Consider the following 142590-nt stretch of genomic DNA (forward strand, 5'->3'; position numbering starts at 1 on the left):
ATACACACAAGGATTGCAAATGGGGGGAAGGGCAGAGAGAGAGGGAGACACAGAATCGGAAGCAGGCTCTGGGCTCTGAGCTGTCAGCACAGAGCCCGACGCGGGGCTCGAACTCACAAACCGGGAGATCTTGACCTGAGCAGAAGTCGGATGCTTAACCACTGAGCCACCCAGGTGCCCCTCACCTGCATTTTTTTTTTTTTAATGAGGAGACTGCTTTACTTGTGTAATGAGAAATTTATAAAAGGAAACAAAAGTACCTCAGCCCTGGAGAGAGGAAACTTGTATTTCTGCCCCGGTTCTGTTCCTAACTTGTGCAGGAAGTGGCGGCTTAACCATCCTGTTCCTCCATTTCTTTACCTTAATGCGCATGAGACAAGGGCTCTGAGGCCCCGCCAGCCCCTCCACCGTGTGACTGAATGGCTCCATCAGTGTCTCCACCTGTCCAGAGATGCGTGGATTGCTGGATGGAGTTATTTGGGAGTGTTAACAGGTAAAGAGTCTGCAGGAACCTGGTACAAGAATCAGAACAAACCCGGGGGAGAAGGGGGAGGAAGGGTCAGAGGGGAAGGAGGGAGAGGGGGAGGTAAAGGAGGGAGGTAGGGAGACCTTCTGCAGTGAGTAGAGAACTGACTCTCCATCCAGCTTCCCCCAAGGGCTGCCTCAGTGTACCTGTTTAAATCAGTACAGAGTTCCTGAGAAATTCTGGTTACAGTCATGCAGACAGACGCTTTTTAATAATAGCTAGTATTTACTGGGCACTCACTATGCTCTTGGCATCCTTTAATGTAGATTGACTCATTTAATCCTCAAAAGTCTGTGGGGGTCAATACGATTTATCAACCCGAATTTTTCATTTTACAGATGAAAAAACCCGAAGTTCCAACGAACGAAACAACACCGGACTATTTGATGGGGGAGACTGGGCTTCAACCCAGAGGCCAGCCTCCAGAGCCCTTGGTCTTAACCACCGTGCTTCACACCTGCTTATAGTCAACTGGAACATAAAACAGAAGAAATAAAGGCTTTCACTTGGTCGAAGGAGCTCACGCATGTGGTCTGGGTACATCGCCAATTAATTCTTTTTTTTTTTTTTAATTTTTTTTTAACGTTTATTTATTTTTGAGACAGAGAGAGACAGAGCATGAACGGGGGAGGGGCAGAGAGAGAGGGAGACACAGAATCGGAAACAGGCTCCAGGCTCCGAGCCGTCAGCCCAGAGCCCGACGCGGGGCTCGAACTCACGGACCGCGAGATCGTGACCTGAGCCGAAGTCGGACGCTTAACCGACTGAGCCACCCAGGCGCCCCAATTCTGATTGAGGGTGTCGCTTCTTGCTTCTGCTGTCACCAACCACTCTCCAGAAGCAGAGGAATCCTAAGCCAGCTGGTGTCCCTCAAAAAACCCATGGCTCCCACCTCATTCGAGTAAAAGCCTTACTATGATCCATAAGGCCTTCTGTGATCACCCTCCCTGATCAGATTACCTCTGATCTCTTTCCTCCAGCTCCCCCCAGCTCCACTCCAGCCACACTGACCTCCTCCCTGCTGCCCCGACTCACCACCTTGGTCCCTCCCCTGGGCTCTAGTGTGAGCTGTAACCTCTATCACAGAAGCTTCCTGGTGGAGGTGAAGTCTGAGTTGAGGCCGGCAGGTGTGTAGGTGTAGGTGTATGTGAGCCTAGGAGGGTGAGAAGGCTTTCAGAGAAAAGGCGTGTATGTGGGCAGGAGAGGTGGAGGGCGGGGAAGTGGGGTGGGGGGGCGGTGGAGAAGGAAGGGCACACTGGGATTTGCCTTTCCCTCCCTCACTCAGTCTTTCGGACTGGCACTTTGCTCCTCCTGGCTTGCCATCTGGTTTGGCTACAGGTGGCCTTCAGTTTCACTTCCATCAATAACTCATTCAATAGTTTTTTGTTTAATTATGTCTTTTTCAGGGCCCCTGGGTGGCTCATGTCATGATCTCGCAGTTTGTGAGTTCAAGCCCCGCATCAGGCTTTTTGCTGACAGCTCAGAGCCTGGAGCCTTCTTCAGATTCTGTGTCTCCCTCTCTCTCTCCGCCCCTCCCCTGCTCATGCTCTCTCTCTCTCTCTCTCTCTCTTTTTCTCTCAAAAATGAATAAACGTTAAAAATATACATGTCTTTTTCTGTCTTGGGGTAAGTGTGTGTGTGTGTGTGTGTGTGCACTCTTAAGATCTTGTTGTTTTTTTAATTTTATTTTTAAGTGATCTCTACACCCAACGTGAGGCTCAAACTCACAACCCTGAGATCAAGAGTTGCATGTTGCAGCCACTGAGGCAGCCAGGTGCCCTAAGATCGCGTTCTCTAAGAGCAGTTTCACGTTTACAACAAAATTGAAAGGGAGGTACAGAGACTTCCCATATAGCCCCTGCCCCGTCTCATGCACAGCCTCTGCTATTAGGATGAATCTATACTGACCCATCATGGTCATTCACAGTCCCCGGTTTACCTTACAGGTAAACATTCACTCTTGGTGTTATACATTCTATGGGTTTGGACAAATGTGAAATGGCGTATATCCATCGTTAACATACAGAGTATTCTCACTGCCCTAAAAATTCTCTGTGCTCTCTTCATCTCCCCCTCTCCTCACCCCTGGCAATCACTCATCTTTATATTGTCTCCATACTCTTGCCTTTCCTGGAATGTCATATAATTGGAATCATACAGTATACAGCCTTTTCCGATTGGCTTTTTCACTTAGTAATTTGCACCGAAGGTTTCCACTCTGGAGCCGTATGACTAATGCATGACTAATGCTGCTATGAACATTTGTGTACAAGTTTTTGTGTGGACACATTTTTGGGTTTTTTTGTTTTGTTTTTTTTTAAGTGGGCAACCACACCCAGTGAGGACCCCAATGTGGGGCTTGAACTCATGACCCTGAAATCAAGACCTGAGCCAGTATCAAGTGTCAGATGCTTAACCCGCTGAGCCACCTAGGCATTCCTGGATGTGTGTTTTCCATTCTTTTGTATGTATACCTCCGGGTGAAATTGCTGGGTCATATGGTAACTATGTTTCACCATCTTGAGTAACTGCCACAATGTTTTCCAAAGCGGCAGCACCATTTTTCATTCCCACCAGCTGCATGTAAGTGTTCCGATTTGCGGATGCCTTTTCATACCTGCTGGTTTTTTGAGACACACCACTGTATGAGCATCTAGGTAGAAGGAGGTGAGGAAAGGTGAACAGATGGGCTGGGAGGGAAAGGCTGGTACTTGATCATGCAAGGCTGGGAGGCCTCACAGTCAGGTGTTGGATTTTATTGTGATGTCAGGGGACAGCTCTGGGAGCCTTTTAAGTGGAGAAGAAACAAACTGATTTAGGGGTGTGTGTTTGTGTGTGTGTGTGTGTGTGTGTGTGTAATGTGTATTTTCATTGTTTTTACGTTTAATCCCTAAGTGGATGATAATTCATATGTCCCCCTCCCCCTGCAACAGGTAACTAGTGTTTTAATTTCTTATGTGTTCATTTGGAGTTACTTTTTTTTTAATGTTTATTTTTGAAAGAGAGACAGAGAGAGAGAGAGAGAGACAGAGAGAGAGAGAGAGACAGAGCATGTCTAGGGGAGGGGCAGAGAGAGAGGCAAACACAGAATCCGAAGCAGGCTCCAGGCTCTGAGCTGTCAGCACAGAGCCTGACACGGGGCTCGAACCCATGAACCATGAGATCGTGACCTGAGCTGAAAGCGGACCCTTAACTGTTTGAGCCACCCAAGCGCCCCTGGAGTTTCTTTTTGCATGCATAAACAAATACAAACACACACGTGTTTGTTTTCCTACTGTTTTTATGCAAGGTACATACTGTCACAGTAGCTTTTCCACACAGCAGTGTTACTTTAACACTTTTCCGTATCAATGTGTAGAGAACATCATTATTCTTTTTCCTATTATTGCATAATATTCTATGATTTGGTGGATCACAATTTATGCTACCAGTCTCCTCATAACAGACAATGGTTTTCCTTTTTTTTTTTTTTTTCTGTTATAACCCACACTTTCCATAAGTAATTCCATACAAATGTCATCTCACACATACATGGGATTATTTGCCAAACTCCCGGAAATAGAATTGTTGGATCAAAGAGGTCTACGCATTTTTAATTTTGATAAACTTTGCTGAACTGCCCTTCAGAAAGGTTGGGCCAGTTTATGCCCACCGGGAATCATGGAGGTGCTCTATGGCCTCGAAGTCTTATCAAGCTTCTGGAACTTTCCCAGTGTGACAGATGGAACATAGTGGCAATGGAGCCGTTTTTCATGTTTAATGGCCACTTGAGTTTCCTTCTTTATAAACTGTCTGTTTACACCCTTTGTTCATTTTTCTATCGGGCTGTTGTCCATTTTTCTTATCTGCCTCTAAGAGCTCTTCAGACATGAGGGAAAGTAACTCTTTGTGATATGAGCTGCAAGAATTTTTCCGCGGTTTGTCGTGTGTGTTTTGACTTTGTATAGGATGGGTTGTTTCTTTTCTCTCTTTATTACTTTGTTTTTGCCATAAGGTTTTTTCTTTTAATGTAGTCAAGTGTATTAATCTTTTCCTTTACGGCTTCTGGACTTTAAATCATGGTTAGAAAGCCCTCTTTCATATTTTCTCATAGTATCTATGGTTTCGTTGTTTATATGTTTTACAGTTCAGTCCAATGTTATCCAACCATGTGTCTCATTCTGTAGCTTGCTGCTTTCTCACATTGATACACAGAGAAGCTCTAGTTTATTCGTTTTAACTGCTGCATAGCACGCCATCATGTCACTAGTAAAAGCATTATATTTTTAAAATTTATTTATTAATTTTGAGAGAGAGAGAGCACGCGAGTGGTGGGAGGGGCAGAGAGAGGCGGCGGGGCGGGGGGGGGGGGGGGGGGGGGGGGGGAGAGAGAATTCCAAGCAGGCTCCAAGCTGCCAGCATAGAGCCCGACGCGGGCTCGAACTCATAAAACGTGAGATCGTCACCTGAGCCGAGTTGATGAAATCGGATGCTTAACCGACTGAGCCTCCCAGGCGCCCCTGTGAAACCGTATTTTATTAGCCTGTTCCCCTAATAATGAAATTCAGTTTGTCTGCAAATTTTGTACTCAATGCTGCAACGAACACCCCGTATATATATCTCCTTGTGCTCACTTGCCAGAATTTCTTTGGAGCACATACCTAGAAGTAGAATTTCTGTCAATCTCTGGACGTAAAGCAGTGTCTGACTCTGGTTTTAATTTGCATTTCCCTGATTAATCTTGAGATGGAGCCTCTTTTCATATGTTTATGGCCCTTTGGGCTTTCTATTCTCGCAGAAATGCCTTTTCAAATCCTTTAGTGCTTTTTTTCATTGGGATGACTATCTTTTCTTTCTTATTAATCTACAAGAGTTCCTTATAGACTCTGGATTTAATTCCTTTGTTACATTGGTTGTATCTTCTCCTGGCTCGTCACTTGTTTTTCCCCTTTGTGAGGTCTTTTGCCATAGAGGAAATTTTGATGTACTCCAGTATATTAATCTTTTCCTTTATAGTTTGTGCATTTTGTGCCATTTTAGGGACTCTCTTTCTCTCCGAAGTCATAAAGATATTCTTCTATGTGTTCCTTTAATCATTTTGGAGTTTTCGAAGAAAAAAAACATTTTTTTATAATCTAAAATGATGTCAAAGGACATTGAGATGCTTTTATGTTCATTGAAATGGGGTATGGGTTAAGAAAACTGAGAAACAAAGCTATAACCTCTGCCATCCCATGGCCTCTAGCTCAGGGCAATGTTACATTTGCTGTCACGTGGGTTGATTGATTATGGCTGGGCTCTGGGATGTTAAGACCCTAGACTCAGATTTTCCCTCACTGTCTTTGATCAACACTCTTCATTTCTGCCTGTGACTCTGGGGCTTACCTGTGGCCACAGATCCTTGCTCTGGCCCCCATTACCCTGCTCCAAGTAATGCTGCCAGCTCAAAGCCCTCTCCTGGGACTCGGGATGATGGAGGAGGGACAGAAACAGCTGCTTTTCCTTCCTGAGACCATGGCAATATCTGATTCTTCCAGACACCTGCCACAACATAATGTCCTTGGCTAATTGGCTTTCCCTGTTGCTGACATGGGCGGCCTTTCCCCTAATCAGCGGTGATATTTGGGGCCCGGTCCATCTCTTGGGAGAGTCCCAGCCTTGGAATGTCAGTGTCCTGTTCAGGAACGAGGCCGGACAGGGGCAGCAGGTGGCTTGGAGAGTCCTCTGACCTTCCCACATGAACTTTCCAGCCCCTTCCAAGCCTAGGGCCATTTTAGGATCTTCCTGGGCTTCTGTCTTGAGTTTTTTAGGCCCACCCATGTCCTATTAAGCATAAGAAAATGTACCCCCATGGCCCACTAGATACGTGAGATGTAATCATGTGAGTTCAGAGGCAGTTGATTAGTTGATTTACTGTTTTGTAGACATTTTAATTAAACATCAGTTAATTTCAACTTTTGGAGCTTCCTTTTTATATTCTGGAGTCAATATTGTTTTTTAGGTCTAACACATTTTTATGTGCACTTGAAACAATTGCAGACTCTGGCCTGTGGCCTCTGGCCTCTCGTGTCCTTTGGTAAAACTGCCCAGCCCCCAGCTTTCCTTCGTAACCAGATGTGCCCAGCCCACTAGAGCCCACAAAATCCCCGAGATTTTGCCAAGCACCCTCCTGTGTATTAAATCATGACCTGCTTCCAAATCATCTTATAGGTAACACCAAGGGATATTCGCAGAGATTCTTGGTCCTCTTGGTAGAGGACCAAATACTCCTCAAGGAGTATTTGCTGGACCCCCTTCACCTGTGTAAGATCTGGGAATGTGTTGAGCTCTCTCCTATGTATAGAATCGTAAGAGTTATTTGCAGAATACCATTTTGTTTACTGTCATGGCCTATATTCCCTGCCCCTCCTCTGTGTGAAAACAAGAACTCTTTACACAGGGGCGCCTGGGTGGCTCAGTCGGTGAAGTGTCCGACTCCTGATTTTGGCTCAGGTCACGATCTCACAGTTTGTGGGTCCGAGCCCCGCGTGGGGATCTGTGCTGAAAGCATCAAGACCGCTTGAGATTCTCTCCCTCCTTCTCTCTCTGGCCCTCCCCTTCTTGTTCTCTCTCTCTCTCTCTCTCTCTCTCAAAATAAATAAATTCAAAAAAAATTAAAAGAAGAAATACTCACAGAATGCTGTCCTATCTGTACCATCACTAACCGCAGGCAGAGTTTCCTATTGTTTAGGACCATGGAATCTTTATCGACCATAGGAATCTACCTAGAAAGCCTGTTCAGGGAATAAACACTCTCCTCCATGTAGAATTATTGTTTGCAGAGCCCTCTCAAGGATCGCTAACTATCTGCAAAGCACATTGGAAAATCAAGGAAGATCTACAGAGCCTTATTCTCTCTGTGGAATTAAGTAATATTTGTAGTCTCCTCCTGGGTAGAAAATCATAAAATGCTTACAGAACACTCCCTGTATATGGAATTTGAGGGTGTTTGAACATCTTTTCCTTCCTGTTTATAAAATTATGAACGGTCTTTGAGGAACACCCTCAGGTCCACAGAATCATGGAATGCTTGCAAAGCCACTTGTTGTGGCTTGAATCTTATATTACTTATAGGATGCCTGTCTCTACAAAATCATCAAGTGTTTGCAGAGCCTCTTTGCTAATCATTATGGAATGTCTATAGAGCTTCCTTATCTGTATAGACTTAAGGAATGTTAGCTGAACCCCCTTCTTCTGTGTAGAATCCTGGAATGTTGACTGAGTGCCCTATGGTCTACAGTCATAGAATGTTACTAACCACACTCCCCACTATAAAACTTGAGATGTTCACACCCCCACTTACCTGTTGGAGAGAAGGAAGAGTCGCAAAGGGTCACGACCAGATCGTGGAGGGGTCTTAAAAATCAAAGGAAGAGAGGCCATTTTCTATAAGCTATAGGGAGCCACTAAAGTTTTTTGATTAATACAGTGACATGATGAAAAGTATGTTCTAGGAAGCTTAATATAGTGAAGGAAGTAAATGGGATAAACTGGAAGGCAGTGGCTTAAACATAATTTTTTAAAGCAAAGCAAAAATCAAGGTACTGATTGATTTTACTAACTGCAGTAATCGACAGCGAATACTTCGATAAAATAAAGACTCATTCTCTAGAGCAGGAGTTAGCAAGCTACAACCCAAGGGCCAAATCTGGCCCACTGCCTGTCTCTGAAAGTAAAATTCAATTGGAACATAGCCACATTAGCTGTTGTACAATAGCAGAATTAAGTGGTTGTGACAGAGAATGTAAGGCCTGCAAAAACAAAAACATTTACTATCTGGCTCTTTACTAAAGAAGTTTGCTTATCTGTGCTCTAGTGGGAGAAGAAACACCCTGGAGTCTTTTTTAAATATTTGGATTTTTTGGGTGTTTTAAAGTTTTCTCACAGCAGACTCAGTTGAATTCATAAAGTTTCTTTCTTTCATTCATTCATCATTCATTCATTCAACCAATATTTACCCAAGATCTACATTATGCCAGGCCCTGATTTAGGTATTGGGGGTGCAAAGATGGAAAAGAGACAGCTCTTGCCCTCAAGGAAATGTGTAACTTGGCCATAACTGTCACATAATTTATAAGAAACTGGCTGTGTGAGGGGCACATGGGTGGATCGGTAGGTTGAGTGTCCTACTCTTGACTTTGTCTCAGGCCATGATCCCAGGGTTGTGGGATTGAACCCTGCGTCAGACTCCATGATCAGTGTGGAGCCTGCTTGAGATTCTCTCTCTCTCTCTTTCTCTCTCTCTCTCTCTCTCTCTCTCCCTCTCTCCCTCTCTCTCTCTCTCCCTGCTTCTGCCCCTCTTTCTGCTCATGCTCTTGAGCTCTGTCTCTAAAACAAAACAAAATAAAACAAAACAAAAAACCCACCTCTTTATTGATTAAAACAAATTTTTTTTTAATGTTTGTATATTTTTGAAAGAGAGAGAGACAGAATGTGAGCGGGGGAAGGGCAGAGAGAAAGGGAGACACAGAATCCGAAGCAGGCTCCGGGCTCTGAGCTGTCAGCACAGAACCCGACACGGGGCTCACACCCTCAAACCGTGAGATCATGACCTGAGCTGAAGTCAGATGCTTAACCCACTGAGCCACCCAGGCACCCCAAAAACCCACCTCTTTAAAAAAAAAAAAGGAAAGAAAGAAACCAGCTCTGTGACTTTGGTCACGTGCCTTAATCTTTCTAGATTTCAGTTTCTCTGCTAATGAGGATGATTGTACCTCCCTCAAGATGTTTTTGTAAGGTAACTGTGTATAAAGTGCTTAGAACAGTGCCGGACACCCAGTAAGTACTATTTAAGTGCTTCTTTAAATATGTACATACACGTGAACTTACATCCTTGTGCACATATCCACATATGAAGCACTGTGACTAGTGCTCTGCTAGAGGTGTCTACAGTCACCCTATGTAGGAGAGCTGTATGTCTGTGATATGCGTATGTTTCTGTATTCATGTTATACTTCAGTTGAAACAAAACAGGAAAACCTCAGCTGGTACAAAGTGGGGGTAAAATGATGGCCACCAGGGCTAAGTGGATTCAGGGCTCAAATTATGTCATCAGGACTCAATTTCTCCTTGTTGCTTACATCAGTCTCTTTGCATACACCAGCTTCATTCCCAGGTTTCGCATGCTGACAAAATGGCTGCCGTTGCTCCAGGCTTACAACGCTTCATATTAAAGTCTAGTGTGAAAGACATGGTTGGCTTCTCCAAAGGCACAAATTTAAATTTCTGGGAGTTGAGTCTCATTGGTTCTGACCAGTCCGCCCAACTCCAAACCAGTCACTATTACCAGAGGAATACAATGTTATGACTGACCAGGCTGGTTCACATAACAAGTCTGAAGGTAGAAATGGAGTCAGCAACCCCAAAGCACCAGGCAGAATGAAAGCAAGAGGTGAAGGCAATCGGAGCTGTTGCAGAAGGTGAATGAATGTTAAGTGACCATAAAAGGTCAATAAATGCCTGGTACCAGGACGACATCATCATCATCATCATCATCATCATCATCATCTTTTCCAGTTAGCATTTATAAAAGTGCCTGGCACATAGTTTGGTACTTGATAAATATTTGTTGAATGAGAAAATTACTTCTATCAGCTAATACTCCCCGGCCGCAACCCTGTTATGCCTTTGGCCTACCTGTCCAGGATAGAAAGACAGTGGCAGAATTTTTAAAAGGGATGTTCCTCATATCTTTGTCTCTATAGAGGCGTTTCATGGCCGAGGGACAGAACCTTGGAAAAGTCCGATCATAGCAATTGTGGGTGAGGCAGGAAGTCACGGGAACCCTCATTCACTGCAGCCGGGAGTTTAAATGGGTACACCCATTTTGAAAAGCAATTCAGAAATAGTTAAGCAGATGTGCAAATCCACTCTTGCATGTACGTGCTCTGGAGAAACTCTTGCCCATATGCATAGGATTGCACAGGAGGGTGGTGTTAGAGTTACTGCTGCTGTGTAGCAAACCAGACTTGTGTGTAAACGGTAACTATTTTATTATGCTCATGGATTTGGGAAGGGCACAGTGGGGACAGCCTGTCGGGGGGCTTCAGCTGAGAAGACCGGAAGGTCACAGATGGGGGCTGGAATATCTAAAGGTTTGTTCTCGGGGCGCCGGGTGGCTCAGTCGGTTAAGCGTCCGACTTCGGCTCAGGTCATGATCTCACGGTCTGTGGGTTCGAGCCCTGCATCGGGCTCTGTGCTGACAGCTCGGAGCCTGGAGCCTGTTTCAGATTCTGTGTCTCCCTCTTTCTCTGCCCCTCCCCTGTTCATGCTCTTTTTCTCTCTGTCTCAAAAATAAATAAATGTTAAAAAAAAAATTAAAGGTTTGTTCTCTCTCACGTCTGGTGATTGATGCCCGCCGTGGGCTGGGATCCCCACTGGGGCCGTTGACCAGAGCACCCATAGGTGGCCCCTCCGTGTGGCTTCCTCACGCATGGTGGCCAGAGGTTCCAGAGATGTGTGTCCCCACCAACAAGTCAGAAGCTGCGTAGTGTCACTTTCCACGCGTTTTTATTGGCTACAAATGACTCACAACCCCACCCAGCTGCAAAGAAGGGGGAAATGAAGAAAGTTCTAGAAGAGCAGGAGGATGGAAAATATTTTTGAGACCATCTTTGGAAAATGCATTCTGCCGCAGTTGTTCCTTGCACCACTGTGTGAATTGGGTCCACAGCCCCTTCCCAAATCCCTTGGGGCCAGATGTGTTTGGAAATTTTGAAAATCACAGAATTTTGAAAGATAATATGAAAATAAAAACGATAATATGAGACATACACTGAATATTTACAGAACACCTCTTGAGAGGGATGGGGGCTACTCTGTAAAGGAAGATCTACGTGTTTCCTCAGGGGAACATGCCGATATTCACAGTGAGATAAAGATTATAGACAGCTTTCTGTCTACTGAGGTCAAGTTTTGCCACTAAAGATGTTCAGGTCAGGCCAGGTCTTGCTGCAAAATAAACTACGAAAAAGCTTTTAGGTTTTAGGTTTCTTGGATTTTGAACTTTAGCTAAGAATCTATGCACCAGTAGTAGCAAAAAAGAGGAAACGACCTAAATAGACATCATCAGGAAAAAGGACTTAAAAACAGGCCTCAATATACGGTGAAATGCTACACAGCCGTGAAAATGAATAAACTCAAGCTACATGCTTCCCTGTGGACATGTCTTATAAAAATAATGTTGAGAGAAAGCATGTTGCAGAGAAGTGTATGCGAGCAGGGGAGGGGCAGAGAGAGAGGGAGACACAGAATCCAAAGCAGGCTCCAGGCTCCGAGCTGTCAGCACAGAGCCCGACGCGGGGCTCAAACTCAGGAAACGCAAGATCGTGACCTGAACTGAAGTCGGATGCTTAACTGACTGAACCCCCAGGCGCCCCTTATTTCTTGATCATGATGGGGTGAGGGGAGTTTCCTCCTCACTCTGGAAGTCAGCTGGTGGGGCCTCAGCTCTGCAGAACATTGTTCATTATTACGGCAGAGGGAAAAGAGTGGCAAAGGACACTGGCTCCGTGAGCTGCTGGCAGGAAGTGATAGTCACTTCTGCTCTGAGCCTCAGTTTCTCTGAAAGGGGCTGATTAACTACTGCCTGGCTAAAGCTTACCAGGGTGAGCCACCCAGTCAATGCTCGGCCAATAGGCATCCCTGGCGTCGGAAGGACTCAATGCCAGGGCTCCTTGGACGTAGAGAGCAGTTATGCACAAGTCAATGATATTTATCTGCTCACGCCTCTGGGAGTTTGACCTGAGATAGTTTGAAGTGTATGATGTTATCACACGACTGGTGATTATTGTCCACGGATTATGCAATGTCTTCCTCAGGGCGGGTTCCTGGAATCTTTTCCAGTAAAGTATGAGGGGGTAGGAGGGGCATGGTATCTTTTACTTTAGGCTGTGGAGCCTCTTCTTTATGTGTTTGCTTTGGGCAAGCCTGTTAATTAGGTGTTGACGAGCAGACATGAGGGCCAACTTGTGCTCTCTGGGATTTCTCCAGGGGCCTTCCTTTCTTTAGGTCACTCCCCTCCTCCAAAACCTTCAAGGGCTCCCTATGGCCCACAGGAAAAAGTGTGAGAATACCAACAGTGATTGAGTATTGCTACATCCAGACACTTTATAGGTACTATCTCAAATCCTCCCAGAAACCCTGGAAGAAGGAACCAGATGTGGAAATGGAGGTTCAGAGAGGTGAAAAGACTTGCCCAGATCACAGGGAGAGAACAAGGAAGAGGCAGGCCTGGCTGGCCTCCAGGTCTTTTCGATTCAATTCAGGGGCCCCTACTGAGCCATGGGGTCAAGCCACCTCCAGCCTCACCCCTCGTCTTTTCCTTGTCCTTGGACTGAGAGGCTGTTCCAATCAGGCAGGCAGCAAGCCTGTCTCAACTCCCTTTCAAACACCATCTAGAGGGGCGCCTAGATGGCTCAGTTGGCTGAGTGACCGACTTCGGCTCGGGTCTTGATCTCATGGTCCGTGAGTTCGAGCCCCACATTGGGCTCTGTGATGACAGCTCGGAACCTGGAGCCTGCTTGGGATTCTGTGTCTCCCTCTCTCTCTGCCCCTCCCCCGCTCATGCTCTGTCTCTCAAAAATAAATAAAATGTTAAAAAAAAAAAAAGACCATCTAGAATCTCACAGAACAGCTCCCCTGACTGCTAGCCCAAGGGTCCTATCCTTACACCTCATACCAGTTACCCACTTTCCTGTCAGTGCTGCCCCTGGGCTGCAAAAGCCCCTGGATACCTGCCCATCACGCTTAGTGCACACCTGCTATTCCTTCACCTTTCCTCCAACAATTATTGAGCACCTGCTGGATGCGGGGCACCGTGCTAGATGCAAGGATGTAGCAGAGAATGAAACAGAATCTCTGAGATCACGGAGCTTATGTTCTGACAGGGGAGACAGAAAATGATCGAACAAACACACACGTGTATAATACAATGTCGGGAATGAAAAGTACTATGAAGAGAAATAAAGCTGGGTAAGGGGAGAGAGAGTCCTGGGGTGGGGAAGAAGATATTTTAGAGGGAAGGTCTCTTAGAAGAGGTGACATTTGAGCAGAGACCAGAATGCAGTGAGCTTGTTTGAGCGGCTGAATAGGAAATTAATAATGAATGAATGCGTATTTGAGTGAGTTGGAAGCCTAACTCAGAAATGAGAAGGTTGAAACACACACACACATACACACACAAATACCCCGGGGACGCCTGGGTGGCTCAGTCTGTTAAGCTTTAGAATCCTGATTTCTTGATTTTGGTTCAGGCCATGATCTCACGGTTTGTGAGATCGAGCCCCGCGTCTGGCTCAGCGCTGATGGCGCGAAGCCTGCTTGGGATTCTCTGTCTCCCTCTCTCTCTGCCCCTCCCCTGTGCTCTCCCTTTCTCTCTCTCAAAATAAAGAAATAAACTTTAAAAAGTGTCAAGCTCCAAAAAAAATCAAAGAAAGAAGTTGAAAAAAAAAAACCCAATCTTTTTCAAGATCTTGTTATTTCAGATGGAGTAGTAGGGGTAGAGATTGGTCATCAGAACCTAGGCCAGGGGTAGGGAGGCTTTCCTGTCTCTTTCACAGCGGAACAGCTGAACTCCTTGCCCACCCAGGCGAGGGTGGGGGTGGATGGTAAGGGAATCCAACTGTAGAGACATTTGGTTCAAGCGGGCTGGGTCTCCAGCAGCCTTTTCCTAATTGAAGCCCATTTTGTGTCATCCAAGGGGGCTGGACCCTCTTTCTCCCTGCCGCAGCGTGGTCAGAAGTGCACAAGTCGGCCTACTCACAGGGGCAGAGGCACCGAGCGCTCAGCCTCCCGGCTTTGCTCCTCCTTCTCTGTCAGCTTGACAGCCTCACTTTCCTACTGCTCTGCCCTTTGAAGCGCCCTCAAGCCTTGGCTGTAAGCTGTCCCTCCCTTGCTCAGAACCAGCGGCCCACACACGCTCCGGAGGTGTGGATTTCCTCTGCTTTTTTCAGAGCTTTAAGCACCTTTTCATATGCTTATTAGCCATTTAGATACCTTCCTTTATCAAATGCCTGTTCAAGTCTTCCCCCGCCCACCCCTTATTTGGTTGTCAGTCTTGTTTCTATACGTCTGTGGGTTTTTTAAAAATTCTGGGGGCGCCTGGGTGGCTCAGTCGGTTAACTGTCCGACTTCAGCTCAGGTCATGATCTCGTGGTTTGTGAGTTCAAGCCCCGCGTCTGGCTCTGTGCTGACAGCTCAGAGCCTGGAGCCCGCTTCAGATTCTGTGTCTCCATCTCTCCCCCACTCACCCCTGCGTGTGTGTGTGTGTGTCTCTGAAAAAATAAATAAACATTAAAAAGTTTTTTTTAATTCTGTATATGAGTTCTTTATAAGCTACGTATTTCTGTTTCTCTTTCTGGTGTCTTTTGATGAAGAGAATTTTTTATTTTAATGCAGCCTCATTTATCACAATTTTCCCTCCTGGTTGGTGTTTGTGTCCTCTGACACATTTCTGCCCACGTCAAGGACATGAAAATAGTCTTTGTTTTCATCTAAAAGCTTTTTTGTGATCGTTCACATTTAGATTTACAATCCATCTTGAATTGATTTTGTGGATAGTGTGAGGTAGGAGTGAAGAGTCTTTTTTCCCCCATGGAAATCCAACGGGTCCAGCACTGGTTCGGTTAAACAAAACGTTGCATGGTAATATCTGGGTGTTTCCTGTACCATTTGCTCAACTTCCCTATAGGTTTAAAAATGTTTTAAATAAAATATTGGGAGAAATGGTGAAAAAAGGTACAGAGACGGTTGTAGGTAAGTAAGTACATACTATGGAAATAATTCCAAATGCGATCTGTAAGTCTTGATTTGATGCTGTTGAAAAAAAATAACAGCTATAAAAGACATTCCTTAAACAATTGGGGAAATTTGGGAAATTTGGGAATGTACTGGCTATTACAGCATATTACAGTATGATTGTTCACTTTCTTTTAAAAAATTTTAAAGTTTATTTATTTATTTTGAGAGAGAGAGAGAGAAAGAGAGAGAGAGCACAAGCAGGGTAGGGGCAGAGAGTGAGACAGAGAGAGAGAATCCCAAGGAGGCTCTGTGCTGACAGAGCAGAGCCTGATGCAGGCTCCAACCCTTGAACCGTGAGGTCACCACCTGAGCCAAAGGCAGATGCCCAACCGACTGAGCCACCCAGGTGCCCCGATTGTTCATTTTTTTTAATGTTTATTATTTTTGAGAGAGAGACAGAGTGAGAGTGGGGAAGGGACAGAGAGAGAGAGAGAGAGGGAGGGAGACACAGAATCCGAAGTAGGTTCCAAGCTCTGAGCTGTCAGCCCAGAGCCCTATGTGGGGCTCGAACTCACAAACTGCGAGATCATGGTGGGGCAGGGGCTGTGGTGTGGGCCAAACAAAAAGGAGTTACAGGTCAGATTATTCCAGCCAGTTTGAGATTTCTGGTCTAGGGCCTCAACTCAGCTCTCACTTACTCTGAATCACGTCCCTGTAGAGGTGGGCAACACTGGGTCCATTTTGTAGGCAATGAATAGAATCTGAGGGGTAAACGACTTGTTTATGGTCACACAGCTAGCTGAGACCAAGCCAAGATTTGAACCCAAATCCGAGTCAAAATTCCCTGCCGAGAAAAGCAGAGAAATTTTGTTGTTTAAGCTTCTTCTGCCCCATCCCATTTTCCAGGGGTGTTGGTTAGATGAGAGCTATGTGCATTTACCACGTGCCTGGTTTGCCATGGATTACTCAAATCCTCGCAACAACTGGATGCAATTGTTACTAATAATATCTGCCATTTTACTGAGAGGCACAGAGAGGTTAAGCAACTTGCCTGAAGTCACTCAGCTAAGAATGGAAGAGATAGGAGCCATGGAACCTAGACAGTCTGGCTCTAGAGCCCTCACTTACAGGCTCAGACACTGCAAAAAGTATAAATTACCTTAGGAATAGAAAGTGGGATTATTGTTGACTCTCAAAGAATCCCTCCTGATTGCTTCTGGGATTCCAAGACAGCCTCACAGTTCCTGGGAGATGTATCTACACCAGGACCGCTTTCCTCTCCAATTCAGCTGGAAGGTTCTTGAAGCCGGGCTGGTTCTTCTGACCTGGGGCTGATCTTAAAGCATTCTTTTGGTTATGGTCACACACACTATCCTATGGAGTAGGATACCAACTTGCAGGGTGCGAATTAGTAGCCAGATGTAATGTTGAGGTAAGTTACCACCTAGTGGTCACAGGTCTGCCTTGGGAGACAGGTCAGTTTTGATTTGAGGCCCTACTGCAAGGCTTGGGGGAATTGCTTCCCCTAGGAGCCTCAGTTTCCTCATTTGTGTAATAGCAATTATAACAGCACAGACTGCAGGGCTGCTGGGGCAGTTTAACGACATAAGTAAAGCCCAGCGTCTCTCAACCCAAGTCCTCACGTTGATAATTGTTATCATTACATTCCTTATGATTCTGTGGGATGTGGACCCTGCCTAGAGATCTAACCTTTATCCTGGGTTTGGATAACCTGGGGACAGAGGAGGCTTTTTGACCTCAGGGACTTTGTGCCTGCTGTTCACCCTTTTACGTCTCACCCATGTCACCTGGTCAATGAGGCCTTCCTTAACCACACTAGCCTGCCTCCAATACATTCTCGTGTTTTATTCTGTTCATATCATTTATCAGTACCTGATACTATGAACTGATTTGTCTCCTTTCCTCCTCGCTTTCGAGCGTGAGTTCATGAAGACAGATTTTGTCTGTTTTGTTCTCTGTAGCATGCCCAACACCAACAACAGTGTCTGGCCTATGGCCGATGTCTGGCTTTTAATAAATGGTGAGGTGAATTAATGAATGAATGAGTGAAGGTGTATGCCGAGCCCTTATGCCTATAATCCCCGCTCCACTGTCGCAGTAGGCGACCAGCAGCGTCAGACATTGCAGACGGCCCCTTGGCTCCCGGGCTAGGGGCGCCCTTGCGCGGAGCCCACCGGCACTTGAGCGACGCTCCCCGAAAGCCTGGGCGGTGGCCGCGCCAGGAGAGGGGCTGTCGCCATTTAGCGACGTTCCCTGCGGGCCGCCGCTCCGCCGCGGGAGCCGAACCGGGGGGTCGGGCGGCGAGGGAGCGCGCGCCGGTCTTTTGCGACGGTGCCCGGCGGCGCTGGCCCCGCCCCCGGCCCGCCTCCCGCGGCCCGCCCCGCCCCGTCTCCGCCGCTGCGCTCGCTCCGGGCCGCTCAGGCCCCCGCCCGCTCTATGTGGCCCGGCCCGCGGTGGCCGGCGGCTGGGAGCGGCGAGGCGGCGGCGGCGAGCGGCGGCCCGCGAGGCCCGGGAGGTGGTGGCCGAGGCCCAGGCGGCGGCGGCAGCCCAGGAGGCGGCGGACGGGGAGCGGCGGGAGCAGGCTCGGCTGCAGAATGCGCGTCCGCCGGGGGCTGCTGCGGCTGCCGCGCCGCTCGCTGCTCGCCGCACTCTTCTTCTTCTCGCTGTCGTCCTCCCTGCTCTACTTCGTCTATGTGGCGCCCGGCATAGGTAGGAAGGAAGCCTGGGGTCCTGGGGGGGAGGCGCCGCTCCGGCCTCGGGGAGCGGGGGAGAATCTCGGGAACCCCTCGCCCCACCCTGGCGGCGCGCCGACCCTCGGAAGACCCCGGCCGGAGGCCGCCCGGAGCCTGGCCGCGGAAGATTGCGGGGACCCCGACCCGACCCTCGGGAGACCCCACGCCCGGCCTTCGGGGGACGCCAGGACGTTCCCGCCCTCTGCACCCCGACGGGCCCCGGAACCCACTGCCCCCGCCTGCCTCCCGCGCACCCCCGGCCCTCCTTACTCCATCCCCTGGCGAGCCCGACGATACCTTCGCCCCCAGCCCCGGGCCGGGACGCCCCCTTTCCCGCCCTTGCCTCCCTCGAGCCCCCCTTCCCGCCGCTCGGCTCGAGAACTCCCGCTCCTCCTCCCCCGGGGTCTCCCGAGGCCCCGGTTCCCGGCATTCCGCGGACCCCGAACCCTTTCGGCCCTCCCGCCCCTCGTCGCCGAGCCTCGGTGGTGGGGTCTCGAGGCGCCCCACCTTCCCGGTTCCCATCCATCCTTCCCCTCTCTCCTCCCGGGTGAGTCCACCGTTTCCTGCTCCCCCTCCCTACCCTTTCTTCCCTCCACTTTCCTGTTATATCCACCTCCAGGTTCTCCACCCCAGCGCACACATTCTCCTCCTCCAAGTGGCCCCTTTCCTCTCCGGGTGGCACCCCCCCCCCCACCTTATGGCGGTCCACCCCCCCTCCCATTCAATCTGTTAAACCCTGAGCGTCCCACGCCTCCTCCCCATCTCCATCTCCCCACCCCCCACCCCCAAGGGCACACCCTTGTTACTCCGCCCCGTACCTCTTTTCCTTCCCCAAATTCTCCCCCCCCCCCCCCCTCCGGTCCTCGGCCGCAGTTTCTTCCTGAATGAAGACTTAGGAGAGGGGCTGTCTGGACCCTTCCACCCTTTTACTTCTCTCTCGTAGCCTTGAGGGTAGAAGGTGGCCCTTCAGTATCCTGTGGTGCCTGCTCAGGGACCGAGAGGACGCGTAAATTGGCCCTAGAGGAGGAGATGTGATAAGAGCCTTGGGGGAAATGGTGCCAGGTGGGAAGGAGGAGCATGGAGAAAAAATGGAATGGGTACTCATTCTTCTGGAAGGCATGTCCTTTAAAGGCAAGACAGCCCCGGGAGAAACTGAACACTGCCCAAGCATAGACTTTGTAAGACCACAGAGCAGACAGACATAAAGGACATGAAGAAAGAGATTGGAAGGAAATACAGCATGAGGGTTAAGGTCAGAGGACACCGAGGTCAGACTCGAATTCACATCCTTGCCCTTTATGACCTTGGGCAAGTTCCTGAGCCTCAGCTTTTCTCCTCTGTAAAATGGGAGTACTAAGCCTAGCCTCATAGGGTTTTAAGGATGGAAGTAGATAAATTCTTTTTTAAAGCACTTACGATGCACAGGGAGTTTTTGTACGTGTTTTTTTAAAAAACAGTTACATGCAACTTTGGAGAAAGAAGGGAGTAGATGGAAGGTTTAAAGAATGTATTTGACTGACAGGGTGTCACCACACGCTCCAGAGAAAACTTTAGTTCAGGGTGAAAAATGACCAGAAGATGCTGTTGGGGCTGGGGCAAGGAGAGTAGATTCTGCTATAAAAAGTCTGGGTCATTTGGATGTTAGGAAAGGGTTGATGGGTTCACTATAGGGGCATGCCCTTTAGGACTGTAGTAATGCCTAGTGCCATTCTCTGTTGACCTGTCAACACTGAACTAGCTGAATAGAGAAATTTCCAGATAGAGCAGGAGATTCTCTCCTGATTTTTTTTTTTTTTTTTTAAGAGCGTATTTCACTTGCTGGTTAATATTGTTGCTGTATACTATAAATGAAACCTGGAAAGATAGAACAGGCAGCATCTGATTGTCCTAACAGTTTATGAAGTATCTTAGGGAAAAAACATCCCTCTGGGAGAGTATAGTATGTGGTCTGATGGATCAGATTAGGAGATAGGAATTTTGGCAGAATGAGAACAGGTGAGTAATTAGTGGAATTAATTGAGAAAAGAGGTCATTAGCATATTAGATATTAGACTTACTAACAATGGGTGTGAGATGATATAGATTTAGACCTAGATGTATTCTTGCAGCCATAACCGCTTTCCGTGACAGGTTATTTCTGTTGTTTGTACATAAATCAACCATATCCAGATAGCAGAATAATCCCACTGGGATGGTGATCACCCTTGAGATTAGAAAGGTTAGAAGGCACATTCTCCAGCAGAACTCACCAACTCAGTTAGAATTCCTCAACAATAAATTTTTAGGTCAGTGGAACCCCAGTGTAAAATGATGAACATTTACCATGCTTAGATTCCTGTATCATTGAAAACTGAAAAAGATGCGGTGCACTTACATTTTCACTGGTTTTTCCTTAAATGGAAGTCTTCCAAAGGGCAGATCTTCTCAGGATTCAACTTCTGTTAGTGGAGAATGTGAACTGCACAAAAGATGTGGAATGGCTTTAGGGTTCTTGTAGGCACAGTTATAGTCAGCTGTTTGGTGGGATTTTTGGTCTTGTTTTTGTTTTTGTTTTTGTTTTGTTTTGTTTTCTAAATCTTGGCTTTCCTGTTAATACACTTAATTTCTCCAATGGCCAGCTTTGGACAGTGGGGGTGGCAAATCTTTCCAAAGGTTAAGGCAATCTAGAGAAATAGAAGGTTTTATGGGCCTTGGGTTGTCAACACCTTAATTTGAGACAGTTATTAAAATGAGCTTAGAAAATAACATTAGGTTGAACCATATGAAATTTCTGTTTTTGCAGGTCAAAAACAGTTGTATATTGGCAGTGTGATAATAGCTTAACCTGATTCATTTCCAAATAATGACATTTCTCACTTCTGGCTTAATGGAAAGTGTTAGTGACTTACATTTCCTTCCGGGTTTAATTTTTTCCAGTCCTGCTTTTGATTTGCCTTTTATACCCAGTGATCACGTTTTGCTCAAAGGCCTAAAGAGAAATCATCAGTCCAAAAAGTGTGTTACAACTATATTCAGAAATAAGTAGACTTGAATTGAAATTGAGGTAAGAGAAAATTAATGGTAGTTATAAGTATTTTAAAGTTGTTCATATATGATAGAATCCAGCCACAATTTTAGCCTGCCCACTAACTTAGTATCTTTGAGTTCTCATGCCAGCTTTTAATATTGGTGACCTTTCGTCCGAGAGCAAAGGGCAACATCCCGGACTTGAGGGTCATCTGAAATAGGGGTAATGGCACCATTCGACTTAGAAAATTGGATGTGAGGACTGTTCCTTGCTAGATATGAGTACACTGTGCTTGTAATAAGTACAAAGAGTTCCCAGCTGCTTCAATATCCCTATCCCAGTCCAGTTAGTGATTTCAAAATATGGCTTCACTGCGTATTACATTTCTGTTATTAATTCAAGGGTAGTGTTTTATATCAGCAGGTTGAAAGTAGAAATGAAAAGGATGGGGCAGAAAATGTGATGAAGGTGGTGGATTTGAAATGTCTGAAGCAGCAGCTGATCTGGTGATCAAAATGTGTACGAGCCTCTCTAGCCCTGCCCCAGCCACAGCCTGACCGATTCCCGTGTGTTTAATCGCTGTTTCACCCGTCCTGGTGAAATATCCCTATTCCTTTCAGAGTTCTGAAGAAAACTTTGAACTTATTTATGATCCTTTAACTTCAAGAAAAAAAAAAAATCTAACAGCTCAGAGTACATCTATATATTGCAGTCTGACCAGATCTTATAGAAGATAAGAGAAGTGAACTATTTATAGGTGTACATAGGAAAGGCTGATTTAAAAGCTTCTTAGTAAGTTTATGGGGCTGTTAGATGGGAAGGTTGTATAGAGGTTACTGACCTTTCAAATTGGTAAAATAGTTACTAATTTTGAGAGAGGTGCCATGCATGGTTGGAGGTAATAATCTATGTATTGACGAAACTTTATTAATTGAGGTTCTGCCATTGAAACTAATTTTTCGTTTGTCCTTGGATTACCGAGGAGAGGAAATGGGGAACGATTTTTCCCTTTTGGCTTGCTTAGTTCCAAGAAAAGTTTGATTTTTGGTTGGCTTTTGGAAGGCAGGAACCAGTAATGCTAATCCCACCTGATTTGACCAAATGACCTTGAGCAAGTCACTTGATTCTCTCTGATCTTATACTTGACAAAACCCCAAAGTTGTCTGAAAAACCAGAACTTCATCTTAACCAACTTTTTTTTTTTTTAATTTTTTTTTTTAACGTTTATTTATTTTTGAGACAGAGAGAGACAGAGCATGAACAGGGGAGGGGCAGAGAGAGAGGGAGACACAGAATCTGAAACAGGCCCCAAGCTCTGAGCTGTCAGCACAGAGCCCGTCGTGGGGCTCGAACTCACGGACCGTGAGATCATGACCTGAGCCGAACTCAGACGCTTAACCGACCGAGCCACCCAGGTGCCCCCATCTTAACCAACTTTTAATGAGATGTTTTCACATACAGAAAGTTGATAATTCATTCATATTCTGTACAAATATTGGGCCTAAGATTTTAGATAAGATACATGTTTTATGTAGTCAAGTGCAACTTTTCCTAATAACCATAGGAAAATTTCAGAACCCCCAGTTTGGTATGAAAACAGCCTCGTTTTTTTGTTTTTTTGTGGGGTTTTTTTGTACCCTATGTGAAAATGCCCCCTAAATGCCACAGTGCATGTAGTTCTTGAGCTTTTGTGGAGTGATATACATATGGTGGAATGTGGGTTATTTTTTTTTTTAAAAAGTAAAAAAACCTCATCCTGTTAAAGATCGCCACCCCCTCATGCTCATTTTCACACTCAACTCACTCAAATATTTTCTTTGAGTCCGGTCAGTTGTCTTAGAAGGAAACCATCTTTAGGGAACAGGTTGAAGTTATAAAACGGAACAGCACATTTTTTTTTTTTAATTTTTTTTTTAACGTTTATTTATTTTTGAGACAGAGAGAGACAGAGCATGAACGGGGGAGGGTCAGAGAGAGGGAGACACAGAATCCGAAACAGGCTCCAGGCTCTGAGCTGTCAGCACAGAGCCCGACGCGGGGCTCGAACTCACGGACCGTGAGATCATGACCTGAGCCGAAGTCGGCCGCTTAACCAACTGAGCCACCCAGGCGCCCCGGAACAGCACATTTTTGACCAGGACTTTGGCGACGTTTCATGTCTCCCCTGCAGCATTTTGCTGTGTTGGAAACAAGGTCTGGGTTTGGAGATGAAATGTCTTTAACAGTGAAAATATGCTCATCTTGGACAATCTTTAGAAGCAGCCGTTCACACGGTATCAGATATGGTTCCAGGCCTTTGATACTGTAGCCAGTAGATGGTCCCGCCCCAATCCTGACATCACCCCCCCCCCACCCCAAGCTTGAGAGGCCAGTGGGAGCAGCATATAATACATTACCAGGAAGGAGGGTCTCTGTGTTGCTAAGACTCTTTGGTACTCTTCAGGAGAGTAGAAATTCCAAACCATAGAAGCCAAAATGCAACTGACTGCTCTAATTTTGGAGCTTTTTTGATCATAGGAGATCTGTTGGACACATCCAACCGTCTAAAGCAAACAAAACTTTAGCAGGCAAGAAGTAAAAGAATGTGATGCTGCTGAGGCCTGTCAAAGAAGTAGAGAAAACTGGAGCTTAACACTGGTCAAGATAAAGGATAATCAGAAGCAGACAGGTTGGGTGTGGCTTGAAAGAGGCGAACGGAGCCCTCTTGAGAAGAGGCGGGCCTGCGTATGCTGCTAGTGTAAGGGTAGTTGTTCCTTAGTTTCTTTCTTTCTTCTTTTTTTTTTTAGTGTTTATTTTTGAGAGAGAGCATGAATGGGGGAGGGGCAGAGAGAGAGGGAGACAGAATCCCAAGGGGGCTCCGCGCTGTCAGCACAGAGCCCGACGCGGGGCTCGCACTCACGGACCGTGAGATCATGACCTGAGCCGAAGTCGCCGCTTAACTGACTGAGCCCCCCAGGCGCCCCAGTTATTCCTTAGTTTCTAATGCCAGCTAAGTAAGCGTGCTTGCCTTCGCACAGTAGGTGTATTTTTGTAGAAATATGTGAGAAAATGAAAGGAATTTAAGATCCATGGGTCAATAATGAGTATTTCAGTATCTACCTGTTATGTTACCAGCTGTGGGAGATATTTGAATTCTAAGCTTCTTTTTAAACATTTTTAAATACAAAAGATGTTTTATTTTATTTTTTTAATTATTTATTTATTTATTTAATTTTTTTTAATGTTTATTTATTTTTGAGACAGAGAGAGACAGAGCATGAACGGCGGAGGGTCAGAGAGAGAGGGAGACACAGAACCGGAAGCAGGCTCCAGGCTCTGAGCCATCGGCCCAGAGCCCGACGCGGGGCTCGAACTCACGGAACGTGAGATCGTGACCTGAGCTGAAGTCAGACGCTTAACTGACTGAGCCACCCAGGCACCCCAAGATGTTTTATTTTAGAGAGAGTGTGCGCACGCTTGAGAGGGATAGAGGGACAGAGGGAGGGAGAGAGAGAATCCCCAGCAGGCTCCACGCTGAGTGTGGATCCACACAAGGCTTGATCCCACGACCCTGGGATCATGACCTGAGCTGAAATCAAGAGTCAGATGCTCATCCAGCTGAGCCACCCAGCCACCCCTGAATTCCAGACTGACTGCTTCTTTCACTTTCTAGATGATTGTATAAGCCCAAGTTGAGTCATTAACTTGCCCAAAGTGAGAATTGTAAGATATCCCTGAGGCACATGCAGTATGGTTGAAAAGATAAGATTAATCACAAGAAACAACTAGGGAAAAGTAGAATAAAGGCATTCATTCCTTTATTCAACTGGTGGTTCCTTTGAGAGCCTCCTTTGGTCTGATGCTCTTTTGGGTATTGGGTCGTCTAGAAATGAATAAGGCAGAACATTTTGCCATTTTGGCGCTTTTATTTCAGTGAGAGGTTTTTGCCTTTGTGGTGCTTTTATCCTAATAAGGAGACAACCAATGTACAAGAAGATTTCAGATAGCTGTAGGAGTGATGGAGTATCTGTTGTATTTTATTTGTTTATTTTTTTAAGTTTAGCTATTTTGAAAGAGAGTGAGAACACCCACGCGTGGGGGGAGGGGCAGAGAGAAGGGAGAGAGCGAATCCCAAGCAGTCCCCACACTGTCAGTGCAGAGCCCAACAGAGCCCAACGTGGGACTCCATCCTACCAACCTGAGATCATGACCTGAGCCAAGATCAAGAGGCACTTAACTGACTGAGCCACCCAGGTGCCTCCTGAGTGTCTATTTTAGATTGAGTGGTTAGGGAAAGCCTTGTTGAAGAGGTGATACTTGTCTTGGAGGGGTAGAATGAATCGTTGACAGGTTTGGGGGTGGTGGTCGGGGTAGGGATGGGGACACCCAGCATGTATAAAAGCCTTGAGGCAGGGATGAGTTTGAGTGAAGGTTGACTGGATTTAAAAAACAAAATTATTTTTGACAGAGAGAGACAGAGCATGAGCAGGGGAGGGGCAGAGAGAGAGGGAGACACAGAATCCGAAGCAGGATCCAGGCTCCGAGCTGTCCACACAGAGCCCGACGTGGGGCTCGAACTCACGGACTGCGAGGTCGTGACCTGAGCCCAAGTCGGATGCCCAACCGACTGAGCCACCCGGGGGCCCTGACTGGATTTTTTTTTTAAGAGATGGGAGAGTGGTAGGAGATGAATTCAGAAATGTAGGAGGGGTCAGGCTGTGTAGGACCCTGTAGCCATGGTAAGGACTGGAGAATAGGACTGAACATTAGCATAGAAGTCAGCCAGACCTAGGTTTTGAATCAACACACTGAATGTGCACATTGTTTCTTCCCTCCTTCCCTCTCCTCTCCTCCTCTCCCCTCCCCTCCCCTCCCCTCCCCTCCCTCCCTCCCTCCCTCCCTTCCCTTCCCTCCCCTCCTTTTCCTCCTTGCTCAGAGCGGGGCTCTAACTCACAGTCCTGAGATCAAGAGTCACAAGCTCTATGCAATGAGCCAGCCAGGTCCCCCGGGCAAATTATTTTCAATTTTCTTATCTACCAAGTGGAAGATACTATCTTTCTCATGGTTGTGGTGGGAATTAAGTAGAGCATGTATGTAAAAGGGCTTAGCACAGAGCTTGACACCAAGCTCCCTAGGTTTGTAACGATTATTTGTAAGTGGGAGACGTCCTCCACCGCGGCTCTAGTCCGGCATCACCGGTGACTAGACAGGAAGCGGTATTCAGTCTTCACGTCTGTAAACTGAGGGCACGGATGGTGGTACAGATTCTAGGCATGCTGTCAGATCTGAGGTTACAGGATTCTGGGCGAGTGTGGATGGCACCTTGATGTGGAAGAAGGAATAATGGCTTGTGTTGCGGAAAGGCACCCATCTTTTAAAATTTGGGTTTCCCGCTTGCTTCACCCTCGGTGAGGTGCTGAGCCGTGGCTTCTGTGGCACTGCTGGGGTGGCGAAGTGTTTGCGCAGGTTCCCCCTTTGGGGTGATGGAGAAGTTCACTGTGCAGTGCTGTTGTCTTGGGACAGTTTTTGCCCTAAAAAGAAGAATTTTTGCACTCAAGTCTGTATCTTTGAAATTACTGTGACAAGGAAAAGAAAAAAAAAAATGTGTGTGTTGTCTTGGGCAAGGGAAAAAAACTAAAAAAGAATTTTATGGGGAATATCTTGGGGATGTTAAAACCTCCCCCCCCCCCCTTTTTTTTTTTTTTTGTCCTTGGGGAAATCCTTTTAAGTTTTAATCTGCTAAATCAGTCCTTTCCCTAGTATCACACTTTTGCTTTCAAGCGTGAGATAGCCCCGGACTCATTAGCTCCTGCTCCGTCCTCCGTCCTCTAGGTAATTGGATGCTAAATGAAAATGAATATCACATTTTGACCCAGTAAATTCTTTTTTATGTTGTGGCTTTATCCTGAAGAACATTCATACCTCCTGCCGATCCCCTGAATTCAGTGTTTTCCCAGGCACGGGAGTCACCCTGAATCATTTAAAATGCTGTCTCTTCTCCAGTGTCCCTCCCTCCCCTCCCTTTGCTGGTTTGAGTAAGCAATTATTAGACGGTAGGCATTGTTCCTGCTCCTTCCCAGGTTACAGATACCCAGGTACTTTGCAGCGACTAGAAGGCAACCTGGTCATTGTTTCTGAGTTACCTTAGTTACCGTCATCAATTATGAACAGTTCTCTGAGGCGATTAGTGGCCTAATTATGGTGATGAAAATGCCGTGGAGCGTCAGGTACCAGCAGGCGTGGGTCGTAGGACAGCTCAGTGTTGTGCTTTAAAACTTAAATTAATCTAGGCTATGCTAGTGAGCACGACTGTGTATTATTTTTTATTAAAGAGCTGTAAACCATTTAAATATCATAAAGGGGGAACTGTTTTCTTCACCCTCCAGGTGGTCCCAAAACTATGATTCATAGTCATTTAAACCTTTTGCTTAGTTCTCATTGCTGAACAACCATGCGCTGGGAAAGATGGGAAAACAAGAGGTTTTTTTTCTGTTTGTTTGTTTGTTTGTTTTTTTCCCTCGTAGAACTGCTAATTATCCCATCTTGAGGAGTTCTGCTTTTAGGCACCACGCCTAAATTATACTCAGGATTGTGATGTATATATTTTCCGAGTGGTAGCCCATTGGCTTGTGAAGGTCAGAAAATAGTATTTTCTTAAATGCTGCGCTGTGATCATGTTTGGGTTGTTGAAAGAAAGGAAAGAAAGAAAGAAAGAAAGGTCCTTTATTCCAGTTTAGAAAGTGACAAATTGGGGGGCGCCTGGGTGGCTCAGTCGGTTAAGCGTCCGACTTCGGCCCAGGTCATGATCTCACTGTTCGTGAGTTCAAGCCCCGCATCAGACTCTGTGCTGACAGCTCAGAGCCTGGAGCCTGTTTCAGATTCTGTGCCTCCCTCTCTCTCTGCCCCTCCCCCACTAGCACTCTGTCTCCCCCGTCTCAAAAATAAATAAACATTAAAAAAAAAAAAAAAAAAAGAAAGTGACAAATTGGTAACTTCAATTAAACCACGTGGGCCAAAATGGTAACAGACTGGTTTTAGGAGTTTTGATGTACTTATTATGAAACTGTGTATTTTAAATAAAAGCATTTAATCTTTTAACTTGTTAAGAAAAACTCACTTTATCCATATCGTCATAATCTGTAGAGTCCTGATGGGGAAGTTTTCTGGATTGTGATTTTTTTGGGGGGTCTAGGATAGTGCCTGGCATGTTGTATGCACTTCAGCATTTGATGGCGTGAATGAAGAAACTGTCGTCCGGGTAAATCAATCAGCCTTTCGTTGTGGGATTGCATTCACTCTGGGGGAAGGACTGCTTCTTCTGTTAATCCTGGTTTTGAAGTGGCTTTGCATTCATTTTGCCCCAAACTACTTTGTACTTGTTTTCTTTGTGGTAGAAAAATACATATCATAAAGTTTGCCTTGTATTTTAGTAATTTAAATGTGTAATTCTGTGGCTTTCGTTACATTCACAAGTTTTGCACCCATCACCGTTTCCAAAAATGTCATCACCTCAAGCAGAAGCTCTGTTCCCAGTAAACAGTAATTCCTCATTCTCCTCTTTCCTCAGCCCCAGGTACCCTCTAATCTACTCTCTGTCTCTATGAATTTGCCTTTTCTAGATGCTTCACATAAGTGGAATCCTAGAATACTGTCTTTTTGTACCTGGTTTGTTTCACCTCCTGTAGTGTTTTCGAGGCTCATCCATGTGATGGCATGATCAGAAGTTTGTTCCTTTTATGACTGAAGAATATTCCATTGTATGTATTCACCACATTTGGTTTTTTCATCTTTGACGAGCACTTGAATTATTTCCACCTTTTGGGTATGTGAATAATGCCACTGTGAACTTTAGTGTACAAATATCTGCTTGAGTCTCTGTTTTTAATTCTTTGGGGTATATGTTTAGGATTGGAATTGCTGAGCGATGTGGTCATTCTAGTTAATTTTTTGAGGAACGGCCAGACTTTTCCACGGTGGGTGCACCATTTTACGTTCCTACCAGCGGTGAGGGTTCCAGTTTGCCACATCCTGGCGGCCCTTCTTATTCTCCATTTTTGGGTGTTTTTTTTTTTTTTTTTTTTTTTTTTTTTTTATTTGAGTATAAACATCTTAGGTGTGAAATGATGGCTCATTGTGGTTTTGCTTTGTATTTCCTTAATGACGAATAATGAGCATCTTTTCATGGGTTTATTGGCCGTTTGTGTATCTTGTTTGGAGAAATGTCTGTTCTGGTCCTTTGCCCATTTTTTAATTGGATTGTCTGTTGAGTTGTGAGAAGCTCTCTCTGTTTTCTGAATATTAAGCTGTTATCAGATCTGTGGTTTGCAAATATCTTCTCCCATTCTGTGGGCTGCTTTTCACCCTTGATAGCAACCTTTGGTGTGCAAAAGTTTTTAATTTTAATGAGGTTCAATTTGTCTCTTTTTTTTTCTTTTGTTTGCACTTTAAAAAAATGTGCTGCTAACTTTTGCTCTCTTCAGCGTGCCCATTCCTTTTTCTGCCTGTGAAGGTCTGATAGGCGTTTGTAATGCTTAAGTTACCAGAAGGCATTTCGTGCATTTCCTGCACAAGCTACTACTGGTCTGGTTACTGAGAAAGGAGGAGTCACAGGTTTTTGGTTTATTTTGCTCTTAACCTCTTTAAATGTGATGCTGCTTGCTTGACTTCTGACTCTGTCTTTAAAATAGTTACTCTTTCTGCTAAACTTGACACGCTGTGCGGATTGTGTTAAGTATTTCAAGTGTTAGAAGAGTCCTGTGACTTTTTCTGATGGAAGGGGGACTATCCACGTCTTATTTGATGTTTTTTGTTTATTGGTTATTTTGTCCAGCGGGACTGAAATATAACTTAAACGTTTTCTGCTTCGAGTCGCGGTTCTCTGAAAGTCCGTGTAAAGGCAAGGCCAGATGTTGAGATACCACATTTTTGGTGGTGGGGACAATACAGTTTACTGATTGAACATCTGCTACAGAAGAGAAATTTGGAAAATATTATAGATTGGTGAACATAGTTAATGAAACACTGGGCTCATTATTTTCCATACAGAAATGAAAGGGGCTGATGACTTCTACGATAGGGAAAAGTAAATTTTACTTGGCATTTGGTTGACCCCAAATCTCCATTAACCAGCACCTTATACATTTTGTTATTATTTTTTTAATGCTTATTTATTTTTGAGAGAGATTGAGAGAGCAGAGTGCGAGAGAGAGGGAGACACAGAATCCAAAGCAGGATCAAGGCTCTGAGCTGTCAGCACGGAGCCTGATGCGGGGCTCAAACCCACCGACGGGGAAATCATGACCTGAGCCAAAGTCAACCGACTGAGCCACCACCCAGAGGCCCCTACATTTGGTTATTTAATAATAGGTGCTGGTGGTTAGAATGAAGACAATGGAGGCGTGGTTTTGAGTTTGGTATGAAATGTGGGGTCATTTTGTTTGTTTTTGTTTTGTCTTCTGATTCGTTGAAAATTGGTAATTCCTTATTCACCAGAGCGTTCTGTTTCCCCATGCCTCCCGGTCAACGGCACAGGCCAGGCTGGCAGGTGGAGGTGAGGCACACGCTGCCAGGATGGTCACTGCATGATGAGGAGGGGTGTGGTGTGAACACAGGATTTTTTATTTTTCATCCTGTTTACTTCGTAACATTATCAGAATATGAACAGAGTCTAAAGAATGAGCAAAAGGGAAAACCTAATATGTAAGACCTGCTGAACTCCTGTACCTCTGACAAGGTAAAATTTGGCAATTTTATTGTTTTGTGCCCGGTGCCAGCTGCAGATGTATTTATGTAAACATGAGTGATAATGGTAGTGATTAAAGACAGGTGGGTCCTTAGAAAATTTTTTTTCTGTGATGAAAAAAAAAAGTACATAAACTTGGCTTTTCATTTGCCTACTTTGGCTACTAGAGCTATAACTTCATTAATTTAATCTCTGTGTTACACCCTTGCAGTGTGCTGGGCTTTGGGGTTCGGTAATGAATAAGGCAGGCACCATAGCTCTGTTACTTTTTAAGTATTCGGCTAGGGACTACAGCTCCCCTGTAGTAAAAATTTTCAATTTTGAGTGATTTGATACTCCTGGATGGATGTGTCTAATTGAAGATCAGTTTCAACTGCTGTTCAGTTGGTGTTAACATTCCTTAATTGCCAGAAATAATAGTGCATATAATTTAAGACATTTAAGACCGTGGTATTTGAGACAGCAGAAAAGTTAAATTCTTGAAAACACATTTGATTTCCTACCCCACTGGGCTCATTGGTTGTGCCTGGTTTTGGTTGGTGGTCACATTTACAGGGAATGTGGCTGCTGTGTGTCTCCTGAATGGAGTCATGGTGATGGTGGTAAGCAATGACCTGATGTTTCTTAATAAGAACAGTGCTCTCTGGACCAGTGGAGGAGGGACACATTTACATGCCGAGGCCTCTTCTCTTCCACCTGGAAGAGTGTCGGTTTTAGAATACAAGTCTGGCACCGAGTAGGTGCTCAGGAGGCATTTGTCCGACATAATGAATTTGTCTCCTACCCTTCGGTGACTTTGATTACTCTTGGAATAAAGTTCAGACTCCCTATCGTAACTTGTAAGGCCTTCTATCTTACCTGATTCTACCTCCCTCTCCAGCCTCATTTATGCCACTCTTCTCCTGTCCCTCCAACATAGACTAGACTCTTTCCTTTTCCTTTTCACTGGCTGACTTCTGTGCTCCTGCCCATCTTCAGACCTCTCTCTCATTCAGTGTTAAATGGATGGGGCTTACCTTTCTTGTTCATTGTTGTATTCCTGCCTAGAACACTGTCTTGTCACACAGAAGGTGTGCAGTCAGTATGTATTTGTGTTTTTTTAATGTTTATTTTTTTGAGAGAGACAGAGAGACAGAGGGAGAATGAGCAGGGGAGGAGCAGAGAGAGAGGGAAACACAGAATCCGAAGTAGGCTCTGTGCTGACAGCTTAGAGCCTGACATGGATCTCGAACTCACAAACTGCGAGATCATGACCTGAGCTGAAGTCAGAGGCTTCACCCAGCCACCCAGGCGCCCCACTATTTATTTGTTAAGTTAGGGAAGTAAAGGAGAGGTGGACAGATCTGAGGTGCTGAAAAGTACAACTAGCTAGTTCCCTGCTCATATGGGAATGTTAAAGGTTGCCGTGCTAACCAAGAAAACTTCAGGGTGAGGAACTAAAAGAATCAAATAAAAACATGATGGATTTGTAAAAATGTTCATTATAATTGAACTATGACACAGAGCACGGTTTTATATTAATTATGCCCAGCACAGTTAGATGTTTGGTTTTATGTGGGCCTAGTGTGTGGGCAGCTGACAAGTGGTAGTTTTAGGTTTTGCCCGTTTGGTATTCAATAAGGATTTTAACCCTTGTAAGCATTTTGTGTCTTACCTAGTCTGTGTGTGATAATGCTTTGAAATTGGAAGTCGCAGATGAATTTATTAATGGTTTGTCTTGTGCGTAAACTTGACATGTCGATGAAAAACAGTCCTGATTGATTTAGGATGGGGCAGCTACGATGATTCTCATATATTGCTAGGAACATTGTTTCTAATTTTTTTTTAAGTTTATTCATTTTGAGAGAGTGCAAGAACAAGAGTGGGGGAGGGGCAGAGAGAGGGAGGAAGAGAGAGAGGGAGGGAGAGAGAGAGAGACAGATGAAGAGAGAGAGAGAGAGGGAGAGAGAGAATTCCATTTAGGCTCTGTGCTGTCAGCGCAGAGCCTGACGTAAGGCTTGATGTCATGAACCGTGAGATCGTGACTTGAGCCGAAATCAAGAGTTGGATGCTCAACTGACAGAACCACCCAGGCGCCCCATTTCTAATTTTTTAATTAGAAAAGTATCTAGGTTAATGACTTTGGTGTTTTTAAACTTATAAAAGTTATGCCTTTATGTCTTGGCTCTGCTGGCCAGTCTTTCATTTTGAGAGGTAGTTTTCGCGTAGGAAATGAGAAACTTTTGTATTTTACTTGATCCAAGGAGAGATGAGGACGAAGTGTCTTCTGAGACTGGACCGTACGGACGGCATGAAGCACAAGTCTGTGATTGAGAAGTAGCTAGTCTCTTGTGCTCTGTGCATGGAAAGCGGGAATAACCTTGCCTCTGTTGCTAAGATTATGTTTTCGATAAAAACTTGAGCTGATTGTGCTAGGCTGGCACCCATCATTTGCTTTGCCTGGAAGGGGCAACTGGAATCCTTCATTCTTTTTTTCGTTTTTAAAAAAATTTTTCTTTAATGTTTATTTATTTTTGAAGGAAAGAGACAGAGCGTGAGCAGGGGAGGAGCAGAGAGAGAGGGAGACACAGAATCTGAAACAGGCTCCAGGCTCGGAGCTGTCAGCACAGAGCCTGATGCGGGGCTCGAACTCATGGACTGTGAGATCATGACCTGAGCCGAAGTCGGATGCCCAAGTGACTGAGCCACCCAGGCGCCCCTGGAATCCTTCATTCTTCTGCGTGTGTGTGTGTGTGTGTGTGTGTGTGTGTGTGTGTGTGTGTCAGAGAGAGAGAGAGAGAGAGAGAGAGAGAGAGAGAGAGAGAATGTATGTGGCATAGGGCAAGTGAGATGTTTTGTTTTGGTGTTGGCCTGATTTTCTCTTTTATTGTTGACTTGGCTTATCTTCATTCTGGTTTTAAGTATTGAGAAATCTTAAGATTTGGGTGGGTTAGAAGATTGGCATTTATTCAAACTTCATTTGGCAGTTAATTGTAGGTAAGAAGCTACTTTTTTGGTCTGCTTTATGTTTGAGATAATTTTTTTTCCCTTAATTATTTGATTACAGAAAATTTCAAACCTGTACAAAAGCAGTGTGAATAGTATACTGGACCGCCATGAACAAAGGTAATATTTTGATGTGACCTTTGTATTTCTGAAAACTGTAAAGGTAAAAGGGCCGAAACACTCCCCCTTCCAAAAAACAAAAACAAACAAAGAACCAAAACTAAAACAAAACATAAGGGCAGGCTGATTTTTAAAGCTTTTGGATAATTCGATTTCATTTTTGTTTAGATGTCTTGTTGATCCAGGTGCCCAAATGAGTGTTTCTTAATATGTAAAAACGGGAGATGAGCGGTACATAAATGCAGGATTATTGTGATGATAAAGGAGGGATATCATCACATGTTTGCAAGTCTTGGTACCAGTTAGGTGTTCAACAAATCACCGTTCCCACCTCTTCCCCAGCCCCTTGATCGCAGTGCTCTATTGGAGTAGAGAGGGGAAGGGAAAGTGGGGAACTCCCTGCTAGGGTTACCAATTCCCGTGAAGGGGTACGTAGTAGACCAGGGCTGAAGCAGTTGATTGCAGCAAAGTTTCCAGAGGGTCTCATTTTTTCTGTTACCCAGTTCTTACTTGAACCCTCAGAATTTAAAGCTAGAAGGACAAGGGTCAGTAGGTTTGCAAAGGATAAATCTTTTCATCCTGTGATGTTGTCTGGAAGGTTCTGCTGAGCTTGAGAAGCAGGTGCTATGGCTGAGGATGATGAAGGCCCCTAGGGTCCCCTGGGAGCACGCCACTAACTGCTAGCCTGTCTTCCACCTGTGTTCTCTTGGTTCCGTGGCCTTATTTTCTGAGACTGTATTGCTGATTTCTGTAGCTCTTTATGTCAGCTTTGACCAAAGCGAAGTACCAAGCTCACAAGGGAAAGTGGGAAAAATACCTCTCTTAGGACTAGTTTTGGCTTAGGTTTTGTGGTTTGCGTTCAGTAACATTCCCCAGTATCCACAAATTAAACATCACTGCCACCAATTTAATTTTAATATTATTTTATTAATTTAATTGTTCTATAAATAAAATAGTAAAACAGTGTGCATAGACGGAAGCTACAGTTTGGGGTTGTTTTGTGTGTGTGAAAAACAGACTCGTTTCATTGTGACATCTGAATAAACGTACCAGTAGATTATTTATGTGAGTTTGTGTCACCGGAAACATTCCAGAATGAATCATATTTAATTAGGGTCTCACAAATGTTACCACCCTTGTGCTGTTGAACAACACTTTTAAACTATTAAACCCACTTGAACAATGCAGGAAGGAAATTACAATAATTTATTCATAATCTTTTCCTCACAAATGTTTTCATCTCTTGGTTTTCCTTCTCATCTTTATACACACTCAGATATTTGAAAATTTTGCACCTTAGGAGTTGTTAGTCTGAGAGAATTGATTGGAGAGAAGGGTAGCAATTCAGTAAATGCTGTTTTGTGCTGGATTACCCTTTTGCAGTTTCTTTGCTGTAACATCTTTTCCTGGTTAGTTCTGTCTCTCCCTCACTCTAAACATAACGTCTCGCTATAAGGTTATCTCTGGGGGTGCCTGGGTGGCTCAGTTGGTTAAGCATCAGTTAAGCGCCCGACTTTGTTCGGCTCAGGTCATGATCTCACAGTCATGAGTTCAAGCCCCACATCAGGCTCTGTGCTGACAGCTCCGAGCCTGGAGCCTGCTTGGGATTCTGTTTCTGCCCCTCCCCCACTTGTGCTCTCTCTTTCTCTCTCAAAAATAAATAAACATTAAAAAAAAAAAAGATCTTTTTCTGGCAAGGGGTTCTTAAAAGGAGAGCTATAAAGAAAACATACTTGCTGTGTTTACTGATATATGGAAAACCAGATAGGAAATTGTAGCCCCTTTGGTGTCAGGTTGATTTAATCTCATTCCTAAATATTACGAATAAAAATTAAGCAGAAGAATTTTATATTTCATTAACTCATATACCAGTGTGGCTAATTTAATGTGAAAGTGTAGTATTCAATCTGGCTCCTACTTTGATGGGATTCTACAAAGCAGAAAGAAAGGCTTTCTCAGAAAGCTGTTGTACTTAGTGATTATTTTTCTCCAGCCTGGTATTGTTTTCTCCAGCTTGTCAGGAGTAACTAAACTTGAAATGATTGAGAAGGCACTCAAAGGTAGGTCAGAGCAGCTTAAAACGTAGGGGGTCAGGTGGGTTGCTGCGACCACATTAAACATTCACATACTTTACTGCCGTTATCTCCTTTGTTTTTTCAAATGCAGTTGTGTGACACAGCGTGCCCTCTAAATCTGTAGTTAAAGGAATTAGATATGTAGTTAAAGTTAATTTGTGTGGCCTTCTCTAGGCTGACCAGGCTTCCCTCGCCTGTTGGAAGATCCCATGTGGAACCATTAGACAGAATGAAAACTCAGGATATTCCTTTGCTTCCGAGTTGTTGGAAATTTAGGTTGCAACTAAATGGGATGTTTTCTTTTTCCATCCTCTTTGTTTCTTTTTAACGTCTGTAGGTGCAGAATAGGGATACCATTGATGTCATGCAATTTATTCTTCTTTGTTAAGGTGGTTATATTAAATACAGTTAGTTCTGCTATAACATGACTTAAGCGTTCCTAAAAAACACGATGCTACACAAAATTGTTGAATAAAAGCCGTAGAACTTATGGGGAAAAAATGAAGTTAGGTACACAACAATCAAAAACTGTTGGGGGCGCCTGCGTGGCTCATTCAGTTAAGCGTCTGACTTCGGCTTGGGTCATGATCTCACGGTTTGTGGGTTCGAGCCCCGCATCGTGCTCTGTGTTGACAGCTCAGAGCCTGGGAGCCTGCTTGGGATTCTGTCTCCTCCTCTCTCTGCCCCTTCCCCGCTTGCAGTGTGTCTGTCTCTCTCTCAAAAATAAATAAGCATTAAAAAAAAAATTGACATTGATACTTCATGGCCATGTAATCCTTGAGTCCCCATTAGAGTGTTGCCAGTTGCCCCAATAATGTCTTTTATATCAAAATAATTAACAGTTCAGTTCATGGGGTGCCTGGGTGGCTCAGTCGATTACGTGTTCGACTTCGGCTCGGGCCATGATCTCTCGGTTTGTGAGTTCGAGCCCCGCGTCGGGCTCTGTGCTGGCAGCTCGGAGCCTGGAGCCTGCTTCGGATTCTGTGTCTCCCTCTCTCTCTGCTCCTCCCCCGCTCGCACTCTGTCCTCTCTCTCTCTCTCTCTCTCTCTCTCTCAAAAATAAATAACATAAAAAATTAAAAAAAATAGTTCAGCTCAGAATCACTTCTTTTACTTTCTGGCATGACAACATGTTCTAGGCACATTTGTGCTTTCCTTATCCCAGATCTGGAATCAGCTCTTTCACCAAAGAATCCTGATTCTTTTTGGTGGAGGATCGATACGTAGAAGCAAAGATCCAGGTCCTTTGTGCCCTCACTGCTATTGGAGTGTCCAGGCTTCTTGCCTCAGTGTATAAATCTATGGAATGTGTGTATGTGGACACATACCCACATTGGCATCTATATTTCTACATGCATGTAAATGGAAAGTTGTGGCTTCACATCACTACCTGCCATTTGCAGCTAACACCTCAGGGTTCATTCTAGTTTTCTCCCTCTCCATATTTGTAATTCCTTCCTTTGGCGGTGAGAATCCCAGCTCCCGTTTTTCTTAATATATTTACTTAATTGATCAATTCTTTGTATGCACCTTGCTGCTTTATCCCCAGTCCCTGTTTGGACATCCTTCTTACCCCAAACAGTTCAGTTCTCTTTGCTGGGCTTTCCTCCTCCGTCCTTATCCCACTTAAGCTCTCATGCTCTGCACCAGCCTCTCCGCCAGCGTGGGTGCCCTCTTTGCCCCACGTGGGTTCTGACACCGTGGACTGGACTGCTTGCTCCTCCCTGGGCAGACACTCCTCTCAGCCCTGCTCGGGCTGTGGCACCCCAACTCTGGCATCCCCCTCTTTCTGCTGAGTGCCCTCTTCACCCTTCCTGGTTCTGACACTGCAATCAGGACAGCCCTCGTCCCGCAGTGCTCAGGCCTCCATCCGTGGCCCGCGTTGTGTTCCCCCCACCCCCAGACACCTCAGCACAGACCCCTTCCGAGCTCAGTCCCACCTAACGGCTTTAGGACTGAAGTGTTTTGGAAGAAAAGGATTGACTTGTTTCGGAAGGGGTCTACATAAAACTTTTTGCTAAGTAAATTCACATTTTGGGGGGAAAATTGTTCACCCGGGGCCATGTCACCTAGATCATTTTCTGTGTCTCTCGGTGCACAGGATCATTCTTGATTTCTTCCTACGGGCTGCCCGTTTTTAACTAACCAGAGGGTGAAGTCTGTAGCCCACGTAATTCTGATGAGTCTTTTTTTTTTTTTCCTCCCCTCTTCAGACTTCCCTGTGATATAGATGGGGACTGTGGTGTTTGAGAAAGCCTGCTTTCCAGAAGTGACGGTCTTGGTCCGTAGTTTGCATTTCTGTGTCTCCCCTTCTAGCTCAGTGGCCCATCCTCCCCTCTCCCACCATGACAGTGGCAGCAGGTGCTGTCCCCTTTGGCTGAGCCCTCTCTGTAGGTGTTTTGCATGTGTTACCCTATTAAAACGCCCTACCTCTGTGAGATGTACGGGTTTTACAGGTGAGGAAACCAAGGGTGGGAGGGGTTAAATAATTTGTTCAAGGTCACATAACTTGTAAGAGGTTAGCGGTATAATTTGAATCCAAGCCTGCTTTTTTCCTAGAGCCTGTCCTCGTGACCGTGTGATGCTGCCTCTGTAGGATTAGGATAAATTTGAGGAGGCTGAATTTTTCAATCCCTGTTTTTGATTCCTTTTGATTTAGGAAGAGGAAGCATAAGCTCTTGAAAGTTATAGTTGGAAGAAGAAAAATAGACACCATTAGCTGCCTGGAAACAGTGCCACTTAAATGCTGGCATTCCTGGAATGGGCCCAAAGGAGTGGTAGGTGTGAACCCCGGATAAGCCTGCTTCTTCTCTGATCTGGCCACAACTCCGTGCTCTTCGTACAGAGGGGCACTTCGAAGAATGAGGATCACAGCTTTTCTAACTTCTCTTTGGAAACGAATGTGAATATTAAGGTCCTTTACAAAGACCTGATGCTTTTAAGGAAGAGCAGCTTAGAGGTTACTCAGTTTATCAGCCCATCTCAGTCTTGTTATTATTCTGTGAGTGGAGTGATGTGGCTCATCGTTAATAACAGTTGAAAGTGGGTGTCCATCATGTGGTTTTGAATTATTTTCTAGGTGCAGGGATGAATTGTTTTGTGCCTTTGTCCCCCATCGTGACAGCTCTCCCTTGTGACTGGTGTCAGGCCTTTGTGAGGTCGCTGTTTGGGGACCGGGAGCTTCCCCCAGGCTACTCCTTATGCAAAGAGTTGTTCTTTATGAAAAGCTGCAGGCCTGCCCTGGAGTCGAATTGGCACCGTAACCTCATTTGCACTGCTCTCTAACCGTGGAGCTGAGCTAATCGTATCTGAGAATAAACATACTGTCAGCCAGGCTTTTTGAAAGTGGTGAGGAAAGTAAGCTTGTTTTTTAATGACGTGTAACCATGAGAATAGTAAGGATATTTATACTCACTTCCTAGACTCCTTGAAACAGAGATGTAGAAAGCTAGCTAGCTAGCTTTCTCTCTCTCTCTACTCTCCCTATGTATCTGTGTGTCGGTCTCCCAATCATCTGGCTTGCAGACCTTCAGAGACACCCAAGTTACCCACGTACTGTGTCTGCTTTGTTCAGGACGGAGGGAATTTGCCTGCACGTAGGAGATAAAAACTGCGTGGAGCTCCAGAGCCACACCTTCTGAGCTCATGTCCCAACTCTGCAATTTGCTGGAGTCGTGACTTGGGGCAAATTCCCGAACTATTCTGTTCGCGTGTGCGTCAGCATTCTCACGGGATGGTCGTAGTTCCTACCTCGTAGTGGAGTCCTTAGCAAGGTTCCTGCCAGTGGTGTACCCAGTGAATGTTGGCTACAGCTGTGATTGGTAGTCTGCATTTTGGGAGATTCTGATCTTAGATGCGTTTTTCGGACCAGGCTACATATACGGAACATAACAGGATGGAAGAATTACAACATAAAAGAGTGGGAGAGGATATTCAAGATGACTGGAATGACCTCTGTATATTACAGGTGGGGAAATGGGATTTTAGAGATGGTGAAGGATTTATGCAGTCTCCCAGGCAATACCAAGACTAGAACTCATTTCTTGTCCAGTTATTAAACCAAGGATTTTCATAAAGGTGGCATTGGATGATGATGATATGACAATAGCAGGATTTTTTTTTTTTTTTTTTTTGGTGGGGGCGAGGCTGAGAGAGGCTTGTGTATAAATAGAAAAAGCACACTCAACACACCTATTGTTTTTATAGTGCAGACTACAGTGAATAAGTTAAAAAAAAAAACAAAACTTGGCAGATGGGAATACACCGAAGATAGTGAGAAAGCATGATTGTAGGGGCATAGGTTTAAAACAGTTCAAGTACCATGTGCTGTCCTTACGGACATGGGGTATGTGGGATGTCAGGGTGTTTTGCTGTTACGAAAACCAGTTATGTGCATCTTTGGGGGAGCAGCAGAGGTAAAACACGTACAAAGGGCATTGTAGCTCCATAATCAGAATAGGATGGGGATCATTACAGGTTAGTTACTGCCAGGGTTTTGGGGGTTTTCCCCAGTAGTTATTATTTACTTTGGATTATAAAAGTAATGCACTGAAAGTATAAAATTTGGAAAATACAGCCAAGCATAAAGAAAAGAAAGACAGCACAAAATCTCATAACCCAAAGTTAATTTACTATTCACATTTTGGGAATTGTCTTGTCTTTTTTTTTTTTTTTTTTTTTTTTTGGTGTGTGTGTAATTGTTCAGAAACATAATTGAGCTCATATTGTATGTATGATTTTATATATTAACTTAAAATTTTAAAGTATAATCTAGAGGCAGAGTGTCAGGTTTTCAGTCCCGTATGAAAATGAAAATGTGGACTTTGTCATATGCCATAGAAGGACATTTTTGGTATGTTTTTATATAGTAGTAATGTCTGAAGCTACACCTTGGTTTTATCAGAATGGCTCATATTTCCTCATCTGTAAATAGTCTCTGAAGTTGAAATAATAAATTAATCCTCAAAGAAGTTTTGCCTGACTCAGCAAGCCCTGTTTTGATCAGTTATAGCTCTTACCTGCTGTTAAATAATATTCTAGGACCAGAGCACAAGCAGTCTGCTAATGTATGTTAAATTAACCGGTTGCTGGATAAGGCCAGGTAACTATAGTTCACAGCAGAGAGAACAATCCATTCTTGCCAAGCAAGATTTGTTTTGGTCATATGCAGAAAGGAAATCCAAGTATTCAAGGAATGTAAATTATGGATAAAATTGAAATCCGTGGCTGAGGATTCTTCCCTAGACTATTTTGTGCTTCCATGAATTAATAAAAATAGAATTTCAGCAAACAAGAATAGTTGTTAAATAAAGGCTACATATGTTGGCATACCAATCAGTGTGCCTTCTTGGGAGCTAAATATTATTACATTGAAAGATACTGGCAGCAACTTGGCTGTTAGATTAATATCACTTAGCATGGAATTTAAAGGTATTTAAATGTAAAGGAATTACAGGAATTTAGAGAGGTTACTTTTTCCTAACTTTACATATATAAGCATATAAATTTACTTCAGGAATGTGCTTTCATCTAATATTTTATAATTAAAATGGCGTTTTTAAACATTGCTTTTCTAAGATTGGTTCCTCACCCCATAGACTTGAAGATTGTTCAAAATACATTTCTGAAAAAGGATGGGTTAGAAATAACACTTGTTCCTGAAGGGGGAAATGAACATTGGGATTGACCAGAAAGGAACTAGGAAACTTTGAGAGGTGATGGTATGTTTCCTATCTTGATAGGGATTTGGATTACACAGGTGTGCATTCATAAAAACTCAGCAAATTGACACTCATTTCATGAAACTTTATATCCAAAGGGGAAAAATTATGCAAATATTGAACTCTTACTAATGACACACTCAAGTATTTAGAGAGCAGTTCGCTGATCTCTGCGATTTACTGGGAAATCCATGAAAAAAATAAGATGAATTGATGGATGGCTAGATGGATATATTTGGTAAGAAAGGTAATAGAATCGAGATGGTGAGAAATGGGTTTACATATAAAATTCTTTCAATTTTGCTGTATGTTTGAAATTTTTCATAATAAAATGTTGGTTTTAAAGGTGTTGTAAGATTCTGGTCACCATGGGGCAGAAATGGAGCCATTTGAATCTGACCACTGCCTTGATGTTTTTCACTTTGAGATTGATAGCGAAGTAAGAATCGTTGAATTCTTCATCTTTACTATGTTAGGGGTCTCTCAGTGTCTTTCTTCATTGAGTACAAAGATTACTCTTCTGGTTATTTTACTGTTCTAGAAATGACCCAAGTAATATAAGCCCTGTATAATCATCACAGTTAGCATCTGTGTTCATTTCTACATACCACATCCAACGGATACGTGTGTTTTGCCAAGATACTTTCTAAGGCTAACGCTCAGTACAAATCTGTATGTTTCTCTTCTCTCCTATTCTTCAGACTTCAGTTTGGATACTTTTTATGCCCTGACTTCTAGTTCGCTAATTTTCCTGTTTCGCTGCATCGAATCCGATGTTAAACCCATCTATTAACTTCTTAATTTCAGTTGCTGTATTTCTTAGTTCTAGAATGTTTACTTGATACTTAAGAGTCCAATTTTATGATGAAATTCTCCATTTTCTTCACATCTTTATTCTCTATTTTTTCTGTTTTCTTGAATGTAGTTTTTTTTTTTTTTTTTTTAAGTTTATTTATTTTGAGAGAGAGCATGCACACATACGCGTCTGTGCAGGAGGGACAGAGAAAAGGGGGGAGAGAATCCCAAGCAGGATCCATGCTGTCATCAGCACCGAGCGGGACATGCGGCTTGATCACACGAACCTGTGAGATCGTGACCTGAGCCGAAACCCAAGAGTCAGACACTTAACTGACGGAGCCACGAGGCACCCCAGATGCAGTTATTGTTAAAGCCCAAGAGTCATTAACTCCAATATTTGTATCGCCTGTGGATCTTTTCCTGTTGTCTGGTTCTTCTTCTGTTATTCAGTCGTTTGATCCTGTCTTTTGGCATGCTTGGTAATTTTGATTGAAAACTGGATGTTGTATATAAAAAATTACAGTGGTCCTGTGTGGTTTCATCATCCTCTAGAGTGGGCTCACTTCGTTTGCCAGGCAAATAGTGTGGGGTCTGATCCCATTTCTCCTCTGAGGGAGTGAGCCATCAAGAGGTAGGGTGTGGCTTTGGGAGGGCTCGATTTGCCTCTGGTTTGCCTCTGGTTTCCCTATACTCTCAGGGAGTAGCCCTGCAGGCACTTTTGCTGCTTTGGGCTGGATAATCAATCCTTTGCTGTTGGGGGTTTTCCTGCCCCCTGCAGATGGTCTAGCAGCGTCCCTGGCTTTTTACCCACTGGTCCCTGAGCTGTGACCACCAAAAATGTCTCCAAGTACTGCAACATGTCCCCTGGGGATCAGAATCACCCCTGGTTGAAAAGCACTGACCTAAGAGGAGGGAGTCGTTTTCCTAATCGTGTATAGTGCCAGAGAAGTGAACTCTGAGTTACTCAGGTCGCTGTCTTTCATCATTGGATGGCTTTCCAGCCTCCCTCTTGCCTGATCATTTGATGGTAGATCCTGGGCTCTTCAAATGGCACTAAGAGTATGTGGGTTGGTTTACCACTCACTTACCTGCTGTGAATGGAGAGTTTAGGTCACTGGTGCACCTGTCCTAGAGTTGAGAGGACAGATTCTCGATTTCTAGGTGGTGGGGACCATCCCAGCCTATGTGTGGCATCTCCTCGGGCTTCTGCAGAGCAGAAGGTGGCAATCTCTTCTCACGGTGATCTGACGTAGCCGACAGGAGCAAATTAACACCGAGAAATCTGCCCAGAGAATATAAATAACCGCTTGGAGTTCAAGGTAGGAAGGACATAAAGGGATCCAAATTAGGGCTCAAACTAAGGGTTACAAGAGAAAAAGCCTGCTTAAGAAGAGAACTGACTTGGAGTGGACATTTCTGAATGGTATGACACTCTTTCTGTTATGCTGCGGACATTTTCCTGTTTTCCAAATCACTCTGCTTTAATGCCGAGGCTCGTATTAATAATGCATGGCTTTTTGTGGTACTCCCTTCCCATGGTGCTTTTTAGGTGCTGAGTCAGAGAGGGTTCACCCCAGCGTCGGTGAAGAGGAGAAAAAGCCCTCTGCAGTGCTCAAACGCTGCCATTTTTCTTGCACCTACATCTTGTAGCAAGCATTTCACACGAATTGCTTTAACGCTTCAATTCAGAGGATGCTTTCTTCTTACTCTTAAAGAACAGGCTTTAAAAACTATCCAGAGAGGTCTATGACAGGAAGCTTTTGAGAGCTCTTCAAAGTGAGTCTAAAAAAAGAAGAAAAAAAGTTGGTCTGAATGTTAGCGCGAATTGTGTTCGATTTCTGGGACAATAGCTGTTATTTTCCCACTTTTCTAGCTACTGTCTTGATATGTCTCTCCTGAGTCTGTAATTTCTATTTTGTAAAATACAAAATGATATTTTCACATTACCTTTATGATAGGCATCTGCTAGGAGTCAAACAGATATGAAGGAAAGGACCTGGAAATTAATTGTTCAGTGAACGCTTGGATCCAGGCTCAGATCCAGCATTTTTCTCCCCTACCTTTGCCAGCCCACAGCACTCTGGATGGTCTGACCTTTGGGAGCCCAGTCACTGCTGTCCCTGCCGCTTTCAAATACAGGCCTGTCTGGGCCATAGAGTTTTTCCTTTTCTGGTCGGTTAGGAAATACTGTGTTGTGATGGGCCCCGCGGGGCATATGAGGAGCTTTTGAAGCCACTGGGTTTGTGGCGTTAGTTGAGGTACCCACCCCTCCATACCTGCGAAGCTCCTCTGGGAGACGGTAGCCTGGGTAAGGTGTTGCTAGATCTGTGATGAGCATCGTAGCCTCTTACTCACATCTGCCTTGAAACACATCTCATGACACATCTAAACATACTTGTTAAATCAGTCCGCTGATGTGGTCTGGTGTATTTATTTAAAGTGCTTAAATCAGAATTTTCCCAGAGTGTCAGTCTTCATTGCCGTCATGGGTTTTCAAAGTAGCACAGAGATGATTTCTGTCTCTATGATCAGAATAACAATGTGGATAGAAGTAATCATTGGGAACGCGTTGTAATGTAATCCTCTATTTCTGTAAATCTAAAGTTACTCTAAAGTAGAAGGCATATGAAAAGAATAATAACTGTGACTTCCTGAAGGTCTACTCTATTCTAATCACTAACTTAGGGGTCTGACATCTGTTATCTCTAACCTTCACGAGACTGTAAGAAGTTCAGGACCACGGGGTCCTGACTCAGACCTTCCTCTGAGCTGAGGGAAAGACTAATCACACCCCATTTAGCTTCCTGTCTGTCTCCTGGGGTGTAATTGTTTGAACAGGTGGCTCTTCAGCGTGGCGCTCAGGCCTGTACATATGCCTCGATTTCTGTCGTAGCACCAATAACAGTGCGTGGCACATACTGATGGTTACACTTCTGTTCTTCCTACGTGGCCTCCGGCAGTTCAGGGACCAGCTTGTTCTTTCTTTTCTTTCCTTCTTGATTTTTTTTATTATTTAAAAAAAAATTTTTTTTTTCAACGTTTTTTATTTATTTTTGGGACAGAGAGAGACAGAGCATGAACGGGGGAGGGGCAGAGAGAGAGGGAGACACAGAATCGGAAACAGGCTCCAGGCTCCGAGCCATCAGCCCAGAGTCCGACGCGGGGCTCGAACTCACGGACCGCGAGATCGTGACCTGGGCTGAAGTCGGACGCTTAACCGACTGCGCCACCCAGGCGCCCCTCCTTGATTTTTAAAAAGGTTTTACCTTCAAATTCCAGTTAGGTAACACGCAGCATAATACTAGTTTCAGGTGTGCAATTTAGCGATTTCTTTCCTTTCAGTCCGTCTTGAACTGACACGAGTGTTAATCATATCCACGGCCCCGTCGTGGCGCTTCGTATGTGTTCCTAGCGCAGTGGGATAGGAGTTATTATTCGCTTTGTTTTTTAGGTGAGGAAATTGAGGTACAGAGACCCTAAGTAACTTGACCACCAGGTTTACACAGTTAACATGTGACGCAGCTTGCACTCGAGTCCACATAGTTTATTTGGGAGTCTAGTTCTCACCCGCTGAGCTGCGCTCCCGTTTTACGGCCGTTGGATCCGCCATTGCTCCATTGTAGACACTTCCATGTTGAAGGCTGGTTAGTGTGGTGTCCGATGCGGGGTGACCCGGTCGGGGGGCGGGGGAAGTCAGTGGTGATGGCAGTGAAAGGATTCAGCTGAGGCCGAACAAAGGAGAGAGAAGTTTATTGAACACACTGCAGGGAAGCCACGGGCAGTACAGCTCAGCAGAGACTAAGGAGGCAGTGGCCGGGGGCTGTATTTCCAGCGGGGAGCTGTGCCTGGATGTGGCCATTGGTCAGTTAGGGCCTGTGGGTATTTTGGGGTGGGTCACCCGATGGACCAGTCTGTATTCAGTCAGGAGTCAACCGTGGGCCCTTTTGCCTTGATCAAGTTTCCATTGCTCAAGCCTGTTGCCTAAAAGCGGCCTCTATTACTATGAAAGTAACTCCTTGGGGCGCCTGGGGGGCTCAGTCGGTTGAGCGTCCGACTTCGGCTCAGGTCATGATCTCGCAGTTTGTGGGTTCAAGCCCTGTGTCAGGTGCTTGCTCAGAGCCTGGAGCCTGCTTCGGATTCTGTGTCTCCTTCTCTCTCTGCCCCCCTCCCCATGCTTTGTCTCACTCTGTTTCTCAAAAGTAAATAAATGTAAAAAAAAAAAATTAAAAAAAAATAAAAGTAACTCCTTGGAGGGTAGAAGCCGTGAAATTCTGATTTTATAAAGTATTTTCCTTTTTCAGTCTAGATCAGAGGGCATAAATGGGGGATTAGGGCCAACTAAAAAGATTGTATTCTGTTAAAAGGAGACAGCCACTGGGCTACTCAGCACCTGATGATTGATTGCATCAGGGAGGCAAGGTGGGAATTACATGCTTGTTTTTGCCAGATCAATATTTCAAGAGACTCTAGAAATCTGGCTTTCTAGATGAATAATAATAACAGCGAACATTGAAATAAATGTAGTCCTTATTATGTTCTAGGCTTTCTTCTTAGTGTTTTACAAATATTACCTCATTTAATCCTAAATGAGGTACAAATATTGTTACCCCTATTTTTATGGGTAAAGAAACTGAGGCACGGAATGGTTAAGTAATTTGCCCAAGGTCATTTGGCCAACTAGGATTTAACCACAGGTGGTTTACATATAAAGTTGATACTGTTATGTATGTTATGTTATATTAGAGGGAGCGAGTAGGGGAGAGGGGCAGAGGAAGAGAGAGAGAGAGAGAGAGAGAGAATCCCAAACAGGATTCTTGTGGAGCTTGATCCCACCACGACCCTGGGACCATGCCCTGAGCTGAAATCAAAAGTTGGGACGCTCAACCCACTGAGCCATCCAGGCGCCCCCAAAGTTAATACTTTGAACCACCGAACTATTTATCTGGCAGCTAAGTCACAGTTTAAAGATGAAAGGAAACCGGAAGACCCCTAATAGGCCGAACAGAACACCTTTGTATGCGGCTACTGTGTAGCTTCTCATCTGAACATTAACTATTTGTGAGATCAAAACAGTTTATTTGTAACATAACTGCTTCATTAATCATTGCTAGTTGGGAGTTTTTATCTGCTGTATACAAGCTTCTTTCAGTCTTCTGTATTATTTCTATCTTTATTTTTCTCTTACAAAAGCATATGAAGGTATAGAAAATTAAAACATTACAGAAATGCATAATCTTGGAAAATCAAAAGCCCTTCACAATCCCACCTCCTCCTCCAAGTAAGTGCCGTTAAGCAGCCTGGTGCATATTCTTCTAAGCTTTTCTCTGAACATAAGCTAACGTATTATTAGTTTTTGAGTTCATTTCAGGTGTATTATTCTTGCTGTAAATATCAACATGGTATTTATTAAGCTATCTGTCCGTAAGGCCAATTTCTTAACAGATTTCCTTGATGTCGTTGATTGTGGGGCAAAGAATTTACTACCATTCTCCATCTTTCACCTTTTTTGCATGATCCGTTTTTCTTCTTTTAAATATTGCTCATAAAAACTAGAGTTGTCAGTTTTCTCAGCGTCGGGTTGGTTTGTGTAATTTGCTAACACCCCTCGTCTTTAACCTCCTTCATCCAAACAGGATCTCCCCCCGCCCCCTAGTTCTGGTCATTTCGGCTCAGAAGGTGAAAGGCAAAGCAGTATTAACAGGACATCGGAATAGAAGGATAGGATATGTATCAATGAAGATGTGGACTTTGAAAATTAAAAATACAGCTCAGTAGGAAATGAGTAAATTGGAGAGCTAGAGCTTGAAACAGGTTTCAAATTATGAGCACATATGGTATTTATTACTTAATTGCAACTCTAGACTGGTGTTTGATTTTTTTTTTTTTTTTTGAGAAGTTTATCTTTAACTTTAGAGGTATTTGTCTATATTTGGAATGTAGCATAAGCCAAAATCGTGTCTTCAGATTCTTTTTAAGTACGAATCCTAATTTTTCCCCTCTTCTGTTAATCATTTGACCCCTCCCCCCCATTAGATAGAAATTGTGAATTTTTGCCTTAGGCTTGCTAACTATACCACACGCTCTTTCAACTCTAAGTATTTATTTATTTTTTGGGTTGCTACTGTATGTTAGGCCCTGGGATAAGCGAATAGAAATCACAAAAACCCCTGGCCTCGTGGAGCTAATATTCTAGCGTGTAGGGGTCAAGTCAGACAAAAAAGAAAATTATATATATTTAGTGATTAGCGCTGTGGAGAAGGATAGGCAGAAAAGGGAAAGTGCAGATGGGTGTTTTTTGTGGGGCAAGGGTTGCAATTTTTTTTTTAAGTTTATTTGTTTTGAGAGACGGACAGAGCGAGCACTTGCGCATGAGCAGGGGAGGGGCAGAGAGAGAGGGGGACAGAGAGAGTCCCAAGCGGTTCTGCACTGTCAGCGAGCAGCCCAACACGGGGCTCGATCTCTCGAACCTGAGCCGAAATCAAGTCAGAGGCTCAAAACTGAGGCGCCACCCAGGTGCCCTGAGGGTTGCAATTTTAAACATTGTGTGGCCTGGGAGGGTCTCCCTGAGGTGACGACTGAATACTTTCAGAAGTGAAAAGTTGCGCCTGGAGGGTGGGTGGTTGTGGGGGGGGGGGAGCCCCTTGGGCAGTGGCCTTGAGGTGGGCGCTTGCACAGGGTGTCTGGGAGCAGCAACATGGCCAGTGTGGCTAGAGCAAAGTGAGTGAGTTGGAGAGGAAACGGAGCTGCCCTCAGAGGGGAGGCAGAGGCACACACTTGTGGAGCCGGGCTGGGCAGACTCGACTGTTCCGGGCCGTGCAGTCCGTGCTGGCAGCTACTTTACCTTGCAGCTTGGTGGCGGACGCAGCCCTGGACAGCGCAAAACGCGCGGGCGTGGCGGTGTTCCGATAATAGCATGTTACAAAAACAGGTGGGGGGCAGGATTTGGGCCCCCAAGTTTGCCGACTCTTGATTGAGGAGAGCAGCTGTGGCCCAGAGTTGGACTTTACTCCCAGAGAAAATGAGGATTCATTGGAGGTCTTTGAATAGAGAGGGGTGAGATCAGTTGACTTGTGTCTTGAAGGACGCCGCGGGGCGCCTGGTTGAGAATGGCTGTTGAGGGGGGAGGTGACGGTACGGTCACCCTTAAACCAGGACAGGAAGGCTGCAGTAGGCAGAGCAGGTGGTAGGTGAGGACGGGGATTTGGTTTTGGACAAGCTTGGGAAGACCGTTAGGCATCCAGGTGGGGCTGTCAAGGGTGCAGTTGGCCTACAAGACCGGTCGGTGCCCAGGAGAGGTCACGGCTGATCTCAGTCTGGGAGCCTTCAGTGTGTGAATGGCATTCAGGGTCATGAGACTGGATGGAGAAAGTAGGAGCCGCTGTAGCTCTGTCTGGACTGCGTCACTACACTTGGAGTGGTGGTTCTTTTCATCCTGAAATGGGCTTTAAGGATGGAACCTTCGTGCCCCTTGGGGTCGACATACTATCTACCACCTCTAACCTCACTAACTCTAGTTCTTACATACAGCTTTTTTAGAAATTGTCATGAAATACGCACAGCATACAATTCACCGTTGTACACATGGTAAGCATAGAGTCAAGTGCATTCAATTCACTGAGAACGTTGTGCAGCCGTGACCATTGTCCCTTCCCGGAACTTTTTTCTCATCCCGATCAAAAACTCTGCACCTGTTCAACAGTTCCCTGCTCCTCCTTTCTTCTGGCCCTTGGTAATCCCATTTCTTCTTTCTGTCTCAATGAATTTGCCTGTTCTAGGTCCCTCATATGAGTGGAATCCTACAATATTTGCATTTCTATCTGGCTTATTTCACTTAGGTTAAAAGGTCCTCAAGGTTCATCTATGTTGTAGCCTATCAGGGCCTTCATTCTTTTTTTTTTTTTTTTAACTCTTTTGAATAATTAACATAAACTTTTTGTTTGAGTCCTATTTCGAAAAGGGGTTCGAGAGGTCTCAATGACTCAGCCTTGTGTTCCAGAGCACTCCGGGTCTGTGGGTCTGGAAAGCTGTGAGAACTTGAAGTGCCCCATCGGCCCATGCAACCCTCACTCTTACTGGTGCAGCGAGTAAAATAGTGACAGTGATATCAAGTAGCTGGATGAGTTATCCTCTAACCTGACTTGATGAATTTTTGATATTATGTGGCATTTTTATTTTTACTTCATTTTTATTTTTACTTCATTTTTATTTTAAAAAGTTGTTTTATGTTTATTTATTTTTGAGACAGAGAGAGACAGAGCATGAGCAGGGGAGGGGCAGAGAGAGAGGGAAACACAGAATCCAAAGCAGGCTCCAGGCTCTGAGTTGTCAGCACAGAGCCCGACGCGGGGCTTGAACTCACAAATTGCGAGACCATGACCTGAGCTGAAGTCAGATGCTTAACCGACTGAGCCTCTCAGGTGCCCCTTATATGTGGCATTTTTAATCAAAGGATAAGCTTGTCTCATTTGAAATAGAAAACCTCAAAAAGTGACAGCTTAAAGGTGGCAATCATGGCAGAGTAGATCATTCTGGAACTGGGATGAGAAGTATTTTGGAGAGCATAACTTTACAACTTGCTCATTTAACAAATTGCTAAGATTGGGGGCAAGTCCTGTAATGTTCGCCTGTTGCTTCCAGGCGTTTGTGGTGTTATTTGCCATATCCTAAATAACCTCTTGGCTCTGTGCTAGATAACAGCGGTATTCATGGCAGGGAGTGCATTGAGGGAGAACCTGGCCCTCCTTTGGGGTTCAGGAGTTAAGTCCACTGAAAGCTCAGTTGACGTGTTGAACAAGGCGTTGTTTGTTTAACCAACATTCAGTCTCCTAGACAAGGCTCAGTAATGTTCTTCCCTGTGGTGGCAAAGAATGATGGGGGGGGGGGGAGTGAAAATTAATTTCTAGCTTCACTTGCAGCCTGGCAATTGCAAAAAAAAAAAAAAAATCTTTGTGTAAAAAAAAAAAAAAATGAGAAGAAAATTAGAGGCAAGCGGTTGTTTTGAGGACACAGTCCTGGTTTAGTTGTTTCCGGTACAGCTTTCAGGTCATTTCCCAAAGCTCATCGAGTCACGCCAGCAGTGCTGAAAACAGTGCACCGCAAGGAGTTGAAAAGGAAGATCAAAGTAGCCATTGTTCTCTCCTTTTGAATTGTGGTTAGTCTTCGGGCTGGCCCTAGGTTTTACAATTTTTCTTTTCTTTTTTTTTATGGAATCATCTAGCGGGCAAGGAATGAAATTAATATATCTGGGAGATTGGAGGGGACTTTGCTTTGGGCGCCATGAACCGTGAGAACTTTTCATTTTTGCCCGTTAGCTGTACTAGCAGTGACAATCTGTGTTGAAGTACTTCCAAAGGCCCAGGATCGCCATGGTCTTAGAGCAAGCTTAGTGGGAGCTTTTAGGCCACATCAAAGCAATCATTGACTCTCAGCTGTTTTCCTATAAAATTAGGAAATCATAATACTTCATTGAAATGAAATGAAACCCCTTAACTCTTAATTTGCTTCTTGATTAAGGCTTGAGCAAGGAGAAGTTTGAAAAGAACGTGTCCTTGTTACCTGTCTGCCTCACTTTGTCCTCCCAGAGCCCTGGTGTGCCCCTGGATGGCTTCCAGGGCTCAGTGATCATGTATCTTATCAAGCATGCATTGCTAGACTTTTTCAAAACCTCATGACCAGCCGATAATAAGTCTTGCCTTTCAGAGCCAGTGTCCACACCATTGAGTGTGTCTGCTTAAGGACTCACGGCTGGTGCCCAGCTTGTGGCTACAAGAGGAAGGCACCTGCATTCTTTGAACAGTAGGTGAGTCAACTCAGGAAAAGGCCTAAACTCTTGTCCAGCCAAATTATTATCTACTTATTCTGGACTATAAATAATGCTTTGACATGCATTTAATTCTGTTTGAGTTCAGGGTTGCTTCTGGTTTTCTCTCTTGGTTCCCTTGGGCTGTTTCTGGGAAATTAGTAACCAAGTTGACCTTCATCTTTTAATTTAGCTCAGGAGCCCTAGGCTGTATCTGATTGGCGTTTCAGGAGGGGTGAGATCTAGGCTCACTTCCAATGTCATCTGATTCTCTACCTTGCCATTCTCCTTTGCTCTAAAGAAATAAAATTTGTTGACTCTGCCATAAGGTGGAAAAATAGCTTTAAAAACATTTATTTGTTTATTTATTTATTTATTTATTTATTTATTTTAATGTTTATTTATTTTTGAGAGCAAGAGACAGAGCGTGAGCAGGGGAGGAACAGACAGAGAGGGAGGCACAGAATCCGAAGCAGGCTCCAGGCTCCGAGCTGTCAGCCCAGAGCCCGACGCAGGGCTCGAACTCACAAACTGCGAGATCATGACCTGAGCCGAAGTCAGATGCTTAACTGACTGAGCTGCCCAGGCGCCCCAGATGTTTATTCATTTATTTTTAAGTAATGTCTACTACATCCACTGTGGGACTTGAACTCACGACCCTGAGATTAAGAGTTGCATGCTCCTTCAGCTGAGCCAGCCAGGCTCCCTGTGATAGAAAATATCTTTTAGAGCACATGCCAACATATGACTTAGAAGATATTTCACTTATCACATTAACCAAATCTGTATGTAATTTTGGAGGGCGTAAGTCTTGCTTTGTATTGCGTTCTGCTTATATTTAAGCTTTGTTTCATCCGTTCAGCTGCATAATAAAACAGCACTCTCCCCTCTTTCCCTACGCAGACCGTCCACTTTAGAAGTGAGAAAAAGATAGAATCGAAGAAGCCTCACTTTAACAGAATGCCACTAAGTGTATGGAGCTATAGCATTTGGGATCAGTGATCAGTGTTCACAGTGTAACTGGTGTGAAAGGGGATTAGAAAGTAGAAATGATAGTACACGTCAGCCACGGTTGAAGTTGCAGTGTCTTAAAGGGCGATGCTGTCCCGGAAGTGCTGCTTTGGAAAACAGGAGTGAGGTGCAGTGCCGGCGGGGGCGACGGGTGGAAGGAGGTGGCGCGCACTTTACCAGACTGTGCGTCTGTCGTCTTATCTTGGGGCCAGACTCTGGGGAGGGAGGTCACTTTAAGACTTCTCGTACTCAGGCAGAGCTAGCAGTTGACTTGAGTGTGGGTCGTCTTCCCATGACAGCTGGTGTGGTTCTGATCATCTTTGAAGCCCTGTGGCTTTCTAGCCCATGCTCCCCACGTAACATCAGAAGGTTGCAGTGCCCTCTGGCCGGCACTCTAAGTCGCTTCTGAAAAGGCTGCAGAAAGACCCCAGGGAGCAAAGAAGTCAGCACAACGATGGCACCTCTTAAAAGAAAGGCACACGCACTTCTTGGGAGGGGGTGTATTCAAATGCCCCAGCCCCATAATTTGGGGATGGCAATGCCTTTCTGTAGGTGGAGGAACACAGAAGTAATTCTCTGCTCCTCAGAATGACTCCCCTTCATTATCCACCACATTCCTCACCAGAAGGCCGCAGGTCTAGTCATCGTGAACATGGAGTATGAATGCCATTCAACCTTGTTCTTCTGAAGAGTGAGACACTTGCTGGGCAGGGTTTTCCTTTTCCTCCCGCAAAACGGGCCAGGACAGCTGTTCACTGTCTTCTGTCCAGTTGTGCCTCTCCTCCCTTCAGCCAGCTTCTTAGCGGTTTTGCTAAATGCCTGCTGTAGCCCTCCTACCGCAGGACCTCCGCAGTCAAGGCACATCTGTCTGCCAGGTGCAAACCGTGTTGTCTGTAAGAGCAACGGGACTTCAGAGGGAGTTGATCATTTGGCAGCTACATCATGCTGGGTCTTCAGGTGCTCCTTTCATCCTCCTCTCTCCCTCTCTGTCTGTCTCTGTCTCTGCCTCTGTCCCTGTCTCTCTCTCTCTCTCTGACAAGGTTAGTATCTTCAGTCAATAGCTTAACTTGATCTCTGCTTATTACTGCTCCCAGAATAAGTTATTTGCACAGACACAGATATAATCTCATAAAATTACTTGGTACTAGTGGCCTGCTGTGAGCATCATTTTCTTGAGTTTGTTGTGCTCTAACCACGAATTAGCAAAAGACACTTCAAGAGAACCTTTTTGTGGATCCATTGAGAGGAGTCATTTGGGTAGAAGGTTGTAGTTGGGGTTATTTGATCATTTTTGTATCCTTCTAGGTGAATTTTCGGTCTATTCTTTAGTTCACAGCTTTCTTAGAACTTCTTGTTCTTGTTTTTGCTCTTTACTTTTGCTTTTTACCTGGTATTATTTTTAACCCCTCAAAAATTTTGCAGTTACCCCATCAGTGGACTGGTCTTTTTATGAGCAGGGATCCAGAAAGTATGAAGCTTTGTTTGGGGAGCTGAATTTGGGGCTGGGGGAGCCTTCTCTAACCAGAAGACTCAGGACCTGCAGTTGTTGAAGAACTGGGTTTTTTCAGGGTGGCCTCATAGTACAGTGACCCCACTCTAAAGATGGAATCATTCACTTACCCCCTTAATGGTTTGCCAGATTGTTGAAGTAAAGTCTGGACTAAAAATTTTGTTCTTTTTTAACAGTGATCTACTTGTGAAAAGCACAGATGGCTACTGACAATTTATGAATGTTAGGCATTTGATGATTTTCAAAATAACTGTGGGAAAGAAAAATCCAAGGTGAGAAGAGAGACTAAAAATCAACGAGCCACATTATTGGGTTTTGGGGTCTTCAGACCGCAAAAGAAGCAAAACAGAGTACAGGCACACGAAATCGGCTCACAAGGTTGTGATAGTTCAGGTTTGGGCTTCCTGTTCGCTGAGCCCCTAGAGCATTGATTGCAGTAGGTTATTGGTCAGAGGCCCCTGCAGAAAAACCCACGGGGCCCTAAAGCCGCTTTGAACGCCTAGGTGTTGGGCGTGGTGGGAAATGTTAATTGGCCTCTGAGTGAACTAGGAGCTTCGAGGATTCTTATCCCTTGATAAACTTACTCCCTCCGGCAGTCTTGTTAATATTTAAAAATAAAGTGCTGAATCTATTACAAAGCCCTGTAATTTAATTTTTCTGGCATTTCAGTGCTCTGTGGTTGTTAGCAGAGGGTCGTTTTTATAAAGTCTTTGGGCATACTGAGTTTTAATTCTTAACCGATAAAGTTTTTTTTTAAAGTTTATTTATTTTGAAAGAGGGAGACACAGCGGGGGAAGAGCAGAGAGAGAGGGAGAGATAGAATCCTGCTGCCAGCTTAGAGCCCGATGTGAGGCTCAGACTCACGAACCGTGAGATCATGACATGACATAAGCTGAAATCAAGAGTCAGATGCTTAATCAACTGAGCCACCCAGGCTTAAAATTTTTTTTTTCTTTTTTGATTGTAGGGTGTGTAGTCCTACGAATTTTTGCCTGAGAGTTAGGCCAACCTCAGGAATTAGTCACTTTTCTTTCTGTAAACCTGCAAATGTAATTTTGAAAAGGAGCTACAAATAAGCCAGCTCGGGAATACTGCTTGCAAAGAGTGAGGGAAGCACATCTGGGTTTGGTGTTCACTGGAATCTTCATTCCCCTTCCCTTTTCCTGAGCACTTGCTTTTGTTTGGATGGTTGATTTGTCCTGGGAATTTTTGCTTTGTCTTCATCTTGGGTTTTGTGTCTCTAAGTTCTGGGCAAAAGGAGGGAGCGGCATTGTCTGAGATCTTGGTTGGTTCCAGAGAGTTGCTGATGTCCATCAAGGGTGGGATTGGGGAGTGGCAAGGTCTGAAATTGCACAGACAGAGGCCAAGTTTCATGGATTCTCCTAAGTCATGCAATGCATGAGGAATTTGAACTTGACCTTGGAGGCAGTGGAAAGCCATTCAAATATAAATAGAGGAAGCAACAGGAAAATTTATTTGTAATTTCTCCTCAGCTCTCCTATGAAGTTATAGGTAAAGAGTAAATGCAATTGTTGGTTTCAAAGACAAAATAAAGAATATATTTTTTGTATAGAATAGATGCTGAATGTTTTCACTTCTTACATGAGCGTTACTTAGGTGTTTACTCCCTGTATTACAATTTTTTATCCATTTACAGGATTCTTCGTATAGTATTAATATACTTTAATTTAGATCTTGTTGGCAATTTAGATATGTCCAGAATCAAACACCCCCCCCAGCTTTTTATTCTGAAAAAATTAATACCTACAGAAAAATTAAAAGAATAATACAGTGAGGGGTGACTGGGTGGCTCGGTTGGTTAAGTGTCCAGCTTCGGCTCAGGTCCTGATCTCACGGTTCGTGAGTTTGAGTCCTGTGTCGGGCTCTGTGCTGACCGCTCAGAGCCTGGAGCCTGCTTTGGATTCTGATTCTCCCTCTCTCTCTGCCCCTCCTCTGCTCACACCGTCTCTTTCTGTCTCTTTCAAAAATAAATAAACATTAAAAAAAAAGTTTTTTTTTTAAAGAATAATACAATGTATACATTACCCTTCATCTAGGGTCAACAGTTATTACCTTTTGTTTTATTTATTTTAACTCTGGCTTTTTTCTTTTTCCCTGAGCCCTGTGAAATTAAACTGTAGCTACATCAAGACATCTAACCTCTAAGTGCATCAGCATGGATCTCTTAAAAATGATAAGGATAGGGGTGCCTAGCTGGCTCAGTGGGTGGAGCATGTGACTCGATCTTGGGGCTGTAGGTTCAAGCCCCACGTTGGGTGTAGAGATTGTTTAAAAATCAAATCTTTAAAAAAATGATATTTTCAGGGTACCTGGGTGGCTCAGTCGGTTGAGCTTCCAAATTCAGCTCAGGTCATGATTTCACAGTTTGCAAGTTGGAGCCTTGCATCACAGCTCGGAGCCTGGAGCCTGTTTCAGATTTTGTCTCCCTCTGTCTCTGCCTTTCCCCCACTCGTGCTCTGTCTCTGTCTCTGTCTCTGTCTCTCTCTCAAAAATAAAAGTATTTTTTTAAATGATATGTTCCTGTATACTATTATTTTCCTGTATACTTTTATTGCAATTAAGAAAATTAACAGTACTTTGATAATATCTTTTGATATCCAGACCATATCCAGATTTCCCCAGTGGTGCTCAATTTATAGCCACCCTTCCTCAAATTGCATACTATATTTGATTATGTCTCTTTGGTCTCAGTCTGTAGTCGTCCCACCCCTCCCCATATCCTTTATTATAGTAACTTCGAAGAGTCCAGGCCACTGGTTTATAGAATGTTCTACATTCTGGAGTTGCTTGGTGTCCGTTTGATGTGTTTTTTAACCCCCTGATTTTTGTAAGCTGGAAGATGGTTCTGAAAGCTTGATTAGTTTTAGGTTATGAGTCTCTGCCAAGAATATTCTCAAGGTAATGTTGGCTTGTTCCAATGTTAGTAATGCCCGTTTCGATCCCTTGGTCAGGTGGTCCCTGTCTGAACTCTCCATTGTAGATGTACCTTTTGCCGTTTGTAATCAAGTAATCTGTGGGAAGAATTTTTTAATGTTCCGGAGTAGTCTTCCAAGTTTTGACCATGCATTCCTCTTTCCAGAGCATTCTTGGTTGGCCCTTCCATTTCTTTGGACTTGGTAGGTCTTGCATTGCTTAAGCACGTGAGCATCACTTACAGAAAGAAGTGCTAATGTCTGATCATTCTGGATCAAGTGAAAGATAAAACAGTATAATAGATGAGAGACCTGAGCCCAGCATTCTGCATGGCTCAGAGGACCCCTCTCTAGGACTACAATTTGATGTCTGCTAAAGACAGCCATCTGGTCTGGAGGAAGGTATCATACCCACAGGGTGTTAAGGGAAGATCTTTCTTTGCTAAGTGTTTATGCCTAGAGTCCAGACATTTTCAAGGGCTTTCTATGGTAATTTTTGCCTTTCTATGGAAATCATGGCTCTGATTTCATGTGTCTGACAGTGTGAGTGTTAATGTCAGCTAGAATGATGCCTTTTGGAAACACTTAAATTCCTAAAGAGTGGGTAACCCTATTAGTCTGTTATAATCTTCCAGGCTAACAGTAATATGATTATAATATATTATCCCCATAGGACATGGAGAATAATCTCCTTTCCAAAAGAGGATCAGGAGAGAGACCAAAGAAGAGTATGTGAAGAATACTTTGGGATTGTAGACTGGGCAGAAGAAGCTTGCTTGGTGAAGTTATAACTAGAAGGATCAGAATTTTACGATAATTAGGAATCACATGGGTGTAGGTGAAGGTGGAATGATGGTTTGGGGTTGGAGAAATCCTTTGGGTCTGGAGCAGTAAAGAGGGGGGAGCAAAAGCTCAGCTGTGTTTTTGTGTCCCCTTTTCCCCATATTAAAATGCATGATTGTTTTAAAAAAACAATCACCTAGGTGCTTGTGGCTCAGTTGGTTAAGCGTTTGACTCTTGGTTTCAGCTCAGGTCTGATCTCAACGGTTCGTGGGTTCAAGCCCCTCATCGGGCTCTTTGCTGACAGCACAGAGCCTGCTTGGGGTTCATATTCTCTCTCTCTCTCTCTCTCTCTCTCTCTCTCTCTCTCTCTCAAAATCAATAGATTAGAAAGAAAGAAAGAAAGAAAGAAAGAAAGAAAGAAAGAAAGAAAGAGAAAGAAAAAGAAAGAAACCACATTCAAAGGCAGCATTCCTAGAGTGTGTTCATAGATATTCAATAGGTGCTATGTGAAAAAGACATTCTTACTAATGAGAAGAAAAGCTAGTAAATACAAGATAAAAGGGGCCAGCCAGATGTCCACGGTGGATACTCCCTTGCATGCTTTTGGCTTCTGTAATCTTGCTTGCCTCCTGCCTGTACCACCCACTGCATAAGTGCCCCCTCCCCTTATTCTTTTGTCTCTCAGCCCCCTACCATCCCAGCCTTAGGAGAAGGCCAAGGCCGAGTTTCGGGCTCAGCCTTTGGAGGTGACACCACTCGGCTGGCACAGGTGTGAAATAAACCGTCTTTGCTGATTCCCCGCTTGTCTCTTCCTGGGTGCTGAGTATTTGCTGTAGCAGCAACTCTGGAAAACTTGAAATTTGCGGTCAAACAGATTTGGTTGCTGCAAGAACTTTCACTGTTGGAGCAGAGAACTTCTTTATTATATGAGGGTTTTTCTGACAGCCATGGGAATGCTGCATGGTGACAGAGAAAGGAAAGTGTTGATGACCCATAATTCCACTGAGCAGAGATGACACTGTGAACATTTGATGCGCAAATTGTAACACTGTTTTATGCATGTATTTTCCTGTGTTTCTTTTTCTTTAATACAAATGTGATATATACTACATACACTGTCCCACAATATGATTGTTTAGATGAAATAATGATTGCTCAGTTTTCCATGGCGTTGACTTGGCCATAATTTTTGTCCCCAGTCCCTTTTGTTGCACATTTAGGTAGGTTTGTGGTTTTGTTTTTATAGATAATACTGAGATAAACATCCTTGAACACACCTATTTGTCCGGTTTCTTATTTGCAAAAGGATAGAGGAAACTTAGGTGTAGGCAGATAGCATTTCGGAGGTGAGGAAATTCAACTCTTTGCTCTAGAATTGCGTTCTTATAAATCACAAGTAAAATATAATTTTTCAGCGTGGTAACAGAGGGAGAAGAGAGAGAGGGAGAGAGAGAGAGAGAGAGAATTAGAAGCCCTTTTATGACCCTTGTTCATTGTAGATAGCTCCAGTATAATTTCCTGACCCGTGTGTATGGGGAAGGAGGTGGCCCTGGGAATGTGCTTTCCCATCCAGTCGAGCACCCTTTCCAGCTTTACCATGAAGGGGGCTGAAGCACAATGTTCTGGAAATGAAGGCCAACAGTGTAGGACAGTCAAACCCTAACCAGTTCTGGGAAGGAAGAGGAGAGAAGGCAGAAAATGTAAATCTGAGGTGTATGTGGGCCAGTTTTTCCAAAGTGAAGAAAGAAAACAACACACTTAACCATCGTGAGATTTGAAGGGTAAGGAGACTTAGCAGTTCGATGATTCTCAAGGTCCCAAGGGAAGGGAGAAGAATCAGAATTTTTCAGTATTATATAATTCTGTATTTTGAATGCATTTAGTATAATTGTATCTGCATTTCTCCTGTGTATCAGTGATGGGGGTCGTGGCCTGGTTGGAAAGAGATTGAGAAAACCTCATACAGTTCAGTACGAACATGATACAGATGGGACAGCCAAGGTCCAGAAAGCACAGAGCCACCAGGGACAGGACTTAGACCAGGACCCCCCAGTTCAGGAACTTCCCCTCCAGCTTTTCCGTTAGAAGGAAGATATTTATGAGGGGTTTCTAACCTTTCCCGTCATATCTGTTATTTGCGTGGTACACATAAGCTCTACTCCCCAAAGACAGAAAGGTAGAACTCCTTGTCAGTATGTAAATTCTTGGTTTCTGCAGACATTTCTGGTTCTAAGAAGTTCTTCTGGGCTTCAAGGTAGGGAGCACTTGAGCAGCCGTGATTGACAACCTTCCTAGAACAGAATGTTGATATGGGGGTAATTCAATTATGACAGCTACATACTTTATATGCTTGCTTCTCCACCCGCCCCCCCACCGCTCCCGCCAGCCTGACAACTAAAGAATGAAATTGTGTATATTTTGTTTATTAATGTCTCTTGTCAGGTAAATTCACTCTGGCTGGAGGAATCCTTTATTTTTTCCCCCCATATTACACACACACACACACATGTTGTAGAGAAAAGTTGTAAAAATAGAAGGAAAAAATCAAATCACATACTGTTTACACCTAAGCCTGTTAGTAAACTTGCTTTTAATCTTCTTTTGCCTCATGCATGTGCTCGTTCCTCAGCAGTAACTACCTAATATAACAGAACTTTGTTTCAGGTTAAGGGTGATAGTCTGTGTTAGGTGTTCTACATTTGTTCTGCGTATAAGGTTTCATAGTTTGTACTTGTAAAGTTATAGGTTCTGCCAAGAGTACGTATCACAATTAACGTATCTGTTATTTTATTGTTGCTTTTGAGTTGTTCTCTAAGTTTTTCTTGGAGAAATAATTCAATAAAAGACTCTGCGTGTAGAATGCCCTCAGGTTTGGAATAGTTTGCTTGAAATTGCTAGAGCAGAGGATGGGAGCATTTTTATGGCTCTTCGTTGAATCTGCAAATAGTTTTTCCAAAGGGTTATACCAATTTACACTTAGAGCAGCAAAGTTGGTCAAGGATAAGTCTCACTGTGCCCTTTTCTGGCCGAATCTTTCTAGTGTGGCTGCAAAAAAACCAGCGTACAGCTAGCTTTAGAAAACAGGTCACCTCCACCAAATGGCCATAACAACATGCTCTGTGCCAAGCTGTAATTCATCAATTTAATAAATAGTGAAGTGTCTACTGTTTGTCAGACATCGTAGATGGGAGGGGGTGGGAAGAGTAACACATACCCACAGCCTGCTGGAAGAGCCATGCTCACAGGTATGGGGTCATGGATAAGAGTTTATGTATCCCTTGGGAAAGAGCCAAGACCATTCTAATCCTGGGGGTGGAATGATATCAGGAAACACTGTGAAAAGGGCCATTAAAGCTTAGTGTCACCGGAGCACATTCAGACAGGAGAGGTGGCAGCCGCAGCAGGAGGTGGGGTTCTGCCTGGTCATCCGGGAGGGTGGGCCCAAGAGGTGGGCGGAGCCTTTGTCTGGCTGGAGTCAGCTGCTGAGAGCGGTGTTGCTCTGTCGGTCCCCCCCTCCCCCCTCCAGTGACATCTCCACCTTCTCTGCAACTTAACCCCCAAGGCAGAGCCAGGGTAGATGCAGGCATTGGATGGGAACAGTGCCAGATGGGTCATTCATAGTTTTCTCTGACCCAGGGTTCTGTGCAGGTTACACAGTGCAGGACTGGGGCTTCCGTGTTTGCTGAGCCCCTCTTGCGGGTCTGTACCTCTGAAGGTTGGTAATCGTGCTATTAGGAATTGGGGGGGAACAAAGCTGAAGCTTAAGTGATTGCCTTAGGCAGCTTGGCTAGTTAATATCTGTTTAGGCAGCATTTTCATTTCTAATCTCATGTACAGTTTAATAATTTAACAGCTAATACACTAGCAGGGCAGTGGAAACGTTAACAGAGTATTTCATAGTTGTTAATTTTTACCACTTGGGTTTTTTTTGCTCTTTTTTTTTTTTAATTGGTGGGAATAATAACCAGGGAGGGTGAAAAACGGAACTTACGATTGACTTGGTGGTTTTTCTGCCTCACATGGGAAGAACTAGGAAAGCAAAAGATTTGTGGACTGAAATTTTTCCTCCATAATTTTGGGGATTCCTAACTCTCTTAATGCTCCCCTCCCATAACACCCAGTTTTCTTTAAATACTTTTTGTGTGAAAATTGCCACACAGTTGCTCTGGAGCAGTAAAACAGATGTGCCAAAGACTAAATTTATTTTCAAGAAATTCCTTGCATCTTAAAAAAAAAGTTTATATTTTCTTTCTTAGATATGTGCCACAGTGTACTTAACCACCTTGGGTCTTTCTATCTCTCAATGTCTACTGTAAGCCTCCAGTATTTAAGTAGATCTGAAACGCAAAGATTCAGGATCCACATTAGAGCCTCAAACTTAGTACGTTCTTATAAAACTTAATAGAATTTTAGGGACGTACCACACTATATCATGAGCACGGACACCCACTACTGAAGTGTGATATTGGGAGCCAATCAGGTGTAAGATATTGACCCTACGGATCCAGATGAAAGGAATCTGTAAGCAAAGCGTGGGAACAGTAAGTGTGCATTCAAGAGATTTCTAGGCATTTGAGAACCGGAGAAACTGGAACATAGTATTTGTTAAAAAGTTGGACTCTGGTGACAGAGAACTCTTGGCTACACACAGTTGAGTTACTTTTCCCAGCCTGAGTCCCCTCAGTCTATAAAATGAGGGTAGTAACCGACCTTGGTTTAGTGTGAGGTGGAAATGAGGTGACAGACACAGGTATCCAGGAAAGTGCTGGCACACGGGCTCAACAAATGCTTGAGTTTTCCTAGGAATCCATCTCTTTGTAAGGGCTTGTGTGTGTGTGTGTGTGTGTGTGTGTGTGTGTGTGTGTATTATATGGATATTATAACCAGAATAAGCGGGGGCGCCTGGGGGGCTCAGTTGGTTAAGCGTCCGACTTCGGCTCAGGTCATGATCTCACAGTTCGTGAGTTCAAGCCCCACGTGGGGCTCTGTGCCGACAGCTCGGAGCCTGGAGCCTGCCTTGGATTCTGTCTCCCTCTCTCTCTGCCCTCCCCCACTCTCACTCTGTCTCTCTCAAAAAAAAGTAAACATTAAAAACATTTTTAAAAAAGGAGAATAAGTGAATGCATTCTTTTACAGAACTCCTCTGTGCGGAGCAGTGAACCCTGGTAATCTCTGTTTTTGGTGGTAGAGATCAGTTATTTTTCAGGTTCTGGTTTTTCTCAGAAAATACTGGTCAAAAAAGGTGGCGCAGGTTTTGCAGATACTCTGGCAAAACTCAAAGTCCAAACTTCCTATGACACCTCTCTGTTCTTTGTTTCCCCTTAATTTTCATTGTTATCTTGTGTGTGTTCCTTACATACGGGGGAAGGGAAAGGAAGTGAGCAACCTTCCTGTTTTCCTGTCTTTAATTCCTTTTCTGCTTCTGTTCCCTTTCCCCGGCCTTCATTTTATATTGAGAGCGTGGGCATCTGAATGGGGTATAACCCTATTGGGGTTAACGGGGTATAATCTGTTCATAGATTTGTCACCGTGTTTTCCTGGAATGTCCTTGACACTGTTATAAGTCACACATTTGTGTGGTCTGTAGGGTGGTCAGAGCAGAGATGCCCGGTGTGAGTAAATCCAGGGAAAGAACACGTGGTCCGACAGCCTGGTCCAGTGGGAAGTGGCACCTTTGCCTGTCAGGTGCCTGCCCCCCGCGCCAGCTCTCCCCGGGTGTGGTTAGTGTTAGCAGTCCCCAGCTTTCCATCCTGACATCTTCCCTCCATCTGCTGGCTTCCCAGATTTTGGCAGACAGGACATTCCCCCCGCTGCTTCACGTAGAGCAAAAATATGGCCTTTGGTAAGATTTAGACACCCAACTTTTTTTTTTTTTTTCAATGTTTATTTTTGAGAGAGAGGGCGTGCGCGCAAAGGAGGGTCAGAGAGAGAGGGAGACACAGAATCCAAAACAGGCTCCAGGCTCCAGGCTCCGAGCTATCAGCACAGAGCCCGACATGGGGCTCCAACCCACGAACCGTGAGATCATGACCGGAGCCAAAGTCGGACGCTTAACTGACTGAGTCACCCAGGTGCTCCTGGACACCCAGCTTTTAATAACCAAGTGGGATTCTGCACACAGAACCCTAGTCAGTTCATCCAAAGAATTTCCTTCCTTTGATTAAGGAACTTAGGTTGTAGATACTAAAAATACGAGTCCTTTTTCTGGAGCCATGAGTGAGTAAGGGCTAATTTATATGTTTGGATTTATACCTGCCAGTCGGCCCACCCGAAATCTGACCCTGGACCATTTCTTCAATGTCAAGCCCCTAAATATAGCACATAAAGCCCTTTGTGATCTCACCCCCTTTGTTTTTCTGGCCTCCTCGCACGTTTTGCCATACACACCCTTCATTCCAGCCATACTGAGCTGCTCTTTGATCCTCAAACATATGTCTCCCCTGGTGCCCGTTCGTCCTCATGGGCCCTCTTCCTGGCCTAGACCTATGCCGTGCTCTTCCCGACTCTCCTCTTCTTGAGACTGTTTTCCTGACCCTGCCCTCACAGAGGGATTTAGTGGCTGCTCTCCTGTCCCTTGGAAACGGGACTAGTTACAGGTTTCCTTGCCTGGGTCCTGCACTGCAGACAGTGACAAGGACTGTACCTTATTTATGGTGATCTGTTTATCCGCAGAGTGGAGGGCAGTTCTTGGCACATGATAGGTATATAATGGCTTCCCTTTCACGTGTTTCTTTCTATAAAAATGTAAGTGTATAAGTTTCACCTTATTACTTAAACAATCAGAAACAATCACACATGTGCACATGTGTATGCTGTTACTTCTCTTTGCTTTTTTTTTTTTTTTTTTTAATTTATTTAACAGGATATCCTGAAATTCAGTTCACGGATTGTCTTCATTCTTTTTTTTTTGGGGGGGGGGTACATTTAATGAAATCCACAAATAAGTGAAGCAATATAAGTGAACAGCTTGATAAAGTTTCACAAAATGAACACAGTATGTAAACAGTACCCAGGCCAAGAAATTAAAAAGTTACCAGAAGCCCCCTTCCAACCACACTGCCCACTCCAAGGATACCTGTTCTCCTGACTTCTTACTCAGTAGACTAGTTGTGCCTGTTTTTGACTTTATACTTCATGTGCATGGAATGATATGTACGCTCTTTGGTTTTTCTGCTCCACATGACGTATGAGAGACCCGTCTGTGTGGGTCTGTAGTTGTAGTTCATTCTGGTTGCTGTATAGATTCTGATTCAGATGAGCTACAGATTTTTAATCTGTTCTACTGCAGATAGACCTGTGGGTTCTTTCCAGTTTGGGGCTATTTTTAATGGTTCCTCACTCTTCTTTATGGCCTCCTAGTACTCCATCCACGTAGGTGTATGGTCATGTATTCAACCAATCTTTTTTGGATGCACATTTAGGTTCTTCCCAATGTTTTTCTATTACAAATAATGTATAAGGTTTTGATTAACTCGTGCGTTATATTAGGAGCATGAAAAAAAAAAACACCCAACTTCATGAGGAAGGAGAGTCCCAGAGAACATTTTTGGGGGGAAGAACTAATCAATTTGGCAGCTCTGCTCAGTTGGTAAAAAGGAATTGCAGAACTTTTCTTAGGAACAGGTTAGTTTGGGGAACATTTTGGGTTTCTCTCATAAAGGAGTAAGGGCTAATATAAGAGAAGGGCTGAGAATCCCGTATCTGTACCTCCTTGGGCACAGCCTCATTCAGAAGATTCTTCTGTTTGTTGTCCTCATTTATTCACTTATTTACATTATTTGTTGTGCACCTTCCTTGTTCGAGACACGTTGTTCTAGCTACCAGGGGCATAGCTCCCTGCCCTCAGGGAGCTCACGTTCTAGTGAGGGAAGTAGCCTAGACAAGACAAAGAAGAAAATGTGTAGTGTGTCAACTAGGAAAATAAAGCTGGGAAGGCAGATTGGGCTGTGGGTGTGCGTGTGTGTGTGTGTGTGTGTGTGTGTGTGTGTGTGTGTTGGGGTGTTTGGGTATTGGGGGTAAGACACAGGTCTCCAAGAGCGGTCAGGAAAAGAATGGCTTTCTCTTTCTACTTCTAGCTTACCAAGCCAGATGTAACCAACATTAAGGACACACATGTTTAGCCTAAAAAAATTATGAACTCTCTAAATATGTAGAATTCTGTTATTTTGTCTTTTCCTTAAATTATTTTGCTCCTAATCTGGAATTTCAGATCTTGTAAGGAATTTTTATGAGTCACAGTCACTTATTAATGTGTGTGTTCAAGTGAAAATCATTTACCTGATTCATAAGGATGTGGAAGCTGATCGGAATTCTAATGGAGAGGAGAGAGTATGTCTTCCGGTTTAGGAGACCCAGTGCTTTGCTTCCGGAAACGCTCTAGTTAAAGCCATGGCCCAAGGCTGCTTACACTGGCATGGGGATGGAAATTTCCAATTGTGTGCACCCGAATGGGGCTCATTTTTCTCAACTGCTTTATGGTCATAAGAGATCCCTTAACCTAGATACTGGGGCTGGATAGTAATTAGGGTTTCTTGTGAAAGTGTAAAAAAGTTAACAGTATGCCTGAATTTGTAGTATATGTTATTTTGACATTTATCACACTGCATTATAATTGTTTAATTGTGTCTGTACCTTACTCTGTGTTGTCTTACTCATGCTTGGCCCCCAGTGACCTAGTACCGCCTGTCAGAAGCACCCAGGAAAGCAGGCGCTCAGTAGATTCTTGTTAACACAATGGAGGACTCAACAACAGAGTGCCAGTTTAAATCAGGTTAAAAAAACAATACTAATAAATAAATTCATTTGTTTTTTGTTTGTTTGTTTTGTTTTGTTTTTAGTTGTGATTGAGCCACTGTTGATCAAGACCATATTATTGGGAAGGACTGTTTTCCCAAAAGCTGATTATCAAAATGTTACAGAATACCTAACCTCACCTGTCTCTGTTTTTTACTTCACTGATTGTATGACCTTGGGTAAATGACTTCTGGAGGACTTGACTTCCTTATCTAAAATAAAAAATCAGGATGATATCTACTTCACGAAGATGTGAATTTTACCAGTGGGTAAAAGTGATTCGGAAACATTTTGGACCCAACTCAAAGCAGGATTTTCTTTGAAGATGGCTCTGTTTTACATACTGATTCAGTCTTCTTGGAAGGCACAGCTTTTGGGTTGGTGTGGAAGTATTAAGTGGTCTTGAAGAGTGTTTTTCTTTTCTTTTTTTTTATAATTTTATTTTTTTAATTTACCTCCAAATTAGTTAGCATATAGTGCAACAATGATTTCAGGAGTAGATACCCTAATGCCCCCTACCCAATTAGCCCATCCTTCCTCCCACAACCCCTCCAGTAACCCTCTCTTTGCTCTCCATATTTAAGAGTCTCCTATGTTTTGTCCCCCTCCCTGTTTTTATATTATTTTTGCTTCCCTTCCCTTGTGTTCATCTGTTTTGTCTCTTAAAGTCCTCAAATGAGTGAAGTCCTATGATATTTGTCTTTCTCTGACTAATTTTGCTTAGCATAATACCCTCTAGTTCCATCCATGTAGTTGCAAATGGCAAGATTTCATTCTTTTTGATTGCCAAGTAATACTCCATTGTATATATATACCACATCTTCTTTATCCATTCATCCATCGATGGACATTTGGGCTCTTTTCATACTTTGGCTATTGTTGATCGTGCTGCTGTAAACATGGAGGTGCATGTGTCCCTTTGAAACAGCACACCTGTATCCCTCAGATAAATACCTAGTAGTGCAATTGCTGAGTTGTAGGTAGTTCCATTTTCAATTTTTTGAGGAACCTCCACAGTGTTTTCCAGAGTGGCTGCACCAGCTTGCATTGCCACCAACAGTGCAAAAGAGATCCTCTTTCTCCGCATCCTCGCCAACATCTGTTGTTGCCTGAGTTGTTCATGTGAGCCATTCTGACAGGTGTGAGGTGGTCTCTCATTGTGGTTTTGATTTGTATTTCCCTGATGATGAGTGATGTGGAGCATTTTTTCATGTGTCGGTTGGCCATCTGGATGTCTTTGGAGAAGCTTCTATTCATGTCTTTTGCCCATTTCTTCACTAGATGATTTGTTTTTTGGGTGTTGAGTTTGATAAGTTCTTTATAGATTTTGGATACTAACCCATTATCTGATATGTCATTTGCAAATATCTTCTCCCATTCTGTCAATTGTTTTTTAGTTTTGCTGATGGTTTCCTTCACTGTGCAGAAATAGTTCATTTTGGCTTTTGTTTCCCTTGCCTCCAGAGATGTGTTGAGTTAAGAAGTTGCTGTGGGCAAGATCAAAGAGGTTTTTGCCTGCTTTCTCCTCAAGGATTTTGATGGCTTCCTGTCTTATGTTTAGGTCTTTCATCCATTTTGAGTTTGTTTTTGTGTCTGGGGTAAGAATGTGGTCCAGGTTCATTCTTCTGCATGTCGCTGTCCAGTTTTCCCAGCACCACTTGCTGAAGAGACTGTCTTTATTCCATTGGATACTCTTTCCTGCTTTGTCAAAGATTAGTTGGCCATACGTTTGTGGGTCCATTTCTGGGTTCTCTGTTCGGTTCCATTGATCTGAGGGTCTGTTCTTGTGCCAGTACCATACTGTCTTGATGATTACAGCTTTGTAGTATAGCTTGAAGTCTGGGATTGTGATGCCTCCTGCTTTGGTTTTCTTTTTCAAGATTGCTTTGGCTATTTGGGGTCTTTTCTGGTTCCATACAAATTTTAGGATTATTTGTTCTAGCTCTGTGAAGAATGCTGGTGTTGCATTGAATATGTAGATTGCTTGGGTAGCATGGACATTTTAACAATATTTGTTCTTCCTCTCCAGGAGAATGGAATCTTTTTCCATTTTTTGTGTCTTCTTCAATTTCTTTCATAAGCTTTCTATAGTTCTCAGTGTATAGATTTTTCACCTCTTTGGTTAGATTTATTCCTAGGTATTTTATGGTTTTTGGTGCAATTATAAATGGGATCGATTCCTTGATTTCTCTTTCTGTTGTTTCATTGTTGGTGAATAGGAATGCAATCGATTTCTGTGCATTGATTTTATATACTGCCACTTTGCTGAATTCATAAATCAGTTCTAGCAATTTTTTGGTGGAATTTTGGGTTTTCCATATAGAGTATCATGTCATCTGTGAAGAGTGAAAGTATGACCTCCTCCTGGCCGATTTGGATGCCTTTTATTTCTTTGTGTTGTCTGATTGCTGAGGCTAAGACTTCCAATACTATGTTGAATAACAGTGGCGAGAGGGGACATCCCTGTCTTGTTCCTGGCCTTAGGGGGAAAGCTCTCAGTTTTTCCCCATTGAAGATGATATTAGTGTTGGGTCTTTCGTATATGGCTTTTATGACCTCAAGGTATGCTCCTTCTATCCTTACTTTCTTGAGGGTTTTTATCAAGCAAGGATGCTGTATTTTGTCAAATGCTTTCTTTGCATCTATTGAGAGGATCGTATGGTTCTTGTCCTTTCTTTTATTGATGTGATGAATCACGTTAATTGTTTTGTGGATATTGAACCAGCTTTGCATCCCAGTTATAAATCCCACTTGGTCGTGGTGAATAATTTTTTTAATGTATTGTTGGATCCGGTTGGCTATTATCTTGTTGAGGATTACTGCATCCATGTTCATTAGGGAAATTGGTCTATAGTTCTCCTTTTTAGTGGGGTCTCTTGTCTGGTTTTGGAATCAAGGTAATGCTGGCTTCATAGAAAGAGTTTGGAAGTTTTCCTTCCATTTCTATTTTTTAGAACAGCTTCAAGAGAATAGGTGTTAACTCTTCCTTAAATGTTTGGTAGAATTCCCTTGGAAAACCTCTGGCCCTGGACTCTTGTTTTTTGGGAGATTTTTGATTACTAATTCAATTTCTTTACTGGTTATGGGTCTGTCCAAATTTTCTATTTCTTCCTGTTTCAGTTTTGGTAGTGTATATGTTTCTAGGAATTTGCCCATTTCTTCCAGATTGCCCATTTTATTGGCATATAATTGCTCATAATATTCTCTTATTGTTTTTATTTCTGCTGTGTTGGTTGTGATCTCTCCTCTTTCATTCTTGATTTTATTTATTTGGGTCCTTTCCTTTTTCTTTTTGATCACACTGGCTAGGGGTTTATCAGTTTTGTTAATTCTTTCAAAGAACCAGCTTCTGGTTTCATTGATTGAGGAGTGTTTTTCAAAATCTCATCCAATCTTGAGTCTGTGAATTCATGTTTATTTTCTTTTGTTTGGCAAAATGTATCTCCTCAGTCTTGTTTCCCCCCCCCCCCAGCATTGTGCTAATTCCTGTAGATAATTAGAAAAAGCCTTAATAGGTGGTTTGAGTAAATTTGTTATTTGAATGGGAAGACCAACACATGAGACAGTTGTTAGGAAACTAAGACAAAATATAAACAAAGGGCAGATTTTTGATAATCTGTAACAGTACCACAGAAATTCGAGGAGGACTAAAGAAGTGTGTAACTGGGAATTGAAGGATTAATGAGATTTGCATGGTAGACAGGAGCGCAGAAGCCCCCGGATGGAAGGCTTTTGAGCAGGAGCAGTGTGGATAAATCTGTAATTAAGGAAGATCCATCTGGCAGCTTTGTGTAGGAGATAAAGACTGGAAAGCTAGCTCCTTAACAGGAATCGTGTAAGCCACGTGGGTACCTGAAATCTTTGAGGGAGAGGTGTTGGCTAGAGCAAAGTCCTAAAGCTCAGTCCTCTGAGCATGGGTGCACCTGTGCGGGTCCGTGGCTCAGCTGACCTTGGTGAAGCTGCATAGAGAACCTGAAGTCTAGAAACTGACCGTAAGTTGAATAGTTCTTACTTGCCTCTTAGGATAATTATGAGGATTAAATGAGATAAAGAATTATGTAATGAAGTGCTCAGTGAATGCAACTTAACTATTTATTATGTAGCTGCACTTCCCTAGAGCCCTGGTTCTGGAAATGTCCTCAGACCCCCACACTGGTATCGCCTGTGAGGTTGCTGCGAGTGCAAATTCATGGGCCCCACTCAGGCTCCAAGTAGCTCTGCAAGGTGGTGGGCAGGGAAAAGTTTGAGAACTGCCCCAGAGGAATCCTGCCCTTGGGATTCCAGAACAAAGAAAGGGAGAGAATTTAAAAGAGGGGCCAAGAACAGTGTCCTTTGCAGTGTAGGAGGTAACAGGCACCGAGAAGGTTGTGAAATTTAGGGAGAGGAAAGCAGTGATTTTTTGCAGTGCCCACGAACTAACAGCTGTACACACAAAGTTTAATTAATATTTGTTTCTATGTTATTGAAGACAGCTGGTTTAGTAGTATGTTGGGGATGGAAGGAAGATTTAGGACAGTTATATATAATATGTATAATGTATATATCATAATAATAAAAGATACCATGAAACTACATTGGAAATTTATTACTGGGTGGACTTTACATCTTCTGTTTAGGGATATTTCTGGACTGCCTACCTCCTGTGACTGGGCATTGTGCTGTCTACCTGCTGTAAAAAGAAAGTGGGATGTGACTCTTGCTTTCAGAGGCTTCACGGAATTACACTTTTTAAAGGATTTGAAGGGATCTTTTGCCGTAACTCCTCTGGCTATAGAGAATAAACACTCTGATCTCCTCTCTGCTGACGCCAGAAGTTAACGTGTGGTTGTCTTCCTGTCGGTGCAAGGCCTACATCGAAACTACCTAATTTCTCCCGAAAGCATTCTGAACATCGACTTTATTTTTAATTTGTTTATTATTTTCTGGCTCCGGATATACCTTCGGGATCATTGAAATCTTTTGCAGTGTTTTATGTCCCTGTTTAACACGGGCCACCTGGGGTTTTTCATGGAGAGCTGTGCCCGATGGTCCGTCCCCATCCCCACCCCCGTCACCAGTGCAAGCAGCGAACACAGCAGCCTGAAATACAATAAATTGACTTCTCCGCTTCATCCACTTAGCCCTTATTTACTGCCCATTGTGCGCAGGACACCGAGACGATAATGGTGAAGCAGTGTCAACAAAACACGACTCGTGCCCGAGGCCACGTGCATCGAGGCCGAGTGGCCCAGACGTAGCGGACCTGTCTGGGGCTTGGTGGGAGGGCAGCCACGTGTTCAGAGGGTCTCCAGCGCGGGCCGGAGTTCAGATTTGCAAATGTGTGTCTTGAGACCTTACCATGTCTTGGAAACGGACGACTTGGTAGTTGAGATTGCACAGGGAATGCAGGCGCTGTGCTCGCGCGTAAGCAAGTGGAGCTCACTCCCCAGAGATGACGATGATTGGACAGTCAATGCGAATGATCGTGTGTCACGATTATGTTTTTTGCTTTGGTTTGGTCTTACTGAGGGCCGTTGACATACGAGTCTCGGGCGTGCCGCACCGTAGCTCAGTACTCGTGTGTGGTACGAAGGGAGTGCGTTTCCGTTGCACGCGGACCAAGCAGCCTGCTCGTTTCCCATTTGCTTTGGACTTCGGGGCTGGGGTGGGTGGGTAGTCAGACTGCTGGCAGTCTTTCACTGTCTTCTGTTTCTCTCCAAACCCCCCAGAGAAAAGTAGCTGGACCTTAGTACACCACTTTCAGAAGGTTGCCAAGACCAGACCTGGACCTAAGTGTTTGCAGTAGGCAGAGCGGTCAGTGGTTTCCTTTCATAGCCAGTGAGCGTTGAGAAGGTGAACTTAAAGCGAGATGAGATCTTCTTTAAATTAAAGGTTTTGTGATCATCACAGCTCTAGAATACCGATTGGCTATTTGAAGCCCTGGTGGAATATAATTTTTGTAATTTATGTGTTTGGGTTTTTTTCCTCAAGCTGCTGAATATTGACAGAAATGCCCCCTTAGTCCTACTCAGCTACCCAAGGAATGTTGGTGTCTTAGGAACATAGAGCCCAGGATGAAAAATAGAGTTAAGGCATTTGGGGGTTTCAGGGCTGAAAAAAGTGGGTTGTTTTTTTTTTTAATGTTTATTTGTTTATTTGGGTTTTTTTTGTTTTTTTTGAGAGAGAGATAGAGAGCGAGCAGGGGAGGGACAGAGAGAGAGGGAGACAGAATCCCAAGCAGGCTCCGTGCTGTCAGCACAGAGCCTGATGTGGGGCCCAAACCCATGAACCATGAGATCATGACCTGAGCTGAAAGCAAGAGTTGGATGCTTAACCAACTGAGCCACCCAGGCGCCCCTGAAAAAGCTTTTTTAAAGAAGGAAAGCAAGTGAGCCAAAGTATGTGTGTTTATTTTGTTTTGTTTTCATGATGGCTTTTGAATTCACCTCTTTTCCCCTTCTCTTCTGTTTTCTGCAGTGAACACCTACCTCTTCATGATGCAGGCTCAAGGCATTCTGATCCGGGACAACATGAGAACCATCGGAGCTCAGGTTTATGAGCAGGTGGTTCGGAGTGCTTATGCCAAGAGGAACAGCAGCGTGAATGACTCAGGTATATTTTTAGTCAAGAGATGGTCTGATTAGAATGTCTCCTCCCCAGAGAGGTAAATTTGGTTCGAATAATTATTTGTGATGAGAAAAAGTGCATTGTAAAAGAGAGAAGGTTTGGCTGAGCCTTCCCTTCTTCCTAAAAAAGAGGTTCTTGCAAAATGAATCCTTCTTCGTGTTGCCAACACTATACTCAAGGTGACTGGATGACTCCAGTTTTGCTCCTGATACTTTTCAGGGTTGGGGGGGTAAAGAATATCTTTTAAGACCCCTTTTTTCAGCCTCTAAGAGGGGACTAAAATTAAGCTTATGTTTAGGACACCAGCAAAACAGTTGTTTCTGGAAAGAATTTGATTTCAAAAAATGTTCCATACAGCCAACGAGGAAAAACAGAACTTGGTTGGACTTCCTCACACTTGCTTATTTTATGGCTCAACGTTGTGGGGTTGGTTGGATCGTTGGTTGGTTGGTTGGTGGGTTGGTTTTGTCTCGTTAGTTGCACGTAGTGGTGGTCCACGGTATTTTCAAAGTAAATCTGGCCGTGGTTGCCAAACAGGAAGAGTTGCTCCAACTCTGTTCTTCCTGTTGGACTGTGCTTGAATTTCGCCAGCCCCATAGGACTTGCTTACCTCGTTGGTTATGAGTGCTTTAATTGAGACTTCACAGATTTCCATTTCATAATAATCACGTCATCTGGGACAGCCTCCGCAAATTAACAGCCACTTCTGGAAGAAATGTTCAATAGTTTGCCTGGTTTATCTTCCCTAGTCAGGTGTGGTTTTCACCCTGTGGTTTAATTCCAGCTACGTGGCTGAGTTTGGTAGTCAGAATCCTTCAGCTTTGCAGAAAGCTTTTGAGACTATTCAGCCAAAGATAGCAGTGATGGACGCAAGAGTGAACATTTCTGCCTTCTCAGTCTTTTGGAACTTTTACCTGTGGCTTTTATTATCTTACAAGCACTAATTATATAAAGAGGAAAAAAGAACACAGAGGTTAGATGGCTTGCCTAACATTATATGAAAAGAGCTTGTTCCTGAATCATGGTTTTGACTCTAACTATTTTTATAAAGGCTATACACAGCAAGTTCTTCACCTTTGAAAGTTGTCTTTTTGGTCTCTCTTTTTAACTCCTCCAAAAATTGAACATAGAAAGTATTTCCAGATGGTTAAATGGGACGGTCGTGAGGCGTCTCTTGTCTGGCCAGGGATGTATTTTATTTAAAAAATAGACACCCCCGAGATTTTATTTTGCTAAGCATTTATGATTTGCCTTTGTATTTCTTTAACTGAGACCCAATGTGCTTTCCTGTGGCTTTATTACCAATTTCACTCAAGCCTAGTGCAATATCATAAAATGAGTATAGTTGAAGAAATATTCTTGCCTCCAAATCAGCCTTCTCTAAGTTCTGAGATTGTCCAGAGCTCACTGTAGAATGTGAAGTTGCTTTGCAAACACTGCAAGTGAAAATTCTGTGGTGCTTGGGATCTCGGGAGAAAGCATTGCCTCTCAAAGGGAAGTGAAATCCTTAAAAGAATTGACCACATCCTTGTTTATCATCAGTCTGGCCTGCTGGCCAACTTAGCAACAAAGGACTACAGTTAGCAAACCAAAGCTTTAATACTTCCTTTCTTCTTGTTTGCAAAGAGCAAGTGATTGGCTTTTCAGAGCCTTTCGGCCAAATTGTGGTTTCATTAAACAATTGGCCTGAGCCCTGAACCAGATCTGGAAGAGGAATCCATACAGTTTCTAAAGGCATGAGAGAAGGCTGAGCACACTTTCCTAATTCATCGTGTATGACATTAGATTTTGCAAATAATCTGCTCAAACATCATCACCCTTGACTCAAGCATGGTCCTGTCAGGTGGACAGGATTTTATGTTACTTCCATTTTGCACAGGTAGCACAAATAATCTTAGAAGCGTTGGAGTGACTTGTTCAGGTGACTTTGCCCGAACCCTGCCCCAAACCTGCTTTTCGTTGTGTGATGAAACTAGGGAGTCCTTTGACTACTACTCCTCAGCCTTCCCCCTGATGAATCAGTCAGGAAAAAAGGAACATTTGTGCTGTCGTGACATTTATCCGGTCCAAGTCTCCATGCCTCTCCAAAGTTAGATGATACTGGGACGTCCATCTGGGCATTTGGTGAGTTAGTCTGTTCTCTCTCAGAAGTTAGAGGGCCACAGGCAGCTGCCCTCCCTACAAGCACAGGATCTCACTGATCACCCTGAAACTTGAAAACCAAGTGGTGCCCTCGGAAGACGTATCCAGGGACCCATTGTGATTTGACTTTGCGCATGTTTATTTTCAGATTGTCATAGACCAAAATAATTCTTCCCAGCATCCCTCTGGTGGGAATAGTCACCCATTTTGTGTCCATGGTGTCTGTTTCCCTTATAAATTGGAAGTCTTTAGCTCTCAGGGGCTGTGTTACTATGCGCTCGACACTTTGCTTGCACTGCCTCATGGACTCGTCATAGGAACTCAGTAAGGCGACTGCCGCGTTCCCACTTTAGGGATGAGAAGGTAAAATACAGGGCTCGGTGGGGCTGTGGGGTAGGGCTTGCCGACCTCCGGATGCCGGCAGCCTTCGCGGCCTCTCTGGTCTGGAAGCCCCAGCACGTTGCGCACCGCCTAGCACCCAGAAGGCGCTCAGGAAGTGGTTTTTGAGTGTGTGAGTGAATAGATTTAACAAAACATTTTAAGTGTTGTAACCTAATTCTGAGATTACCATCTTAATTGGCTTCCATGTTCCTGGCACATCCTTGGGGAGTGAGTTTTAAAGAGGAAATATCATTTCATTGGAAAGGTATCCAGTGAAAACCCACCATTTTTATTCATTTCAAAGCAGTGCCAGGCAGAGAGGGCACTCTCGACCTGATCCTGCTGAGATAGTGGGTGACCGTCATTTCTGACCCGACCACTCCCACCATGGGCTTGACAAGGGTAGCAGGACGGAGGTGGCCCACGAGCTCCACTTCCCCACCCTGGACACAGTGCTGGGGCCCATGCCCATCTTCAAAGGCTTTCATTAGGCCAAGTGTAGCTAAAAAGCTTAGTGTGGCATTTAAATAATGCCGGCTTTATCCTTGAAAGCCAAAGTGGTGATTGTCCAATAAGAATGCACTTGTCAGGGGTGCCTGGGTGGCTCAGTCGGTTGAGCGTCCGACTTTGGCTCAGGTCATGATCTCACAGCTTGTGAGTTCGAGCCCTGCTCAGGCTCTGTGCTGACAGCTCAGGGCCTGGAGCCTGTTTCAGATTCTGTGTCCCCCTCTCTCTCCGCCCCCACCCACTCGCATTCTGTCTCTGTCTCTCTCAAAAATGAATAAACATTAAAAAAAAAAAAATTAAAAAAAAAAAGAATGCACTTGTCAGGATCAGGACTGTGAGCCAGGAGATACACCTGAAGTAATAATAACCTGGAGAGGAGGCTTCTCGGTGCCGTGTGTGTGTGTGTGTGTGTGTGTGTGTGTGTGACCTCAGGAATCCTGCAGAATTTACTGTGAGCAGTAGGGGAGATGCTCAAAGAACATTGACATCAGAATGGGTCATCTGGGTTCATCTCTTCTAGCCACTTAGGATTGTTTTTAAGTTTATTTATTACTTTTTTAGTGATCCTTATGCTCGATATGGGGGCTTAAACCCATGACTCTGAGATCAAGAGTCACACACTCCTCTGACTGAGTCAGCCAGGGCGTCCCCACCCACTTAGTTTTATAAATGAGGCGAGTGGTTGGGGGACCGGGCCTTTCTCATCCTTAAATATGAGTTTGCAGGTGCCATTCTACTTGGTAACTTTTACCCAGAGGGAGATTTCTTGCCTCTGTACACACGTGTGTCCGCACATGCACACAGACCTTCCCACACTTACAGCCCCAACCCCTTTATAGTCACGTGCTCAGAAAAATGTTCTCTTGTCCACATCCTTGGAAACAGATCTGTTGCCATAGGCAAATAAAGTGAATAAAGTCATTGCCAGGGCACTGTGCAATGGATTCAGTGAGCTAGATATTCTTAACCTCTTTGTCTCTGGTTGTTGTTTTTCTTTATTTTTTAGGAAAAGAAAATTTTTTTAAGTTTGTTTGTTTTGAGAGAGAGAGTGCACGCGCTCATGCGAGCAGGGGAGGGGCAGAGAGAGAACGAGAGAGAATCGCAAGCAGGCTCCACACTGTCAGCATGGAGCCTGATGCAGGGCTCGAACTCATGAACCACGAGATAATGACCTGAGCTGAAATCAAGAGTCAGACGCTTAACCGACTAAGCCACCCAGGCGCCCCTCTTTCTGTCTGGTTTTTGGGTGCTCAGTCCATGGTCTTCCTTGTGTCTACTCCCCCAGCAGGTGCAAGGTCATCCTTAGGCCTGTTAACTCGTGAAAAATGCTAATTCTTTGTATTTTACAGATATTTGTTCTGATGACAGCTTGCTAGTATATACACATTTCCACATTTTTCAAGCAGAGAGGGGAGTGTTTGGTCTTTTCTCAAATGGAAGGGGAAAGTGGTGGTTCTTCCTGGAATCTGTTGGTCAGCGTTTCCCAGTCCCAGCTCAACTGGATTTGGCAAGATAAGGGAGAGGGCAGACGTTTGCCCCTCCTAAACACTGGGGTAGCTGTGCCAACCTGAGTGCACACTGGAAACTCCCAGGGGTGGGGGCTTTAAAAAATACCAGTGCCTGCACCCCTCGCCCAGAGGTTCTTACTTCATCAGTCTGGGAAACAGCCTGTGTGTTATTAGGGTTTTTACAAGCTTCATAGACGATTCTAATGTGCAGATGTGACTGCCGAAGCCCTGCTGGAAAGCAAAGTTGAGTAAGCAGGCCATCTGAATTTGTAGGTACGAAGGCTATCTGCTGTTTTCCCGTTTTATAAATGCAAAAACAGTACCTTCTTTGCCTTTCTGTCTCCTTTGCTGGAGGAATATGTCCTGATTTAAAACAGATTCGACTGAAAACACAAAGCCTCGGCCAGAGAAAGTCAGCCAGCTTGTTTTCCCGCCCAGCTGCTCCCTCCCTCATTCAGCAGAGAGGAAGAGGAAGGGGCTCCTGGCTGGCCCAGTCAGCACCGTGCAACCCTTCATCTCGGGGTTGTGAGTTCCAGCCCCACGTTGGGTGTAGAGGTCACTTAAAAATAAAGTCTTCAAAAAAAGAGAGGAAGAGGAAGAAGCTGTCATTTGGAAGCTCCCGTTTCTGGGCAGCTGGAGAGGAGGACTGGGCACCCACGGTAATAACTACATAGTTTTACCAGGTCACGAGCAGCTAATTTCCTCTGCCTCTTCCACTTCTTTCAAAGGTTTCTACCGGTGAGAAAGCAAATTTTACTTAAATGTTTATGTAAAAAATTTAAAGTTAGAAATGAGGAAATGAAGGTTTTTGTGGGCCTTTTTTCCCCTCACGGTGTAGGGCAAGGTTACTTCTACTTAGGAGTTGTTTATTTGTGGGGGTTAAAAAAATAGTTTATGAATGTAGTAATCAGAAGGGAAAAAATGAGTGATGTTGATTTGGTCTTGTTTGTTTCATGCTCGTTGCTACTAGGTTTATTAGTGTTTGAAGAGAGTAGAAGGGGCTTTATAGGATCATTAGGTTTAGAAAGTGTCTTGTCTCTTCTCCTACATCATGGTAAGTTTTATTTTTTCTTCTTCTTTCCTGTTTAGGCTGTAGTTCTAAAGCTTGGTTCTGTCATTGCCCAGAATTATTATTCTCTTCTGTGTGTGTGTTTTATTACTATTATTTGCTTATGAAAATGCTATTACATTGCCCCTGGGAATTTCTTCTCCTTCAGAGAGGCAAATGTAGTTACTGTGATGCTGTTTTGAAGAAGCTTCTCCCTCTGCACATGTACATATCACAAAATACACATTTTCTAGTACACATGAAAACTTTTCTTAAAGAGAATCGTTTATAGATTTAAACACACACACACACATATGTATATCTACATATATCTACATATATATACATGTAGGTAGGTATATGTAGATATATATACATGATTAAGAAGTAAAATCAGGATTATCCAGAGTAATGATTAGTATTGGAGGTGCTTGACAGAGCTTTTTGAAATGTTAATACTTTCAAAAAGGATCAGTTTAGGACAGGTGTACATGTATGAGCTGAGGACTTTTGAACTCATTTCTGTTGTAAATGTGATTTTGCCTTTAGGGTTCGTGCTGGCTTTGTTTTTGGCGATATGATGCAGGCTTGGTGTTTTTCAGGAAAGCTGCTAGTGAAAAGGACAGAAAGCATTTTGTTCTTTTCCTCCCCTATTAAGAAATTTAATTCTCTTCAAGTCAACGCTCACTGAGTTGTGTCCTTTGAGCGCTTATAGAGTACATAGCCCTGTGCCTGTAGAAAAGGATTCCCTGTACTTAGTCACTGTTTGATTCTTGGAAACCATCTCACAGTGTTTTTAAAAAAAAATATGAGTTGAAGATTGTATAATTCTCAGGTACAAAAGTGAGTTTGAGTAGAAAGTTTTAATTTCGTAGAAGCTGCATGAATCCCCAAGGATCGGTAAGAGAGATTTTAATACTCTGAAAAAATAGTGCAGTGTAATGGAAAGATCACTAACCCAGAGTTACCCATGCACTGGCCAGGTCTCCTTGTACCAGTTGTGTAGACACGGTTTCTTTTTCTGTAAAAAAAAAAATAAGAAGTTGGAGGGCCCCCTTCATACAGATCCCAGGAAAGAGGCATCAACTCCACACTCCTAAAGCCTCCTCACTAAAATGACAGTAAAGAGTGCGTGCGTGCGTGTGTGTGTGTGTGTGTTGAATGGCATAAACCCCGAAGAATGAGGAGAACAAGAAGGGAGACCACAGCAAAAAATTTTGGAAGTTGGAAAGCAGACAGACCAGTGATAAAGGGCTCAAAAGACCCAAGAAAACTGACTGATAATGCGGCTGCAGGGAAAGCCGAAAACGACCCCAGAATCCCCCAGAAGCTCAGGAATTAGCAATATTAAGTACTTTTGCAGATAAGACTAGAAGTGGCAGCCTAGGTAAAGATAGATTGAAAGCTATTTAAAAAGCAGTCAGAAACCCAGATTCTCCCCTATCCTGGCAAAGAACTAGAGACTTGATAACCCTCAGAGGTGGTAAGACAGAGGCCCCTCCACTTGAGGGCACCTGGCTTGGCTTAGGTGCCCTATTCTCCTCGGTCCCAGTGTGCCTGTGGCAGGGACTGCACCATTCTGCCAGGAGGTTAGCAGAGTCCTCTAGGGACACCTGGCTGGCTCGGTTGGTAAGTGCGTGCAACGCTTGAGCTCAGGGTTGTGAGTTTGAGCCCCATGTTGGATATAGAGGTTCCTTTAAAAAAAATCTTTATAAAAGAATAGAGTTCTCTGGGGAATCTGATTGGACCAAGAAGAAAGCCCCTAAGGAACTGACGCTGGAGGCTTCCAAACCAGACTTCTTGCCACAACATTCTGCGACGCAGAAGCTCAGTCCAAGCCCTGCCAGGTAGCTGGTTAGTCCCCCCTGAAATACTAGCGGATAACCAAGGAAGACTGTGCTAGGAATCAAAACGGACAAGCAGCAGCAAATCAGGAGAAAACAGGCCATGCTGGGAGAAGAAAACTCAGAACACCTATCACATACGTTCTCCAGGGTGTGGGGAAAGGGATTGCAAACATGAAAAGAAGTATATTGTAAGAAATGGACATTCAGAAGTAAAAAGGACTTGTTAAAATAAAAAATAGCAGGAATGATAATTAAAAAGAAGGGTTGGGTAAAACGAGGAAACCTTTTAGAAGGCAGAGCAGAAAAGTGGCAAGATGGTGAGTTAGAAGAGTTGAGAGGGACACCCGGGGGGCTCAGTCGGTTAAGTGTCCAACTCCTGGTTTCAGCTCAGGTCTTGATGTCACAGGTCATGGGTTCAAGCCCTGCATCAGGCTCTGATCTGACAGGGCAGAGCCTGCTTGGAATTCTCTCTCTCCTTCTCTCTGTCCCTCCCCCACTCACACATGCTCTCTAAGTAAATAAATAAACATTAAAAGGCGGGGGGGGGGGGGTGCGGGGAGTGTCTGGGTGGCTCAGTCTGTTAAGCATCTGACTTCAGCTCAGGTCACGACCTTGCGGTCCATGAGTTCGAGCCCCGTGTCGGGCTCTGGGTTGATGGCTCGGAGCCGATTCTGTGTCTCCCTGTCTCTGTGCCCCTCCCCCGTTCATGCTCTGTCTCTGTCTCAAAAATAAATAAACGTTAAAAAAAAATTAAAAAAAAAATACTATTCTTCCTGCCCCCAAATTCTAGAACAGGAGGACATGAATTTCTACACGGTAAAGGTCCACCAAATGGTCAACACAGCGGGTGACCATAGACCCCAAAATAGAAATGTAACATTTCCTGACCCCAGAGGAAGTTCATCACACTCTGGGAAAGCAATTCCCGGTCACCTTTACAGGGACCCGGAATTGGAATGGCTCCAGGTTCCGCAGGAGGCGTGGAGTCGAGCACTTGCCTGGTTCTCCGGGAGGATTGTGTCCAGCCCGGAATTCTGTAAGCCCGGCCCGCCTATGGATCAAGGGAGAGAGACTAGAAACAGATGTACTTCCATTCCCCTGCTTAGGAAGCCAGAGGGAGATGTGTTCTAGCGAGAAAGAGGGAGAACTTGAGCCAAGGAAAAGTGAGGTTCCACACCTGCTGAGAGGGGAGGGGAGACCCCAGGACAGCATCTGCACAGCGGGCACAGCGGGGAGCCAGTCCAGACTGGTCGGAAGGTGCAGGACCTCTCTGGGATGACAGAGTTGAGGGAAGACGTGAGGCTTGTGAATGTCTTAAGTGGGAATGTGGTGGCAAAGGGCACGGTGTCGGCTTAGTCGTGACACCACATGAAACTAAGCAAACGGGTACCTGGTGGCTCGGTTGGTTGGGTGTCCGACTCTGGCTCAGGTCATGATCTCACGGTTCATGAGTTCGAGCCCCACACTGGCCTCCGTGCTGACAGTGCCTTTGTGAGTTCGAGCCCCAAGTCCAGCTCTGTGCTGACAGTGCGGAGCCTGCTTGGGATTCTCTCTCTCTCTCTCTCTCTCTCTCTCTCTGCCCCTCCCCCACTCACTTGCTCTCTCTGTCCCTCTCTTGAAATAAATAAACTTAAAAAAAAAAATAACAACTAAGCAAACAGAAACAGTCGCTCCAGGAAAAAATTATGCAGGAAAAGAAAAGGAATCCTAACCTTCCACATTTCTTAGCTACAAATAGTATCTGAGGAATAAATCCTTCCGTGTACATACTAAGGATTTTGTGAACCACAGTGATCATATATGTTGGGGGATGGGAGGGTGAAAGAGTGTGTGTGTCGTGGGGGCAGGGAGGGAAGAGAGCAAAACCCACAGACCTAAAACAGAAGCTCCTGGAACAGCTGTCCGTGGAAGTGAATACCACAGTAGTTGTCTGAAAGAAGTGAAAATAATTCCTGTAGAGAGTAAGACATGGGAGGGGGACACTGTTTCATTTCTTTCTTTTTTTTTTTTTTTAAATTATGTTCTAGAATTCTTTGCACACTGAGGTGCATATAAAACTGTAGTAACAATAAGAATAGAAACACCGGTTAGCATAAGATCGTCTGTTAACCTGTTTATTGATGTGTTCGCATTTTTAGCTGCGGTAAACAGCTAGCCCAGAGTCCCAATTCTGCAAAACAAAAAAATGCTGTCTAAGAAAAATACTTCTCTGGTAGCCCTCTGAGAATTGCAGAATTGAGGACATGTGCCTTTTTTTCTTACCTCTCTAGACTATCCTCTTGACTTGAACCACAGCGAAACCTTCCTACAAACCACAACGTTTCTTCCCGAAGACTTCACCTACTTTGCAAACCATACCTGCCCTGAGAGGCTCCCTTCCATGAGTGAGTAGAGCCACCCTGGCTTTGCAGACTGACGGGTCTTTTTATCTGATTAAAATAAGAGTGAGAGGCTTTTTTTTTCCCTAATGTTTTATTTTTGAGAGAGTGCAAGTGGGGGAGGGGCAGAGAGAGGGGGCTGCAGAGGATTGGACGATGTGGGGCTTGAACTCACGAACCGAGAGATCATGACCTGAGCAGAAGATGAATGTCTTGAGTTTGGGCATGATCACTCGGGATCACCGATCGGTGGTGGGGCCGTGCGTGGGTGCTCGCCTCGGGAGCCCTCAGAGAGGCTTCACGCACAGCCACTTTCCTCCTTCCTCTTTGAGACGTTCAGCTGCCATTCACTCAGTCTCAATTTCTTTCCACTCCATTGGCAGAGCCAAAGCTCTAAAGTCTTAACTTCTTGACTTACTGCTTTGCCCAGTAATAGTGATGAAGTGAAATACAGGGGGTTGCAAAGCAGAGGAAGGGCCTCCCAGCACTGTGAAAGATGGCAGTCAGCTGAAAAAGCATTGAACCTCCCTAGAGAGTGAAACCCTGGACATGGGGGGGAGGCTTCTGTCATTTTGTGGCCTCTTAATTCTTTTTCTCCCCCCCCCCCCCCTTTCTGTGTTCAGAGGGCCCAATAGACATAAACATGAGTGAAATCGCAATGGACGACATCCATGAAATCTTCTCCAAAGACCCAGCCATCAAGCTCGGAGGTCACTGGAAGCCTTCGGATTGCATGCCTCGATGGAAGGTAGGCTGTGAAGTCAGACCAGATGCCAGGAGGCCCACCTGGACTTGGCCATCATCCCAGGTCGCCGTGGGATTCACGGACCGTGATAATCTGTGCTTTGCACCCTACTGCCCGATGCAAAGTATCTGCAGTTCATGGAAACACTTTGGAGGCGTGGGTTTCCCTAAGGACAGGCTGCAGCCCCGGAAGTGTGTGTCGTCCGCATGGCTGAGCGGGACCCTTTGGTCTTCTTTATAGGCGTCTTGGCTAAGCAAGGAGGAGGGTTGGTAGGTCTCTTGGGCCATGTTAGCAAAAGCCATCTTCACAAATCCGGGGCTGCATGTGCCTCATTCGGCGTTGTTACTCTGAGCTTAGTGCGACCAAGAGCGGAGTTCTCCAGCCTGACACTGAGAATTTCTGGTTGTTTTTCTGCATGACTGTAGTTAGGAGGCATCAGCGTGTGGATCTGGCTCGTGACACCGGCCTAAGTCCAGTGTTTCAACAAGGGTTTATTCAAGTGCTGTTTCTGTGCCGGTTCTGCAAGGAACAAGGCAGATCTGGAATAGACGGGCATTTCCAGCCCATCACTGGGCGTGTGACCAGCACTAAGAGATGAGATAGATATGTGTATATCTATCTCAGAGTGCACTGCACGCTCTAAGGGGAAGTACTGTTTTGTGGAGCGTGTTTTAGTTGTACGCCTCTGTGTCCATGGACGTGTTTGTGGGACAGGTCTTGGTGGAGGATGAACGTCTTCCTCTGGGTTGTGGCCTAGAAAGAACTCACTCAGCAGGTGCACTGTGTACACAGCGTGGTGTGTGTGAGGACAAAGTCCCCTTACTTCCGAGGGTCCACCTGCCAACACAGCTGCTCCCTCAGCAGAGGCTGCGGACAAGGCAGCCTTCCAGAATAGCCCAAGAGCCGGTCCCCCGATTCCGCAGCAGCCTCGTGCCACAAAGCAGAAGTCGGGGGGACTCACGGGGCGGCTTCTCTCGCTGTGACCCTCTCCAGGTGGCGATCCTCATCCCCTTCCGGAACCGCCACGAGCACCTCCCAGTCCTGCTCAGACACCTGATTCCCATGCTCCAGCGCCAGCGTCTGCGGTTTGCGTTTTATGTGGTTGAACAGGCGAGTGGCCCTTCCTTCCCTCTTCTCTCTGTTCCGAGGCGGCAGTTTAGAGTCCACCTTTGGAGTGCAGAGCCAGCGAAACGGAAATCTGACGATCGAGCCACCCAGAGGTGAAAGGGAGAGCAGAGAGAGCAGTTTGGGTTTGAGGTGTCACTCGAGACGGGCAGACCCGAGTCCAGGGTGGAACTTTGTGTGCCCTTCAACAGAGGCTCCTTGTGTGGGGGTGGAGTCAGAGCTGCCTTGGGTGGTGTCTTCAGTCTCCAGACCCAGGAAATTCCCCTTAAGATAAGGATAAGGAGCCGTGAGTAGAAGTGGCTGTATTGTTCCTTCCTCCCTTAATGGGACTTCCAAATGCTGTTATGGGTCAAATGTCTGCCTTTAGGACAGTCTTGGGAGAGAGTCATCACCCCTCTCATTTCTAAGGAAATCGGGGCGAGATGTCAAGTGGCTTGTGAGGCAGTGATGAGCGTGCTGGCCCAGCCCCCAGGGGTCCCTCCCCGTCGGGTTCAGTAAGCGCTCCTTTAGGCAGGGCTGGGACAGCAAAGAGTTTGCTCCGGGAGCAAAAGAAAAATAAAGTTCTGCTTCTTTTAGGTCGGCACCCAGCCTTTTAATCGAGCCATGCTTTTCAACGTCGGTTTTCAAGAAGCAATGAAGGATCTGGACTGGGACTGTCTTATTTTTCATGATGTGGATCATATACCAGAAAGCGATCGGAACTACTATGGATGCGGGCAGATGCCGAGACACTTCGCAACCAAGTTGGACAAGTATATGTACCTGTGAGTATCACGTCCCCTGGAAGAGGTCAAATCTGAAAGGATGCTGAGAGATGCAAAGGTGGCCAAACCCAGTTAGCTCCACCCAGCACGCATCGGCTGGCGAAGGGATAAACAAAATGGAGCACAGCCACGGCATGGCACGCTATTCGGCAGCAAACAGGAAGGGAGTCCTGACACGCTGGCAGGTGGATGAACCCTGAAAGCATTGGTGCGAGGCAGGAGCTACTTACCAGAGGCCATGTGTTGGCCTGATTGTATTTCCATGACTTGCCCAGAATTCGGCAAAGCTGCAGACACAGAAAGGACAGTGATGGTTAGGGTTGAGGGGAGGAGGGGGAACGGAGAGTGGCCACTGATGGGTACAAGGCTTCTTTTTTGGGGTGATGAAAGGTGTTAGAATGGAGTGGGGTCGTGGTGGCACGACTCCGTGAATGTCCCAAAACGACGAAGTTGTGTACTTTAAATGCGTGAATTATATGGAACGCCAGTTATGTGTCAATAAAGCTGTTATGAAAAAACAATTAGAGAAGGATGCAGTTAGCTACGGAGGGCGACGTGCCTCAGCACAAGGAAACGGTTGCAGATGGGTCAGGACAGCAGTGCGGAGAGCGGTGTTTCACGTTGTGTGGTTCTCCGGTGAGATGGTGGCCTGTCCTGGGGACAAACCACCCTTGGACGCACAGATGACTGAAGCTGTACGTCTCCTTCCAGGCTTCCTTACACCGAGTTCTTTGGTGGAGTCAGCGGCTTAACGGTGGAACAGTTCCGGAAGATCAATGGCTTCCCAAACGCTTTCTGGGGTTGGGGTGGAGAAGATGATGACTTATGGAACAGGTACCCCCTTTTCCAGTTTCCGGTGCCTTCTAGAAACACTGCCTTAGGCTCCCCCAGACAAGCGCCACGCAGGAGGGATAGGGTGCAAGCCACGGAGGTAATGTGAAGTGTTCTAGCAGCCACGTTTAAAAAGGTTAAAAAAGAAAAAGACGGGAAATTAATTTCACTATTTTATTAATAAAATATGTTAACAGTGTATTTATCGTAATATATCAGAAATAATATCCTTCCAACATATAATCAGTATAAGATGTTGACAAGACCCTTCACATTCATCTTTTTTCCCCCGTCTAGCTTTGAAATCTGGTATTTATTTTACACTCCTGGCACATTTCACTGAAACCGCCCCAAACCAGAGGTCACATATTAGTGATGTGTACACATATTTATCCGTACCATCAGGTCAGGCTTGCGTTGTACAAGTTTGGGTGAACGGTGCTGTATTTGAGTACGTCAACTAGTCTTTTTACACAGTAAGTGAATAGTAACCTAGTAAGGAACAAAGAAGCAAAAGAATTTCTACCTTGTATCTGTTTACTTTCTAAATTGGCTTTAAAAAAGAAAGCTACGTGTTGCTTTTTAATTACAGAGCAATACTTGCCCGTAAAAATTCACATAATACAAAGGTGCATAAACCAGAGCGTAATTCTTAATCCCCCACCGCTATCCTATTTCATTCCTAGGAAGTAGCGATTTCGAACAGGCTGTTTCTTTCCCCACTTTTTTCTGTTCCTACGTAAATAACCCAGGCCCATCCCTTCTCCAACCACGTTAATACAGAGAGAGCCACTTCCTTAATTTTAGCAACGGCATGGTATGCCTTTACGTGGATACACGAGAATTTATTTTAATCCTCTCCCGTCGATGAACATTGTTGTTCGCAGTTTTGAATATCCTTGTTCACGTGTGCAGATATTTCTGTAGCTTAAATTCCTTCTTGTGGGACGGCAGAGTCAAGTAAGTTGCTCTTTTGAATGTGGATGGTAATCGCCAGGATTTTCTTCCAGAAGAGATTGCAGAAAGAGTCCAAGCCATGGTGCATCACCGTTCCATCACGGCCAACATTGGCTATAAACAACCTTTTACATTTCGCCACATTTCGGCCCTTCAGCAGCCGCGTGTGGCCCGGGGCTGCTGTACCGGACAGAGGAGCTCCAGAGAATTCTTTCTCAGTCTGAGAGATAAAAATGGCATCTCATCCTTTTAATTAATTCGGGTTTCTTAGGAACCCGGTGAGGATGAACAGCTTTGCCACAAACCTACTGGTTGACTGGTCCTTGAGTCCAGTCAAACTCCAATTCAGGACATCTGTCAGTTCTCCGCTGGCACTGTCCCCAGGTCAGCAGGAACCCCCTTGGGTGCAGGATCTGGGGCTGGTTCCCCCCAGTGTGCTGCACAATTCCAGGCACACAGTAGGCATCCTATATGTATTTATCAACTCAGAGTAAGAACACACTTTCTTGTATCAAAAGGAGAGTGTAATTTGGAGTCAAGAGGGGGATGTTGAAATAATATTCTCCCGCAGTGTTGACATATGAAGACAACCGTAAATTTTACACAGCTCTCCAAAGTCTGCCTCCATGCGTTCATAGTTTCTTACAGTCCCGTCAAGTTTCCAGTAAACCCAGCTTGCAAAATCCTATCTTTTTCATAGTAAGGATAAATAACCGAATACCTCCTTAAATGCTGCTGTCCCCATAGTGTTGTGAAGTTTTACATCTAGATCAGAGGATGTCCTGCAAATGAGTTGACCTCCGTGGCGACGGGGGAGTTGGGCAGAGTAATTAAGTTCACAACCAGGAAAGCACAGTGCAACTCTGACTTTCCTGACTTGCGTTATAGCAGGTGGTGGAAAGGAAAAGTGTTTTGTCCACCAGTGAGAAAAATATTTTTGATAGGATCCGAACAAGCCGGCCGAGAGGGCGTGTGCACTCACCCCCTGGGGGACGCTCACCGATGTACCTGTCCCTGGGGACCTGGCAGCACACCTCACTCTCGAGAATTTTAAATTTCTTTTCTTTCTCAAAATTTTTTTTTATTGTAGACCTCTTGTCTGCAACCACGCACTTGCCCAGAGGGTAGGCAATTGAATATTTAGGTGCAGAAGTTCTGTTGTTCACCTTGGGGTTTCTCAGCCTCGGCATAGATGTGGACACCTGCACTGCTAGATCATTTGGTCTAAAAGCCCGTTCTCTTTGTCTCGGACAGAGTACAGAACGCAGGCTACTCCGTGAGCCGGCCAGAAGGCGACACCGGGAAATACAAATCTATTCCTCATCACCATCGAGGAGAAGTCCAGTTTCTTGGAAGGTTGGTGCAATGTGTTTATCCTTCTCACAAATACCCTCTGTACTTTGCATTTGCAGATGTCCCAGAGCATGTGGCAACCCTTTGTCTTCCTCCCCACCTCCTCTCTAAGGTCCGGTTCTGGTGGCTGTTGAATAGTTCCTGGAGAGATGTTCATTTACCCGTGAGGCAGGCGCTTGTGTGAAATCAGATTATCGGTGCAAAACTTGATCATAGATCTTTTAAGGAAATCGGTCACTTGGCAGCTTAAGCTTCATGGTCTCTTCTGTAGTCTTCAGGGAGTTGGAGACAAATCCACTCCCGTTAAAGGTCTCTGTGTAACCTACACCCACACCACAGAGCAGACTGGCGCCCTTCCTGCGAGCTCCGGTTCCGGAAGGGTGGCCCCTGAAATTCCGTTTGTACTTGCTTTGTTATCACCTTTGCTTCTGATAAGAAGCTTCCATACTGGACTGATTGGGGCATATAGATGGAGGGACATCTCTGCCTTTCCAGGAGTAGCTTTTTGTCTCGTTAACTGGGAGGAGGCCTGTTCTCTGGACCATCAGTTCTCGCTGCATGCATTCTGTTGTCATGGGAGCAGGAAGGCACCGAATGCCGACCCTGACCTTCTCATCTGATGGATTTTTAGTATCTTACCTGCCACTCCCCTGCCCCCTGCCCTTACCTTCGGCAAGTCATTTAACATCATGAGCCCTGGCTTCTTCATTTGCTACGGGGCAGGTACGTTAACTGAAATGATGTCATAAGGAAAGCACCTGGCGTGAAGTAGGAGGTGTTTCCCGTAATAACATCTGGCCTGGAGCAGCTGCACGGGTGGGCCAGTCACCCGCCAGGGGACGCTGCCCTGGGTTGTGTCCCCTCCCGTGTCTGCCCCGCCCCATCCCCTGCCAGGAGGGGGTTAGCCCCTCGCTCAGAGCCACCCCTCTGTTCTCTGCTTCAACAGGTATGCTCTGCTGAGGAAGTCCAAAGAACGGCAAGGGCTGGACGGCCTCAACAACTTGAACTACTTTGCAAACATCACATACGACGCCTTGTATAAAAACATTACTGTCAACTTGACGCCCGAGCTGGCTCAGGTGAGCGAGTACTGAGAGGAGGAGAGGATGTATGTGCTTTACCCGCCGCCACCCAGAAGGCAGCCTGGTGTGAGGTCTGGGGGCTCCACACAGGAAGAGAGTAGAAATACAGTGTCTGATGAAGGATCACAGGGTTCGAGGGGGAAAAAAAAATGTGAACAGTGTCCACGCACAAAACGCCTTCACTGTGGCTTGGGAACTCCCTTCATGAGGACTGGCTTTCTATCTTCACAAGACGACGTCTGTCCTGCTGCTCTGCTCCCCCGGTCTCCTGCCCCAGCGTCCCGTCTCAGCCAGGATCTCTCCACCCGGAACTGAGATCCGCCGTGGTCCCACCGCCGAGCCCGTTCCTACGAATGGCCTTTGGAGCAAAGAGGCAGCCCCACCCCAGGGCAGCGCAAATGAAACTCCACACACCATTCTTCTCCATCTCTGGTGTTCTCTTCGGTTTCATTTTTTTAAAAGGAAAAAAATAGATACATAAATTACCTGCTTTGGGTGGGGATTGAGGGTGGGGGGGGAGGGCTCGGGGAAGATAAATAGACCTATAACAATCACTTCTTGAAGAAGTATAATTGTAAATAAGCCATGTAAAATGCCTTTTTTAAATTTAATTTTATAGCTGGCTCCAATTCGAACCGAGGATTTCTACATTAGCTCACTTATTTGGTTGGCAAATGCAGGAACTCCGTTAAAAACGCAGGGGAAGTGGAAGAATGTCCCCTCCCAAATTGCTGTCACTTTGGAAGGGAGAGGATGCAGGGCATGTCACCTACAGAACGAGCCGGTCCAGTCTGTCACTGGTAGCTAACTCCTGCCCCCTCCCATCCTCCTCTTCCGAAAGTCTTTGCTCTTGACTTCTGCTGTGGACGCGCTCTCCCGAGTTGGGCACGCACGCCCTCATCCAGCCGCCTGCTGAACAGGAGCCCTCGGGGGCCCCCCTGTGCACACGCCCCTGGATTTCTGGACTCTAGTGTTTATCCTTTCATCACTGAGAGAGGTGGGGATGGGGTGGGGTGGATGGGTTTTCTGCCTCTTTTCTCCTCCTTTTTTTTTCTTTGTTTTTGTTTTTTTGTTTTTGCTCTTGTGGAACTTGGCCACAATTCCTGAAATCTGTGCCTAAATTACTAACTAGCTTCAGTGATTCCTCTGAATATTTCCCTGTTTGGGTTTCTGGAAAGATTGTTTGTCAACATTATGAACTAGTACATAGAAATAATGAGCGATGGAATGAAGAATTCAGCTGGGGAGCAGGTGACACTTGTGTGCCGTGGGTTAGCTAGGGTCCTGGTTAGCCCCGATCAGAGCTTTGCAAAGCAGACTAATAAAGCTCCAGGATGCAAGGACCCAAGCCCATGCGCTGTGTTCACACCCCATGCACTTCTTGAAGTTAGATTCCAAATTGCCCTCGAAGTTGTGCCTCTCTGTTTTTCCCTGAGCCAAATCCCTCAAGTTAGAGTTCCTGTTGGCTTCTGCAGGACGCCGACAAATGCCAGTCTTTTTCCTCTCCTTTTCCATAAAACATATTTATATATCGTGATTAGGAGTACTTCCTGAAAAGTACTTCATATTTTTTTTAATTGCCTTGTTTGCCTTCAACTTCCTTAATTTTCATGGTTTACATGAACGTGTGTGTAGGGGGTATATTTGTGTATTCGCGTGCGGGTTGGGGGTTTTCTCCGTTGCATGTGTTGGTTCCATGGACTTATGACCCCCACAAGCTGTGGGAGTGATTGGCCGGGCCTTGTTTTTTGTTCTTGCTTTTTTGTTCTTTTGAAGAATAGAATGGTATATATAGAAAATAGCATTACAAAGCTCTTATCAGCTCATATGAGAAGGCAGGTTGTTGCCCTTGAAAATGCTGGTAAGTTGTATCCTAGGTTTTAAAAGAATGTTGAGCATCTCATGCTTTGAAAGACCTTCACGGGGCAACATCACACCCAGGAGCTCACTTGGTTTTCCTCCCCTCCCCCAGGCCTGTGTGCTGGCCTTGACGCTTCTGGTCCTTCTCCTGTCCTCCTCGTCACTGAAGGCCGTGAGCCGCTTTCAGTGGGACACAACTATATGATGTCATTTGGAAGAATTTGCTGGGATACACCGATCCTTGGTTAAGGACGATGTGTGTGTACCCAGCAGTGTCGTAAAATGGTCTCGTTCGAAGCTTTTCATGAACGTCTTTGCCACCGAGAACAAAATGTTGGCAAGAGGTGAAACACCTGATTTTGAAAAGAAAATGCTGATTTGAGGACAAGAGGAAAGGTCTCTTTTCACTGCTTGAAGTAAGGTCACTGAAACTGTCTTTGCGATCACATGTGAGTTTGTTCTCTTAGTGTGAAATCGCTTTGCCCGTGTGCCGCTGAGTCATTTACCCACCAAGTTGGGAGTGTCGTGCGGAAATATAAAAGGCAAAATATACAACCAGGCCCGTGAGCTGTTAATGGTGTAAGAGTCTCATGTTAAAAAAAAAAGAAAAAAAAAAAAAAAAAGAACAATAAGAACCAAATGTGACCTTGTGAGTATTTTGGCAGCTGAAATTCTTTAAGGCTACTGACGGGCGACCCCTTAAATCAGTCTCGTCTTTGATTGCTGCGTGCAGGGAAAGGTTTCTCGTTTCACGCGGTTTTTCTGGGGGGGAGGAGTTATTGCAAAAATACTTCTTTTGACATTACAGGGACTGTTTTGTTGCAGCTCCTTTGCCACAGACATTAATAGCTGAGCAGCAGCCACATGTACTGATCGTGTCCACTCACCATTGACGATGGCATTGAACGTAGCTAGCTAGCACCCTTCCATCACTACATTTTTTTTTTTTTTTGAGCTTGCTCTTATGTTTTAAGAGGTGCCAGGGGTACATTTTTGCACTGAAATCTAAAGATGTTTTAAAAACACTTTTCACAGAAATAGTCCTTTGTCATTACATTATTTACTCATGTGTTTGTACATTTTTGTATGTTAATTTATGAATGATTTTTTCAGTAAAAAATACATATTCAAGAACCAAACCTTGGTGGTCATCTGTCTTTACCTAGAACCGTTTGGCTCCTCGGGGGCCTTTCTTCTCCTTTTCTCATGGGAGCTCAGCTCCTGTGTGCTCCTTCAAGCAGCTTGACTTCCACACGCTGCTCCGCCGGCCTCTGGGTACTCCCGAGAGAAAACCTGCCCGCCCGACACCAGACCAGTGAGTGAGAAACTCAGCCATTGGAGCAAAAGCGCCGAACCCCACTGTGCTGCCCAGGCATCCTCCCACAATGTCTTTCCAGAATTGGCCCAGGTGATGCCCATCGAGTCGAGCAAGACACCTGGGCACGGAGAGGATGACAGTTGATGGAGTCCAGATCGAAGGTCCTCTGGGGCCAGTCCACAGTTTGCTGCCTGCCTGGTTCCGCTTGGAGATTGTAATCATAGCTTCTATTCGTTGAGTGTTTACCACTCACTGATCTTTATGGAGTATAAAGTTCCGTGCCCAGGTGCTAGGAATATAATGATTAGCAAAAAGGACAGGGTCAGTGGCCTCCTAAAGCTTACTGTCCTCTTGCCTCACACAGCGCCCCCCCGTGGAGGGTATGATTAAAATTAAAAACCACAGGAGTGTTACAAAGGACGTGAGCACAAGGTGTGGAAGGCGTTCCCGAGGGGATGTTGATGAGCTCAGAGGAGACAAGCGGGGTCACCCAGTAAACTGCAGGAACAGAAAAGCATCAGGCCGGTGCAGACAGTAAAGGGCTGCCCTGGGGACTGCTAGGCTGGAAGGTGGATGAAGCCAGAATGCCTTTCGGGGCCTCGTGCGCCGAGGTAAGGAGATTGGGTTTTGTCCTTAGAGCAATGGCCTCAAGAGTTCCCAGCAGATAGAGCTGTGTGTGATGTCATTAGTAGTTTTATTTTATCTTGTTTTTTTAAAGTTTGAGAGCGAGAGAAAGCATGAGCGGGGGAGGGGCAGGGAGCGAGGAAAGAGAGAATCTCAAGCAGGCTCTGTGCTGCCAGTGTGGAGCTCGAGGCCGGGCTGGACCTCAAGAACCATGAGATCATGCCCTGGGCTGAAGCCAGATGCTTAACTGAGCTGCCCAGGCATCCCTCAGTAGTAATTTTGATAGATGGTTCTGGCTGCAGGGAAAATGGGTGCTGTAGAGAAGCAAAGGAGAAGGAGGGGGATCGGGTAAGTGCACGCAGTTACGCGGGGACAGTATGGAGGAGAGGGGCTGGGGGGCAGCTGGGGGGACGTGACCTGGCCTCCGGCGTCCCCACTTGGGTAGACGGCAAGGCCATTCCCTGGGACGAGGGCACTGGAACTGGACCAGGTTCACGGGAAAGACCACAAGATCAGTTGTGAGCATGTTGAGTTCGGGGGGTTTTTGAGACCCCCCAAGCCGAAATGGCCGACAAGCAGTTGTACATGTTCCAGCCTGGGGACTGCAAAGCGCAGTGGGGACCAGGACGGATCAGGAGTCCCCCGTGTGGGAGAGGAGTGCGGGTCTAGGAGTGGAACCAGCTGGTTGGGTGCCGAGTAGAGCAGGAGCAGGCCCAAGCGTCGAAGAGCTCCATTTATACCGGCTGAGAAGAAGAAGGTGAGTGAGCAGGGCTCACTCAGACTGGTTGCAGGAACCAGCAGCGGGTTGGATGGGAAAGTCAAGGGAAGAGATGTAGGAGGGCGAGTGGTCAACAGAGACCTGATGTACGATGAGGCCTGAAACTCATGGGGAGCAAGGAGGAGGCCGGCGATGGACGTCCCACGGGGGGTGGGCCGAGAAAGGCGAGGCGGCAGTGGGTGCAGGCATCTCTCAAATCCCATGTGAAGGGGTGAAAAGAGAAGGCTAGTAGCTGAGGGAAGCGTGTGATGCTCGAGGAGGGTTTTATTTTGGTTTTCCAACCAGAGAAACCTGAGTATGTTTTCGAACCGCAGGGAGACGCCGACGGGAGAAAGAGAGCTGAGTATCCGAGGCACAAGGGCTAATTTAGCAGGAATGTACCTGGGCTACTGGCGGGGGAGGGGGGAGACTCAACAAAACCCAAGAGGAATTAGGACCCCTTCCTAGTCATTTCTACGTGGCAGGCACCGACACCCTGTGAAAGATCCTTACAGCTGTTCAAAAAAAACAAGGTTCCTTTTCAGTGAGTCACCAGAATTGGAATTAGGCAGAGTTGATTCCTGGTGACTACACTTCCTCCCCACTCATGATTTTTTTTTAATTTGGGGGAAGTACAGTCCTAAAAATGGTAGTTCCCATTTATTGATGCTTGTCCTGTGTCAGGGGCTGTGCTAACGCAGCACATCGTACACAATTAGTCCTCAGCCCTGTAGGGGAGACTGTCCCTCTTTCTAGAGCAAGGTTTCTCAACCCTCGGCTCTTAACATTTGGGGCGGGATCATTCTTTGTACAGGGAACGGTGTGGGGGGCGGGATCATTCTTTGTACAGGCAACGGTGTGGGGGGCGGCCGTGGCTGTGCTCTGTGCACTGCAGAGAATTTAGCTGCACCCTTGGCCTCTACCCTCTACCGGCCAGTAGCAGCACCCCGTCCTCCCCAGTTGTGACAACCAAAATTGTCACCACACATTGCCAAATGACCCTGGGGAGAGCAGAATCCCTTGGCTGCCACTGCTGTCCTAGTGCTGGGGAACAGAAGCCACCAAAGCCACTGCTCACTTGAGGTCCCAAAACTAGCACCCGGAGACAGCCGGGATTTGAACACGGGGTCATTTTTACCCCAAGGTAAATGCTCTGAACCCCTATGCTACTTCTGGTCCGACTTCTTTTTTGTATATGTGCTCTTAATAGCTTTTGTTTAAGACACGGTTCATATATATTTTTTTAAATTTTTTAATGTTTTTAAATTTATTTTTGAGAGAGAGAGAGTGCAAGCAGGGAAGAGGCAGAGAGAGAGGGAGACACAGAATCCCAAGCAGGCTGCAGGCTCTGGGCCATCAGTACAGAGCCCGATGCGGGGCTCTAACCCACGAACTGTGACATCATGACATGGGCCGAAGTCGGATGCTTAACCGACTGAGCCAGCCAGGCGCCCCTTAAGTGGTACATTTTTTAAAAATCTATTTTGCCTCGACGCTGGTTTCGGTCATTGGTTCGGGCAGACACAGAAGTCATGTCCCTCCTTGCCCTAAATCTCCAGTAGCTCTCTCTTCAGCCACGTGCCAGGATCAAAGAAGCTACAGTTCGATGTTCTAACGGGCACGTCCTTCCTGTGGTGTGACCTTTCTTCCCCCGTCAGCCTGGCTTTTCCGTGTTTCTGTGTAACCTGTCACTCTTCTCTGTCGCTCCCTTTTCCCTTGCGTTGCCAGAGCCTCAATTGTCTTTCTTCTCTTTGTCGGGTGGTTCAGTTTCCTTCCACGGTACTCCTGTTACGTGTTACGCGGTGATAAACCAGCCAGTACAGATCGTTGGGTTTATTTTCCCTGGACTCCTTCCTTGTTCTGTGATCCCTCCTTCACCGCTCACTTTTCTGTATATTTTTAGCCTAACTCAGGGGTTAGCAAACTATGGCCAGCCGGCCGCCTGTCTTGGTAAATAAACTTTTGACTGAAACACAGCCATGCCCGTCTGTTTACGAGTTGTCCGTGGCGACCTCAAGGGAGGGCGGCAGAACAGAGCAGTTGTGACAGACTACGTATGGCCCCCATATCTAAAATAGTCACTATTGGGGCGCCTGGGTGGCTCTATCGGTTAAGTGTCTGACTTCCACTCAGGTCGCGATCTTGCCGTTCGTGAGTTCAAGCCCCTGCGTCGGGCTCCCTGCTGTCAGCACAGAGCCCGCTTCAGATCCTCTGTCCCCTTCTCTCTCTCTTTGCTCCTCTCCCACTTTTTCCCTCTGCAAAAATAAATAAACATTTAAAAATAAAATGTTTACCCTCTGGCCTTGACAGTTTCTTGTGCCAGTTTCTTGCCTAACTGATTCATTTCCTGTACAAAGTATTAAATTTTGTACGTGAGCCCGACACTTCGTGTGCAGGGTGGTAGGGAAAGAATTGGAATGCGTGTAGAGCTGACGTTGGGACATGAGCCTCCAGGGGGTTTCCCCGTGCTTCTCCCTCTGCTGGGAGCACTTCTTTGATTTCAGATATGATACATGTCTTCCCGGAACACCCAGTCTGAAACAGCTGACCGTCCCCGTCCTGGCTAGTTTTTTTTCACACCACGTCATTAGAAGAAGTTCCTTGTTCATTTGGTCGTTCACTGGTTTATTAGCTGCCTCCCCCCTCGACACTGTAAGCTTCCGGACGACAAAGAAGCTGCACACTCCCCACCATCCACAGCTGCATGTGCCAGTACATGGGGTGAAAATATCTGTAGGATGGGGCGCCTGGGAGGCTCAGTCGGTTAGGCCTCAGACTCTTGATCTCGGCTCAGGTCATGCATGACCTCTCGGTTCGTGGGCTCAAGCCAAGCCCCACATCGGGCTGTGTGCTGGAGCCTGCTTGAGATCCTCTCTCTCCCTCTCTCTCTGCCCCTCCCCTGCTCACGCTTGCACACACACACTCTCTCGAATTAAATAAATAAACTCTAAAAAAATGTGTTGAATGAGAGAGAAACCAAAAGAGAGACAGGAGGTGTGTGTAGGAGGGGGGGATGGGATGGGATGGCTATCTACCCAGATTCTGAGACTTTTCAATTTGTCCTTGTTACAAAAACTATGGGCCACCCCTGGTTTTATCTAATTTCTCTTTCTCTAACAGCGAAGGAAACGGAGAAGTGAAGTGAAGGAACTTCTCCAGGCTGTGGAGCTCTGGTTGTAGAAGGTAGAATCTGGCTTTTGGCCATCTGTTTTTGCTGTTGTTGTTAATGTTTATTTATTTTTAAGAGAGAGAGAGACAGAGGCAAAGTGTGAGTGGGGGAGGTGCAGAGAGAGGGAGACACAGAATCTGAAGCAGGTTCCAGGCTCTGAGCTGTCCGCATAGAGCCCAATACGGGGCTCAAACTCGTGAACCACGAGATCGTGACCTGAGCTGAAGTCGGATGCTTAACTGACTGAGCCACCCAGGCGCCCCTCGCTGTCAAACATCTTTCCACATCCCTGCTCTTTCTAGAATTAAGAGCAAGAGATTTACTCCCCGACCTCCCCTCCTCCTACCTCTAGGCTCTCTGCAAAGCAGGGACCTCTTTCCTATTTGGCTACTTCCCTAAGCCACCCACCAGTGTTCTGGAAATAAAGCACACCGCTTCTGTCGGTGCCTGGCCAGCAGTAGTGGGGAGTGGAGGGGCAGGGCCAGGTGGCAGAGAGGAAAGGCCCGCCTTTAGGGGTGAGAGAAAAGGGCGGAAGGCTGTGCTCATAAGGGAGCCGCACGGTTCATACCCTCCCCGGCAATTTTCTGCCCACAACAAGCAGAATTCATCGCATACGTGGCATAAACTGACCTTAAGAGTTTGTCCTCACAGCAAATTTGCACATGATGGTAAATATGAATCATTACTCAGCGATCACGGTCATTAGGGGAACAGACTATGTATGGCTGCGGTATTATGGGTGCCAGGTTGTGGGGAGCCTTTGTGTCTGTCCCACACCAGGAGCCTCAAAGCAGTCCTGGGGGATGGGGTCCTCCTTCTCCTGGTGGTCAGTGGTGACGTCCGGGCAGCTCAGGGCTGTAGGGAGGGGACAGGGCAGATTGAAGGGTGTGGAATCAGCCATGGGAGATCCGAAGGAGCGTCAGGCAGAGGGAACAGCAGGTGCAAAGGGCCTGACAAACAAGGCCTGCGTGCAAACCTGTCTCTGAGTCTGCCTTCCAGTGAACCCAGCCAAAGATAGGGACTGAGCCAACGAGCAATAAAAAAGGACAAAGCCGCTCTGTGGGGCAGGTCCGTTCTCCAGAGCTGGTGACTCAGAGGAGGCCAGGCCGCACCCGCGGTCACCCAGCTGCCTGCCCTCCATCACAGCGCTGCACCCACCCCACCCGGGGACAAAAGAATTGAGTCTGAAAGGCTTAGAGGCAAAGACAGAAAGCAAGTCCACAAGACCTTCCAGAAGCCTCAAGAACCTCTGCTCCCGGTGCCGTAGTGTGTTTTTCTGAACCAGCGCCGCCGGGGTCTTATCATCGGAGTTGTTAGTCAAATCATCCCCTCCCGAGAGAGTGAGGAGACACTGCCTGCCTCATTTCCGGCAGGCTTCAAAGTTTCCCTGTCACCACACTTTCCAGCTTTATACACTTTGAAACCCCGACCAGGAGCAGTCACCTGAAACGGCGAAACTACTCCCATATTCTAAATTTGAAAAGGTCATCTGTCTGGGTCTGAAGCTTCTGTTTCTGAGCCTTCCTGCTTGCTGGCTTCTAGGGTCACCACGGGTTCTTTCACTCACTCTCTCACTCACTCACTCACTCATTCAGTCACTCACTCACTGATTCTTGTGTTTATTCGTCAAACTTCTGATGTTGCTGGCCAGGGGCTACATGCTGAGATACAGAGATGCAGAGTACTAAGACCCTGCTCTCAAATGGCTCCTGGCCAGGTGGGGAAGGCAGATCCACTCCCTAATGGCTTAGTATGCATGAATCGTTTATCTTCTGAGCTAACTGATCCACTTCCTAATGGTTAAGTATGAATGGATCATTTATCTTCTGAGGGTGCAGTAACCATCCTATCTGGAAACAATTCGGAAAGCGTTGAATGCACAAAAAATCTGTTGTTCATTCTATAGACAGTAAGGAGCCAAAGAATGTTCTTGAGCGGGAGAGTGGCATGAATAAAGGTGTAGTTGAGGTTCACTTACTTGGTTGCATATATATCCATCCATGTAGCCATCCTTGCATCCAACAGATATTTAATGAGCATGTACTATGTGCCAGATACTGTGCTGTACTCCTGGTTTCCACCTCTGGCAGTGAACAAGACAGTTCAAACAAACAGTCTGGGGAGGAGGGGTAGATAGACAATATAGAAGTAGATAAGCGGGTTCCAGACACGCTAAAAGCTATGAAGGAAATGAACAGGGTGATGGCATTGACAGTGACCAGGAACAGGGTAAGGCTCCTTTGGTTAGATGGTCAGGGAGGACAGCTCTGGGGAGCTAATGATTCAGCTGAGGTTTATAAAAGAAATGAGGCGGTTATGGCAAGAAAAGTCAAGAGAGTTACAGGATGAGGAAGGGTAAATGCAAAGTCCCTGAGGCAGGAAAGAATCTGGCTTGTTGGAGAAAATGAAAGGAAGCCAGGAAGCCAGTATGGCTGAAAGGGAGGGGAGGAGGAAAAGGTGGGATCCTGTAGGCCGCGTCCGGAACTTTGGAGCTTGGGGGAGAGCAGCCAGAGGCCACTGCAAAGTTTCAGGGGGGGAATGGCATGTTTTGGCTGCTGTGGGGAGCAAATCCGGCGGCAGAGAACCCAGCAAGGGGGCCGTAGGCAAGCATGGTGGTGGCTTGGGCCAGGGTGGTGGCAACAGAGCTGGACAGAAGCAAAAGAAGAACAAAGACTGGAGGCTCAGGGTGGGATGGAGGGAAATACGTGTTTGGGGAAATTAAGATGTCTTTTTAGGATGTTTCAAGTCCAGAGTCCAGGAGAGAGATCAGGATGCTGATGGGAATCTTAGAGTCATCTCTCGCACGCACGCACGCACGCACGTTTATTTAAAGCAGCGGAATGGGGGAGGTCACCAAGGACATGGAAGGAGGTCCAAAGACAGAGCAGAGCAAGAATGTCTTGAGCACAGGGTGCCACGTTTGGACCTGGCAGCGAGAATTGTGACATCAAGAGCCATTTGGTGGCACAGAGGGTGGAAACCTGGTTGGAGGACGCTGAGGAGGGTGGTAGAGTGAGAAGTGGGTCAGAAACCTGACGCGGGACCGAATGGAGGAACGGGGCGGCCAAATTCCGGTGCAGGAGTCTCTCGCTTCTTGGGCCCTGTCATCCGGGTGGGGCCTGAGCCTCGGCCGCTCTCACAGGCATCTGGGCTTGTGGGGCCGGGGGCGCCTTCCACGGCCTGCATGTATCTGCCCCGCCCTTCTGCCCTCAGCCCGGACCCAGTATCAGCAATCGGCCAGGACTCGCGGTGCAAAGGGAGGGGCATGGTGCGCTGGGTGGGGCCAGGCAGCAGGCACAGGGCAGGCCCAGAGAGGGTGGGGTGCTCGCTCAAGGCCACATGGCAAAAGCAGGGGGGCAGATGGGGCAGCGGCTTGTCACTCAGTCTCCTACAAGGCAGCCAGCCCTGGTGTCAGCGACAGGAACTGCCCGGAGAGTAGAAAGGGTGTGGAAGCACCTGACAGACCCCTGGCGCATTGTGAGGGACACCTCCCAGGGCAGTTCCTGGCTGCTGGAGGTGAGCCCCAGGCCCAGACCCATGACTCAGGAGCCCTGTGGGCACAGCAGGCATCTTTTAATCCCTTTCATCCCTGCAGACCCCAGACACAAATAGGCTGGGCTTGCACCCTGGCTCTGCCTCTTAGTAGCTGTGGGACCTAAGGTAAATCATGAAAACTCTGGAGCCTCAGTTTTCTCATCTGTAAAATGGGGATAGCAACGATTAAACCCTTAGAAAGGAGGATTTAAAGTGCAGATAAGATCAAGCCATTCACTCCCCTGCGCAAAACCTTGCAGAAGCGCCCTCCTATCTCGTCACCCTACGAGGCTCCTCTCCTCTGGTTTTCTCTGCCGAGCCTCCCTGGCCTCCTCGCTGCTCCTCCGTCTCACTGAGCCCATTCCCACCTCGGGACATTTGCGTGTGCCGGTCCCTCTGCCTGGTATGCCTTTCGCTCAGCTCTTCCTGCGGCTGTGTCCTCACCTCTCTCCTCGCTCCCTCACACGCCCACCCTGCTTCTTCCCAAGCACTGAGCGCTCGACCTGAAGGCATCCTACTTGTCGGTTTACCTGTCACTGAACCGTGAGCTCCACCAGTGCTGGGACTAGGTCTGCTTCGTTCTTGGCTCTCGCCAATACCTAGCACACAGGAGATACACAGTAAACCATGCTCTACAAACAGCAGCTACTATAGCTTTTGAAAAACCACCGCTAAGTCCTTCAAGGTACCCCGGGCTATGCGGTGGAGAAGGGCCAGGGAAGGCTCAGCTTTCCCCCTCCCCCATTGACTCTCGTATTCATCCCAAACCATCTCCCCGGGCACCAGCTGTCCCTCAGGCCCCGAGCTGGGTGCTGGAGACGAAGCTGTGAAGTGCGGTCTCCCTCCTCTCTGTGCCAGCTCTCAAGGGCACAACGGTCTGGCTCTCAGTTCCCCAACCTCCCACAGCTCCCCATGGCCACACTCCTGATTTCGGGGTGTCTGCGCTCCCCTTGCTGGGGCCTGCCGACTTTTCTAGCAGGACTTCTCAAGGTGCCCGTGGCCTCGGCCGCTGCCGTGTGGCTTTCTGTTCCCAGGGTCTCAGCTCTTGCGGCTCCCCGAGCCTGAGACGTGCTCAACCACCCTGACCTGCGGTCGAGCTTGTACATCTGTTCACATGAACGTGCAGGGGTCGCCCACCTGCCTCCAGGCCCTGCGCACATCTGCGCTCTCCTCCCGTCTCCGGTGCGCCTTGATGCTTTCTCTGTTCTCTGTCACCAGAGGGGGCCTTCAGTCTGGCTGCCTTAGTCATTGTCCCGTGTAAGGCTCCTGTTATCCCTGCCTTACAGATGGGGAAACTGAGGCATGGCCGGGGAGATCATACCTGCCTTCAGCCAGAAAGCAAGAAACCTGAGCCGGACCCAGGTTGGTCCAAACCAGAAACCCGAGTCATGCTCCCCTCTGGTCTTAATGCTTAGAACCACGGGAGCCTACCCCACAACGGCCACCGCAGCCGACCCCCTGCTGTCAAACACCTCCCGGCTCATGTCTGGTTCCTGCTGCTCCCCCATGCGACCTCCACCATCCTTGTAGTGCCGGGCCTGTTTATCGCCCCATTTTGGGGAGGGGGGAACTGAAGCTCAGAGAGTGAGAGGGCGCGGCCAAGGTCACCCAGCTAGCGAAGGGCGGGGCTGGACTTAGAACGGTGCCGTGGGAACTCAGAGCCCTCGCACACCCGCCCTGTGTGTCCAAGGGACCAGGCCACCTGCGTTTCTCTCCCTTACTCTGGGAAACACAAATCTACTGAGAAGCTCCAGGCTTTCCGTTGTTCCAGCCAGAGCATCCTGGGAGCTGGCGAGAAGGAGCCACCGCTCGGGCCACCTCGGGCCCTTCCTGTCTGGCTGTCCATAAGCCTCTGTGCGGCCAGGTCTGGCCCAGCCCCTGTCCACGGTATACGGCTTCCTGATGACTTAAGGGCTTTCAAGCCAAAAGTGGGCCTGGCCTGGGAAACCACCACCCAAAAGAGCAGGGCCCGCCTAGATAGAGCCTGCTCTGAGGCAGGCTCTGAGGGTTGAGCGGCCCCAGGGCTTTTGCTCCCTCCAAGAGACTTTCCTCAGTCTCCCATGACCAGTCCCTTCTCATTCTTCAAGTCACAATTCAAACGTCACCATTTCAAAGAGGCCCTTCCTGACCATCTGGCTCACTATAATATGAGCTCCAAGAGGGAAGGTGTTTGTCTTTTGTGGGGTGAAAACTGACAATAAAGAAGTTAATATCCCAATAAAATCCTTTCTGCTAGTGATACGTGTTGTAAAAATAACCAGTGCCTGGGCTGGGGGGTCTCTCTGAGGCAGTGACATTTGAGCAGAGACCTGGATGGAAGGGAGGAGCCATGCCAATATCTGGCGGAAAGAGATTTCCGGACAGAGGGAACAGCAAGTGCAAAGGTCCTGAGGCAGGACTATGCCAATGTGTGTGAGGTACAGCAAGGAGGCCAGTGTGTCTGGCACAGAGAGGCTGGGCGAAGGATGGTGGGAGATGAAGTCAGGAAGATAAGATTGGTGGGGGAGGGAGGGCAGATCATGCCGGGCCTTACAGGCCATAGGGAGAACATTGCCTTTTACTCTGAGAAGAGTTCCATGGAACATGATCTGCGGTGGGTTTCCACAGCCCCCCTTAAGCTGCCTTGTTGATAACGGACTAGGTGGGGCCAAAACGGAAGAAGGGAATTTATTCACCCAACCAAATGAAGGCCCTGTTGTGTGCCAGGCACAGTCCTGGCACTGGAGACAGGGCAGTGAGTCACTGTAGCAAAAACCTCTGCCCTCAGTGGAGCTCACGCGCTTGAGATAGAAGCCTGGGGATAAACCCGAGAAGTGAGTGAATAGAACAGTGTGTCGGGTGACGAAGTGGAGAAAACGCGGGCCGGGAAGCGTCGGGGAGCGTCGGGGAGCACGCAGGCACTGGCACAAGCAGGATTCACCCTGCACATGCCGCGTGTCCAAGCCTGTGGGCTCCGGAGGGGGACGGTGGCCTCCCTGCGGCTGGATCCCAGACCCCGGCGTGGGGCTTGGCTCCGAAACGGGCTCCTGCTTCATTCTACCTCCGGGGAAATTCGAGAGCTACGGCGCCTGCCCAGAGTCACGTGGCTAATAGATGGCAACCCCTGGATGGAACCCAGGGCTCCTCTTCCCCACGGGGTGGATGAACTTGACTCCTGGTGTCCCACCGTCTTCAATGTCGGCCTCACCGTGACCTGGGGTCCAGCTGTGTCTGGCCGTGGTCTCTGCTGGCAGCCTACTCTGGGCTTCAAGTTCCAGCCGAGCGCTCTCAGTAAATGGATGCGACGGAGCAGGCGCCAAGGTCTCGGCTCTGATTGCTCCGGGGAATTTTTCCCGCCAGGGGATGCCTGGCAATGTCTGGAGACAGTCTGGGTTGTCAGCCGGGGAGGAGGGCGCATGCTGCTGACCCGGGATGAGTGGAGACCAGAGACGCTGCTGAGCGACGCGCAGGGCACAGCTCCCGCCCGAACCGCGCTGGTTGGGAGGCACGCGCGCTCGCGCCACCTGGTGGCTCCGCGGGACAATGCAGCAGCCTCGGGAGAAGCCAAGACTCAGAACCGATCCCTCCAGGGTTCATGTGATGACAAGTATCAATGGTGGCAGCGATCCCGCTTCGCCCCCGGCTGCTCACGATGTGCCGGGTTAATGCGAGGTGTTTCATGCGGAGAAACCCAAGCTCCGCCCCCACGCTAACGGGCAACCGAGAATGGACCCATCGAACTCCCCACCTTCCCTGGCTCAAAGGCAGCTCCATCTGGAGGGAGGCTCAGGGAGCTGTCCCCACTCCTCTCGGTCACCCCCATGTCCCTCCCTGCTCAGAACCCCCCACGGCTCCCACCTCATTCACAGTGAAAGCCAAAGCCCTGCCCGCTATTTAAAATCGAAACGCATCCCTGCCTGCCTCCTTGCCCTCTGCCCTCTATTTTTTATATACAGCAAGAATCGGCAGGGACATGTTTTGCTTACTTATCTCCCCTCCTGCCCACCCGCTCCTTGTGAACAGCCTCCTGGGGGGCAGGGGTGTGTCTGCTCAGTCACTGCACTCTCCCCAGCGTCCAGCTCTGACAACAGGTGCTCAACAAGTATTTGCTGAATGGATCACAGCCTCACACTAGAAATCTGTGGGTTCTAATCTCACCCCCACCACCAAGGCTGTGCCACCTTGGGTAGGCTAGTTAACTCCTCTGGGCCTGAGCTTCCTAAAAGAAGTAACAATAGCACCCACTCATCGTGTTCTGAGACCATTAATCCACAAGCGTTTAGAACTGTATGTGGCACTGTAGACATGCTCAGCAGAGACAGTGCCTCACATCAGTCACCATTCCCAGCCTTCTGCCTCCTTCCCTAAGCCCCTGAAGGGGAAGACATAGCTCAGTCATGTTCTTCCGTCCTTTGCACATAGTAGGTGCTCATTAAATAGTGGTGTTGCGGGAAGGGAAGTGCATAAATGTTTGAGGCATGCCTTCTATTTGTCATGCGCTGTGAGGCAGGCTTTCCTGGTCTACGGGTGAAGAAACCGAGGCTCCCAGGGGGCTGGTGAGGTGCCCTCTTTCCAGCCAGCTCTGGCCATGAGGGTGGGAGACCCACGGGAGCAGAAGGAAGGGATGTCATTCTGCAGAGGGGCCAGCAGGGGGCGAACGGAGCTCTGGGACGACCGTGGCTTGCAGGACCAGCACCGCCACAGGAGTGAGCGCCACCTTAAATTTTGCACCCTTGGCACCTCACTCGCCTCACACTAGCCCAGGCTGTGGTCTAAGAGGCTCTGTCCTCCCAGATAGGCGTTCCTCCTGCTCTGCGTAGAGCAAGGGGCTGTGGGCATCCCGCACGTATGAGCTCCTTTCTTGAGGACGACCGGAATGAGGCGGGTACTGTCACTGCCCCCATTATTCAGAGGTGGTAACTGAGGCCGGGTGAGTGAGGTCCCTGGGCAGACACAACGCCCTTCCACGGTGCACGGAGGCAGGTCCCCTGCGAGGAGGGGATGAGCGCATCCGCGTGCTGACCACAGGGAGGGAGGCGGACACTTGTGCCCAAGAGGGTGGGTTAAGGCAGAGCACAGTCGTTTGTTTAACACGCTTGTGGGCCCGCCGTATCGGGGAATCAGGAAGGCTCAGAGAACCGGGGAGCTGGGGCGGCCCAGAGAGGGGCAGCTTCACCCGGCCTCAGGGGATGCCGCAGGGGAAGGGGGGAAGCCCACTGGGTTTTTCGGGAGGAACAAGTTATCCGTGTGGAAGCCGTGGGACACTTCAGGCTGAGGGGACGGTGCGCACGGAAGCCCCGGGGTGACTCCAGGAGCCCCAATAGCTGAGTCTGCTAAAGTGGCATAAAAAGATGGGAGGGGGCGCCTGGGCGGCTCAGGTCATGATCTCACGGTTGGTGGTTCGAGCCCCGCGTCGGGCTCTGTGCTGACAGCTCGGAGCCTGGAGCCTTCTTGGGATTCTGTGCCTCCCCTACTCTCTGCCCCTCCCCTGCTCGTGCCCTGCTCGAGCTCTGTCTCTCAAAAATAAATAAACATTAAAAAAAAAACTTTTAAAAAGGATGGGAAGAAGGCAGGATGGGGCAGAGAGATTGTGGGGCTGAGTTCTCTGAGCGGCAGAGGCAGGGCCTGGGGTCAGACACAGGACACCCAGGGAGACATGGGGTCCCAGAAAATGGCCCTCCACCTCCTTCGGGAACCTCAAGGGGACATCAGCCTCCCCTTTTACAGACAGGGAAGCTGAGGCTCAGAGAGGTGGGTGCAGGTTACCCAGACAACCAGGAAGTGGCTGGGGTTGAACCGGCTGGGCAAACCTCCACGCTTTGCTGCTTCTTTTTTCCTTTAAGTTTTTACTTATTTATTTATTTAGAGAGAGAGGGAGCACACGTGCATACACACGCACAAACACGAGTGAGCAAGCAGGGGAGGGGGGGAGGGGGGGAGTCCCAAGCCCAATGCGGGGCTTGAACTCACCAACTGGGAGATCGTGACCAGAGCCGACTTCCGCCGCTTAACTGGATGAGCCACCCAGCTGCCCCGATGCTTCGCGGCTTCTTGAGGAAACACTATGAACTCAGGAGAGAGGTTCAGTGTGCTCTGACTGAATGGATGAATTTATTGAATCTTTCACATCCCCGCTGTGTGGAGTGTTTTTCCCAGCGTTGTCTTACTGGATCCTCAGAAATAATTTTATGAGGGAAGTGCTATTACTTTCCTTTCCTTCACACATACAGAACCAATGCTCAGAGAGGGCAAGTGATTTGCCCAAGATCACACAGCCCACGAATGTCAGAAGCAGGATTTGGGCCCAGGCCCTCCCTCCCTCAGGCTCTGTAGTCTGCCTTCTAACCCGGGGCACCCAGTTGTCCAATCTCCAGTCGGCTCTGAGTTTCGTGCTGTGCTCTGCCTTCTTTAATGTAGATTTTGAATGGACGCCCACCCACATTTTTTTTTTTTTGTAGGTGAATCTGTTTCTGTACAAAGGAAACTATATATCATTAGCAGAAATGGAAATCCTATGTCATTTATCACGAAGATAAAGGTGGGAATAAATACAGTCAGAGCGAAATAATGTCATTACATTCTTGCCAGATACTCTCGCTGGTCCGGCCTGGGAGCGGAGGCCTGCTGGAGCTTTGTGAAAAGGGACATGAGAGGGGTGCCTGGCTGGCTCAGTTTGAGAAACATGTGACTCTCGATCTTGGGGTTGTGGGTTCAAGCCCCACATTGGGTGTAGAGGTTACTTAAAAACAAAACCTTAAAAAGAAAAAGAAAGAAAGAAAGAAAGAAAGAAAGAGAGAAAGAGAGAAAGAAAGAAAGAAGGAAAGAAAGAAAGAGAAAGAAGGAAAGAAAGAAAGAAAGAAAGAAAGAAAGAAAGGACACGAGAGAGGGTTAGTTATCCAGGTGATAAGAACATGCCAACAGCAAGAGAGCTTTATTCCTTGAGATGCTCAGAGCAGCTATGAGAGAATCCCTGTGGGGAAAACAGCCCCTCTGTGACTTGATGCCCTACATTACCTAGAACAATCCACAGTCCTCAAGTCTCCCAGCAGCTGAGGAAGCCGCTCGACCCCAGGCCACATGCTTCTCCCCAGCTCGTTCTGGTCCCTGTAGGCCCTGCACCCACAGACCCTGCGTCTGTGCCCAGGTTGGGATGGGGGATCCTGGCAACGGAGGTCACTTTCTGCTTCTCCCTGGCAGAGTCGCTCCGGCAAGGTAGAAGCTGGCCAGGCCTCCAGAACCGGGGATGCAGAGACCCTGTGCTCAGTGTCTCTTTTCTGTTTTTGTTTGTTTGTTTGTTTGTTTGTTTGTTTAACGTTTATTTATTTTTTGAGACAGAGAGAGACAAAGCATGAATGGGGGAGGGTCAGAGAGAGGGAGACACAGAATCTGAAACAGGCTCCAGGCTCTGAGCTGCCAGCACAGAGCCCGACGCGGGGCTTGAACCCACGGACCGCGAGATCATGACCTGAGCCGAAGTCGGCCACTTAACCGACTGAGCCACCCAGGCGCCCCTCTTTTCTGGTTTTTAATAGAAAAACGTTTCCTGTGCCACTAACTCCTTCCTGGGGAGGGTTTGGAAACCGTTTCCAGATGAGAAATAATTTTAGGGAAGAGAAAGGGCTAAACTTACTGGCCATTCTGCCACCAGCTCCCACTGGGATAAGCCTGCCGACGGTGGGGTGGGCAGGACTCAGAGCTGGGGGCTGTGGAGCCCGGATGTCTGCCCTGGCTGAGCTGCGGTCAGGCCACGTGGGCACCCCAAATAGTCTCGGTTTTCGGGCTGCCCACCCAAGCCAGGCACTGCCTACACACCCTCATTCCTTGCAAATACCCTGACCAAGCCTCTGGATGCAGCTGCTGTTTTGCAGGAAATGTCAAAGCTGAAACATGTGCAGCACTACCAGCAGCCCCCCCCCCGGCAGCCCCCCAGCCCCTGGGAGAGTCTGCAGATCACAGGGCACAGGGGCTGCAGCAGACAGATGGCAAGGACGAGAAAGGCATGGGGCAGGAAACAGAAAGGGAGAGAGACTTAAAAGACACGGAGTTTTTTCAAAATGGGCAAGACCAAGTGTCCTGTCTGGGGACCTCCGTAGAGAAAGAAGCAGAAGTGAGGACCCTAAACCAGGGTAGTGGTTCCTGCTGGGAGGGAGGAGGGGCTGGGGGACGGGGCTCCTGCTGGGGCTTCTGGGAGCCAGCCGAGTCCTGTTCTCCACCTGGAGGTGATCTCAAGAAAGTGTATTCTTTTTACCGTAGTTATTAAGGTATTGATTCGTGCCACATGGTTTTCTGTACCTGTGGTTTATTTTTAAAAAAAGAAAGAAAAAAGATTAAAAAAAACCTGGAAATATCCTCCTTGCAGAGGGAGAAAGGGAGGTTCCTCTGAGCAAAGAAGCTTTCCAGTGGGGAAGTACAGAGCTGCAATTTGAACCCAGCGGGTAACCAGTGGCTTTGTTCATTCATTCAGCAAATATTCGCCAGGCCCACATCTGGGCTGCAGGGGCTACAGGGACACATTCCTGCCTAGAGGCACATTCCTGCCCTCAGGGAGCCCTGAGGCTGAGTCTGGGGACAGGTCAGAGAACTGGGAAACCCTCCTGCCAGAGCACGGAGGGATTCTGGATAAAACGTGACAAGTAGCCTTGTAAGTGGATGGCACAAGAGTAGAAAATGCCGCCTAAGCTGATGACAAGGGAGGGATCCTAGGAACTTGTGAAAAGACTTTTAATTCTGAGATAAATAAAGGTTTCAAGAATGTGATGATACAGAACCCTAAAACCCCTCACCTGGACTTACCAGTTGTTACCACCTTGCCATTTCCTTAACAATTCATTCTTTCTCTCTTCGGGATCATTCCCCACCCCACCCCCCACCCTGAATCATTTGAGAATACATTGTAGACGGGATACTCCTTTACCCCTAAATATTTTGGGGTGTTTTCCCTAAGGGTAATGACATCCTCTTGGACAACCACATAGCTATCAAATTCAGCAGCTGTGACACAGATACTATCTAAAATCCATAACCACTCTGCCAACTGTGCCAGTAACGTCATTCACAGCGAGTTTTTCCCCAATTCCGAGTCTAACTTGACCATCGTGCCTCTCTGGTCTCTTTGAATCTGAGAGATTCTGTCCTTGATCTGGATACCCTTTGAGCAGACTGTCCCTCCTCTGTGGTCAGCCTGGTGTTTCCTCATGTGTAGACTCAGGTTGTGTGCTTTTGTCCGGAGCTGTGGAGTGAATGTCGGAACCTTCTGGGTACATCTTACCAGGTGACACGGGATGCTGGTTATTATTAACAATTGTTGTTTTTTTAAAAAGTTTATTTATTTTTTTTTGAGAAAGAGTGTGTGTGTACATGCGGGGGAGGGACAGGGAGAGGGGTAGAGAGAATCCCAAGCAGGCTCCCCACTGTCAGCACGGAGCCTGATGTGGGACTCGAACTCCTGAACCGTGAGATCATGACCTGAGTGGAAATCAAGAGTCGGATGCTTAACCGGCTGAGCCACCCAGGCGCCCCAACGATTGTTGATTATTATTGCTATCATTTATTGGTGATGTTCACTTTGATCATTTGGCTAAGCTGAACAAAAGTTTTCCTGTAAATACTATTTCCCTTTTTAATTAATCATTACTTGGGGGCTTTATTTTCATGTCCCCTGCAGGGATGGAGACTTGAACCTTAGGGAATTAGAACCAAGAATCCTGAGAGGGGAACTTGAAGAGCTTCAAGGGGAATTAGAAAAAAAAAAAATACAACTTCTATGTAAGAACTTGGGCTCTGGCTTGCCTTCACTTGCTTTGAATTTTTACTTATAACTAGGCAAGGACACGGGGATCCAGACTGATGGGCGGAACCCACCTCTGGCTCCAGAAGTCAGTATCCTGTGACCAGAGCGGTTGGCAACTCGTGGAGAGTGACCAAAGCCACGTCAATGAGCATCTTCCCTGGGACCTTTTTGGGTGAGTAGGGAAAGAGTCTGTTACTTTATGAGGGCTGCTGGCCTCGTGCCTTCAAGAGACAGCAGGGGCCCGCTGCAGGGCACTGGGGCGTGGACTGCACTGGTGAGTGCCCAGTGAATACAGGTGGGGGTTCTGACGGCCACCCCCACATCTCCTCTCCACCCCGTCCCCCACCCGGCACAGGATAGCTTCTCGGGGAGCCTGGGGGAGGAGTGCCAGGTGCAGTGGATATATGGGTCTCCCCGGCACCACCTTGGAAGCCCACTCCTTCCTTCCGGATGCCTCTGTCAGTGAGATGGTTACAGAAAGAGCCCAGGGCCGAGGGCAAGAGGGGAGAGGGCTGAGGCAGGCCAGGGTACCGGCCCGAGAACCTCTCCCGGACTTTGTTCTGATCTCCATCTCTCCACCCTGAGTTGAAGACTGTGCCTCAGAAGCCCCTTCTGCTGGGAGAGAACGTAAAATGAGGGTCTGTTCCTGCTGCGGTGACCGAGCCTGCTCTGAGCAGAGCCTGTGCAGGGGCCCAGGGAGGCGAGAGGACGCAGAGGAATATGGGACTCACGCTCTGGAAGGTCCCCAGGGAACAGACCCCATGGGGGATCCATGCAGCCAAGAGGTTAATTCTGGCTGTGGGGACCGGGGGGGTGACAAGGGGGGTGGATATCAAGTGAGGAACAGTTGATCATTGAACAGTATTTCATCAGGAGAAAGGTGGAGTGGGCGGGGGGTGGGGTACAGCCTGAGCAAAGGCCCAGAGGTGAGAAGGATGTGGGAGATTCAGGGCACCGGGAGCTGGGCCAGTGGAGAGGAGAAGGGAGGGGGGTGGAGACAGAAGCAGGCCAGCAGGTCGGATCAGGAATTCCAAGACCTGCTCAGGACTTTGGACATTTCTAGAAGGCCATGGGGAGCCAGAGAAGGGTACAGAATAGCAGGCCCAAGACCAGGACCTGTGAGAAGCCGAGGGTGAGAAGTTAGGGGGCCTCACTAATGGGGCCGGGCAGGTGCAGGGTCTCACCTGAAAGTGAGGGTCTCCTGAGATTATGTGCCCTGGGCCTTGCCTCACCTGAATCCCCGGCCCTACCAGGGACCAGGCCAAGAGACGAGGAGATTTACACTTTAGGACTGCCTCTCTGGCTGCTGGGTAGAGGAGGGACCATCGAGGGAGGAGGGCAGAAGCCAGGCAGCCGAGGAGAGGGCTGTTGCTGTTGTCCGCGCTGTGGTGGGCTGGAGAGGCAGAGTGAGGAAGGTGGAATTTGGGGCGCTAGGGTGAAGGGACCTCCTTTTTACTCAGCGGTGTGCCCTGAGTGGTGTGCATGTCAACAAGCTGTGTGACCTTAGGCAACTTGCTTTACCCCTCTGCGCCTTGGTTTTCTCATCTGTGAAATGGGGATGACAGCATCTCTCTAGAGAATGGTTATGGGGACTAAAAGAGTTAACAGGGACACCTGGGTGGCTTAGTCGGTTGAGCATCTGATTCTGGACTTCAGCTCGGGTTGTAATCCCAGGGTCGTGGGATCGAGCCCTGTGTCCACCTCCATGCTGAGCTCTAGAGTCTACTTAACTGTCTCTAATAAATGTAAAAATATATATCAAAAAATAAAAATAAGTGAGTTAACACGTATAAAGCACTTGGCTTCTAGTTAGTGCTACAAAGTGTTGGCTATTGTAATTATTATTGTGATCGTTAATATTATTGTCACCACCGTCTCCCTCCAGACTTCACAGCAATGAGTCCAGACTCCGGAACTCCATGTACCCGTGGAGTTTCACTCTTGAAACTGAGTGCGTCATCCATGAATCTTGCTCTGAGCTTGAGGGTTCCAGACTCTAATATCCAGGACCCACGTACCCCTTCCCCGTGCCCCCAGACCCACCACCATCCCTGAATTTGTGATCCTGTCTGGGCTCCTATCCGGGACCCTGTACTCAGCCCCATCTGACGGGGACAGGCCTACCAGCCCCGTGTGGACTTGGACGCGGGAGCCTGTGGCCCACCGTCCCTGCTCACCTGCCTGTGCAACTGTCCCTGATGCTTGTCTCCTGAAGCCAGCCACTTCTTTGCCTCCACGGCCTGTCCAGGCCACCATTTTCTCTCACCTTTGCCACTACAACAGACTTCTTGCTTGTTCTGACTTAAACGGGAAAAGACTTTATGTTTAATTTTGGGTCATGCCCCTGTCATACAAGTTCAAACAATACAGAAGCATGTCAAAATTTGAGATCATTTACTAAATCTGGAAAGCTGTTAATAGTCGTTGTTTCAGGGGAGGGGTTAGAGACGATTGGTTTCATATTATCTGCATTTCACTAAATTTGGGGAGAAATGAGTGTGGCTTTTCTATTTTTTAAAAATTATGCTCAGGGGCACCTGGGTGGCTCAGTCGGTTAAGCGTCCGATCTTGGCTCAGGTCGTGATCTCACGGTTCATGGGATCAAGTCCCGTGTCGGGCTGTGCCCTGACAGCATGGAGCCTGCTTGGGATTCTCTCTCTCCCTCTCTCTCTCTCTCTCTCTCTCTCTGCCCCTCCCTCCCATAATAAATAAATAAACTTAAAAAAAAAAAGTATGCTCAAAACATTGGTAAGACATGTAAATGGTAAAATATTCCAATGGCACAAGAAGGTATGTAGTGAAAATGAAGTCTTTTCCCCACCCTCAGCCGCCAGCTTTCCCAGCCCCACCCCCAAGCAGGCCTGCGCGCAGCTGCCTGTGGGCTCTTCCAGAGAAAGCATACGCATGCAAATAGACGTGACCGTAGATGGTCTTTATACACAAATAGAAGCATGACGTTCCCGCTGTCTCACATCTTGCTTGTTTTCACATGACATATCTTGTTTTGAGAGAGAGAGAGAGAGAGCATGCATGAGCAGGGGAAGGGCAGAGAGAGAAGGGGAGAGAGAATCCCAAGCAGGCTCCGCGCTGTGAGCACAGAGCCCAGCTCGGGGCTCAGTCCCACGAACCGTGAGATCATGACCCGAGTCGAAACCCAGAGTCAGATGCTGAACCAACTGAGCCACCAGAGGGCGCCCTTGCACGTCTTGTTGATCTTAATTTGTCACCTATGCGGGGGCGTCATCCCTTCTTATCTTACAATTGCGCAGTATTCCACTGTGTGGCGGGACCTTATCCTCCTTAGTCATTCCCTTACTGTTGAACCATTCGGTTATTTCCAGCTCTTTGCCATTTCCAAGCAATACCAGAGTCATTGTCTTCCTCCTTTAACGCCTTTGTGCGTGCGTGTGCGCGGGCGTGAAGATCTGTGGGGAAAATCCCTGAGGTCAGATTTTAGGACAAATTTGTGCATTTGACATTTGAGGTCCATAGGATCAAATTGCACGTTGTAGAGGTCGTACCAATTTATTCTCCCCCCAACAACGTGGGAGGGTTCCCGTTTCCCCATAAGCTTGCCAACACTGTGCGTTAGGAGCTTTTTGATTTTTTGTTACTCTAATAGATGAAAGCATGTATCTTAATGTAGTTTAAACTTCTCTTTTTATTTACTTTAATTATTTATTTTTTTTAAACTTTTTTTTTTTTAACGTTTATTTATTTTTGAGACAGAGAGAGACAGAGCATGAACGGGGGAGGGGCAGAGAGACAGGGAGACACAGAATCCCAAGCAGGCTCCAGGCTCTGAGCTGTCAGCACAGAGCCCGACGCGGGGCTCGAACTCACGGACCGTGAGATCATGACCTGAGCCGAAGTCGGACGCTCGACCGACTGAGCCACCCAGGCGCCCCAACTTTAATTATTTTTTAAAGATCTTTTTAAGTGTTTTTAATTCGTTTTGAGAGAGAGAGTTGGGGGGCGGGCAGGGAGCGAGGGAGAGAGGGAATCCCAAGCAGGCTCTGCTTGTACCCTGAACTGACTGAGCCACCCAGGTGCCCCTAAACTTCTCTTAAAAATTTTTTTTAATGTTTATTTATTTTTGAGAGAGAGAATCAGAGTGTGAGCGAGGGAGGAACAGAGAGAGAGGGAGACACAGAATCCAAAGCAGGCTCCAGGCTCCGAGCTGTCGGCACAGAGCCCGACGCGGGGCTCGAGCCCAGGAACCCCGAGATCATGACCTGAGCTGAAGTCGGACGCTCACCGACTGAGCCACCCAGGCGCCCCATAAACTTCTCTTTATAAACTGAGGGTGAAGCAGAGCTCTTTTTAGCTGTGGAGTCAAACCTGTCATTATTGGTTTGTGTCAGGGATTTCCACTGCTTTTTATCTTATTTTGTTTGATTTCTCCCTTCATTCTTGATGCCCAGGCCCGTGACATGTGTCCCTGGGTGCATACGTGTCTTTGTGAAACGAGCAGTATTATTTTCTGCGTGAGCGTTTCTACGTTAGGACAGGTTCTCCTTCTGTTTCTTGCCTCTTTGACTCGACATGCTGTTCCCACGGTCTCCACACGTTGCCGCATGTGGCTGAGCATCCCTCCCGGTGCCGAAAAGCCATTTATTTCTGCATCTTTTCCAGCAGCCCAATTGCTCACGTCCTTTGGGGTGGAACATTTTTCAGTCATGAGGAAACCTGGGCCCGAGCCCGTCCTCTCTGAAGTCGGGAAGACAGGCAGGGCTGGGAGGGAGAGATTTTCCCCGCGTGACTCATGTAGGGTCCTGTTGCACCCCCCCCACCAGCCCCCCCAACCTGCTGCCGCAGCCCCCAGATGGGCAGGCTGGGCCCCGGCAGCTGTCTGCACGCACAGCCTGGCACGGCCTGGGGAGAGAGCTTGAGGTCGTAAGCGGGCGTTTGGAGAGTGGGCTCAGGGCCACGCCTCTCCCCTGTCTGAGCTGCCCAGACCTCAGGCCTTCTCCCTGGGGCTCTCACACGCTGCCCACAGCCTGTCAGGGGACAAGGAGCTCAGTTCCTTCCTGGAATGGGCAGAGCTAAGCGATAAGGGAATGAAAACACCCGTGTCCACCCCGTCTTTGTGGGCACAGGATGACAACATGGGCACGCTCTGGCTGGCGTAGGATGGCCAGAGGCTAAGTCAGAGCTCCCTCACCTTTGGCATATTGGGTCCTTCTGAGCCAAGGTCTCCTCATGAGTCAGATAGGGGTAGTTTTGGGGTGTCCGAATCTCCTCATGCCTGTCTTTCCTTCAGCCACCACAGTATAATCCATCCACCCATCCATCACCAGATGTTTATTGAGCACCCACTAAGCACCAGGCACTGGCTTAGTATAGACCAGATGGACAATAACCTGTGTGTTCCTGGAGCCAATTTGGGGTGTGTGTGTGTTAGGCAGAATAATGTGAGACCCCACCCCACAATGTCCACGGCCTGATCTCTGGAACCTGAGAATGAATACACTAGGTGACACGGCAAGGGGGGATCAAAGATGCGAATCAACATACCTTGAGCTGGGAGATGATCCTCGACTATCCTGTGGGCCCAGTGGAATCATAAAGGTCCCTCTAAGTCCAAGAGGGAGGCAGCACGCGAGAGACCAGACTCACCACTGCTGGCTTTGATGATGGAAGACAGAGCTAAGGAAGGCAGGTGGCCTGTAGCCAGCTGAAAAGGAAAAGAAGCAGATTTTCTCTCTGCATCTCCAGAATGAGCTCACTCCTGCCCCTTAAGCTTCGCCTAATGAGACCCAGCTTGAGCTTCCGATCGCCACAACTATGAGATAATAAGCTTGCACGGTTGTAAGCTACGAAGCTGCAGTGATTTGTGACAGCTGCAACAGGAAACCAATATCCAAATAAACAAGTGTAGCCTATAAGATGTTAGTGAGACGTCCTATGGGGAAAAACAAAGCCAGATGGGGAACGGGGATGTTGGGATGGTTTGTGATTTTCAACCGGGTGAACAGGCTGGGAGGGCCTCACTGAGAAGGTCACACTTCACAGAGGCCTAGAAGGAGGTGAGGACATGAGCCATGTGGACAATGGGGGGAAGTATACCAGGTGGAGGCAACAGCAAGTGCAAAGGCCCTGAGGTGGGGGCATGTCTGGACTAGCTGTTGTGACTGGGGCAGATGTGGGGGAGATGGAGAGAGGAGGTCAGGGAGGGTGTAGGGGTCAAATGAGCTCTGGTGAGACGGGCCTGGTACAGGTATCGCCCGACAAGATACCTGGTACAGGTATCGCCCGACGGGCCTGGTACAGGTATCGCCCGACAGGTATCGCCCTGGTACAGGTATCGCCCGCCTGGTACAGGTATCGCTTTATAGACAAGATCTATAAAGGTGGTGTTGGGCTTGGGGGGGGGGGTCCAGTTTCGGAAGCAGAGCACACTTCTCCAAGCAGGAATTGAACCAAGATCTGTCCCTTTCCCAGCTCTGCTGAAGTGAGGAAGGAATGTGCCCACCCCCCAGCCCACCCCAGCTCTTGCTTCTTAGGCCAGCCTGTTGCTTAGACTTATTCTCTGGATCTCAGTGCCTGATACGGCCTGGTCTAGGTGGGGTGGGCAGAAATGTGGTAACCTCTCGTCCCAGGACGGCCAGGCCTGGGTGGAGAAGGCAGGGCTGCCTCCCTCGGGACTGTGGCCAAGTAGTCCAGCCTGCGCCCTGAGCCTGGGCAGTGGGGCTGAGGCCTGGGGAGAAAGATGGCCACTTTCCCTCCAGTTCCTGTACTCTGTGACCTGGGGCTGCTGGCTCACCCTCTCTGGGCTCCAGTCCCCACCTCTGAGCCGCAGCAGTTGGCCTTTGGGGAGGCTCAAACCAACAGCCTGCAACTACATCCTGCTCACAGATGTGTCTAAGTGTTATAAATCAGTTGTCACCACTTAAAAGTTAGGAAAGTTCTCGTAAGACTGTATTTACGGCTGCCCTTGAGAAACCAGGAGATCCGGTGGCTGGTGACTGGAGCTGAGTGGTGGCTACGACAGTCTGCACTCGGCTCACTTGGTCATTTATGACTCTCGTCCTGTGATGTCGGGATGATTGAGTTCACAGCCCTGGACTCTCGTGGCCCCTCCAGCTCGGAGTCCATTCACTCACTCAATAGCTCGTCCTTGAGTGTTAATATGTGTAGGACCTAAGAGCCAAGTCTTAAAATGCCCACTTACAGATGTGGGAAGGGAGGCTCGGGGAGGGGCCGTGGCCGGCCGGGGTCACAGAGTCAGTGGTGGGGGCTGCCTCTGAGCCACAGTGGACTGATCAACTGACAATTGGCCAAAAGCTACTGAGTATTGACCATAGGCCCGACGCCAGGCCAAGGCCCTGAACCAGACAGACAAGATCTTGCCTTCATGGGCTGATACTGTAGTTTCTAGAGCCAGATTGCCAGAGCACGGGCTTTGTTGAACATCTGTTTCTCTCTGTCTCTTACTCTCTTTCTCTCCCCATCTTTCTCATGCACGCTTGCCCTGAGCCCCTCAGCCAAAGGTGACCCCATCCCAGTCACCCCTCCAGTCCCTTGCGCCCACCGAGTGCCTGACCTTGAGGCACACGGAGAGGACATGGTCCTCTGGAGCTGCTGGTCAAGTGGGGGGACAAACAGGGACCCAGACAATCCCTCCACACAGAAGCCAGTGTTGGGAAGGGGGAAGAAAGCCCAGAGGCTGTGGGAGCCCGGGGGTAGGGGGACATCTGCCCCTGGAGAGGGATTGAGGGTGGGCTTCCTGGGAGAGGCAGGGTCTGAGCTGAGACATGCAGGATGTGCAGGGGGAGGAGGAGGGGAAGGGTTCCAGGCAGAGGGCACAGCCTGGGCCAAATCCCAAAAGCCGGGGAGAGATGGCGGCCTGGTCAGTGAGGCGCTGGGGTGTGAGGGGAGAGGGGCAGGAGGGAGTCTGGGAGGGGCCAGGGCACAAGCTGGGGTGAGGGGAGGTTGGGCTTGTCCTGAGGTTCATGGGGGTCCCGGGGGGCCTGAGACCAGGAGGGACAGGACCCAGGGCACCACCTCACAATCCGTGGAGATTCACCTCTCTTCCTTGTCTCAGCCTCTCCCCTTCTCCGTCCCCTCTCCCAGATCTATTTCTACGTCCAGCTGTCCTCCTGAGTCTTTCTCTCCCTGACCGGCTCTGTCTCTCAGCCGCAGTCAGCCTCTACTCCCCCTCCCCCATCTGGTGATACAAGTACTCCCTGCCCCTCCTCCCCCGTCCACCCCCCTACTTCTTCCCACTCCCGTTGGAAAGCTCCCAGGGGAAATGTCACCACCAGCCGCTTTTGGCGCTCTAGGAGCCCAGCCCCAGCCCCAGGCTCCCTGGCCTCTGGCCCTGGAGGGAAACCACAGGTTTTTACTTTTTTCCACATGGTGGGAAGGGCCTGGATCTCTCCGCAGAGAGGCCGCCCCTAGATCTCCTCCTAGTCCCTGGATGTCTTTGTCCCCTGATGTCCCAGGAGAGGGATTTTCCCCAGAAGGGAGACCGGAAGCAGGGATGAAGGAGGCTCGGGGTCGAGAGAGGCCTGTCTAGCCCATATTCTGTCCCTTATTTGCACAGTGCAGGCAGGTAGTAGGCCCTTGGTGGAAGTTTGATGAATGGGCCAGTGGCTGGGTGGTTAGGAGTTAATCTTGAGAACACTGATCTTGAAGGGAAATTACTGGGTCATATGATCCCAACCTCAGTCACCCAGGCCACCTCTACCTCCCTCCCTCCTGGCCTTCTCCCATCCCAGGATCTCCAGGGACAGGGGTGTGCTCCTTCAGAGACATCTGTGTGTGTCTCAGTTCAGAGACGGGCCGTGTGATGCCCCGACTTCCATGTGGGTTGTAATCCCCCACAATGCCTAGCACACTTGTGCCTATGGCGTGCTGAGTCAACAGACAGGTGTGGAGGCCCGTGAGGCCTCTTCACGGTATCTCTGGTGTCCCAGGTGCTACACAGTCAGGGTGACATCAAACCACAGCAAGCCTGTGGGGGGTAAGATTATTGTCACTCTACAGGTGAGGGAGGTTGAGGCTCAAAGGAGGTCACTGCTAGGAAGGGGCGGGGGTGGGGGGTGGCGCTGAGCCGGAGCCGATGTCCTCCGACTCCCAGGTCAGAGTCTTGTCAGCCACATCTGCTGGTCTCAGAATGGCCTCAGCGAGGTCTGCTCTTTCAGATGAGGGAGAAGGGGAGAATAAGCAATGATAATGGCACAAGTATTTCTTGAGCATTTACCATATGCTAGACCTTTTTTTTTTTAATGTTTATTTTTATTTTTGACAGAGAGAGAGAGACAGAGCATGAGCAGGGGAGGGGCAGAGAGACAGGGAGACACGGAATCCCAAGCAGGCTCCAGGCTCTGAGCTGTCAGCACAGAGCCCGACGCGGGGCTGGAACTCACAGACTGCGAGATCATGACCTGAGCCGAAGTCAGACGCCTTAACCAACTGAGACACCCAGGTGCCCCTGTGCCAGACCTTCTAAGTATTATCTTATTTATCCTTCCTGAGTCAGTCAAGGTTCTGCCAAAGAAGCAGATCCAGGATTGAGAGAGAGAGAGAGAGAGAGAAAGAGAGAGAGAGAGAGAGAGAGAGAGAGAGAGGGGTCGACTCTAAGGGCTTGGCTTATGTGGTGGCAGTCTGGTTAAACATGTCCAAAGCCAGGCAGGACATCAGGAAGGGCAGGCTGGAGGTTCAGGTAGAAGCAGACACAGCAGACACCGGTCCACAGGTGGAATTTCTTCTTCTTTAGGGAAACCTCAGACCTACTCTGAAAGTCTTTCAACTGATTGGACCAGGCCCACCCAATGATCCAGGATAATCTCCTGTCCATATAGGGAACGATTATAGATGCCAGTGACATCCACAAAACACCTTCACAGCAGCCCCATCTGTGCCCGTGTTTGACTGACTAACTGGGCACCAGAGTCTCGAACCGACCATCACACTCCCAAGAAGCCTCAAGGCAGGTCCTGAGGCTGCTTCCATGTAGGGTGGGAGAGCGGAGGCTCCCTGAGGGGAAGTGGCCTGGCTCTTGGCCCTGCAGCTGGTAGGGAAAGAACCAGGTTCACAGCAGGGCTGGGCACCTCCAGATCCTCAGTTCTGTCCACCTCGCAGTTACCCTTGGAGCCCTGCTTCGTCCTACAGCAGGGGAGCCGGGACCTGCCCGACTCAGAGGTCAGAAAGTAGATGGTCCACTTGGGATCAGAGGTCATGCTTTCTATAGAATGGGGCAAGAACTTGAGATGTGAATTGAGTGGTTCAAATCCTGGCCCTACCTTCTGCTGGCTGTGTGACTGGCTCCAGTGAGTGTCAGCCTCCCCAGCTGTAAAAGGGGGAAGGAACCTCTCATAAAGTAACGCGCGATAGCACGGCCTTCCCTGAAGTTCGAAAGCCACCGCTGTGGTAGGCGGGCTGAGGCCGTCTATGGATTTGACTTCGCATGATGGTAAGTCGTGCAGTGAGGGTGCCAGTCCTACTCGAGTTCTCCTTCGGTCCTACTGATGGCGGCAAGGAGAAAGCCGCAGACTGGGGTCACCCTGTCTCCAGTGCCTCTCTGATACTTGCCAGCCTCCTTTTGAGCAAAACGGAGGCATCTGGGTGGCTCAGCCGGTGAAGCAACTGACTTCAGCTCAGGTCATGATCTCGCGGTCTGTGGGTTCGAGCCGTGCGTGGGGCCCTGTGCTGACAGCTCAGAGCCTGGAGCCTGCTTCGGATTCTGGGTCCCCCTCTTCCTCTGCCCCTCTCCCGCTCATGCTCTCTCTCAAAAATAAAATAAACATTAAAAAAATTTAAAAAACAACAACAGAGTGCTCCTGGCTTAGCACCTGCAATAGCAAATGTCCAACATTTGATGATGTTATTGTGTCTTCATGGAATTTATTTGTGCCATTTTTCTGCTATTTATAGAAAGTATATGGTGATTCTCCCCCCTACAGGGTGTTATTGTCAAGATGCCTTTCTATCAGTTTCTTTAAATCAAGGAATTGATCTAAAGAAAAATGCTAAGCAATAATAGTACAGAGAGTACACAGATATGGCAAAACAATGACAAAAAGAACTCAGAGTTAACAGAGGAAGGTTTACTCAGCATACGATAGGCAGTCATCATACTTGTGATGACGCTTGTTTCTTCATTCATCCATTCACTCATATGCTGATGAGTATTTATTGAACACCTACTATGTGCCAGGCACTTGTTCGGATGCCTTATCAAGAGATAAGATTCTTTTCTTAAGGGACAGGCATGCTAGTGGAAAACACCAACAATAACCATCCAGCAAATAATCAAACCGAATCATGTCATCAAGTAACAAGTCCAATGAAGGCAGCATGCCTGGGAAGAGGGCCGTGGAAAGAGATTTGGAGGACGGACCTCTTCTGGCTGGGGTGGTCGGAGGAGGCCTCTCTGGGGAGGTGACATCCGAGACGAGACGTGGTTAACAAGAACCAGTAGGCCGTGGGAAGATCATGGGGAAGGCAGTCCAGGCAACAGGAAACAGCAAGTGCAAAGGCCCAGAGGCAGGGCCCAGCTCGAATATTCAAGGAGCAGAAGGAAAGTTAGCATGGCTGGATCCTCGTGAGTCAGAGGGAAAGTGGGGGATGAAGTCAGAGGGGTAGGAGGGACCAGACATTCAGGGCCCCAAGGAGCATTAGTATTATTTTATAGCACCATGAGGTCTCCATGTGTCTGGCCGGCCTGACAGCTGTCATCTACAGCTGAGGGTATCTGTCAGGTTTATTGCCCAAAGTTGGGAGGATGTGGGGAAGGAAGGAGGCGCTGGGCCAGCTGCTTCTCAGGCACGGCAGTGCAATCCCATGAAGGCTGTCACATCTGCCGGGAGCCAGGCCCACCCAGTCTTTAAAGAATCTAAAACCAGTCAACACATGGAACTATTTTTCTTCTAAGAAATTAAACCATTATACTGAGGCTGTAAAGTCCCCACCTTGGCCCGAGCCCCCCCACCCCAGCCCTTTCCCTGCCTAATTTTTCTTCCAAGCAATTCGCTCCATCTTATGTATTGAGGTTTTACTCATTTATTTCTTGTCTGTCTCTCCCACAAGAATGTCAGATCCACAAAGGCAGGGATTTTTGTTCGTTTTCTTCCCTGCTGCATCCCTAGAGCTTAACACACTGCCTGGCACATAGTAGGTGCTTAACAAATATGTGTGAAATAGATAAATGAATGAAATCAGTAATGAATGAAGACGTTCTATCACCATCCCAGTCCTTCCCATCCTCCCAGATGTAACTGATTTTCTCTCTTCAAAACAGTCCCTTTCCATCTTATTCCAGTGGTTCTAAAACAGGGCGATTTTGTCCCCAGGGCACATTTGGCAACATCTGGTGACATTTTTGTTGTCGTAGCCAGGAGAGAGGTACCACCAGCACCTAATGGGTAGAGGCTGAGGCTGAGGATACACATTCTACAAAGAAGAACAGTCCCAACCACGGAGAATGATCCTGCCCCGAACGTCAACAGTGCTGACGCTGAGAAACCCTGCCTCAGTCTGTGCAGCCGCACAAAGGTACGCCTGTAGAAAATATAAAGATCTTTTTGATGTGTTTTATCATGTTCGTGCTTTTCTGTCTTTCTAATAAATGTTGGAGATTTTTCAGGTTAGCCTAGGCAAACCTTCCCATCCTTTTTAACAGCGACGTAGCATTCCAGAATATAAGGCAGCAAAGGTTTTCCTGGTTGGTCCCTCCTGATTGACATTAGATTGTTTGCTGTTTTTTGATGATCACAAATGTTGCTTTAATATTTGGGGCGTTCATTTACATGAGCTATTAACAGTAATTGTTATTATAATTATTTTGCTTCAGCCAGGTTGAGCAGGGATGTTAGCTCTTGTCACTAGAGCTTCAGGGAAGTCTGAAGAGAGATGGATTGTCTCCAAGATTCTTCTGGCCCAGACATCCCCTCGGTCTGTAAACGGAACAGGCACGCTCCGGAGAAGGTAAGGGGCTCACAGAGAGAGAGATGGCCGGGCGAAGGTCGAGAGGCAGGCACGTGACTTCATGCTGAGGCCTGGCTGCTGTAGACGCGATCCCCAGACCTGGGCGTGGCTTGGATAAGGGGAATCTCAGGCCCCACCCCAGATCTATGGAGTCAGAATCTGCTTTTTAATAAGATACCCAGGTGTGTTCTAGATGTACATGGGAGATGAAACCGGTCTCATTCTAGAAACATCCAGAAAGGCATTACTATCCCCCAAGAGGGAAGAGTGGATTGAAGGTCTGTTACCCTCTGTTTTTCATCTCTCGGACACCTTTGGACGCTTTCGCTGTGGTGGAATTATGAAGGAGGACAAGAAAATGCAGGCACAGGTGCCCTATGCGCGTGCACGAAACACACACACACACACACACACACACACACACAGCACTGGACGTGCCATTCGCCATTGCAGTGACAGCTAAGAGGCACCTGTTTCTCCCATGAAGGCACTTCCTACTGAAACGGGTCACACTGCATGCAGTCCTCCCACCAAGATCTGCAGGCCTGGGGGTCATCCCAGCCCAGAGGTTAGAGGTGACACTTCAGACACTTGAAGGCCAGCAGTAAAACTGGTAACTCGAGGGCCTTATCCTTGTTCATGGCCGGGGAGAAGAACCCATCAGGGCCTGTCTGGTCTGGTGGGAGCGGAGCCACGAGGCTGTCCTGTTGGGGCCTCACGCTGACTCAACCGGAGGCCCCTTTGGTGTAAATCCGCCTCCTTTAAGGGCTCAGAGTCAGGCCTTTCATAGAAGCCATCTGTATAAACAAAGTATTTCGGGGTCTAAAAAAGTGGTTTCTTCTCTGGGCAAGACCTTTTGAATTAACTGTCCCCTCACTCCAGCTCCCTCCTGTGCTGAAAAAGATCAAGACTGGGCAAAAAGAAACATGTCATTTTAGTCCACATTTCTTAAGAAAACAAAAACACATTTGAATTCCTCTCCTCCCTGTGGGAGGAGACTGTTGGCCCTGTGCCTGGCTCTGGAAGGCTCTGGATCTCAAGCTGAGGGGACGGCCTCCTCGGAACACTTTCTCCTGACCTCTGACCTCTGATCTCCAGCTTTGACCTTTCCTGTTTCCCTGCATCCTGACTCCCCACATCTCCTGGACCCGTCTCTGAGCCTCCGTCTGGTCCACGCAGGAAGGCAACAAAGTTCACAGCATAAATATTCAGCTTAAAGATCTTGGGGAGCGTTTTGGGGAGGCTCCTGGCTGTGGGGTTCCAGGCACAGCTGACCCCTCAGCTCTCCCAACAGCATCATCCTGCTCCCGCCTGCCTGTCCTCCACGACCACCTCCGTCAGCCCCACAATCCAGGGCAGCCGACAGTGGTACCTAGAGGGGGCTCGGTGGGGAGGCTCCCCCACAGTGGCTGGCATCCCTCCCCAAAGCACCCCGATAAACACACAATCTAGGCCAGTGCCAGTGCGGCTGGCCTTAGTAGGCTGCCCCTTCAGACCAGACTGCTGGCCCCCAGCTCCTCCCACAGAGACCATCCGGGCCCACCATGTAAAGCTCCGGCCTCGTTCGCAACAAAGGTTAACATCCGGGGATCTGAGCCAGACTTGAGTTTGAAATCTGCCGATTCTTACTTAGCTGGATGGCCAATGCGTAAGGTGCTTTGGTTCTTTGAGCCTCTCATTTCCTCCCTGTAAAATGAGGTAACGTCAGTGGTTCTCAACTGAGGGTGATTTGGCCCCCCCGGGAAGCATTTGGAAAAGCCTGGAGACATTTTTGGCTGTCACAACTTGGAGGTGGGGGGTGCTGCTATTGGCATCTGGTGGGTAGAGGCCGGGGACACTGCTAAATCGCCTGCACAGCAGAGAATGATCCAGCACAGACATCGACGGTGTCGAGGCTGAGGGACGCTTGGGGAAAGAGATCCCCACACGGCAGGGTTGCTAGGGAGGGCCAAGTTCACCAAGCAGCTAATACAGGGTCTGGCCCATGCTAAATACCCAGTCCTGCCAGTGTAGTTAATATTATAATGGGGCCCCTGGGGGGCTCAGTCGGTTAAGCATCCGACTTCGGCTCAGGTCATGATCTCGCATTCCGTGAGTTCAAGCCCCGCGTCGGGCTCTGTGCTGGCAGCTCAGAGCCTGGAGCCCGCTTCGGATTCTGTGTCTCCCTCTCTCCCCGACCCTGCCCCGTGCATGCTCTGTCTCTCTCTGTGTCAAAAATAAATAAACGTTAAAAAAAAAATTTTAAAAATATCATCGTCCTGTCTGTTGACCCCTTCCTTCTCTCTCCAGCCTCAGGCCATCTCCTAGCACTACACCAAGGGGTACCTTTCACAGTGCGGTGAGTACCTGTCCTTCCCCATTTCCACATTCTAACCACAGGCCTCTTGCCCGGACTCCCATAGCCACCTCCTCACTGGGCTCCTGGCCTCCATGTTTGCCCCACTCTGTCACCTCCTCCACACCCCCACCACTGCGAATCCCTAATAACCAGTGTTTTCTGAGTGCTAAAAATGTTCTAGATCTGAGCACTTTATGTGTATCGTGTTACTCAATTCTCGGAAGAACTGGGGGGGGGGTGGCAGATACTAAGATTGTCCCCATTTTAGAGAAGGGCAAACTGAGGCTCAGTGTAGTAACCGGCCCGGGGTCACATAACAAGTAAGTGGCAGAGCTGGGATTTGAGACCAAGTTTGGCTGAGTCCTGATCTTTTCACTGGAATGGCACCCAACATCTCTGTACTCACGAAAGCACAGTGCGTGTGCTTCAAAGTCACCTCAGGGAGGGGACTGGTCTGTTGAAATGGAGAACCATTTAATGTGGACCCAGGAATCGGCAATACCACAATCTCCCCTCCACCCCCACTGTAGGTGATTCTGATGCTGATGGTCTACGCACCACACTTGGAAAAAGACCCTCAGATTCTTAAAACCATCAATGAGTCTGTTTTCCCTCAGAATGGAGTCTAAAGCCCTGGGCCCTCTTTTTCTCATTCACCCTAGGTTTTGAGTTTGTGTCCTGCCTGTCACCCCTGGGCATTTGCACAGGCTGCAGCCCTGCTCTCAGCCTTCCCTCTCCCTTTGCCTGGGTGGTGCCCGCAGGTGCTGGGCTGGGATTTAGGACTTCTGGGTCTTAGCCTCATCTGGCAGCCGTCACGGTATGACTTTGGACATGTCTTCACTCTTTTGAGGCCTCCGTTTCTGCACCTGAGCCACGAGAATTTGGCTAAACGCTGGCCGTGGGAGCCAAGATGGCCAGAGCAGGCTCTAACCACCAAAGCCAGGCATCTGAGCCGACCCGCTTGGTTGTGGGTCAGCAGCCTGTTTTCCTGGCAGGTGCTAAGCACTAAGTCATGTTGCCTCCAGGAAGTCCAGCCCCAGCGCCTTGGCTGAAGCTGCTTTGGTCACATCAGTGGTTCCCCACCTTATCTCCAACCGACTTGCTCATAATATTTAGACATTTGGTCTTAAGTCTAGAAATCTGGTGACTCAGAGAGAAAGCAGCTGTGGCTGGCCCCTGATCCTGGAGCCTTCCACCCCTAATCGGGACACACCCTTCCAGACAGAGAAATGTACTTTCTCCAGCAGCAGCTCTTCATGGAGGAGGGAGGAAACCGAGGCCCAGAGAGGAAATTTCCTAATTCCCTAAAGGCACACAGCCAGCCAGTGGCACGCGTGCATTAAATATTTACTGAGCACCTACTATGTGCAAGCCTCTGTGGCAGCTACTGGGAAGACAGTGGTGAACAGGACAGAGGAGGGCACTGTCCTTGTGGGAATCTTAGCCAGGGCCAAAGACTCTCCAGTGGATTAGAAGCTAACACAAACAAAGCTCTTATTATGTGCTGGTCACCCTTTCAAGTACTTGATGAGATTATTTTATTTCACCCTCCTAGTAGCCCACTGAGGTAGTTGCTGTCATTTTCCAGTAAGGAAACGGAGGCACAGTGGGGTTAAGACACTTGCCAAGGCCACACAGCTGGTGTAATGGGCTACAGAGCGGACCTCCAAGATACCAGGCCACAATTCCTGGCGCCCGTGAATGTTACCGTATACAGCGGTCTTTGCAGATGTGACTAAGTCAAGGATTGCGAGAGGAGATTAACTTGGATTATCCAGCTGGCCTCTAAATGCCACCACATCCATCATCGTAAGAGGGAGAGTAGATGGTCTTATGGCAGAGGAGGCCGTGGGAAGACGGAGACAGGGCTGCTGCTGTGAGGATTTGAGGACCTCATGCACCTGCACCTGCTTAGGGCAGAGGGGACGCTCACTAAATGGCACTTGGGAGCCTCAACTTTTCTCTTTGGAGCTCAGTTTCCCTGTGACCAAGGCGGGGTGCCGGCAGATGCCATCGTGGAGAGAAGCAGGGGAGGGAAGGAAACCGAGCAACCACACTCGTCCCTGAAGCACCCAGGTAAAACCCACCTTACCTGAGCAAGCAGTTTAAATTATCGTCCTGGCTGAAGATTCTGTATTTCTTCCCACAGGAAGGCTCATGACAAGATCAGGCCAGGAACCCAAGCAGAACTTTTGTGGCACTTACTGTATGCCAGATGCTGGTTATATGTGTCCCCCCCCCCCCCCCCTCCAAGGAAACTGCCGCCCAGAGAGGTTAAGTGACTTGCCTGAGGTCACACAGTAAGTGGCAGAGCTGGGATTTGAAGCCAGGTCCTCTGGCTCCATAATATCCCTCACTCCTAATCATTGCACTAGATGACCTGTAAGGAAAGTATAAAAGGCTATTTTCTTTGCGTATCTAAATTCGAAGTGAGGAAATTTGCAATAGTGCAACCCTAGGAGTGTGAGTCCTAGTCGTACGGCCTCAGTGTCTGTGTGCACAAAGGAGCGTTCCAGGATTTACAGGAGGGCTGTCCTTAGGCTGTCTCCAGACTGGACAGATTTTGTTGGATCCCTGCAGTATTTTTGCATCTTGAAAAAATAAGCCTTCCTCCCCACCCCCTGCTTCTCTTAAAAAAACATGGGGCTGGAGCTGAGGGGCAAGGCTGGATTTGAAGGGGGGTCTGTTCACTGCAGGAGGACAGAGCTGGGGAGGCCTAGCCCCCGGAATACAGGTCGGTCTGAGGTGGTTTCCTGTGCCCAAGAGGTCTCGTCTGGGTCAGGCACATCCCCAGGAGCCAGCCATTCATTCCGGCCAGGAGCACAAGGCTCCCTTTTTCCCCTGACAGCCCGGAGCCCGGAGGGGGAAGAGAGCAAAGGGTCTCTCTCCTCAGAGCCCGGACTCCACCATCCCAGGGCTCTGGGGCCTTGCTGATTCCCATCCCTCTCTGGGCTTCCCTTTCCTCATCTGTAATGTGGGCACGTGGTCATCCCCGCCCGCCATCCTGCCTTCCCACTCCACTTTCCAGTCTGCCTTCAGGGACCTACTCCTCCGGTCTTGTGTGGCTACCCATCAAGGGCAGCTGGATGGTCACATGACACAAACTCAGCCAATCAGATCCTCTCTTGGAAGAGCAGCCCTCTAAGGGGAATTAATGCTAAGAGGGGGAACAGTTGGTGCCCTGAAGACCTGGCCCCTTGGTTCCTGCTCCCCACAGTCCTGGCTCCTACTTCCCATGTCCCTGGAGCTGACCTGTCACTGCCCTTTCCAAGTCCCAGCTGGTCAACTTCTCCTTCCATAACACTAACCCTTTCATCCTCCCAATCACCCTATGATGTAGGTTCTAGGACACTCCCCATTTGCTACATGGGGGAAATGCGGCACAGAGAGGTTATGAAACTTGCCTGGGGCCACACAGCTTTTTAGTGGAGGTGCCAGGGTTTGAGTCCACTCAGTCTGGCACTGCAGCACCTCTATGGAAGCAGAATCATAGACATTTGGGCTACATGATGGCCCTTGCATCAGAATTTGGAGCTGTGGACCACAGGCATGGCTGAACAGCTGCCCAAAGGCTTTCTAATTTTTAAAAAAGCAGTGGATTTTTTTTTTTTTTAGATGTGATCTTATATGAATGTAAAACAAACCAATGGACCAATGCATATGGATGTGGGGCTGAAGAGTCATGGCCGGTCTGGCTGCCCCAACTCTCCCTCCCTCCGTGGAGGTTCCAGAAGCCAGAGGCCCCCAGGAGCAGTTTGGAAACTATAAGATCTCATGATTTCTAAGGTCTTTGTTATGATTAGAATCAACCCCTGACAAACTTCCGCGTTTGAATGTATGTGTCCTTGTCTCAGTTCCCAACCCATTTAGAGCCCGAAGTTGAGAAACCCAGAAATAATTATAACACAAAAATCAAAAAATATATAGTAGTTTATAACATATAAAGTGCTAAAGCTAACTTTAAAAAATTTTTAAACAGTTCAAAAAATCTTTATTATTTCTGCATTACCTTAATAGAACCAGTTCATTGCAGAAAAAGTAAAAAACAGAGAAAGACAAAATAATAATTATACTCGTCTTTCGCTCAGAGATGTCCATTGGACACATGTATGGTCTTTTATCCCAGAGTTATGTCCATGCAACAAGTCTGGAAGCAAATAGATATAACTACATGGGTTTGCCTATCTATTTCTTTTTGGGAAAATGAGTTCATATCATATCATACGTATTCCTTTCATTTCATAGTATAGACTGCACCACGTTGAATTTCATTTTTACACATCACTTGTAATGGACACGACATGAAGAAAGAGACCATACAGAGGCCATCCAACCCTAGCAAACCAGCTGCCACATCACTGAAGCTGTGCAAGAGACCCCAAGCAAGACCAGCAGAGAAACCAACCATCCAGCTGAACCAAGCCAACCCAGAGAATCTTGAGTTATAAGAAATGGCCATTATTTAGAGCCACTAAACCTTCAGGAGGTTTATCATGCAACAATATGTGATCAAAACATTGGTCTTGTTCTTACTGATTTCTAGGAGCTCTTTATATATGATAAAACACATTATATAATATTGATTTGTCTGTTGTGAATATTTTTCCCAGCTTATAATTTGTTATGATAACTTTGGCCAGACACAGTTTTTTATTTTTGTATGGCCAAATATGTCAATTTTTTCTTTTATGGCTAGAAAGTTATTTCCAATTATAAACAAGATGTTCTTTCATGTTTTACCCTAGTATGTTAAATGTTTTGATCCAATTGCATTTATTTTAGTGTAGGTGTGAAGCATGCATCTTTCATTAATTTATTCCTGACAACTATTCGGTGATCCAACACCATTTATAGAATAACTCACCGCTGATTTGAGATGTTAACTGTTCCGGCTATCTATTGCTGCATAAAAGTTATCTCAAAAGTAGCTTAAAAAATAATTTCATGAATCGATCTTCAATATGAGTAGGGATCTGTAGGGAAGACCGTGCTCTACGTAATGTCCCCTGGGCTGGGTCCACCAAGAACTGGAGGACCCACTTTCAAGATGACTCACAAACATGGCTGGCAAGTTGGTGCTGGCTGTTGGCTAAGAGCTCAGCTGGGATTAAAGATTCGGGGACCTTGATTCTTCTCCACCCAGGCCTCTCCATGTGCCCAGGGTTTCCTCACAACCGAGAGGCTGGCATCCAAAGGCAAGCATCTCCACATACAGGGAGAAAGCCAGGCAGAGTTTGCATTGCCTTTATGACAAAGTCTCTGGGGTTAAATAGCATCGCTTCTGTACCTCATCAATTAAGGCAGTCACAAAGGCCTGCCCTGGTTCAAGAGAGGGGCAAGAGTATGTGGGACCAGAATCATCGTTGCGGCTGTTTCTAGAAAATACAACCTCCCACATTGGCTTTGTCACACACTAAATTCCTAAGCAGATTTGGATCTATTTCGGGTTTTGTTCGTTTAATCTGTCTGTTGCTATATACCAGTACCATAGTGTTTTAACTGTTGAGACTTTATAATATGGTCTGATATCTGATAGAGTTCTTCTCCCCTCATTACTCCTCTCTTCCAGAGATCTCTTGGATATTTTTGCTTGTTTTTATTCTTTTTTCGTACTACTAATTTTTAAATTAGCTTGTCTGATTAAGAAGCTGTTGGTACTTTTATTGTGATAACATTGAACTTATAAAGTAATTTAAGGAACACGGACACTGCTTTAATGACGGAACTTCCCATCCAAAATCATGGTATACTTTTTTCAAGTATTTGAAATGTACAATAAATACATTTGTTCAAGGTTGTGTGTGTGTGTGTGTGTGTGTGTCCTTCAATAGTGATTTCAAGTTTTCTTCGTGTAGGTCTTACACATCTTTTGTTAAATGTATTCCTAGGCATTTATTTGATATTGATTTTGTTATTGGAAGTGGACATTTTTCTTTCATTATATCTTCCACTTGCCGGTTGTTTGAATATAGGAAAGCTATTGGTTGATGCACGCTAATTTTGTATCTTGACACCTTACCGAATTATCCTGGGTTTCCTACATCCGGAATCGTTACATATGCATAATACCTGCAATTTTACCGTCATTCAGTTTTTATGTCTTTCTATCCCTTTTGCCATCTAATTTGGCACTAACAAGTGTTATCTTAAATATCCACTTCTGTGTTAAATTATAGTAGTGAAAATAGACATTTTTTTGTCTTGGTCCTTTGGTGCACATGCCCCTAGGTTTTCTCCAATAAGCATGATGTACTCAGATGTATTTTATTATGTTAAAGAGGCAATATCTATTTCTAGTTTACAGAGTACCCGTGTATTTTTTTCTTTTTTCTTTTTCTTTTTTTCCCCAGGTATTCTTATTTATTGAATGCACGTGTGTGTGTTTTCATCAAGAATGGATGTTGGAACTTTCTCAAATGTCTTTTTAGCGCCTAAAAAGAATCATGGCTTTTCTCCTCAGATGTATTCATATCATAAATTACATTAACAGATTTCCCAATACTGAAGCTTTGCATTCCTAGATTAAAAACCACTTGGTCATGATGTATTATTATTTTTTTTTTTTTCGATTTTATTGTTGAGTGATCTGTACAGAGTGGGGCTTGAACTCACAACCCCAAATCAAGAGTTGTGCACTCCCCTGACTAAGCCAGCCAGGCACCCCAAGATGTATTACTTTTTATGATTTACTTTTTATAATTTTTAATAATTTATATGTTGAAATACATAATATTTTTATATATTTATAATGTTATAATTTTTATAATTATATTTATTGTGCTTCTGGTTCTGTTTGCTAACATGTTATTTAGAATTTTTGCATGGAAAGTTACAAGTGAAAGTTGTTACTTTCTTTGTGCCTGCCAAAGCTTCAATATCAACCTCCAATCCGCTACATAAAAATAATTTCAAAGTTTTCTTTGTCTATGCTCTGAAATAACTTAAATACTTTTGGATGGTTAATCTTTAAAAAAATTTTTTTTTCAATGTTTATTTATTTTTGAGAGACAGAGAGTGAGTAGGGACAAGGCAGAGAAAGGGAGAGAGAGAGAGCAGGGGAGGGGCAGAGAGAGAGGGAGACAGAGAATCCGAACAGGCTCCAGGCTCTGAGCTCTCAGCACAGAGCCCTACGCAGGGCTCAAACCCACAAACTGTTGAGTTCGTGACCTGAGCCACCTAGGCACCCCTGGATGGTTTACTCTTTCAAAGTTTCATAGGATTTCCCTGTGAGGCTACCTAAGTTAGTCTTTCTTTTTCTTTCTTTCTTTCTTTCTTTTTTTTTTTTTTTTGGTGAGGGGAGTACAGACCTTCTACAACTTTCTCTGTTTCTCCCATGACATTTACCCTCCTCCTGATGCAGGAGCAGGAACTTTACAGAATTGAGGGTTTGGGGCAAAACCCCAGAACTGGAATCTGAATTTTTATAAGATCTTCATATGGTCCGTGTGTTCATGAGAGAAGCATTTCTATGGGAATCGGTCTATTTTTTCCTCTGTTCTGAAGCCAAATATGGTAAATTATATTTTATCGGAGAATTCTTCTTTTCATCCAGATTTTCCATTTAAATTATAGAGAGGTGAGCAAAGTAGACCCTTGTGATCCTTTTAATTTTCTTTTTCTGTGGCTAATTCTCCCCTTGTTTCTTATTATACATACTTACACTGTCTCCATTTTTTTCTGGGTCATATTAACCAGTGGTTTATCCGTCTTACTTGTTGATGACCCCTCTCTGCCATCATCAAAATAACCAGCTTTGGGGATTTATTTATTAGTCTTCTTTTCTCCCCCCATCCCCCGTGCCCCGCATCTTATTTTCAAAGATTTTTAAAAATTAGTTTCTTAGGATCCTTTTATTTTGCATTTTATTTTATTCTATTCTATTTTTTAGAGAGAACACACGAGCCAGGGAGAGGGGCAGAGGGAGAGAAAGAGAATTTTAAGCCCAAAGCAGGGCTCGATGTGGGGCTCACTCGATCTCAACGATCATACGATCATGACCTGAACCGAAATCAAGAGTCAGATGCTTAACCAACGGAGCCACCCAGGCACATCCCCCTTTCCTTGTTGCTATCATCTCTGTTCCTTCCTGCATTTTCCACAAGGTCTGTTCTCCTTCATGTTTCTTCCAAGTGTGTCTTACTTTCTGTGATTTTTTTCCCCTTCTATTTCTTTCCCGAGCTCTGCTGGCTCATGATCATTACCTTCTGTGGACCAGCTTCTTGCTGACCTCTTCAAGCATTTCTCCTTTATTGTTTTCCTTCATAGAAGTCATTGCTCATTCAAATTTTTTTTTTATTCATGCCAAAATTAATTGGATGCAATTTTCATCCTGGGTTGACATTTTTCAACTGTTGGTAGACTTGTATGCTCTTTTCTGCAGCATTTTATTACGATGTCTTTGTATCGCAGCTTTAACATTCATTTTGTGAAACCTGTGATTGGAAGAGCTTGATTGTCCCAGGTCACCTACCGGCTGGCTGTTCCTGTGGGTGTGGGGAAGAAGGAGGAGAGTCCCTCCCTTTCACCGCCGGAGACACGGGCTGCTTCCTGCACACGTCTTCTCTCCGTGTCTTTGTTACACTTTGTTTCTCTAAATCCAAGAGGGCTCCGGCTGCCCACACCAGTCACCCCAGGTCCTACGCTCACTTTGATAAAGAAGGAGAAGCTTTTTGCCTCAGGGCGAGTGCTCACCCCCAGGAAGTGCGTTTTTGCTGTTTGTTGCTTTCTGAGATCTGCCGCCCCTGGGCCCGCTCACTGCATCCTGTGTGGCCTCTGCCCTGCTGTCCTTGCAAAATTGTACACACCCCGTGAAGTTTATGGATTACATCCTTCTCCTGGTTTTGCTAAAAGTGGAGTTTGTGAGGTTGTTTTTTGTTGTTGTTGTTTTCCGTTTTTGTTTCTTGGGTTTTTGGGTTTTCTTTTTGTTTGTTTTTAGCTCTCCTTGATGCTTTGCTGTAATTTCAAAAAGGCGAAGGGGAAACTCTTGCCGTATGCAGTCATTTTTCCTACCCCGTTATCTTACTGGGTTCTCTTCAGCTACTCTGAGACATAACCAAACAGCTCTGATTGCTGTCCCCGTGTTTCCGCACGAGAAAACAGAGGTGGCCCGGCTCGCAGGGTGCCACAGGGTGGCCAGCCTTGGGAGTCTGCCCTGGGGATTGGATCGACACGGGTGTGTTTTCTCCTTGTCCTCTGGGACAGGCTAGCGCTCAGGCAGGACTGCGAGGAGTGGAGGAGATTGAGGTCTGGTGGCATCATTTTTTCCACCCCGAGTGCCAAGGCAGCTGGTTGGGAGCCATGGCACTGCCTGTACTCCCGTCCTGGGGAAGTCGAAGGAGGGGAGGCTTGCTGGGGCCCCTGTCCCCCAGCACCCACCCCCTCCGGCAGATAGCCGGCACGGCAGGACAAGTCCACACCTGAGCATCATATCCCAGCCTGGGAACAAGCCTGCGAAAGCTGTGCAGAAGGCTGCCCCGCTCAGCCCTGCTTGCTCACGGGTAGCTGCCCCCGGCCTCCGGGTGCTTTGCCGACTACATTCTCTGCATAATCCTGGCTGGCCCGGGGAGGATCCTGGAGGACAGCTTCATTGCAGCCGAAAACCTTGTGCGTTAGACAACCTCCAATCTCCTACCCCACGGACATGCCCCCATCATACAGGCAGTCAGCAGCAAGGCCTGGATGTCAGAAAATAGGTCATTTCCTCCATCCCTCTGCGTCGGATCCAGACATGTTTTTCCTACTCCTGTACGAAAATGTCCCAATAGGGCAGCTTGGCCTTCTTTTCTACTTCCTTCAAAATTCTTGATAAAGAGGCTAACGCAGTCCCGCCAAATACTTGGCGAGTGTTACACTTCATCCCTTTTATTAAGCACTTACTGTATGTGTTAGAGACATACTCTTCTCGAATCCTTCCAACCACCCTGGGAAGGAGACCCTGTCACTACCCCCCTGTACAGATGAGAAAAACCAAGTTTCCAAGCATAAACAGGAGCCTATCCTGTGTCCGATACAAGCGACACCTAACCAAATTGACTCAGAAAGGTTCAGAGACAAGGCATACGTTTAGTCTGTTTTTGCTGGTAACCATAGCCTCAGAATCTCCATGATTTATAATAGCACGTCTTCGCTTTTCTTACTCATGGGTCTGGTCAGCTGGGACAGTCCTGCTTCGGGCTTCAGGTTGAGTTCAGCTTTGCTCCGTATGTCATGACGAATGGCAGAAACCAAGAAGGTCAAGTGGAAATGCATGATTGCTCTCGAGATCTGTACTCAGAACTGGCACACCATTCTACTGGTAAAAGCCCATCACCCCCCCGAGTCCACCATCATGGTTGGGAGATATTCTCTGCCCACGGTGAGAGGCACTGCAGGCGTGTGGCAAAGGGTGTGAATGTCTGATTCCAATACGGGGAAGGGTAAGAATCGGACGCCATGGGGGGCGCCCGGGTGGCTCAGTCGGTTGAGCGTCCGACTCCGGCTCAGGTCATGATCTCACGGTCCGTGAGTTCGAGCCCCGCGTCGGGCTCTGGGCTGACGGCTCAGAGCCTGGAGCCTGCTTCGGATTCTGTGTCTCCCTCTCTCTCCGCCCCTCCCCCGCTCATGCTCTGTCTCTCTCTGTCTCTCCAAAAGTGAATAAACGTTGACAATAAATAAATAAATAAATAAATAAAATATTGAAGAATTGGACGCCATGGTCTAATCTAGAACAGGACAGTTCCAAGGTGGCTAACGAGGTGTATGCCTCGTTGACACTGACTCTCCTCAGGGACTAAGATGGCTGCCATAGCTCGCAACCAATCTCCATCAGTCTCACCCACTCACTCACTGCTGTGTGCTGATGTGCCTTGATACTCTGACCTGGTTGTCCGGGACTGAGGGAGTTCCTGGGACGCAGTGCTTTCAGCACGAAAACCGGGGAAGTCTAGACAAAGCAGGATGAGTTGGGTCACCCTGTGTGTTGCAGCAGATTATTCCTGAACGTTTGGGGGCAACTTGGGGTGACACGTTAGTGTGTGGGAATGTGTGCACAAGTGTTGCTTAGCCCCGCACAGCAAACAAATAAATACTCGGTATTACATGTCTCCGATTGCAATGGTTGCTTGACCACTCCTAATTCCACGGGGAATTTCACTTGGCAGATTTTCTGTATTGACCGCCAACCTGCCCTCATGTCAGCCTGACTTTTTCACCTCCTCTCTCTCAGGCTTCCCCCTAAAACTCCATTATTCTTCTTTAACACTACAGGACAATTTAGTTCAATATCTCAACTCCAGAGCTGTTTTGCATGCCCCAAATGGCTTAGCCACTGGCCTCTGTCATAGCCGAACTCCAGGGCCCAAATCAGGTGGCAGATGTGTGTTGTTGACCTACAGGGTGTTTTGAAATAATGTGAGCTATCATTTCTGGCTTCTCTTGAATCTGAGGACCTGGCCACACAGGCACATTGTTCTTCACGGCCATAGTTGGCTGAACTGAGTAGAGACGGCTTCCTTTGGGATGGGGCAGTGCTCTGGGGTTTCCACTGTCCGCTCCCCACCCCCGCCCTGCATTCAATGGTCATTCATTGACCATACTTGCTAGGAGACTTGAGTTTGCTACCCTCTCTTTAGCAGCATGAGAACAGTAGAAACTTTGCAGCTTTGGTCTCTCCTTCCCCTCCCTCCACCTCTCAACCTGCCCCTGTGTCTGTAAATAGAAGAATGCATTCTTGCACTGATATGATTCATGCCTCTAGAGTGTATACAATCAGCTTAAAAATGTTTTTTTGTTGTTGTTTTTTAGATGACAGATGTACTTCCTCAACTCAGCAGCCATGGAAATCACCTCTTATGTCTCCTGTGTGGAGCCTAATTGACGGATGGACCATGGATTCATCCTTTTTAAATTTTTTTTTTCAACGTTTTTTATTTTTTATTTTTGGGACAGAGAGAGACAGAGCATGAACGGGGGAGGGTCAGAAAGAGAGGAAGACACAGAATCGGAAGCAGGCTCCAGGCTCCGAGCCATCAGCCCAGAGCCTGACGCGGGGCTCGAACTCACGGACGGCGAGATCGTGACCTGGCTGAAGTCGGACGCTCAACCGACTGCGCCACCCAGGCGCCCCAGACCATGGATTCATCCTAACAGCTGAGCCAAAGACCACACTTCCCAGGGGCTGCTCCCAGTTAATCACCGAAGGAGGCAGGGATCCCGAGGAAACGTTCCCAGGAGACACAGTGTTCCTCTGGAAGCACAGGGACTTTGGTCAGCCTTCCAGAACTTTCTTAGAATGATACTGCAGTCTACAACCACTCAATTTCCCTCCCTCTCTTCCTTCCTTCCTCCCAGCCTCTTCTGTCTCCCTTCTCACTTTCCCCAATACATCTCTTGGGTATTTCATCCTACCTTGGCTATCTCAGAGGACCCCGAGTAATGTCCCTTCCCATCACAGATTTGGATAAATCGGAAGGAAGAGAGAGGGAGGGCAGGTAAACAGCATGAATAAAGGTGTAGAGGTAGGAAAGTCCAGGCTCTGTTCACACCACATGGGGAAGTGAGTCTGTCCTATGAAGGCATTAAATCCCCACGCTACAGCCTATCAAAAGAAGTGCTGGGGCGGGGGGGGGGGGGGATGGATGGGGGGGCAGCTGGGTGGCTGAGTTGGTTAAGCGCCCAAATTTGGCTCAGGTCATGATCTCACAGTTTGTGGGTTCGAGCCCTGCATCACACTCTGTGCTGAAAGCTTGGAGCCTAGAGCCTGCTTCAGATTCTGTGTCCCCCTACCTCTCTCTCTGCCCCTCCCCAGCTTGCACTCTGTCTGTCTCTCTCTCAAAAATGAATAAACATTAAAAAAATTAACAACAGCAAAAAGGAAGTGCTGTGTGACTTTAGGTAACTTACTGAGCCTCTCTGGACCTTGGTTTCACCATTTGCAAGCTGGGAATACTAACGGTGCCCATTTTACAGGGTCCAGTGGGGATTAGAGGGGTTAATATGAAAAAGTATTTTGAATGGGCTAAATCACCAGCTAAAGTTAGAGTCATCATTACAAAAACATTTAAAACTGGCCTTCTCTGATGGGGCTGGGTTTTAGCTTTGAAGAAGGCAATACGCATATTTTCCTTTCCAAACACAATTTGTTTATAGTCTTTGGGATGCAGACACAAACCAGACTTGGTCCCTGGAAGAGAAAAAGCAGGGTTGTGGGGCGGCAAGGACTGTCCTTTCCAGGCAGAGCTCCCCATTTTCTGGAGTTGGGTCTTGACATTATCCTCATGACCCTACTGCAACCAGATAAGAGAGCAGAGGTTGGGCGGGGGGCACCTGGGTGGCTCAGTCGGTCGAGCATCTGACTCTTGGTTTCAATTCAGGTCATGATCTAGCGGTTTCGTGGGTTCGAGTCCCGCATCGAACTGTAAGTGAGAAGCCTGCTTGGGATTCTCGGTCTCCCCCTCTCTCTGCCCCTCCCCCACTCGTGCTGTCTCCGTCTCACCCAAAATAAATAAAAACAAAAAAAGAGAGAGAGAGCAGAAGTTGGGCGGATCAGAGAGTTGCCCAGATGTCTTATCTCTACTGGACAGTGGACATCTGGACACAAGACTCCTACAGGAGAATGTGTGGATGCTTGTCCCTGGGTGACAGCCTCTGGGACAGGCGGAAGGAAGAAGGAATTTCCTGACACTCCATCTAACACATAGGCTTTACTTTCCTATGAAGATTTGGATGCCAGGGTTGGAACCCTGCTGGTTGACTCCCTGCCATCACCACTACCAGCAACATGCCCATTATACGGATAAAGTAGTTGAGGCTCAGCGAGATGAACCTTGCTTAGGGTCATGTGGCAAGTGAGTGGCCATGCTGGGATCTGAACTTAGCTCTCAAGCCTTGTATGTTCCAACCCTTCCACCATGGCGTGCAGGGGAGGCTCTTGGCGAAGTTTTCCCTCACCTTCAGTCTTGAGGCCATATGAGCCCAGAGCAGGGCCCTGTCAGGCCTCATGAGTCAGGGGAGTTTGGAATTTCCTGCCTGTTCTGCGAGACATCGGAGTTAGGATACTCTATGGATACGATACCCTATTAATAAAGCTAGAAAGCCCGAGGTGTAACAAAAGTGAGAATAATAACGTGAAGTGACACTTTTGAAAGCTGACTGTGGGCGAGTACCGTGACAGGTGCTTTGGGTGCATTCTTATCTCACAGGCTCCTCACTACGGCCCTGACTGGAAGGTCCTCTTAACTCGAAATGTTTCTGGCTGCATGTAAGAGAAAAGCTGATTCGTGGTGTCTTCAGCAACACAGACATTTGATCATTTCTTAAACAAGAAGTCTGGAGATCGGTGGTTCCTGGGGTGGCTCCTAGCAAAGAGGGGGAGCCCTGGCCGGCTCAGACCAATGGGAAGGAGATGGGGCCACCCTCCTAAACATGTGGGTGATTCCTGAATAAAATCAGGTTCCATTAGCAAGGAAGAGGCCAGGGGCGCCAACACATTCTTCTCTCGTTGGTGTGTTGTTTCCCTGGAGGGGAGGGGGAAGAGAGACATGCCATTTGGGAGTGATTCAGATTGGGATGCCACTGGTTTATACTCCAGCCTGGGATGTGGGGGGGGGGGGGGGGGAAGCTAACATTTATTGAGCACCTACTGCGTTCCAGGCCCCCTGCTGGGTGATTTCACACTCCCATCAATTCATTCAGTCCTCACAACCGGCCTGTGAGGAAGGAACTATTCTTCCCATTTTCCAGATGAGAAAACTGAGGCCGAGCCCTGATCACACATACGGTGGGAGGCTAAACAGGAAGAAGTCCTGGCAGCAGTTAACTTTCACTAATGCTCACTGTGTATCCGGCACTCTGAGAGGCGTGTCCCCTGGATTAGGTCATTTCTTCAACTCCATTCCACTGATGAGGCACCATGGCTCAGGGAGGTGGAGCAGACTGCCCAGTTACACAGTTTAGCATTGGCCAGGCTGGGCTGTGAACCCCTCTGACAGACGGCTGCCCCACAGTGCTCCCCCTAATTTGGAGAAAACCCTCCAGGCCCGTTCGGTGGCCTTTTTGGGATCGTTGGCTTTGTACGCGGAGAAGCTGGATAAATAAACAAGAGGTTCAGGAAGTGCTTTTTGCCTCTTGATATTCTGAATCCAGAGGACACAGAAGGTCATCCAGCTGCCATGACAGCCAACATTAAACAGGCAAATAAGTGAATCTCTAACATGATAGCAGGAATGTTAAGTACCATCAAGGAAAAAAAAACAAACAAACTAAAGCAATAGAGAATGATGGTGTGAACACTTCAGACCAGGTGGGCAGGGAAGGTTTCTTTGAGGAGGTGACAGTTGAGCAGAGACAGAGGGATGGGGAAGGTGATGGAAGGCATCAGCTACGCAAGTGACTGAGAGAAGATTGTTTTAGACAGAGGGACTATGGAGTGCAAAGGCCCTGAGGCGGAAGTGAGTTTGGCACATTTGGGGAAGGACAAGAGATGGGTGTGGCTGGAGCAGAGGGGGGGGGGGCGTGAGGTCAGGGAGGTAAAGGTGGCAGGGGGCAGAAAATGCTGGTGCTTATAGGACCTTATAAGGACTTGGGGCTGTGTTCTGAGCCATGGAGGATTCTGAGCAGAATCCAGTTACAGGTTCTGACTTGGGTTCTAAGAGGATCCTTCTGTAGAGGGAGGGAGGGGGCTGAAGACAGGAAATGGGGGAGGAGTGACCCTTCTCCGGGGGCTACTGGGAAGAAGAGAGGAAACCT

At 47.0% G+C, this 142590-nt stretch overlaps 1 protein-coding gene and 1 long non-coding RNA gene across 14 annotated transcripts in view; both read left to right on the forward strand.

Moving 5' to 3' along the window:
- The window catches only part of LOC107179235, a 14002-nt gene extending 12956 nt beyond the window's left edge, over window positions 1–1046 (forward strand). For 3 of the 5 annotated variants that reach the window (XR_006215382.1, XR_006215381.1, XR_001509808.2), the window contains exons 6-7: window positions 376–493; window positions 865–1046. This is a non-coding gene — a long non-coding RNA (uncharacterized LOC107179235). Of the gene's footprint in view, window positions 1–320; window positions 494–864 lie in introns of all 5 variants that reach the window. The other 2 variants (XR_006215379.1, XR_006215380.1) reach the window with 2 other exon arrangements.
- Window positions 1047–17786: 16740 nt separating this feature from the next.
- B4GALT5 (beta-1,4-galactosyltransferase 5) lies at window positions 17787–93265 on the forward strand. Of its 9 annotated transcripts, XM_042980184.1 has the most exons (11): window positions 19013–21079; window positions 33811–33869; window positions 38604–38721; window positions 73748–73882; window positions 83601–83714; window positions 84332–84456; window positions 85447–85563; window positions 86155–86342; window positions 87054–87176; window positions 89385–89486; window positions 90430–93265. In XM_042980184.1, the coding sequence occupies exons 3-11, from the start codon at window positions 38688–38690 to the stop codon at window positions 90575–90577; spliced, it is 1086 nt and encodes a 361-aa protein (XP_042836118.1). In that variant the 5' UTR covers window positions 19013–21079; window positions 33811–33869; window positions 38604–38687; the 3' UTR covers window positions 90578–93265. The 9 variants fall into 9 exon arrangements, with proteins under 9 accessions (XP_042836121.1, XP_042836117.1, XP_042836118.1 ...); XM_042980186.1 differs by lacking the exon at window positions 33811–33869; XM_042980190.1 differs by lacking the exons at window positions 19013–21079; window positions 38604–38721 and adding an exon at window positions 73000–73084 and having other exon boundaries at window positions 33571–33869.
- The last annotated feature ends 49325 nt before the right edge of the window (window positions 93266–142590 follow it).

Source organism: Panthera tigris, chromosome A3 (assembly GCF_018350195.1).
Source record: "Panthera tigris isolate Pti1 chromosome A3, P.tigris_Pti1_mat1.1, whole genome shotgun sequence".
NCBI classification, from domain to species: domain Eukaryota; kingdom Metazoa; phylum Chordata; class Mammalia; order Carnivora; family Felidae; genus Panthera; species Panthera tigris.

What these genes read in the sequence shown, in the direction of transcription:
- B4GALT5 (XM_042980183.1), top strand. Translation starts at nt 17,899, where the DNA reads ATGCGCGTCCGCCGGGGGCTGCTGCGGCTGCCGCGCCGCTCGCTGCTC. An exon ending in TGAGAGGCTCCCTTCCATGA is followed by an intron (nt 83,715 to 84,331) that starts GTGAGTAGAGCC and finishes TTCTGTGTTCAG; the next exon opens with AGGGCCCAATAGACATAAAC. An exon ending in CGTTTTATGTGGTTGAACAG is followed by an intron (nt 85,564 to 86,154) that starts GCGAGTGGCCCT and finishes TGCTTCTTTTAG; the next exon opens with GTCGGCACCCAGCCTTTTAA.